Here is a 114,964-nt window from a genome sequence, read left to right on the forward strand (position 1 = left end):
GCACATATCTCGGTTAAAGCTTCCACAGTTGCTGCACGTTTGCCGTTCGTGTGGCGCTCGTTGCTTTATTGTACCAGCCTAATCGTTCTTCTTGTCTTTAAGTAAACTTTGGCAAACCGCTTGGTTTGTATTTGAAAGGAGGAACGTGAACAATCGGAACAACAAAACAAGAAGCTTCACAGTTCCCCAATAAAACTGGTCGGTCGGGCGGGAGGCAGCCTAAAAACTTTTATTATATGATGTCTGTTTAATTTGAAAAATAATCTCCTAACAGACTATGTAGGTGATAGGTCTTCAACAGGGGGGGCGTGGAGGCACTGCAGGGGGGTCGTAAAATCTTTGGTTGATTAGAGATTTTTCATATTTTCTTTCCCCCACAAATTTAAATTTCTTTCAATACACATTTACATGATTTAACATATTTTAGTAAAGGGATATCTTAATATTAAATGCAAAATGCTAATAATAATAATGTATATTTATAAATGGAACTAGGCCAAGTTTAATATAAAACACATATAATAGGTTTATGATATAATCTACAATCTCTTCATCAGTTTGGGGGTCTCTGACCTGAACATCGTTGAGGACCCCTGACGTGGGTTAAATGTTAGACCTTTAGCTTTTAAAGGAATTAAATATATTTATGTTTTTTATTTGGATGCAACTTTCTAAAATCTATATATAAAAAAAAAAACTATAGCCCACGTAAAACATAACTGAAGTTTCAAAATTATTTTGCAAGTGTCTGCCCATAATTACATATTCAGTTTTGCTAAGGCTGACTTCCTGATTCAATTCGATTCATTATAATATCAATTTATCTATAGCTGTTTTAGTTTTGAAACTAAACCTAACAATGTCATTGGTTCCCAGAGATTTGAAGTATTTCCACCTATGGTTTATTTCTAGTTTCACATCTTGCACATGGATTTGCTTTGGCCGTAACGCTTTTTTTTTTTTTTTTTTTTTAAACCTAATCGTCTTTCAAGCCAAACGGTGCTCTCAGAGTGGTAGCTCCTGTCATATTTCGAATCTCCATCGCACAATGTTGATGCTGTCAGCATTAGGGGCCGTACAAGCCGTAATTGATTCTGTCCCTCTCACACACGCACATATTATCTCCTCTCACATACGTGCACATTTCCTTTTCACATATATTTTTCACTCACACGTTCAGTTTTTTTCCCCCCACTTTCACGTACTTTCACTCCGTTCTCCAGGTCGCCGTGTGTCCACAACCCAAAAGTGGACTTTAATTCCTTGCAGGCAGTTTGTCTTCATCGGGTTCTGATTAACTGATTATTATGAACCAAAAACATCTGCAAGACACTCAAATAAGTTCAGCTGTCTTTTGTTTTTAGCTTTTGGATAGCCACACTGAGTTAAAAAAAAAAAATAAACAAAATCCTTCTCAACAGATAGTTATGATTTGGCAAGTAGACCCAGAGCATGTTCGCATTAATAGAAAATGTCGGCACAGGATGTTTACTTAGCGTAGCTGTGTAATGCAAAGCAAAATGAAGAACAGGTTTCCTGCTAGTACAGTATTACACTTGACTTAGTATCATAGATTGATACTGTATTGCATTTCCTAGGTCATTATTGTGCATGAAATCTTAGGAGCTTTACCAATGTCATTCTCAGGTTTAAATTACTCAGAAGTAATTTGTAATAATAGTGAAACACGTGTGAAACTACATTTTACTGAAGCATTGAACATTTGATGTCCTTTGAATTAAACTGAACAGCCACATTAACACAGCAGCAACGGATTCAGTGAGACACGAAGAAGGGACATGACAATGAAAACAAAAGGAGCAACAACACCAAAATAATTAGTAACAAGTAACACAAGTTTATTGAAGACAGATAGAAATTGTATTACAAAGGTGAGCTGACATTTAATCTTCATGCACGCACGGCGCATAATCAAAAGTTTGTCAAAAAGCTTGTTCTGCTGTATATATACAGTAATGTAAGATCATTTTATGCAACTTTCTCCACTGAAATGACGAGACATATCCCTTAAATGTTTGAACTTGACATAAAAAAGGCGTTTATCTTATATCAGCACAAAGTTTTTTAAGGTGATTGACGCCTTTTGGGGAAAAGAATCAAAATCTACTGACTATGTCCCTGTTCAGGTAACCATTGCTTTGTGCGATGCTTGATGACAGTATCGTGACAATGTCTTTTGGCCAAACAAAACAAAGCAGAAATTGAACAAATATTCATCCTTAATTTCATTCTGTGCTCAGTAACCCGTTAAACCCGACCATTAAGGAACCAGTACTTTGGCATGCATCTCATCATGCATGCACTAAATAAACAGGATCAGAAAACAGCTGAGTCATGCAAAATAAAATAAAGGCTAAGGGAAACATGGTAAGACAGAATAAGTGCCAGACACATAGATAGATAGATAGATATAGAGATAGACGTGTTGCTTACGTGTTCTTTGCCACGCAGCCAACTCAAACACTTATATGACTCAGTCATACGCTACGAAAAAAGCACTGTGATAACATCAGCCTTAAAGATGTAGGTCGGCCAGTGACTGGACTGGACACAAATTGGCAAATTAGCAACAGCACATTTACCATTTGGACTGTCACCTTTTCCTTTAGCGGGAGCTCCATTTTGCCAAAATGTTTCTCTGATATCACAAAGACTTTCGCGATCTGTCAGTTGTGTACGTGCTAAACCGACGCCGGGGCTGGAAGGCCTGCAAATATCTCACATCTTAATTTCCACCTAGCTCTGACTAAGTTTGGGTGCAGATGCTATCGGGCAGTGGTAGAATATTTCTCAATAGTCCACTGGGTACATGTCTCATCCCTACCTTCCATGCCTGAACACGACCCTGCTCGTGTTCCTCAGCCAATCAGAGTGCAACAAATGACCTGTCCTCAGTTTCCATGTTTTCACGTACACGTACATTCTCTTATTTACACATACTTCACCCATACAGGTATTATTCAACATATTCAATGAATGCCGACTTTAGCATCTCCTGGAATGGGATTCCATGTAGGTCTACTGTGCTGTTTGGACTCTACCATGAATTAACTTCCATCAGTTTTACTCATTTAGAAGTGGTTTCCTAGTCTTAGTCCTAGTTGTAGCTTGGGTGGCCGTACGTCCAGATTTAGGCCAGACAGTCTGGAATTTAAACGCCCTGTCCGGCATCCAGCGCAGCCTCAAGACGCTTATTTGTCCTCCTTTTTGTAGTTGCATGTAAACACAATGCAGCACATTGTCCTGGTCTTCGTCAGACTTCTGGTCTGACGAAAGTTTGGCAAAAGAAAATGATTAGTTAAAAGCGGTGTCACACGATTTTTCGATAGATCATTGGGTGAAAACGTGAACAACCTGCATGTGCCGGTTGCGTCTAGCATCACGTTATCAGAAGGTTATTAACATGCCGAAAAGATGGACCTCAAACATTTCTGAGTGGTCCAAAGAACACGCAAAAGAACATAGAAATGATTTCGCCTGATGGGTATTTGAGTTTCCATAGCGATCAACACCTGTCTGTCAGACCTCATATATAAGCCTAATCTCTAAACCTGTGCAGCTAGAAGATATCTATCTTGTGTCGGCAACCTTTCTCCCACTGACTGGGGTGACATAATGTATATGCACACTTCCACCACCTGTTTACACTCTCTGGACACTGTATATCACTGTGCATTGGTTTGTCACTGGTTTGACAAATCTGACCCATCATTGCACTTTGCATCAACGAGCAGGATGGTCATCATTGCCCAACAGGAGACACACACATTGGATGACTTTTATTTATAAAGCTCTCCTTGGTGTGGTCCCGTCCTGACTAGGAAATGACTTGATAAGGAACCAAGGAGACTATACCCTACGATAATCTGACTTCCTCACATGGACTGTTTCTTTGAGGGTTCACAGAAATGGGAAAAAGGTCATTTCGCTACGCTGCTCCCTATGCATAGAAGTCCTTCCAGACTGCCTTAAAATTGATCCCATTTGACAGCTTTGTTGCAATTCTCAAAGAGAAACAACTTGATGACTGCGGTTTGTCACTACTTTCAACCCATTCCGAGCCTAACAAACCTGCTGATTTTTACTTGTACGACGTACGATGATGTATGAATGATTCTAATTGTATTGTAATTGGTTGCCTCATGGCCAGGTCGCTTTTGCAAAAGAGATTCACTATCTCAGTGAGCTCACCTAGCTAAATAAAGGTCTAATAATAAAATAAAAATTATTAGCAACAGCAGTACGGCACTGCACTTTTTTGAATAAATACAAATGCTGTAACCAAATACCTTTTTTCATTCTCAGGAATGATTTTTCCTCTTCTATTACATATAAATCATGATAAATCATGGATCAGATTATCTTGTAATGCATAGCGTTTCTCAGAATCACTGCATCATGATGCTGTTGTTATCATGGAATGTGGTGGGGAGTACACTACCTAGATTCCTGCAGGCCTGTGCTGCCATTTTTCTTGCTTCACTAAAAGTGTCCTCCTTTTTGGTGTTGTGGAGATGGCCACCCTAGTCGTAGCTGCATTTCCATTATATTCTGAATAAATTAGCATAGCTTATGAGGTTACGGTCGCGTGCAGATCTCCCCGATGGAGAAGGGTTAAGAAGGTGACAGGTTAACACGCGCCTGACCCATGTGTGTGCAGACGACAGCTCGCCGTAATATCTGCTCTGGGATAAAAGACTGATTTTAGAAAAGCATCTTTCCTGCAGTGTTGACCCTCAACAACGCGTGGGACTAAAAGTGCTGCGCGTTCCAGCATAAAGAAGGACACCTGGTCAACATGGAACGTGAACCACTAAAAGAACTCAAAACTTCTGCAAAGTGCTCAAAATATGTGACGGGCTTTTCTCTTTCACTTTTAGAGTATGCACGCATGTGTCGCGCGCGCCTCAAAGATCTACCTTAAAAAACGCAAACTCCGTTTCCTTTCATAGCTTTTCGGCGTCAGCAGTACAGAGAGGAAATAAGCTAGCAGACTGATAGACAGTCACGCAGAAAAGATACAGGAAGAGGCAGAAAGAGCAAGAGAAAGTAAGAGGAGAAGAGGGGAAGGGGAGGGCGCTTTGCACAAAGGAGAAGCCTGGATTAAGTCATGAGTGGCAAGCGACATAGGTTGGATTTTTAAAGAGTGAGATCACATCCTTTTCCCTAAACAGAGGAGGAACTCATCCTCTGGTGGACAGGACAGCCAAGCTGAACCCCGCCACTGTCTGTCTGTCTGTCTGTCCGTCCATCCGTCTTTCTGTCCGTGTGTGTGTGTGTGTGCGCGCGTGTGTGTGTGTGTGTGTGCGCAACAAATGGGACATCCATTACTGAGCTGAGACAGTGGCATGCAGCCCTGGCCCTGCACACAGGAGGCTCCACACATGTCAGCAAACTGCACACTGAGGCACACAACCAGGGAGCGTGCGTGTTTGGGTGATCCTGTGTGGGAAGTACTGTGTACTGTGTGGGGGTTTATGTGGATGTGCTTTATACGTATGACACCACAAGACTTTGGCAGCGGCCACATGGATGTGTGCCTACACACTGACTGGTTGAAGGCTTGTTTAACTCCATGGGTCGCCTTATTCTTTCACTGAGAGGGCTAAAAAATCCTCTAATCTATTTCTTGATTTTTTCGCTTTTTATAATTTGACATATATTTTTAAAAAAAAATGCAGGTTCAAATGTCAAAACTGGGTGATTCTGCAAAAGATTAGGATAATTTATGCACGAACATTACGGTTAAAGTTAGAAAGCAACTTGTTGCCTTATAATAGGATGAACGCGCGTCAATAAAACCACGATAAAGGCCCATGATACAATTTATAGAACATATCATGTGCGCCAGTCTTTTTCTGGTGCTTCTGCTTTGCTTCTTAGGTTAAATTAAAGAGCCACAACAGATGCACATGAAAAATATACCTTGTTAGCTCTTCAGATCTCAGGCCGTGACGAGGCATGGTCTGATTTAAGCACCCTCCTCTAGGTTGTCGCTACAGTTTTGTCAACATCTTCTCATGTTGGATACGCAGTAATTCCTTTATCGTAGCTTGGCAGTATTTGCAAAGTGCTCTGACAGGTCCTCGTCATCTCTTAGTCACGTCTTGAAACAGGAAAACCAGAATGCTGTTTCACATTAGCTCTAAAACTCAAAGATGGAGCGTTTGTCAAAACGATCAACTTCATTTGCCATTCTCCCACTGAGCCTGTCTCTGTAGGCAAAAGAGGACGGGGGTTTGTCTCTTTGAGTAATATCTGTTGAAAAATCACCCCATAAAGAAACCTAAAGGCCGTGGTCGGACTTGATAAGAATGGAGTTAGCCTGCATCAGAGCAGAATGGAGCTGTAGTAGTGAAATAACCACATGATGTTGTAGCTTTCCTCACGGTCCTACAATTAAACTGAGATTAAATTGTAACATTATGACCGCCTTCCTAATATTGTGTTGTTCCTCCAAAACAGTTGTGACTCATCAGAGAACATGGACCCTCAGAGGGTGTCCAGAATTTTAGCAGAGGGGCGTCTTTGGGTCCTGTAGGTTGAGGGGAGGGTCCCCTGTGGTTCATCCCACAGATACTTTGGGATCTAGTGAATATGGAGGCCAGGTCACAAAACTTTGTGCTGTTCTTCGTGTTTTTTGAGTAATCCCTAAACCATTTTTGTGTGTGTGCCCGTGTTTCCCAGCGGAACATTGAGCTGTCGCGAGATGGTCCATGTTATTTACTTCTCCTGTCAGTGGCCAAAGACATTGTCGCTGATCAGTGTTTTTTTAATTGTAATATTGTATTGTTGGATATATTGTTACACCCCTAATAAAACTCATACTAAAATGCTTTAGCACGCACGTCAACAGGGGAGATTCTGCAGAGCAGTCCAAAAATCTTCGGTTGATTAGACGTTTTTTATATATTTTTTCAGTTTTCCCCCCACAAATTTCTTGTAAATACACATATTTTAGTAAAGAGATAAATGGAGGCAGTTATCTTTGAGTGAACCTGTGTATTATTTGAATAGTTTAATATTGAATGCAAAATGATAATGTATATTTATAAACAGCACTAAGCCAAGTTTAATGTGGAACATAAGGGGGTCCCTGACCTCCATCAGACCCCTGCTTTAACACTCACAAAGCGGTCCATTATGGCAACAAGCGGACGACCTGTTCTTCGTGAAATGAAGAGAAGCAAACTCCTTTCTCCACATCCACCAGGAAACCTGTTCCAACCATAACTCAAACCGGACCAGGACCAGTGAATGTTTGGGCCGGTCCACTGTGGGAAACGCAGGCAGAACTACCGGCCTCCCTAAAATTCGGACTCATTCATGGATCAATCATTCATGGAACCTTTTACAACCAGACTTTGTGCTACAGTAAAGCCGCTGAGAGGAAGTCAGCAGTGAAATGTTAATCATTCTATTATACATCATGTCAAATAAGACGGACCGACAATGAGTCACACTGTATGTTCACACCCTCATAAACTCTGTGACTTTGACGCTCTGACTTTGTACATTTGCCAAAAGTGAAACTGATGGAAGCTCGTGTGCAACGTGCTGTGGCTGAAAAGAGAGGTGACAAGTCTCAGTATTAATAAATCAGATTTCGGGAGGAAACTCTAGCACATGAAATCAACCTGAAAGATGCAGATTTCTTTCTTTTTTTTTTTAAGATTCATGCAATGAGAAGAGCACACCAGGAATGCAGGTCACACGTTGATGCCTAGCGCACATGTTAGGGACCTATCAAGGCCTCCACACTGATGCCATTTCTCATTCTCCCATTTTTATTTATTTATTTTTCCGAAAGAAAAGAGTCACCGTACATGAAGTCGAGACAGGTTTCTCTTTCTCCTCCCCCCTCCTCCTCCCCTCTCCATCTTTCGCTCCGCTTCCCATACCAGACCAGACCAGACATGACCCTGTGTGTAGACACCAGGGTGGAGTAGTAAAACGCTGGGCTTGGTGAGCTGCGTGGAGATGGTGCACAGATGGGGGGGGGGGTGTTCTAAACCTCAGCGCTATAAATAAGAAGTTAGAAAAATAGAGGAAGAACGACAGAGGGAGAAGACAAATCCAATAGAGAAATCATAACATCTGAAGCTTGCTATGGGAATTTTCCTCCCTTCCTCCTCCTCCTTCTCCTCCTCCTCTCCCTCTTTCTCCCTCTCCCCCCCGCCCCTCCATCACCCCTCTCCAGACTGGGCTTTCACTTTGGGGGGCCCTCAGCTTCCCTCTCGGCTGATCAGGGAGCTTTCAAGGTACCCTGATGGATGCTAATGCCGGACTCTTTCAGATCGTTTTACAGCCGGGGCCTTTGATCTGCCAGCAGGCCTCTCTCCACGGGCTGCCTGTCCTGAGAAAATGTAAATCCCCGCCTTACAGACACCTGTGAAAAAAATACAGCAGAAAAGGGGACAGAAAAAGAAGTTACTCTAAAGAAAAGGGGAAAGAAAAGATACAGTATTGTGACATTTGGAAAAAAAAAAAGGAGGGGGGGGGGGGGGGCATAGTTTAGATTGCAGCAGAGCGACAAAGAATGAGATGGAAATTGTGCGGAAATAAGAGCGAGTGGCGAAAAGGGGACAGGGCTGCAGAGAAAGGAGCGGAGAAACTGAGACATGGCAACCAACAAAGACGGAAAAGAGGAATGGGTACCACAAAACGGGGAGACAGAAGGGACATGGATGGAGGTAATAGAAAGGCTGCAACGGCAAAAAAAAAAAAAAAAAAAGAAGAGGGAAAGTTAATCTACGTACCCAGCATGGAAGACAGGAGAATGGCTGGGAGGGAGAAAGCGAGATGAAAATAGCGGACTGAGAGTCCGTAAATGCGGAGACAGATGGACTATTTGACTTGGGACGGAAGAATAAGAGAAGACAGAAAGCGGGGGCCCAGACGGACGCGTGAGGCCTGCTGCGCCGCTCGAAGGGGCGGATGTGTCTGTACAGTTGAAAATTTAGGAAGGAAGAAGTGAAAAAGAAAGTATGGCGAAGGGGACTCCAGTCAGCAGAGGCCGGTGACAGCAGTGAAAGAGGCCTCCCTCATAGCAGCGGCGGCAGCAGCAGCGGCGGCAGCAGCAGAAGCAGAAGCAGAAGCAGAAGCAGAAGCAGCAGCGCTCTGAATAGTGGGGCTGCTGCTAGACAGCTGGGTGCAGCTGATCTTTGGGCAGACTGTGGAAGAGCGCTTGTCTTCCTGCAGCCAGCTGCTGTGTGCAGAGGCCCGCAGTGACAGCACAAGGCCCAGAATTGATTACCAGAGCTGGCAGTTCAATGGGGTGGATGGATGGAGAGCAGTGAGGTTGACTCCTCCGAAGAACCGCGCACTGTACAGCGGCGGCCGAGCACAGCTGCCACTCAGTGTAACATCTTCTAGGGAACAAACAAACAAAATAAAAAAAATAAAAAATAGAGGAGAGGAATAAAAGACATGGCTTTTATTGTGATCCTCCCTCCCCATCCTTCCTCTCTCCCGTTCTGTCCCTCTCTCCTCCTCCGGCCACTTGCAATTATTTCTTTTCTTTTCTTCCCCTGGAGAATGGCAGAGGAAATGGCTGTCTTGCGGAGGAGATAAACTGCGTCGAGAAGTGTTGTGAAACCAAAGCGATCCTGTGAGTCTCGCTGTACGAGTAGGTACAGGGCTGCTGTGCACCAAGACATGAGGCTGCTTTGTATAGCTGGGCCTCTTCCTGTGTGAGACGCGGGGCCGTGCACCTGCTAACCCTGCACTTGCTAACCCTTACACTCCGTATCTGAGGGCTGATGTAAGACCTCTCGGGAAGGAAATCAAGCTCTCGTCTGCATTCGCCATTTAACTTTTAGTTTCTTTTTTTTTGAAAGGTTCATGCAGAGGAAGAAGGGGCATGTGCCTGACAATAATAAGACAAAAAAAAAAAAATGCATATTGGGGGCAAATCAAAGCTGGCTCCAGGGGGGGGGGGGGCAGATACAGCAACGCTGGCGAGACAACAACTTTCTCCAATCAGCACTTGTGTTTCCATTTGTATCCCTCCACGCTGTCCGGCCACACATCCCACTGCCCTCCGACTCCCTCTACCTTCCTGCTGTCCTATCAAAACAGGAATGATGTCATTCTCCTTGCAGCTCCGGATGGAAAGAAAACCAAGCCCAAGGTCCACAGTAGCAGCAGCATCCTCCTGTCTGCCTGTCTGTTCCTTGTCAGTCAGTCTCTCCGTCCGCCTGTCTCTCTGTCTGTCTGTCTGTCTGTCTGTCTGTCTGCGTGTCGGATCAGGGCACATCCGGCCATCCTGACTCCCCTGCGACTCCCCCAGGCCTCTGTGTCAGGAGGAAGGAAGGAAGGCCCTGCGGTCACACAGGAGGGAGGGTTTTGGAGAAAGAAGAGGGAGGAAGTGTGAAAGGGTGTCTTAGCTGGAGCTGATCCACTCCATTGGAGCCTCTCACTATAGAAGGGCTGTTTGGACAAGGACAAGGCCGAGCGCAAGTGTGTGTGTGTGTGTGTGTGTGTGTGTGTGTGTGTGTGTGTGTGTGTGTGTGTGTGTGTGTGTGTGTGTGCGTGTATCTATGGCGACGCACCACGATCGCCGCGAAGAGGGAAATAGAGCCGTGTTCTGCTGTATTTATTGACGGCTCAATTCAAAACGCTCGGCGGATAACTCAGGCCGGCCCGCGCGCCTCTTAGGGGGGACACTAGACGTTTCGCCGCGTGCTGTGCGTGACTCAACTGAGCTCCCTGTTCATCAAAGAGTGACAGCTTACCTCAGTGGAAATTTAACTGAGTCATCATGTTCAGCGACTGAACCGAACATGGAGGCTTTAGCACCTCCGCAGACACATATGAGCGCACGCACACAGAAACACGACCGCTTCAACCATAGGCGGTTTTCCTCCATTTCTGCGTCCTATTTTTTCGCTGATGTCGCCCTTTTCAGCACGAGGCCATTTCTGCCAAAGTGCCATTTAAGGGTAAAAAGACAGCGAAATGCTAGAATGGAGCCGCCGGTCTCCTTCTGACGCCGGAGAGCATTGCGCCTCTGCAGGTGCTGTGCCTGTGTTCCTGGTTTGAACCCAGGAAGCGAGCCGAGGCCAAGACCTGGATGTGGACAAGCAATCAAGGAATGTCTGGCACCGGCGCTTAAAGAATGCTGCAGCGGAGCCTTTGGGCAAACTGAATAATTCACGGCTCATTTTAGGCTGCGACCTCCCCGGAGAGGCGTGTTTGCTGGCGGCAGAAGTCGAAATAAAGTCTGCGGCATTTAAAAATGTCGCCGGGTGAGAAAAATCTGAGCGAACACATGAAAAACGGCGTAATCTAATAAGTGATTTCGCTGTAAAACGCAAAACGCGCTACATCTCGAGTTAGAGCGCAGGGCTTCGGAGAGAAGGAGAAAAACAGAGACAGCGAGACAGCATTCTTTCCCTATGTTTAAAAAAAGCTGCTCCAGTATTGTCTGCCAGTTACAGTTAAAACTTAAGCCATAAATCAACACATCACTTCCTGTATTGGGTCATTATTGTTTTGTTTGATTTACAATTTCTCTCTTCTTTTTTTTTTCTGTGTATTCAGCTGATAAGGCGTACAGTCGGGGCTTGAAAAGGCACACCCTTTGCCTGCTCTTGTTCAGCTACTAAAAATAAGTGGTGAAGTAATGTGAAAAACACTGCTCTATTTACATTCTGGTAAGTTACAGTCGCTACACTGCCTGCCTGCCTGCCTGCCTGCCTGCTTCCCTGCCTGCTTCCAGTGTGGAATCTAGGCTGAATGACTGAGGGGGAAATTTCATTGCCTTTTTTTTTTTCTCACCAGCCAAGGGACGGGGAAAATGGTGAGAAAATGGAGATACTGTATAAATAAAGAGGACAAAGTGACCTAAGACGGTAAGAAACTGAAGCTGGAGAGTTGGAGAGAATCTGCATCGCGAAAGATTACATTAGTGAAGTTAAAACTAAATGGACGACGGAAATAAAATGGTAAAAAAAAAAGGGGGAAAAAAGGAGGAATATGATGTGATACAGTCGAGCAGAGGAGGCGAACAGCTGTCATCAATATTGAACATGTGAGGTTCTGTTTGCATGTCCTGTGACATATCATTCCTTCCTAATAGCCAATGGGAGTTGGGGCCGCAGAGATAAGAAGACACTGCAGGGCGGATGGCGGATACAAATCTCCCTGGCTGAATTTATGAATGATTGGGATCAGGCGGGCACGTGGACAGATGTGCGCGCTCCGCTCAGAGCCTGCCAGCCGTCACGCGTTTCCTCTGACGACACCGCTGTCCACGGTGGACGGAGGGAGAGGGGAGAGGGGAGAGGGGAGAGGAGAGAGGAGAGAGGAGAGAGGAGAGAGGAGAGGCGGGCGGGGAGATAATGCCAAATGCCAAGATGAGCCACCATCGCAGCACGCAGCTGGCATTTTCTGTGACGCGCATTCTTGAAAGAGGAAGCGCATTCGTTGCATTTTTTTATTCGGGCTGATTTGTTGATTTCACTTACATACGTGTCTGATCGTACTGTTGTCATTTGTTAATAATGTTAACACTTAGAGATGAGTGGAGAGACTAAGTCCTGCCCTTAATGTTGGATTATTTTGGAAAAAATAACATGCAATCAGCAATATGATGTTTTTCAAATTAAAATCGTCGTGTGCAACAATATGGCCGTCTATTTATCTACCTGCCTATATTACTGGAGACCTGTGTTGGGAGTAATGTGTTATAAAAGTAATGCAGTTACTGTAATGCATCACTTTTTGCTGTTAGGCTCCACAATGAACTCTCGTAATATGTGCAGTATTATTACACTCTCACCGTTCACTACTTACACTGTACTGTGTACAACCCTGTGCAATGTCTGACAATCAGCATCTGTTACAATTCAATTACTTTTTGTTGCAATTCAATATTTTTTGAATATATGCCAATGCTTGTATATTGTTTAGTCTGTTCCATTTTTTATCTTTTACATAGTCCACCCTTTATTCTTGTTATTTTTCTCCCCCTATGTATGCTGTGCAATTTTCTCACTGTGGGACAAATAAAGGTTTTCTAATTCTAATATATGGCATTACGAAAAAATAATTGCAATATTTTATTTGGTACAAATGTGAGTAACGTGCGTTACAATGGATTTTAAACCCGAAATTAATTAAATCAATTAAGTTGTGTTTTTATACATATTCGAGATTAGCAGAGGGGTGAAAACATCCGAGCAAAGTTAACTTCCTGCCAGTGCTAGAGAAGCTGACCGGGGAGAAGATGACTGCAGCAGCAGAGTCGGACTCTACATTCACCTGATGGACACCTGCTCGTTATATTCAGTTCGTCAGAGACGAAGAAAGTTACAGTTAAATTCACTTTGTGTGCGAAACCAAAAGATCTCTGTACCTCGTGAAATAGCACAAGTAATTTAATGAAACATCTAGCGTGGTGCTATGAGTCATAACTGTGGCCATTTTATTGTACTGTTGTTAGCGTTAAGCCTAGCTTAGTCATTACGCCGTTCCATATCACTTTCTACTGTATGTGAAAATGAGCTACGCTGAATGCAATAAGATCTAATGAGAACGCACAATCAATATTTCCAGTTACTTTTGGTGAAAGTAACTTAAAAGCAACGCAAACGCAATGTAATACCTTACAATTCAAAGACAGTAATATTATAATGCAACTAATTACTTTGACAGTACAGTAAGAAGCAATGCTGAAGTTAAAACAAATTACAAAACCTCTGGGTTTGTCTTCCTGCCTATTCATAGGGTCATACTTTAACAGTTTTGTGACACTTTATTGACTCGAACGTGTAATTTGTGGAACAATTCAAACATGAACAATGTTTTTTTTCCCTGATATGTGGTCCCATTGTGGTCCACCAGCGGTGGGGACTTTCACTCTCCGATGTGGTGCCAAGATTTATTTTAGCGTGGCAAGTGTGGCCATCAATCTACGTCGTTTTCATTTGAATCCACAATGGTTCTCCTGTCGACAACGCATCAGGAGTCACACGGTCCGAGTCCCACAGTTCACAGCAACTAACTCATCGTCGAGATGAAAACGGCAACCCAAAGGTGCACATTCGTCAGTCGAGTCGAGTCGTGGAAAAAGTGAACATTTTCTCAAGTGTTAGATGACAGAAAAAGGCTTTTACTGTAAGGAGATCTGAAATCACTAGTCTCCATCTTAAATTACATCATCTGATTTAGTCATAATGCTAAAATACGGGAACAAAATTAGATAGAAAACGCTTTTATTTTCACAGCAGGAAATCAATAAAGCTTGAATAGGTTTAAATCAGACATCTACCGAGATAAAAATACGCCAAAAAAAGAGACTTTGTTTTTGTTTTTTTTTTGGGGGGGGGGGGGCTGCAAAAGTTAGAAACTGGTGTTTTGAAGAAAAACAATGTACACACAGAGAACCGAAAAACAGCTCCTTGCAGCACAAATATCTCCAACAATCTAGTTTTAAGCTGGAAACAATTTAGAAGGTCTTGGGTGAGTAAAATAATCACGTTACATAGCCTTGATTAAGCCACTTAAGGACTGATGGAGAGCGAAATGGTTTGATACGGATAACAGAACAGTGGCCAATCTTTATTTCTTTCCACTGACTCCACTTCATATATAATTTCTTTCGGTATTATCTGATGACAGCGGCTGTGGAAGCTCCACCGGAGGCTGGTGAGACCCGAATCAGCTGATGATGAAACAGAGCAAGGACTCGATCACGTATTTTGCCACCGCTCACCCTCCCCTCACCTCCCAAATCTCTGATGAGGAAAAAGAAGTTTGCATCTTATCTGCAGGAAATAGCATTAGCCAAAATTGTACTCTTGGGTTGGGTGCTTGAAAGGGATGGCATGGCCGCGGCCATCATTAGCCCTGTCCCCCGACGTGCGGCCTGCCTCTGATCCAGAGCCAGGGCTGGGCAGGAAAGGCAGAAGGTGGCCGGGAGAGGGTAGCCAGTCCTGGGTGGGCTCCACCACTTGGGCCCCGCTAATGGGCTGCCCACCATCAACCTGGTATGTCGGTATGCAGGCCACCACCGCTCGTTCTGACGTCAGGGGATTTTAAATCTGCTGGAGGAGACGACCGAGAAACGGGAGCAGCCACCCGGTCCACCTAGTCCCACGCGCCGCCCCTGCGCCTTTTAACATCCATTTCCCATCTTCCCATCTCGGAGCGATGAGAAGCCAAACAGAGCATAAGCTTTTAGTTCTGCTCAGTTTCTTATCTTCTGAGTGTGTTGTGCCCATGTTTCCATGTTTTCTCCTTTTCACAGGGAGCAAAACAGTCGTTCACATCCCACAATGCCCTGCACCGGCACCAATGAGAACTTTCCCAGCAGTTTCCAGAATGACAGCTATTTTTCCCATGCTCTCCTTTCAGGGAACCTATTTGGGGCATTAGGCTATCAAACCAGCTGAGAATGAAAAATAACTCATGGAGAATTAAAGAAACAATTCAACCGGGGAAAAAAAAAAAAAATCACTTTAAGGGCACTATATCAGCTTTTTATAAAAAAGAAACCCTTTTTAAAAACCTTTGACTATACACTGAAGTGTTGCGCGATGTTCCGTGTTCTTTAAGGAACAATGAGATAACCGAAAAGCAGAATTTACAACCACTTTTGTGGCCGAATGTGTCGGGGGTGAATGGTTCGTCCAGCCCCGAGGCGAACCTACAACCTCCCATTCAGATTAACAGCCCCGTCAACGAGCGAGGCACATCACCTTTGCTCTCTGCATTTTTACGACACAAGCCTCCAATCGCGACGCGGCTCTGGGGGCGGCGGGCAGCATCGCAGCCCAAACACAGAGGAAGAGGAGCACACTGTCAGGCGCAGTGTCAAGTGTCTCCTGACGGGGAACTCAAGTGTCCTCCATTGTGCCGTGAAAAGGTCGCGATGTACAGGAAAGCGCGGGGGAGCCGAGCGAAAACAGGAAGGCAAGGAAATGTATATTCTGTAAGTATAGTCTTTGACACCATTATAAGAGCTTCTCGCAACAATGAGACAAAAAGCTGTGACACCGCAACGCAGAGCACTGGGCCAGCTTATCAGACGAATACTATTAATACCAGGGAGACTTTGTCCCCATGCCCCCTGGGGGAGAAATACGAAGGAAGTCATCGATTCTTCCCACCATAATCTCTGGGAATGACAGACCTTGCTTTTTCCCTTTTGGTCGATGAGGGTTATTATTCTAAACATTTGAAAAGGTCCACACAAGAGCTATTTCTGTGGCATTAGAGAGTCGGATCCACTGTAGCACCAATAAACCATCGCTCCGAGAGCCTCTGCTTCCCAAGACATGGGCCTGATCTCTGGGGATCACGTGTCCATCGTGAACTCTGTCAATCTGTCAAAACTCAATTAATTGACACCGTGCTCGCAGAAAATCGTATGCGTTTGCTTATGTTTGCAGGAAAAAGACCTCTAGTGGCAGCATCAAGTATTGCCGAAGTAGCAAAACTCAAAACCTCGAGAGAGGACAAACACAGTCAACACTGGTTTCTTTTAATCGTGACTAGAAATTTGCCCTGAAATTAACAAAACTTTTTTTTTTTTTTTGTTTTTGACTATTCACCAAAACCAAATCAGGATATGCTTAAGAGTAACTTGTTCGTAAAATGTCCAAACGACTAAAAATACTTCAAGGTGCTTCGAATATTAAGTTGTGTCAATATGATTGAAAACTGGTCATATTTTTTGTGCAAACATCAAATTAAATCATAAAGTTTGATTTAGAAACATCTCAGAAAGCACAAGAGTTTATAACACGTAAAACGAAGGAGAACTATTTGAGATTATGCCCAGTTTCTTCAAAGGAGTTGTGTCCCTTCCATTAAAGCAGCATTCTGATTAAATTATCGTGTTGCGACTGCGGTCGTGTTTCGTGCAACCCACCTTAGCTTTCCAGGAACCGTCCAAACGAGGAGCAGCAGGTGTGTGTGTTTGTGTTAATGTAAATGGATGGTGGAAGCGCAAGATCGCGATTGGTGGAGTGAGTCTGTCTGTGGTTGAAATGTGCGGTAGCAGGAAGGAGATTGGCGAAGCACCTGGCTCCTCGCAGCTGAATGGCTGCAGGACAACCATCCTCCCTTCAGGTTTTCTCCTCTTTTCGTTAGTAAGGAAGGTGTTTTCTGACTTGTCATGTTCATTTAGTTAGTTTAGCACTTTCTACACAGATTTGTTTGTTCTTTGTTGTTTTGACCTTTGCTGATCTTCTGTCTTCTTCCGAAGACAGGGCGTAACAATACACTTGTTCAAGTCAATTAACCTGCAGACGTTGTTCAAATGACTGCGTGTCGGGTTTCCAGCAGGGCAATGCCTAATTGGTAGCGTTGTTTTATATACCGATCAGCCATAATAATAAAACCACTGGCAGGAGAAGTAACTAACACTGACCATCTTGTGACAATTCAACGTTCTATGTTCTTCTAGGAAACTTTTGGTGCTGGCGTTTGTGTGGCATGTACCACCCACCTAGACCCCACAGCAAAGACACAGACAATAAAATGGTTTAGGTACAACTTAAAAACATGAAGAACAGCACAAGGTGTTGACCTGGCCTCCAAGTTCACTAGATCCCAAACCGATCAAGTGTCTGTGGGACGAACTGGAACAAGTCTGATCCACAGAGGCCCCTCCCCTAAATGTGTAAAGGCCCATGTTCATTTCCATTGAAATCAGTATAAGATTTTTCATGTAAGGCTTGTTTCCCATTAATTGCCTCGAGCATGGTCTAACGTGCCGCTACAATCTGCTAATGAATCGAAAATAGTAGTACAATAAGTGTATCTCAGTTCGTCAATGTTGTGGTGAAAGTGAAACTCATCAAGGACACACTAAATGTTTAAGTGAAACTTATCGTTAGGCGATGCATGTGTTTTAGTTGAATCTAAGTTTGACGCGTTTGCATCTGGTAAGGAATATCTTCATACACTGATCATATGCATCCACGACCCACCACTGTCATGTAGATGTGCAAAAAGCGTCAACATAATATTATGTTCCAACTGCCACTGTCCAAGGAAGCAAAACGGCAACCTCTGTTGTCAAGATTAGTGCTAAATAGTGTTAAGACGATGTTCTGACTGGTAAACCTGTGTTTGTACTTAACAAATGCTTTACTTAGTCGTCCACGGTATTGGAGTAATTCATTGTCCCGGACATTGTTCAGTGTACAGCCTGTTCAAGTCGGGTGTCAGGAGGATATATTATGTTCCTTAACTGCCGTAATTAAGTTTCAAATCTGCCTCGCAATTCAATTTTACTACACTCTGTAAATATATACCACATGAAAACTATTGACAGCGCAATCCATGCTGTGAAATGCTTGCAGATGGATAAGGATGCCAGAGCAGCTGTCGGGACCGTTCTTGATAGCAAACACGGTGGGCTGGATAATAAACTGCACAGTCGTTGTGACAGGATGAGGATGAGAGGAAGTCAGGCAGCGTCGGTGTATGCACTGGTCTTGGCGTGTGTGTTTAACATTCTTCCTCTGGCTTACTCGACCACAAAGGCTGCCTGTGTGTGTGTGTGTGGATGTGTGTGTGGCAGGTAAAAAAAAAAAAGAAAGAAAGAAAAACAAACACTTAATACATATCTATGTCTATATCCAAACTGATGAGTTACATGGAAATGAACTCCCTCACAAACATGATTGTTTGTTGGGCAATTTAACATTGAGGTTTATGGGGATGGATTGTTCCTGCCAGCCTCAAGTGGCCGTTCAGGGAATGGCAGTTTATGATATAATTTTTTACAGCCCCGGAGATTATCTTGCAATAGTGGTGAATCATGACACTTTAGGAGCACGTCAGGTTAAAGTTGTGATGACATGCATTTAAAGGAATAACACGTGGACTAACCTAAAGTAACCTTATAACACTTTTTTTTTTTTTTACACTTATTTTGCACAAATAAACCCTGCATTAGAAGTCTGCTGCAACCCTGTGATAACAGGGCAACACAATCTTTGTCAAATGTCTCTGTGTGTTTGTAAATGATCAAATAAATGGACATTTCTGCAAAGAGGCTCACTGAGCTCCACCTCTGGCCCAGGTTTGCTCAGCTGCGAGGAGCAGGGCAGCTGCACAGTGCTACTCCTAACGGGCAAAGTTTGTGAACACAAGTGTTCTGCTGCTGCTGCTTGTGACATACAAAGCACATAAAAAGTGTAAAGTTCAATCACACTTGAATGCCCTGTATCCTGAAGTGCATGCAAAAGTACGTCAAGGATTAATGTTTTTTTTAAGTGTAAGTTCATGAAAGATGAGTTGGCTTTCATTCATCAGCAACTTTGGGGTTTCCTAAAGCCCTTTGTATCGGAGGACACACAACAATAATGACCTGGTGACATGCTGAAATCAGTTATTAAAGTATTATTTGCACTGGTCTTCATTTAATATGAGCATAATTATACTAATAAATAAGATAGCATGTGGAAACCAGTCCATGTTATCATTGAGGAACAGACATAAACATCACCTTGTGATTATTATGCTTTCTCTTCCTCTGTGATCTACATCCTCTGTGAATTTTTTTGTATCGCGGACAACGGCGCCACTTCCATCTCGAGAAGGCATCCAGCCACTGCTTTCCAGAGAGATGATATCGGCCGTTTGATATACTGACTGGAACTGATTTAAAATACTGAAACATTACAGTGTTTGTGTGTTAGAGTGAATACACAAATTAGCTTGAGTTATCATCGCATGTGCACAAATATGCAGTTAATGACAGGCAGCAGAACAAACCGATGAGGATGGAAGACGCTGAACAGCACGTTCGTCCTCTCAATGGAAAATCTGAGTACAAAAAAAAAAAAACAAGACCGAACAGACTGCCGTAAAGTATTATGCAGACTATGGAGGAAGGAGTTTTTTTTTTACCAAAACACTTCCAGGTTAAAATGCCACATTAATGAAGCATACGTCAGACTGAGATTCCGCTAGCACTTTGGCTAACGCATCACCCAGATTGAGACAAACCAAGACAAAGGCAAGCCGACAATGCAGGCTTGGAAATATCTCACCACTCCTCCAACTGTTGTTCCATGTGAGAGACTGTTCTCAGTTTCAGGCAACATTTTAAGTAAGAAGTGGTCAGCTCTGTATGGTAGTTTGTCTTAGTAGCTGTTAAGATTTTTCATGTTTTTTTGTGGAAACTGTCGAAGGTGTTTAATAAACACGTTAAGTGCACATATATGTGTATGCCTGTATATATATTCCCTTCTTTTTTGAGTTGAAAAATTAGAGATTATAGATTAAAAATTAATGATATTTAATCGTGATTAATCAAAGTTAATCTGACTGATCTGATTAATCGATCTGATTAAAAATCTTATTTGTTTGACAGCACTATGCTTTTATTTTTTATTCACTACTATGCATTTTATTTATACATTTTTGTGTATTTATTTTAACTTGTATCAACTTGTATCTCCAGAAAGTTCAAAACACAACTTATTAAATCACATTGTGCTTATACAACACGTGTGATTTGTGGGGCAAAGAAATTTTAATCAGCAGTTTAAAAAGCAAATCAGTCATTGTGTGCCAGAAGCGACAGAAGCAGAGAAAGCACCTAAGGCTCACATTTACAGGAATCCATGCTTGTGGTGGAGAAAGAGAGACACAGTAGTGGTATCATATCACTGTGATACTGAAAATGACAGCAGTGAGGTCAATAATAGAACCTATGCTGACCTTTACCTCGCTGAAAGCTCTGTCGGGGCGCACGTTGGCGAACAACGGCATCCTCTTGAGCAACCCCGACCTGACGACACTAATCAATTAACCCTCTCAAACGTGCTATGAAACTGTAGGCGGACCAATCCCCACAACAAGTATTAGTTTCATTTCTAAAATAAGATCACAAATAGCGTAATGAGCAAAGATTTCCACGACTCCCTCAGACGTCTTTTTTTTTTTTTTTTTGATCAGAAACAACCACGATTGAAGAAAGCTACAAGCAAGCAGAAGAAAGCCTTTCAGGCTCCTGTGGGGGGACAGACAAGCCAGCGAGACTGGTTTCAATCAAAACAAAACTGCAAGCCAAGCAGTGCTATGATCTATTGTTAACAGAGATGGTGGCATCCGGGGATAGCAGGGGTCCACTAAGACAAGCGCCACTGAGAGAAAAAGAGCGCTCCCCTTCTTCTTCTTCTTCTGACACATTACATCGATCCTTTCCTCTCTAACCCATCATCTACATCAGCTACAGAACCGTGCGATGTTTTCGGAAAACACACACACCCCAGTCAAGCGCCATTTGACATATCTTGTCTGTTCATAGAAAACCCATGAGTCATTCAATATATGATGACTCAGCATGGTTTGAATGGCTGCTTTGGCCTGACATTTAGCAAGTTGAAACATAAACAGAGTTGATCCAGTGAATGAGCAGCCCATGTAAACAAAGTTAAAAAACAAAAACAGAAACCAAAAAAAAACAATTAAAAAAAACAAGCTAATTCATTTTTACCTGTGTTCAGCTCCTGATCGTACAACGCCGGCTGGATTCCATCCCTAGAAGCCATGAGAAAGAAGAAAAGCGTGAGGACATTCAATGACATTTAAGAGATGACACTCAACTATTGCTAAAGACACTTTGAACAGTGATATTTGGATTTTTTTTTCTTGACAAAATGATCTATTCAGAACTTCCTATCACCGAATGTCAGATAAAGTAAGACCTGACACATACTTTCTGTATGTTTAACTGACTGTGGCATTTCCAGCATTAACTTTCCTCATCAAAATCACAGCAGCACAATTGCTCCTTGAAACTAAATATTGGTCTCGTGCAAACTGAAGCCGGTTTAATATGTTTCTCAGCTCCATTTTTTTTTTCTTTCTCCGCCACTCGCTCGAGTCCATGTCACTCATCACGATGACTGGGATGAGAAGAGCGGATTATTCCACAAAGGAGCCAATTGACTTTATGCTAAGTCTCCTTCCTATCAGGTGTAATCTTTTGGTTTCCTCCTGGAGATCATCTTATGCGAGCAACGCAGCGAAGCCCGAGGGGCCTTTCACCACGGCGGGTCAGGGAGCTGGCTTCACTTCCGAAAGCTAGTGTTCCAGCAGTGCTTCGTTTACCAGTGAGACAAGGTTGAATTCACCTAGAGGGAAAACGCAAGGAGTGGGAGAGGAGCGAAGGAGCGACGGAGCAAACAGGGCGGGTGAGCCGCTCCGTGGAGGCCAGTGAAATGTGAAGTTGTCAAAACACATATTTCCGTTTTGTTTTTTTTTCTCGAGGTGAACGCGCCAGGAACACAAAGCAGGTGAAAAGGTTTGAATTAGATCCCTCGAATCTTCAGAAGTCAGGAAACGGGATCAGATGAATGACGAGCAGGACAGCCAGGACTTAAGATCTTGCATTGTCTGCAGCGGCTTTTTAAACATCTTCCATTATCCAGGCCTGTCTTTGAAACCTGAGCTGCAGGCTGAGCACCTCAGTTACCCACTTCCTGATAAACAAATGCAAGACACCAGGAAATTTAATTCAGAAAAACCTGGCTTGAATATAGGCTTTGTGGTGTAACTCTATCCAAAACCAGTCCGATGGCATCTGATAATATTTATTACAGTTGATGAGTGACAAATCATGCAGCTCTCGCACAGAAGTTACACTTCCCCTTTCCTTTTGAACTCTGTCATCATGTTTGTGTACTTTCTTTTGTCTCCCTTTCCCTGAAAGTCCATGCCTGACTGTGCTGACAATGTGCTACCAGCTTAAAAAGTCTGCATCATGTCCCGAAATGACAGCAGCTGCTGGGACAGGCCGAGCTGACTGCATTGGTAGAAAGGGGAATCTCCCATTCTGAAACAATGCTACACTCATTTGTTCTTCAAACAGCCTCCGCGGGGCCTCTCCTCTGAAGCAGGAGATAAAAACAGCTGCATTTTATCAGGGTATTATAGTGTTGCTGTGTTGTCGGCGTGTCAGTTTGTGTGCTGTGTGCGTGTCTTACACAATGTTAACAGTTCATCCAGGTGGGTGACAACAAAGAGATAAGAGTGCAGGTAGAATCCCATACCTATTCTCGTTCCTTAATCTCCCCATTCTGACAAACACTTTGATTTGTGAGTCAGTCCAAAGCCTGAATAAACAGCCAATCCCATCGCCACCCAAGTAAAGACTGAGAGTAACTTTCAGTCAACTCTTTGGTCTCCTCGACGTTTGTTCAAGGAGGTCCACCTATCTTTTTAACCTCAGGTTAATTGGAAACAAATCAGTTGAGAGGCAGCCTCCACCCCCACCCCCCCTTCCTCTTTGTGTGTTTGGGACTTGTTTAGAATTGGCCTTCTCTATTTGTCCCTTTCTAACATGAGCAGCCAGATGTTCCTCGGGACACGGACTGCCGTATAAATGCATGAAAACAAACATTTCCGCGGTGCTGATTGAGGTATCACCGATCATCAAAGATAGAGGCCGGATTAAGAGAGATCACAGAGGCAGAACAAGAAGAACGAGAGAAAGGAGGGAGAAGGTAAAAGCTGCAATCGCTTAACAGAGCAAAGGCGTGGAGTCCTGTCCAGTTTTTCAAGTTAGTCTCATTTGCTGCAGAAAAAACTTTTTTTTTTTTGGCGTCGTTTTAACTCTGATAAAGCACGACATTATGTTTGGGGGGAGCTGATAAAAGCATTGCCCCCCTCTCCGCTTCAAAAAAAAACAAAACCTTGCAGTAATGGACGCACAGATGAATGGTGTGCGTGGTGATACATACGTAGTGGCTTCTAAAAGTTGCTCAGTTCTTAATATAACAGATGAAAGTAACCTTGGCAATAGCACTTCTGAAATAAATAAAAAAGAAAGACTTAATTCTGTTCATCGTCTCAGTCGGTAAACCCATTATGAAGAAAGCTGCTCAGAATAACGTGGCAGAGAATGCCTTTATAGATTTTCCGAGGGACTATTTTCAGCTGCAGATTAATATGTGTGATTTCCTCGACTTACACCGAAGCACTACCAGTAACTAAGGTCACCTCACGTGGCACGAAGTTCCTAGCCAGCGGCCAGCTAACACGTGGCCATGCCTGAAAGTAAATTACTCTGCCTACCAGAAGGTGGCGGTAGTCTGTATTAACCGTGCAAATGGGGAGGCGCTACGATTAGCATGGTGGCTAGAAAGTCGCTATAAAAAGAAAGCTGCCAGAAAAAGGTTTGACCTTAACTGATCTTTCTTCTGCACCGTTTCACTGAACTGATCAGCCTCTATGACTTTCTCAATCCATCACAGAGTCAATACGTTAAATCACTTCACAAGGTGGAGTCAGATTAGCGCCAAAATTAGAGCAACAGACGCTCACTGGTGGCAAAAGTACGGGGGCCGGGAGGTGCAAACCAACATTACAAAACGTGACACACTTTTATAAAGCTTGAGATAAATTTACATTTTAGAAAACACTTTAACATATCATAAAACAAAATTACATCACACATTTTTAAATGGCATGGACCAGACCAACGGATCAAACGCACAGCCGGATAATCTGCTATCTGAACTATGTCAATGAACCTGAATAGCGCTATTGGTTAGCGACTGCTAACAAAGCTCCGTTTCAAAATAAAAAGTTAGCAGCCGCTAACCAATAGCGCTATTCACGTTTAAGACCGCGTCAAACGGCTCATAAGTTGCCCACAAAACAGGAAAAATCTCACTTGATCGCTGTCCATCTTTGAGGGCCATGGTCACCATCAACGACAACAACAGCTTGTATTGGCTGCTCCCGTTACGACTTCCGCTTCCGCCCCGGAGTTGGTACATTCCATTTCCGGTTGATGGTGACGTTTGTCACCTTTTTTCACGTTTTATCAATTTGTTTTCTGAAATGTAAATTTTGTTTCGGGACTTGTAAATGTGTTATGTTAATGTAATTTTTTTTATGATATGTAAAAATGTTTTCTAAAATGTTTATTTGTCTCAAGGTGTAATGTTGGTTTCACCTTCCGTACAAAACACCTGCAAATGGGCGACTGTCTTGCTGTTGCGTCACGACACTAAAGCCAAGATAGACGCGTTCACACGGTGTGGCTCCTGTAGAGCGCAGGGGAAAGGGCAGGTGAGTTGCATATAGCAGCGTGATGACAGGCTAAATGAATGCTGTCGTACAAAGACAAAGGAACAGAAAGGCAGGCGAGACAGAGGGTGGTAAAAAAAAATAAAAGACAGTGGCAAAGTACATTTTGTTCAAAGGGAGGGTAGCAATAAATCAGACAGCGTCTCGCAGCCTTTCAGTATCCCACCTCGGCCCCTCACACATGCAGACGCGCAGCCAACAGCTCAACCTGCTAACCTCTGTGACCTCACTGCCCCACCACCCCGAGTGGGACACCACCGAAGAGCGGAAGTGACATGGCCATGGAGGTGAAAGGTCGACTCAGACAATGCATTTCCAATGAGAGCGCTGAACAAGATGGATGGTGACGGCCGCCGTGGAAGCGGCATGTTTCAACAAGTCAAAGAATTTCAAACGAGCAAAGTTTTTACCGAAGCTGAGACATAATGACGACAACATGGACTGGATGTCCAAAAACCGACGTGAAGATAGTATATGTGCTCGATATGAAACTTGATATGAGAACGCGTGCGGCGTAGGCCGATACGTCACACAGACAGACTCGGCCCCGCGGCCAAAGGGCTGTGCTATGGCTCCGTCTCTCTCTGAGGCTGAGGCAGAAACTATAAGAAGCAGAAAGGGCTCAACGAGGAAAAGGAGGAGAGATAACCCTTCACACTACAGCTGCAGCTAAGCCCTTGGTTTTTTTTATTTCTTTTGGCTGGCACTGCCAAAATCATGACCTCCCAGATAAGATTCTACAGTAGATACACAACCAGGATATTTCTTCCTGTTTGATTTGAAAAAGGTTTCCAATGTGCCCCCTTGACGCAGGGCTTCTTACGTTAAGATCCGATCCAAGCAACCTGATTGCGAGTGTCCAGCTTTAGGTACCTGTTGTCAGACCTGGTATTACCATAAGTCTCTAAATGCGTCTTCAGATCTGATCTCAGTTTCACGCTCTGTATGCATGTCTTTAATGGGTCTCTAACTTTATGTGTGCGTCACGACTTGGGCTTCACACGTCAACTTGTTATTTATTGATCTCCGCCCTTAGACCTGCACACAACTCAGATTTTAACTCCAACCGTGGAAATTTCCACACGTCCCGGAATCTCCGGTTATAAAGGGTAAATATAGAGATCGATGAATGAAAAAATACTTAACTGGGTCTGAATAGGCTCATAGATAATGAATGGCAAAGAACTATCAATCTGTAATCATATTTCTAACGGCTCTAAAGCCAAGTTGGGGCTTAATTTAATAACCACTGACGGCCAGTGAAGTCTGATATTTTGAAGTCACTGTTTTGCGATGACTAAATTGTCAACAAGTAAGAAAAGATACAGGATGCTGACACAGTTGCGCTGTGAGATCAGGTGGAATGAGCCTGAAAATGAAGGAAAGCCGATCATGTCTGAAACTACCGTGGAGCCACATCTACATGAGCTGTAAACTCACAAGCCTCCAAACACCACGTCGAAGCCACCAGGCCACACCGAGGAGGTCTTCATTTTCCTTATCTGCATATGATGGAGTTCATCAGTTGCTGACCCTTTTATCTTAATTTCGATTCCTGTGTTGTGCAAAAACGTATATGACGGATGCATTAGTGATGCAAGTTGTCAAGTTCGCTGATTGTTTCCCATTTAAAATGCAGACTGCTGAGTTGCCTTAAATTCTGTTTGTCTGCAAGTTCTATTTTTACATTTTTATTTAAAAAAAAAAAGAGGTAATCCAAGAACTCCTATCACTCATCCCTCCGCTGTTCATAAAATAAATTGTTGTAATAAACGTTTTCTTGGAGCCCGTGTTTGAACGGATGCATCACCTTTGGTGTCCTACAGTAACCCAGCTCCGACAAAGTAGTTTGTTCAGTACATCCCATCCCATATCTTAAAGAAATTTAAGATAGGTATTAGTAACAACAGGGATGCCAGCAACCTCTAATCTGACCACTTTTTCCCAGTAACGAGTAATCTAACGCGTTACTATTTCCGAACCAGTAATCAGCTTAAAGTTACTGTGCGTTACTATTTTTCCCATTTTATATTTTTGCTTTCTTCATGCATGTGCAGCGGCTTAATGTAATTAATAAAGTAACTTATAATCTAACTTAAAATCCAGTTGATCTGATGTTTACACGTACCACCACTTTTAATCGGAACGGCCATTTTACAGACGTGTGAAGCCGTGATGAAAACATCACATGACTGATCAAAGATGGAGGTCTCTCGTCTAATCTGCATATTAGTCGCTGTGGTTTTCACAGTTTTACTATTAAAGCCACGGCTTGATTTGGAAAGTTTGTGGGCTCATATCCACTTTTGTTGTTGTGTTAGCCTTACAGTGGCCGGCCTTCACGGTTTTCCAGTCGGTTCTGAATTTGTTACATTTTTGACGGACCTTTTTAAACAGTTCAATATTTCTATTTTTTCTGCCATCTAAGCGTGCGATAATGTCCAGTTCTTTCAGAGCTGACATTAAAATATATAACGTTGCTGCGTGTTTACATCATCACACACTGAGCATGCTCAGACAGAACGGAGCCCGATTCCCCGTTTACATGACTTTCTATTGGTTTGGGAAAAGGAATATTCTACTCCTGTGAAACCGCTTGGGCCTGTTTATTCCGATTGAGGCGTTTATATGGAGCATTTTCATTCAGTTTTGGCTTCTAAAACTGATTGTAATCAGAATATTTGGCTCCATGTAAACCCAGCTACTGATTCTTTACGATTCCTCACGAGTAATTACAAAGTGTTGCTTGCAAGAGGGACGTCTTATGCGACGCTTAGCCTGTTGCCACTGCAACCCGACCTCGGACAAACCGATGGAGTGCATGGATGTTATAAAAAAAAAAAAAAAAAAAAAAAAACTCGACAAAAAACCTCTGTTAAAATCGAGTGAAATGAAAGTAGATTCGGAGCTAACTGAATGTGAGGAATGTTAACAGTCTACATACGCGGACCAGAGGTGATTGGAGAATATCATTAATGCCCAAAAGCATGCATGTTATTCCTCTCCCTTTGTCCCCCTCTCACTCGCTAACACAGAGTCTGGACTCAGCCTCTGGCCACATTCTTGCCCTCTACACACTCAACTGCCAACACAGCACGTGGCTTTGTGCTGGCTTCACCGATGGCTCCTTTTAGGAGTTCTTAATGTGTCACACGCACATTGAACTCTGTGTTATAAAGTAGGGAACCTCCGCTGTGGAGACTGGTGGTGTCACCAGAATTCAGGCGAAGGACAAGGACACAGAGAGGGTCTTCACCAAAAAAAAAAAAAAAAAGAGCCATATGTTGAGAACATATTGGGTACATTTAGTCCCACAGAACAATCAGCCTTTCCTACGGTTTCGGTTAGGAGATGTCACTGACAGGTAAAATATACCAACACGAATAAAGAGCCACTATAGATTATGGCAAACACGTGCAGACAGATATAGAGCCGGGACATACAGAAATACATTCAAACATTCATACAGGCACACGCATACACATGTATCCCTACACACAGGCATGCACACACATGGATATGACCAACAGTGGTGAACAGCTGCATGGGTCGGTCTGGAGTGAGACCAGCCACCTCTTGGCCACAAAGGGCTGCTTGTGCCCTCAGCTTGCTAGAAACATAAAACACAAGAGATAAGACCAGACACTGTTTGCCAGGGCCTCCCTAAACAGGAACTGCAAGTGCAAGTGTTTGACACACACCTTCTAATGCACACACACACCCACACACACACACACACACTGGGATGCAGCGCGCACATGCGAGTGAGTTACATGCTCATTCAGAATATAAAGAGGAGAGACTCGTTTGTTTGTTAAAGCCCACATCTGCTGACCTGTTGGCCCGCGTCAGCGAGCTCGTATAGCCGCTAAACGGTTTAAGTCGAGCCGTCGTAACAGCACAAAGAGATACAATTCCCCGATGCGGCAGGAGAATCGAAGCTCTGTTTGCGGATAGCACTCAGCTGCCGTCCACTTTCAGAAATATTAGAATATTTGTAGATGTTGAAGTCGACCACGACGGAGAAGTGTCATGTCTGAAGAGGTAACTATCACGGCCCCACTTGTCTATCGTTTTATATCATTTTGTTACCTAATATATTTTGCGATTACACATTAGATTAAAAGAACTTCAATGCGAGACAGTTATTTTCGATAGAAGATATGAATACGCTGCCCCCGAAGGGAAATTTATATAAAAAAAACAACTCATCATACGCGGATTGTTGTTGTGTAACTGAACATTTCTGGGAACTGAAACTGTAACACACTGTAAACACAGTAAATGATTCTGCCTCATCTATACATGTCTATTAGCATGTAGCTATTAGCATTATGTGTAGCCACAGGAAGAGATGTTTTAATGGCAGCAAAGTTAAACCTAAGAAGTTTTGCAAATAATAAAGGAAAGGGTTCTGGCTGAGAAGCCAAAAGAAAAGCTAGATTTAAAATGAAGATGCCCGCATATATGTCGTGCGGCGCTTCATTTCTGCTGAGTCACGGTTTGTTCAGTCACCACTTGTAGGTCCACACGGACACAGGGCCACACACACCATGACACAGTAGAGTCTGTGTGACTTGGATCAAGGTCCACTCGGGGAAGGGGAGGAGGGAAACCCCTCTAATCGTGACTGATGTCTTTGTCCTTATCACAGCCCTTCTTCTTCTTCTCTCTCCCTCTGTCTGTCTATCCATCACTAGCCCTGTCTCCCTCTCTCTGTCACCTCCCTATCTCTGTCCATCTGTCGCCACCACCACTACCCTTTACTGCACACATGTCAGTCTGAGGTCTGCGTCTCTTTCCTCTTTGTTTTATGCAAAGCGTGGTTGCGGAAAAAGAAAAAAAAAAAAAGAAAATAAAATTAGCATCAATTCATAATCTCATGGGAGTTCCAGCGAAGTTCACGAGAGAACCTGATGACCTTTTGGTGTTTTAAATATTTGTGTCCGTTGCATCAACATGGTGTGAGTGTCTGTAAAGCCAGATGTGTGAGGAAGATATGGACGTAGAGATGTGGACGCTCTGCAGTTTATTTTAATAATTTCCACTTCATTCATCAACTGTATATACTGACCAGTGGGCCAAGCAGCTGTAGCTCATTCATAACCTCTATCAGCTGCCGCACCAACATTTGCACACATGCTCATGCAGATATGCTTCCTCGGCAAAATAATTTAAATGTGCACCATGCAAACGCAGTGTGCGCTCAAAACGGTCTTGGATGTCAGGCTGCGTGAGGCTTTAGGGGATTTTACCGAACTGCAGCGCATATACAGAAGGTGGAAGCGTAACATCTGTGTACGCAAATAAGACTGAGACGGCAACATGGTGTCTGAAACACCTGGGACTTGGTCCCTTTTGGGAACACGCTCAGTGTTTAATCCACAGAATCGGCCTATCGTAGGGGCACAGTCTGATGTAAAAGGCAGGGAGATCTGGACGGTCACACATGTATGCACACACACTCATGCATACACATACAAATATGACTGTTTTGTTCTCAAAATATACAATCCAGTGCCAATGTTTTCTTATGTAACACCTGACTTGATCACTGGTTCATTTAAGGATTAAGATGTTGTGCTTTGTGAGAAAAGTTTATTTTATAGCCTGGCCTGGATTCAGAATGATTCAGCCACAGGACATGCAGGACATTCGTCCATATAGGGTTAGTTCTGCAACCTTTACTATCAAAAGGAGCATCGTTGCTGCCTCTGCCGCAAGATAAAACATGTCTGGAGGCACAAAACATATTTAAACCTCAAAAAGAAGTTCCTAGAAGAAGAACAGTTCCTAGTTTTATATAGAAATCAATCAGACATAACATTATGACCACTGACATGACAAGTAAATAACATTGATTGTGTGACAATTCAATGTTTCACTGGGAAACTTTCAGACCTGGCATTCACGTAGCACCCGCCTAGACCGGACCAGGCACCCCCACCCCTAGAAATGACACTCCTTGATAGCAGCAGGATGCAGCCTGACACAGACGCACACAAACAATTTAAGAACAACTAAAAAAAAGGCCTCCAAATTCACTAGATCCCAAGCTCATCAAGTATCTGTGGGCTGATTCACAGAGGCCCCTCCCCTCAACCCACAGGACCCAAAGGCCCCCACTAACAACATCCAGACACCACAGGGCACCCTCAGAAGGTCCTTATCCATTCTCTGATGAGTCACAACTGTACACATCACTAGGAAGGTGGTCGTAACGTTATGCCTGATCAGTACTGGAGACACTAACTTTAAGATGTGATGTTTATACTAGTCGATGAAATATTAAAACTTAATTTCATTGCCACAGAATTAAGTTTAACTCCAAGAGAGTAGATTTTCCCTCTGAGTCCACTGACAAATAACAGAGTAGAAGACTAAATAAATAAACAAAAATAAAACAATTTATTTCAATGCTATTTTTTCTGTCAAAGCCACAGGAATTCCGTAGTCATGGGTTGCACATCCCTCAGCTCGTCCCACATCTCCTGAGTCAGCCTGAGAGGGACGATGCACTGACTGGACTCCAGTCACTAGAGGTTAGTTCATAGTGTAACTCTCCTTTCAGGAAGTGAAGGAAGGTTTGAACGGCTCATGTGGAAAAGTCAGGGAGTCTAACCAAAACCAAGCTGATGCTATCAGAATTTAAAAAAGCTCTAAATGACTCATCTCAACAACGAATGTTCTGACACATATAAAAACACAGAAATAAAAATAAATTGTGCATTGAAGTGGGCATGTACTAAATCATGTATAGCACAAACCGAATGAATGTCATATAGTACTTTTTCTCTCTCTCAAAAAAAAAAATGTTCTATGAAGCTAAACGCATTCATTCCACTTTGCAAATACACGTCTATAATTTTAAGGGTGCTTTCACATTTAATCTGGCTTCACTCAAAGTGGTTTTGACTGGTCTGTTTGTGCCGAAACTACGCCGTCATCCGTCAAGCCTGAAAAGCAGATTAACCTCAGTAGTTTCTAGACTGTAAAGACAAACGCAGATCAAGATCATTGAACATAAAATACTTCTTGTATCCTTAACCACTCTGGTATCATTTTTATGTTTTATATTATTATTATTCATACTAAATAATATAATAATATAAAATAATAAATCATGGACCACCTACCTACTATGTGTTCTATAGCCCAGTTCTAATATACATTATTATTTCAAATAATCAATAATACACAGGTTCAAATACTAATTGTTTTATTTCAAACATGTACAACAGTAGGGTGCCAGTAATGTCTTCTGCCTCCATTTATTCCTTTACTGAAATATGTCGCATTCATGTTAACATGTATTTAAAGGAATTTAAACTTTAAACTTTCAAAAATATATAAAAAATGTCTAATCAACCAAACATTTTGCGTCACCTGCAGTACCTCCCCAGACGTACTTGGATGTACTTAGAAATCATATGAAGCCACTTAAACATAACCCTTTCCAATCTAAGGTCAATCAGTGAGATTTTATGTTGATCTGCATATTTCTCCATAGTTGTGTAACAGGTATTCTGGATGGATGTGTGGGGTGGGGTGGGGGGTTTGTTTTAATCAAAAAGTTATTTAGGTAGTCAACAAATAAGCATAAAGTTCCCGAAAAAAATAATTAATAAAATAAACTTTTTAAAAAAAAATATAATCGTTTTCAGTTGTGGCACCCCTCAGGGCTGCGTGCTGAGCCCCCTTCTCTATCCTACCCTCCATACGTATGACTGCACCCCCACCCACTCAAACAACGTCATCGTAAAGTTTGCGGAGAACACCACTGTGGTAGGACTTATCACAGGAGGTGATAACACTGTGTACAGGGAGGAGGTGAATAGGAGGTAAATCTCATCCTCAACATCACCAAGACAAAGGAGCTGATAGTTGATTTCAGGATGAGGAAATCGAACATTCAGCCCGTCGCCATCAGTGGGATCAGACTGGAGACGGGTCTCAGATTTCAGGGCGCTCATACTGAGGAGGACATGCCCTGGGCAACTAACACCACAGCAGTGGTGAAGAAGACACAGCAGAGACTGTACTTCCTGATAACACTTCAGAAGAACAACCTTTCTGAGAAACTGTGTCTTTTTACCGCTGCACTGTGGAGACAGTGCTGATGTTAAGCATCTCGCTGTGGTTAGCCAGCAAAGGAAGACGTTGCAAAGGGTCATCAACACTGCCCAGAAAGTCATCGGTTGTCCATCTCTAGAGGATATCTACAGCACGTGGTGGCCTTGAGAGAGCCCACAGTGCACTCAGAGACCCGTCCCAACCTGGTCACCACCTGTTTGGACTGCGGTCCTCAGGTAGGTGCTTTAGGATAATCAAAGTCAAAACGAACAGATTGGAAAAACAGCTTCGACCCCAGAGCTGTCAAGCATTAAACTCTAAACAAACTGTAATCACTGGAAAAACTTAGAACACTCAAAAACACCACCCTCTGTAATATTCTGCTGTCTATTATCATCTATTATCATGTTTTGTGTATATATATAAAAACAACAGTTACACAGTCCCATTGGTCTTGGAATATCAGAAAAAAAATGTATATGATAAATATATTTTAAAAAAACAACATACATATTTTTATTTGTTTATTAATTTCTATTTTTTTTATATTTATAACACTTTTAAAAATATGAAGAACTGCCACCTCAATTTCATTGTAAAATGACAATAAACTGATTCTGATTCTGCTAAACTTGTGAAGGCTATGGGAGGGTTAAATTGTCCAAAACTACAGATATAAGACTCATACAAAAACGAAAACAATTCATAAAAGTTAAACTCTATTTCTGTGTATTCAGATGTTTGCAGATGTTTCTGACTCTGGCTTCTAGTCCGACCTATTAGAAAACTTATTGAGAAACACTGTACTGATGCTTCATTCGTGTTGGATTTGACTTTCACTGTTGTTGACCACCATTGCTTCCATGACGTCTGCTCTGCTAAAGGCCACTCCCTCAGCAGTGATATATGGTCTGAAAAAGCACTTGTTGAGCAAAGGGGTAACAGAACACGCCAACTCGCGAACAAAGACCGGTGAGGTACGATACAATTATCATCATTTTAAGCCATCGAAAAGTTGCAGCGTTAATTATCGATGTGCCCTCACACTTTTTTTTTTTTTTTTTTGTGTGTGTTCTTCCAACAGCGATCATCATCTCTCTGGCACAAAGCAGCGGCATTCTGCAAGGGTTTCACTCATTAGAGCTAATTCCTTCATCACCTCCTGTGCCTGAAAAACATTCCTCTGCCGCCTATTTCTATTTTGGACTGAGGTATTTGTCTGTTTTTCTCTTCGTTTAGCCACTTGAAAAAGATCCTGTGATTGAGCTCCCTGTGAGAAAAAAACTCTCTTTCTCTTGCCAGACTTTGACTAAACTTTAACTGTTGTAGGGCAAAAAATAAATCCACATGACAAGAGGGGGACTGATTCCCATGTGATTGGTTGATAATTGCCTTGTTTGGAATGATGGAAAGATTCTTTGAAATGTGTGTGTCGCGCCGCTGTTCACGGGCAATTCACTGTACCTGAAAGGGGGAAAGGCGGCATCACTGATTAACAGACGCCAATTTGTTAAAAGACAAACTCTACCTTTGGTGAACCCTGAAACAATACATTAACTGCCAATCTCGGGGAAGGTTACTCACGCCTTTCAAACACACACACCTTGGTGGTTTCCTGAGGAAAGATAGGAACTGTGCGAGTAAAGTCAAAAATATGCATAAGTTAACACCCTTAGCGTTGATAAGATTCTAACTGTTTTCATTTCTTTCAGTTCAGTCACATTCTGACTCCAGTTAACTGCCATTTCTCTGAGTCATAATCAAAAGGGTGGGTCAGTTGAGATAACTGCCTGTTAAAAATGCAGCGTGCCATTTAACACCGATCCAGAGGCAGTGATCTGCCGCAAACAGGATGTTTCTTTGGGTTTGCCAGAATAGGATGTGAAACAAAAGGTGATGTGCGAGGTGGGGCGAACGGCGGGCCACGGGTTTGGAACAGCTGAGAGGTCTCGCTTTGACTCAGCATGTTTGTACGCTGCATTTTTGCTGCATCATGAGCTGCGCTGTCACACATTCTCGGTCAGAAACAATAGGGATATGTTATAACAGCCGACGCTAACATCTTAATAAGTCATAAGGTTTGCCTCAATAATTATTATCCCTTCGGGTGGGGAAAAAAAAAAAAAAAAAATCAAAAGAGTTGGCAAATTTTATTGGCTCGCATTCTTGACTCTAACAAAATCATGTGCCTCTTCCTGCACATCTAGATTTTAGAAAATATGTGAAACAGAAAAACAGGAAATAAAAAGGAAGAGGAAATAAACCATAAATAACGGAATAGAATAATATATCCAAGTTGCATATGTCAGTAATAATAATAAAAAAAATGTTGTAATCTGATTACATGATGTGCTCTCGTATGAATGTATGTGAATTCTCTTTCTGTATACGCTCTGGCTTCGTCTCAGAAGCAGAAGCAGAAGCAGCAGCAGCAGCAGCAGCATCGGGCTCTGACTTAGGTTCTTTCCACAGTGCCTTCCAGCAGCTGCTCCAGACAGTTTTACTAGCGCCCTCTATGAATAGGTGGGTTTCTGCAGAAACTAGCAGAGCAGGGAGGGCAGCAGCTGGACAGGGACAAGTGCAGCATGGCCACCGGCAGCACTCATGGCAGAGACAGCGGTGCAGCCCCCCGGAAACAGCTGTTCCGCTATCAGTCACCCTCCGTACGCTGACACAGAGAGGAACTCAGGTTTCTCTCAGGAGTCACACTTTATACGCCCTTTGAGAATGCAATCAATGTATATAAAACAAAAAACTTTACGTCCGAATTAAAACTTACGTAACACAGACCGCACTTGATTTTTTTTTTTTTTTTTTTGAGCTGCTGGTGTTTGTGTGTGCGCATTCTCTGCACAAGTTAACCACAGATGAATCAGCCAGCAGCAAAACAACAGCGCAAAGCAGCGTCCAGGATGTGCTCAGACCAGTGGTAGGTGAGGTTTAGACCAAGGCAAGGCGTTAAAGTGTGAAAATTACCAAATTCAAAACAGAAAGCAAAAAAAAAAGGGACTTTTAAGGTCCTCTCTGTGTAGCGCTGACGCGAGTTAAAATAGAAAGCTTACACGTAGAATCTACATTAAGGGTAAATAGTTGCGTCTTCCCCATACGAAGCTTTCCCACGCTTACTTTTAAACAGCCCGTCATTTGAATTGCAGCTTTGGTTTCTTCACCTGTTCTTTGACTTAAAATGTGTACACTTTCATATCCTTGTTACTGTCAGGTCACACCTAGTGTTTTCACTTTCTGGGCATTTAAGAGCTCATCCAACTTTAAAGCTTTAAAAGGACATTAAAAAAGATAAATAAAAGGACTTCACGCTCTGTTTACATACCGTGAATATCTTCGATTCTTGCAAGCTGGAAAAGTTCGAGAAAAAAACAAAAAAGAACCTAAGGAGTTAAAATTTTGGGGCCTAAAGCATAACAAAGTAGGTGGGGAAATTTACTGCATGATTTATTCTGTATAAAATTACTCAAAATGAAACCCAATGTTCATTCACTCATATTTGTTTATGCATGATGAACACGTATCGCGTACAAAGGGAATTTGGTTATTGATAGAAATTATTAGATTAAAAAAAAAAAAAAAAAACATTCAAACCTGTTAAAGTCAACATGCAAAAGGCCTAAAAGAGGAGCACGTTTAAAAAAACAAAGGTCACCCGTCATCTCGAACGCTGCACATTCATGTCTTGAAAATGAGTCATCCTTTAAAGAAAAAAAAAAAAAAAAAACCCACACACACTTAGTTCTGTGGCGTTAAACTGTTGGACCGGAGCTGATACTGACCACGGCCCTAATCTAATCAGGAGAAGGGAGCAGGGGACGGCTGGTGTTATTTCCGTTGGCACCCTTTCACATCAGTGTTTGCAGTGGTATGACCATTCAGTATCGGCCGTGGCATGCAAAGGTGGACGCTTATCAGTGTGAATGAAGTGCTTTAAACCGGGAACGTGTGCGCTTCCATTCGGAAAGTAGCAGGAAAATCCACCTGCATACATCTGCCAGCATACACAAGGATTTCTGTGATTCAGAACGCGCAACTAAGTAAGATATAAGTCATCAATAGATCTTTCATTGGAAGTGACATTGCTTGTGAGTAACGCATGTCTACGCGAAGAATCACCGGAGGCTCCCGGTGTCAGAGCGAGCCTATAAAAGAATGGCCTGAAATTCTTTGAAAGCAGGAGCAGTTACTCATCTATCATGCATTTTATGGACAACGCGCCTGTTCCTGGTGTTTCTGGACCCCCAGAGCTCTTGGGAATGTGCAGGGCACCGGCAGGACCCTAGGTAATTTCACGAGGGCAGGTAGGGAGGAGAGGGGGTGGGGAGGGGGGAGCTGGTGGGTGGCGGGTGGGGTTTCATATCGTATGTCTTTAATGTCTGTGATGCCTGACATTCCTGCTTCCCGGGCCCCAGCGTTCCCATCCATCTTCATTCACAACTGTCTGCCACCTACCCACAACAAGCACAATGCCACATTTCTTTCTGTTCCTTTTTTTTTTTTTTTTTTAATCCAAATATACACATAAAAACTTGTGCACGCGCACAATACAACACACACATATGGATAGCATGGAGCTCAGATAAACCGCGTAAAATAATACTAACGACTACTCAACAGTATCACTGGCCAGCCTGGATATTAATTTAATACACACACACCGACACACACACGGATTGTTGTCACAGTTTATGGGTCTAACAATCTTCCAAAAATAAAAGCTATAATACATATATCTTGTCTTGCCTTTCCTAAGCCCCAGTATGGCCTCACGAAGGCCCACACCTCATTTGTGCTTCCCGTCTACTGTCTGCAGGATCAGGAATAAAATCTTTAAAGCAATATGTGGCTTTCACACGCATTATTTAGCGTTTAAACCCTTAGATAAACAACGCAATAGTGGAGTAAACTGATGAACCGTATCATATTGTATTCTACTTTTAAATATTCACAATTGCACGTGTCACACGCAACGCACTCATACATAAACGTCACGTGTGACAGAAAACTCTCTGAAACTAGTGCATGCATGCTGTACTTACACCGATCAGCCACAACATTAAAACCACTGAAAGGAGAAGTGAATAACACTAACCATCTTGAGACAAATTAATGTTCTGCTGGGAAACTTTTCGACGTTTGGGAAAGGCCCCCACTAGCAGCAGAAGGCCCGTGTCCATTCTCTGATGAGTCACAGCTGGTTTTTTTTGGAGGCACAAGGAAGACCTGCATAATATTATAATGTTCCATCTCGCATATCTGCATCGCCCTTCCTCAAAATGCACACACGCATTCTTGCATCTTCAGTCAGACATGTCTAAAGATGGATCCAAGCACATGCAACAGTATTCTCACAGCATCAAGAGAATCACACGGAGAATAGAATTTAAGAAATGAAATCCCATGCAATCAGCTGATTTAGGAAGATCACATCATAATAAGTGCTATTGAGCAGGAGAGTCCCATGCCTTGAGCAAAAAATACCAAGCATCAACAAACAATGTGAGCTTATCTTAATATAACACCAAGTCCAGGCATCTAGACTTCTTAAATTCCATCACACACCTTTCATTTAGCTTACATATTACCACCATCTCTCATTTAACAACTCCTGTTTTTGCCGTTGTTAACAAATTGGTTTATTCGGGACGTGATGTTTGACACAATTTGCTGCAAACCGGCTGTGATAAAGACAGCTGGTCCTAGTTGGGCCCAGTTCTGACACTGCAAACTACATAATAGAGCATTCCATTCCTGCACTGTTAAAAATGCCAACGTGCTCGTGTGCGCATGCAGAGGAAAACAGTCAAACTGCGTGTGATCGAGATTCCCTGGCATCTGGCCGTTTTGTGACTGCTTCTCAGCTCTGCTGATGCGCAGCACTTGCCCTGTCGAGGTACAGCTTATAATGCGCAGACAGTATGACGACGCACAGCAGGGTGGTGGTTTCTGTCATTTTTAGGTAGTTAATATAATGTTGATGCATGTTCAAGTGTCACGTTTTTGGATGAGTTTCGGTTTAGTTAGTTATGTGAAGCTATAGAAACAGGATGTGACCTAATGGCGACTACCCATAAAGTGGCCCCGTGGGACAGTGAGAGTTGTAAAAAAACAAAACCGTATAATGACAGTGTATAATCCAACATTTATTTGTATACGGTGGCGGTAGAGCAGAGCGCAGTATTAATTAAATGAAAACTGGAGTGAGTCTGGAGGAAGTGTAGGTGGGTCACGAGACAGTGGTTCCACTCTTGGACTGAACGGCACAAACTGTGGCTCCAAAGTTGCTTGATGGCGCATTTGACCAATGCAACATAGAGGGGACATGCTGCCCACATTTAAATACAGTCTATAACAGGGGTCTTCAATATTTTTCAGGCCAAGGACCACCAAACTGATGGAGAGATTAAGTCTGCATCCCCTACCTACTATATGTTCTTTATTAAACTCCTAGTTCTACCTATACATAATTATTACCATTTTCCATTCAACATTAAACTATTCAAATAATACAGGTTCAAATTTCAAACATGCACAACAGTAGGGTGGCCGTGCAACTGCCATAAACATACATACCAGTACCTTTAAACACAGCTAAATGTAGTAGGGACAGTGAATCACCAAAACATTTTGGCCAATTATGGGGAACCTGACAGAGTCAACGTGTAATATGCGGCCTCATGATTGGATGAGCAGCAATAGGGGCGGGGCCTACTGTGTACAGGAGGTTTAGATTGACAGACTTGTGTAGGTAGTGTGGCACTTCTGTGTGTAACAGTGGGCTGTTGAGACAGCTTCTGTATTGCATGGGAACGAGTGAAGCGCTGACTGAAAGAGAACCTTGATTTATCCCTTCACTAAAGTATGTTGGATTCATGTTCATGTGGATTAAAACAAATTATAATTTTTGGGGGAAAATTAAAAACAAAACAAAAAAAATACATAAAAAATGTCTAATCACACAAAGATTTTACAACCCCCCACTCTGCAGTACCCTCACGGACCCCATGGTGAAGACTTATGGTCTATGATATAGTATTGCATTGTCATAGTAGCTTGGGTGTGAGCTAATGCTAGCTGTAATGAATCGGCAGCACGTGCAACTTTGTTTTTAATGTCTTTAATTAGAAAATGGCTGCATTGGCACGGTGTCAGTGAGTGAATCAGACTGACAGACAGAGGAACAGAAAATAGACAGACAGACAGCGTGCCGTCGCCGTCTTTTCCTACATCCTGCACACTGTCCACCGTCCTGAGTGCGTGTCAACCTGCACCACCTTTATCTCCCAGTCTTGCTGCTGGGGTGACATTACTGTATGAAGGATGTCCTGGACAGAACCGATAACACGTTCCTCTTCGCTGAGGTCATTTCCTCTACCTACAATGAGTTCGGACCAGCTGCTGAACTAGTTTGCGGGGTTTGCCGCAGGGTCAGCGCGCCACTGTATAGCCACGCGTCATGTTAGAACGTCATATCGATGGATTAGATAGCAAGCCCCTCCCCCCTCCCAATGACAAGTTCTGCAATCTACACAAACAGTCATGTCACGCAACAAGACCTGATCATAAAGGGGTGGACATGGTCAAAGATTAAAAAAAAAAGTAGAATAGTATAAGTGTTTCGGATTAAAAAACGTGTGAACTGTCAACATTTAGTTTAATTACTACCTTGGAAAACTGAACTAATCAGTAACACCTTTTTAACCACTTCATGTTGCTGAAAAACTGCACCGGTTACTAGAGTAGTTTGAAGAGCAGATAAAGTGCTTTATTTTAATATTTACTTCATTTCGAACTGCACTTCAACAACACAATCCAAAGTGTTAGACACTGCAAACCAGCTGCAGCGTTCACATCAGCCCCGAGCCGCGATGGTTCTGTATAAAATAATACCTGATCTACAGGACGGATTGACTTGTCCAGCTGCTGGAAACAGCTGCGCAGCTGCAACACATGTCCACGAATACTGTCACATCAGCTTTATCAGTGCAGGAAATCTGCCAGTGTTGCTGCCACCGCTAAGTCTTATGTATATACAGAGCAGCGGCACATCACTGATACACTTCATTTATGTTGTAATTTAGTTGGAGGTGTGTTCAGAGTACTGCTGCACCCGATGATTAGCACAGTTAGCGACTACATGTTGCCCGCTGTCTGAAATTTCCGACCTGTGTGTAGAAATCCTAGTTTAGCGTTTTGCAATCTAAAGGATCTTTCAGGAGGTCAGCAAACAAGCCTCTAAGTCCATCCCATTAGAAAGTCTTCCCCTAGTGGCACAACCTGGAATTACAGCACATCTATAATTACTGATCACACTTACACTGAATTCAAATTTCTTGGTCTTTTTACACATTTATTAAATATTATTCAATTAAATCATTCAATGCAATTAAATGGAATTAAAAACGAATTAAAAACAGAAGAGCAGATTTCTGTATTTCTGTATTTCTGATTGTGTAATTACACATTCAAATGAACTTAAATACTTATTTTTATAGTGAAAGACAGGATTCCTGCAGTGACCCGCGTTGCATGCAGTACTCTGTGTTTTATTGAACGCGATGGGAGTGTGCTCGGTTTTGGAAAACTGACTTTGAGAATTCGAAAAAAACAGGAAATTATTTTAACAGGCAAGAGAATTAAGGCCAACTCAGGTTTCCTGGCCACGTCTAGAGCTACTTACTCAATTAAGTTGTGTATAAATTTATGACGCTTCAAAAGGCTGTTTTTTTTTTTGTTTTTTTTTAAAAAAAGAAAGAAAGAAAGAAAGAAAGTGTTGAAAAATGCTTTAGTCATATTTAGTAATATTTTGTTAATTGTTCCTTCCTTCTTTCTAAAATATCAGATTTGGAAGTGGTTCAATGCGTAATTCGCACGATTGTGATGTGGAAACTGAAAGAGATATTGAACAAGGGGACCAGAGACTTTTTTTTCACAAAACTTTGTGTAAGAACAGATGTCAGGCACAAGGCTTTTCTTTTTTTTTTTGCACTTTTTTTTTCTCCGTGTCTGTATTAGAAAATGTTTGCAGGAGATTTATACATTCACACTGCTACATCTTCACAAGTGTTTCATTGTTGTGAAGCAGCGTAGATCCCGTACCCTTTGGCCAGCTGCTGACTTGCAGTTTGCCTCTGGCAGGGAGAACAAATACACAACTGGCACCGCGATTCTGCAACAACATCTATTGAAAATCGAGGCCCGCGCTGCGACTTACAGTACGGCTGAGCTCGGGAGGGAGAGGAGGGGGGGGGGTGGGGGGTGGGGGGGGGGGGTGGGGGGGGGGGGGGGGGGCTGGAGAGGGGTCTAACGTTTGCGGAGATTCGGCTTCAGCCAGTTAAATGATTGTCTACATAGTTACCGGTCTTATACACATTTAAAGGCTAACAAATAAATGAATGTCTGCGGTATGCGGTGCACGAATCATGTAGTGCTAATTGGACTGACAGTACAGGCACAAAAGGGGAGGGGGAGGGTGTATCTTTGAGCAAGAGGCCAGATCGCTGCTCAGCTAAAGTTTGGATAGGACCTGCTGCTGTTGGCGCTGAAGGAGCAGAAGCCCAGTCAGGGTGGCTGAGGATGATTCCTCTTTTGTTCATCTCTGTCACCTAATCAATTTTCCTTGGCAAGTCCTAAATAAAGTCATATAGTGGTACTAATGTTTTAATATAACGCCATGTGTCTGGGGCACAGTTATAACCCAGAGACCCCCACCCCCCCAACCCTTCAACCCTCCCTCTGTATCTCGATTCATTAGCGGGCTGAAGGGACGGCATTTGTTCCGCGGCCGGACACGAAAGGAGGGAATAAAGATGAGCAAAGGGACAACGTGCAACAAGGGAGGAGGGGATGGGGGGGTGGGGGGGGGCTGAGAGGGAGAGGGAGGGAAAAAGTGGCATAAAGGAGTGACAAAGGGAAGAAAGAAACAAAGAAACACAAACACGGCGCAGAAGAAAAGCGTCGTCATCAAAAAGTCCTGAGATGATGTAAAAGAAGAAAAAATAACAGGGAAAAAAAGGGAAGGAGGAGGAGGAGAAGAAGAAGAAGATGACGAAGAAGAAGAGGTGAAAAGCAGCTGATCTGAAGGGGACTGCTGGGCTCAGCAAGTTAGTGATTACTGATTAGCCAGCTCGGTGCTGCAGGGAGGCCTGTCTGTCCTTGGCTTGGGAAAACAACATAAAAGGGAGCCGGCTGTTTTGTGCCGCGACTTGAAAGCTTGGTAGCTATCGGGAGACATTAGCCTTATCAATAGCCGGTCACTAGAGCCGGGCTATATGAAGCAACAAGGGCACTGCTTTTCCAGAAGGAGATAACCAACGCATACCTTGGCCCACGTTCGCACGCGCTGGGGCAACGGGCAGGCGGAGGCGATACAATATGACAGAAAGGCAGAGATGGACATAAAAAAAAAAAAAAAAAAAAAAAATGGAACCAACCAAGAGAGAGCAGCTCTGCCAACCGAGGTAGTAATGCCAGCCGGCCAGACAGCCAGTGTGTCCTGCCCAGCGCCCACATGGGTGGCACAGCCCGACAGACAAGGGCTGTGCTGTGCCGTGCTATACGCGCCTGATGCGTCTTAAAAACCACATCACTCCATCTTCTGAGGTCTGGATGTGAGAGGGAGGTTAACAAGTGCACTGGCACCTTTCAATCATTGAAAAGAACACCTTGACACTTTGCGTTTGTGTGTGTTTAGCTGGTTTGTGGGAGAATTTTTCCATTGGGTCGAGTCCACTAGTCCAATCTGTTGAACTTGAGTCAGTGGAAAAAGTGGCCGTGGAAGGGATGTGAGGGCCACGGCGACAACACGTCAAAAACATCAAGGGGGCCTCCGGAGAGATCCCCGTCTCCTTCCGCCGCCACCGCGCCCGATGCACGCGGAGCCTTACAGCGCTCCGCTGCCCCATCCTTCCCAGCGTGTTTGCGCTGATTGATTTTTGCGGGGTAAGGTCATTCTGAACAGCTGCCGGCAGACTCGCAATTCATTTCGGAGTTCAAAGAGTGCTGAGGTCGGTCAGTGCCGTTACTGTTTGTCCCTTACCTAATGGCAACGTCATCAAGAGCCCTGCCTTGTCAACAGCGTGGGTGGCAGGGCAGCGAGTCGGCCTGTCAGTCACATCTCTATCTGCTATCAGGTAATCAATGCTGTAAAGCCATAGAATATCCCTTTAATCTTTACATGTGGGGCATTTAGGCCGATCTGTGGTAAATAAATGATGCAAAATCTCATCCCCAAGGTCTCCAAGTGTGGGAGTGTCTTCGGATTATGAATCAGATGCTGCAGTTTTTCTTCCTGTGACTTTCGTTCTGCGCTTTGCTGGCAAGCGAGAAGATGAATAACTGTGGCGGTGGCCGAGATCAAAGACACGGTGAATGAAGGTTACACACCTGTCATTAACTATACCCTAGCCTTATCCTGCTTGCGTTCGCCGTGTTATGTTTGCGATATTTGCAATGCACAAACATCTGGAACGGAGTTCAAAGAAACATGCTCCGCACTCCGGCGCCACCACCCCTGCATGTGTAGCCTATCTGCCCCATTCACCAGGGCCCTCGCTTGTTTTCTCTCCTGCCTTTGTCCCCAGTTCTAACACCACCGGCCTGCTTCAGATCTCTCCCTCTTTCATTCTCTCTCTCCCCCCCCCTCTCAGCTGACCGGCTGGCACACCTATCACAGGACAAAGTCCCCGAGTGAGAAAACAGAAGAAAACACATGCACGCATGCACATCAGGGGCGCAAGCGCACGCATGTAATCGTACGCAAACACGCGCATGCGCGCCCGGATGCAGAACCGCACAACCTGCACACACGCCGGCGAGCTAGTAAACACACACACACACACAGAGAGAAAGAGAGAGAGAGAGGGGTAAACCTGCCGCACACACACATCAGGACTCGCTTCCAAAGTCCTCCGGCGTCATGCCTTCCCACCCTACACTTGATAAACCCTTGTGTGAGCCTGACAAAGCAGGAGAGGGCACTCAGCAGCCTTTGAACACTGGAGCAGGTTGCATAAGACAGCTCAGTGTACCAGTGGACTGTATTCACACACACACAGTGAAGAGCACAGAGGGTACTGTACCATACTATGACGCCAGCAAAACTTTCCAAGAAGTAGATCTAAACGGGTTTGAAATTTCATTTTTCATACATTGTTTTGGATTCGTTTTTTTCATTCAGAAAAAAAACAACTTTTTATTCCCTTCACTTCGCAGCTGGAGGTCGATGAAGGGAGTAAACGTGCTACCAACACATGCTTATTGGTGTAATTTCATTATTTCACTTCCTGGAGTGCTGTTCATTTTGTCATACAGGAAGTCCCAGAGCGAAACCAGGTCATCAAGAAATCGTTTAACTCAGCCTCAGTACAGATTAAATAATAAATTAATAAATGTTAATTAATGGTTTTATGGTAAGAAAGTTGGCTTTATAGTGTTTCACGCTGGGATGTAAGATTGATATTATTTTTCTTATTATAATTATTATTATAAGTCGCAGCATTTCTGCAGCACTGAACACACATTAAGTTGAATGTAAGGTTTCTCAGAAGGTTTACGCACAATAAATGGATGACATGTGATAAACCCAGCGCAAATGAGAACATATCCTTTCTTCTGAACAATTACAAGTGATTGTAGCACAAGTAAATGCTAGAACCGAGGAAACGTCATCGATGTAAATGGCGTGATTTACAGCGTGTGGTTAGGTCCACTTAACAAGGTGAAGTAAACACTTAGAGTGAAGCACAGACTCATCTCGCCAGCTAACCATTGTGTGTTCTCTCCCGAAAATGAAAAGTTGCCGACCTGTCACAGATGTCACAGGAGGCTGGGAAAAAAACTGCATGAATGAACAGCTTTGCCTTTGAGGCTAAAAATGCTGTAATTTTAGGGTATTATCGGCCGTATCAGGTTAACAGTCAGAGATCTGTGACGCCGGTGTGAAAAGCACGTGGACACGTTCAGCATTCAGCACTGTACGTGTGATGCACCGCATATATATATATAGGAGGCGTTCTCAACCTGGTACCGAACGAGCTTCTCTCCCTGATTGTGGTGTCATGTAGAGGGTGGTGGACATTGTTCATGATCGACGTTTCTTTAAGGTCCTTGCTTCCTAGTAGTTAGTAGTTCCTGACATGGAGTCTCTCGCAACAGGAGCTGGTGATGGTGTTGAATATGATGGAAGAGTAACAAAACAAATCAAAACAGACAAAAAAAACATGATTCTCACAGCCCCTTGTCCAAGTGTGACTGCGCACGATGGAGCAGGTAGAGGCCAGCGTCCCCCACCCCCGCCCCCGCCCCATTTATTCACTTCTAATCAGAATCAGAATCTCTTTATTGGCCAAATGCACAATGTGCACAGGAATTTTACCACCAAGAAAGAAGAAAAGTAATGTATACAATTTAGAAAGAATGATTTAGAGTAATTGCAGGCAAGAAATAGCTGTTGCCGTGGATGGTGCATGCAGAAATGGTTTTGTGTCTTAGGGAATGATGGGGCAGTAGGTCTGTAGAGGTCTGACTGAGATCGCATTTTCAAACAGCCAAGACGAAAAAAAAAAAAAAAAAGCACAGTCGCTATTCCAGTTTAGTCAGTTTTATGACTTTTACTTTAATGAGGCACGGTCAAGTTGAAAATAGCTGCTCATCAGTCTGTTCTGACTGAGATAGCGATAGGACGTGAGGAATTTTTATTTTTATTGGGCTATTATAATAATATGACTATTATTATTAGACTTAGATTTTGATAGACTTTATTGATCCGGAATAGGTGTGGGAGGGTTAATATTAATCCAAACGCAAAGGTTTCATAGGAAAAGAATTGTGTTTCTCCACTTATGTTTGTGAATGACTTAATGATAGGGAGCTAGGTGTGAGCGGACTCACCTGATTTTTTATTATTTACTAGGACTGTTGGCTTGAACCAACCAGATACAGTTAATACAAGATAAAACCACAAACACTTTTGAGAGAATGTTTGAGAGAACAGACTAGCTGAAATGAACCTTAAGCATTAACCTTAAGCATTTACAACCCAACCTGTAAAACACTTTTTTTAGTATTATTATTATTATTGTGAAGCATTTTAAGATTTTTTTTTTTCATCCTGGCCTTTATGCTGATCCTACATGACTAACCTGTAAAACACTTTTTTTTATTATTATTATTATTGTGAAGCATTTAAGATTTTTTTTTTTCATCCTGGCCTTTATGCTGATCCTACATGACTAACTTCCCGGTGTCTACATCCCATAAGGAATGAATGGAGAAGTTGTTTAAGTTCAAAGAAGCAGTTTCCATCCCTGAAGAGGAAACCAGAGCGCTCTGTTTGTCGCCAGCAAACCACACTTCAAACTGGTAATAAGGCAGCAGGGGTATTCACTCCAAAACACAGAAGGCCTTATTTGTTCAAGCTGCACACCCCGCGTGTGCCTCCATGCCTCTACCGACGCTGCGCGCTAATTGTTGCCACATCAGACTCTCAGTGGCCATAATCACATATGACCGCCATGCGCCGCCATCTCCATCCACCCTGACTCACCTTGAACAGGCCCGGTCAATTAGTGAGTGGCATGAAGAGCGCGAGGCAGGCTTCTGAAGGAGCCTCCCAGCGGGGGGGATGTGAACAAACCCCGGCCGAGGAAGCTGGGCCGTATTTACTGGAGAGCGCATTTGGGATGCACTGATAGAAATCTGATTTTAATTTAGCTGGTGAAGCGGGGATGTGAGTTTCTGCATGCGAGTGTGCTCGTATGTGTGTTTGTGTGTGTGTATAAAGCTAGGGGGTTTGCGGGAGCCCTGCACGAAGTAATTGAGACCGCATTTTCAAACAGCCAAGACGAGATCTTGAGTCAATCATGTCTGGCCCCATGTGAGGGGTAGGCCGGGGTCTACATCATTGTTTGACAACGTGTACGCTGCAGACTGATTTTCTGGTTCCAGTGGAAGGGGGCAAACGGATGTTAAAGGGAGGCACAAGATTATGCTTCGGGAGGAAGGAAGTACAGAAAAGCGTAGCATTCGGACCATGTGCTGCAGTCTGCGCTTGAGATATTCCCTCCGCTTTTTAGGATGGCATAAAAACACAGTCTGGGTTTGAGTCGCTCTGTTTGTCAAACTTCACCTTCTCCGCTCATGAAATCATAATGACCGGTATAAACATGAGAGCGTGTAAATGTGTCATCTGAAAGAAAAGTGATGTGTGAAACAAATTAAGATGTTGACTTAAAAATCAGTAATTTGGCTTGTAAGGGAAATTCTACTAATATGTGATAAATGGCTGTCACCAGTAAACGTAATGTGAAAAATGTGTGAGTGACGCAGAAAGAGAAAATCGGTTAATAGAGTGGGTAATCATGGAATGCTGGATGCCTTTATTTTCTATAAAAAAACAAAACAAAAAAAAGATGGACTAATCATACTTGGCATAGTGAAACTGTTAACGTCTTATAACTTTTTTATGATTATTTAGTGTTAATCTGAAACAGCTGCTCGTGTCATTTGTCTTCCTCTGGCTTCACATGCATTTCGTCTCCTATGAAACTCTTGTGAAATGACACAAGTACCTTCTTTGTCTCTTTTTGACTCTATTTGAAAAAATAAATAAATAAATAAATAAAATAAAATACACCCGCTATTCCAGTTTAGTCAGTGTGACTTTAACGAGGCAGGGTCTTAACCGCCATGAGGGTCACAAACAGCTACGATCGACACTAAAGGCTAAGAAATACCACGTTTTAACATGGTCAAGTTGAAAATACCTGCTCATCAGGCCAGTCTGTTCTGACTGAGATAGCAAAAGGACGTGAGGAATTTTTATTTCAATTGGGCTATTATGATAATATGACTATTATGATTAGACTTAGACTTTGATCCGGAAGGGGAATTGCTTAGTCACAGTAGCTCAGTACCACATAAAAAACAAACACACAAAAAAAGCCTCTAGAAAATCAAGTAAAACATAGGTGTAAGATAATTCAAAAATAAATAAAATAAAAAAGAGCTAATATGTTTAAAGGTTTACATGTGTACACATCTACAAGAAACAGAAAAGAGAGGTAAACAATTATTAGTGGAATTCAGGTCATGTAAATGCAGCAGCCAAACTAACTGAGGAATCATTGGCTTATGAGTATGAACTGAGCTATTATACATTACACGTTTCATTCTTTTCTCCTTATATTGTTTTGTGTTATGTTGGAAATGATTTCACATCAAGTTACGATGAACATATACGATTCTTGACTGATGACGCCCTTCTTTTTGTGTTAGAAAACGTTCCTGTCCCTATCGCAAACAAACACGGATCAAATACGTTTTAATTCAAGTCACTTCGGTTAAACTGCACGAAATGACTGCGACATCAAGGCTCTTCTGTTTGGATTCTAAGCCTAAAGTGGAAATGAGCAAACGAAGCCTACGAGCTTTCACTTTCCAGATGGAAGCGAACATTAGCGCCGATTCCCACCAGTTGTTGATGCAGTTTAAACTCAGCTCCTCAACACGCAGTGATAAATAAGAAGGGTACTAGCTGGTAGAAAATTATAGATGTTTTGCTAAACAGCCACACAGAGACTATATCATCTGCTTTGGGGATAATGTTTTTTGGCCAGTTTCTCTGTTATTTAGCAAATCTATTTGAATGAAACAAATAATATCAACACTTGTCTGCTTGTATTCCTCAATAGCTCTGGATGCAAATACAATGAAATGATCTGTTATGGTCATAAATTTAAGATATTGTGCATTCGCTGCAGTTACAGTGTGCGTGCGGCCTCTCAGTATTTTCTCTTTGCATCTGTTTTTGCTTTATAGTGTTTTGATGCCACTGCCACAAAAGAGCAACGCTGGGGTTTTGAAGGAAGTGACGTGCGTTATCGGCTCACACTTTCTCGTGTGAGTTTTCTGGAATGTCTGAAGCCAGCACAAAATGAACTGAAGGTCTTAAAACATGAATCAACCTCCAAGCTGCTGAAAACTCTGAGCTGTGCTTTTTCTTTACGAGACGTATTTTCTAACAATTAGTTGCGCTGACAGCAATATTAGCATGTTCTGTTTTAATGTTACCAGATTTTTAGACGCAGGATTATAATAGTGCAATCACAATGACAGAGTGAAATAACTGCCCCTCCGTGCTCTGAGCACTCACCACCTATCCACCATCTGATGTCAAACCCATGATCAAAACCAAACACACAACATGGTTTGAGTTTCACATCTTTAGGGATCATCCCACACTCGCTGGGAAACCGAATGTGCGTGGGTGGGTGTTCATACTTCCAGTTTAACTGCTATACTACCTGTAGGCCTAGGAGTTTTTGTTCCCTCCAGCCTTTGATCTCTGCTCCATTGTAAGAGAATGATTGACCTCGGTAAAACCTGATAAAACATTCCCCACCTACAATTATTCTTGCAATATACAACATGTTATTTGAATCAGGGCGATCTCAAGTCTTATAAAGGCACCGTTAAATCCAGGGCTTGTATCAGATTTCAGTTAGAAATCGCAATTCTCTTTGCGCTGCAGGAATGCACCACAGATGCAAGTACTCAACGGGATAATGTATACAATATGAAACCAGAAGAAACAAACTTATTATACGAACCTGGTTACCGGTTTTACAGGAAGTTCGTTTAAAAAAAAAAAAAAAAAACAACAAAAAAAAACAACAAAAAGCCACAAACAGTAACCAAGACAAGATGAGAACGAATGCATGAATGCTTGAATGCATGAACTAAAGTTTTCATAATGCCACGGAACATGTGAAAACCGTTTTCCTCCAGCGTGACGTCAGATCGTCATACGACAAAATGCCATAACATCCCGAATGTGCTGTGCACTCGAAATGTGGGTAGCAGTACCGCAGGGGGTGCAGATCAAACGTGACGGCCTGGGGCAGATTAGACTCAATTCCACTGTATTACCGAGGCTTGCATTTATTTATTTATTTTGACATTTACCATATAGTGAAAGCAGACGTCGCCCTATCGGAGGAGGGTCCCTTAACCAAAAGTCTCCCGAACCTATCAGCAGATGAAGAAAGGAAAGGAGTGATTTTAGATGGCAAGGGAGAACACAAGAGCATCTGCCTTCCATTGTCGAGCGCAGCTTGTGTGTTCCGCTTAGCCACTGGTATTTTGAGGGGTTGCACAGTACTGTTAACAGAGCCCCGCACTCATGATGTCATTGAGGTTATATCATTACAGGCTGCAGACAATGTTGTGTTGGGCTGAGCGAGTTCCCACGCTTGTTTTTGTAAACTTTACTTTAGAAGCAATAACCAAATAAAGATTGTGGCTGTCACTCGACTTGTGTGAAGAAGCCCAGTGGGCGAGATACAGACAGAGAATCTCAAGAAAATACCTTTTTTTTTTTTTTTTTTAAATTGTTGCAATTATATTTACAATCCATTCAGCAGCTTCTGTCTCAGAGTCTCTTTGGAGGTCCTCTAAGATAAACAGAAAGCATTAAATTGTGACTTCCTAGCGGTTGTACTATACTGCTGTGCCATGACACTTTAAGCAGGAAGTCCACTAATCGCTGATCACGTGACACAAACAGCACAGTCGCCTGCGAGAAGACAGGTGAGGAGCCCAGTGGGTCGTTGCAGCAAACTAGCAAACGTGTAGAAATACTGCACGTAAAGGGGAAATGTAACGTACGTGTAATGGTCCTTGAACTGCAAACTACATCCAAAATAACACCTTTGCTACAGTCAAATATTAAAAAGAACACATCGTGGGGTACCGTTATGGCGAGGGAACCGAGCAGTGGTACCGCTATGAAAGGAAGAAGCGGTGGAGCCACTGGTTTGGAGAAAAGAAACTGAACTGACTGAAAGAGTCGCCTGTGGGGATTTCCTGGATGGACAGACAATAGTAAAATATTCTTCTCAAACAGAAAAGACAAGATGTCTTGGGCACAATAACGGTATTGGGGATGATATCTGAGATTCGGTGCTGCTTTGGAAAACGTGGAGTCATGGTAAGAAAGTCACGTCTCCTCTGGCTCAGTAATGGCCTGATGTGAGTTTTATGTGAATACTTTCAGGCCCAAGTGTTTCAGATGGTTGTGCTTGCGTTCTAATTTATGTCTGTCATTTGGCTGCTGCATCTTCCAGCCAAGCTATGATTATATTGCAACGGTGATATTAAGGCTACGTGTGGTCGTCTGCTGGGCTGAGAATTAAGCAACAGGCGTTTATGTCGATGACATTACTACCAAGCAGTTGTGTCTCTATGGCAGGTTTAGTGGAAAACAGACTTTTTAAATTTGTGTTTGTTGGCTAATGCTACCTATTCATTCTCTGCCTGGCTGCTAGCATGTTAGCATTCTGTCCCTGAGGTGGACTGATGCCTCTGAGCCGGTCAGTAGACGGACAGGTTATAGGCAATAATGAGCGCCCTTTGTCTCCTGAAGTCTGGTTGCTCATCTGTGTCCATCTTTCACGGTCTTTTGCTATATCCGTGTTTCACTATATTTAACATTTATATTTCACCTTGTGTTTTTCACTAAACGTATCTTTCACTATCTGAATAAAACCACCTTTCATCCACTATCAATTTTTCACTATCCGTCTTTCTCTAGCTCTTCCTCTTCTCCCTTTCACCGTCCACAGCTATAGGAATCACCAAGCTAATCAACCAATGACATCACGGGTGTAGTACGGCAAGATGGCGTCGCCCATGCTAAAAAAAAACATAACGCCTGCAGTATTTCCTCCTAATATGCTAACATTTGTCAAGAGCAGAACACAATCACGGTGGTCACAGTGTTCCGAAGTTGTTCAAACTCTACTACTTCCTATAGCAACTGCAGAACAAGGAAATCTTCGGTGATAGCGCAAATGTCCTTTCACAAAAGTTGCTGCTGTATTTTGTAGTGACGCTTCTGCGTATTTTCTGCTGCTACGGCCGTTCCTAAACAGCTACCGCCATCTGTTAGGAACACATCACTGAACGTAAAATGTGTATCGTGGATGCAGCCGTGTTTTTTTTGGCAGATGGCTGTTACATGTTTACAGCGTAAGTGGGTGTTAACTTCCAGATAAGCTCAACTGTACTGCGCCCCATTCACAATGTGGACAGGCAGCTTTCTTGAAACATCTGAGCACTTGGAATGAATTCTACACTCAAGATAAGGCGCACAGGTAATCTGGTCCAAATAGGCCATCTGCTGTTCCTACGGCAAACAACGGAGTCTAATAACATGCTGCATCCAATCAGATTGTAGCAGAGTCAGTCGAGATAAAGGCAAAGCAATAAAATGAAACAATCTGGTGCTTTGACACTACAAGCAAGAAAGCTCGCTATTTCGCTGCTGGGCTGGGGGCAGGAATGTGCTCTTTGAACCAGCTTTATTTAACAGTGGAGCAGCATGCGCACAGCACGCCCCGAGTCTCTGAGCTGGCCCAGGGACTGTTTGCTCCTGGCGTGGGCACGTCAGACGCAGGGCCACTGGGTCAGGGAGCTGGCATCCTCACCCCTGGCACAAGTTGCTCCCCTCAGGGGCGTAGGGGCTGACACCGGGCCCATGGTGAGCACCAGACAGACAGGGGCCTACCAAACAGCTTGTGACCATAACCAACAGTGGCAGAGAACAATGGATGCAATTATTTACAAGAACACAGTCCAAGTCTCCTTTAGTCTCCCCTATTACGCCTGTTTACTCTCGGTCTCTTTCGCGGGGCGGCATAGAGGGGGTGTGACCCCGCCGGTACAGTCGTCAGCAGGACCTTTTCATAGTGCCCAGGGCTACCCTGCTATTCATGCTCCATCGCCATCAGGCCCGATAAGTGTCCAGCTGCAGCCTCTTTCCTATCAACACTCAAATTTTGATGAAAGGTCAAGGGAAACTCATCAAACCGAGTCAGGCCAGAGAGGAAAGAGGAAAGAGGAAAGAAAACCACGTAAAAATGAATATGGTTTTCTTTACGTAAAAAGTTGAGGTAATGCGGGAAGCATCTGCCAAGGATTCAGAAATAATGCAGTGGTGAATCACTGCTTTCATGCACCATTAGGAAGGAATTTCTCTTACTTTTAACTACTGAGAACCTGGTGCAGACCAACAAGTTTCTGTCAGCACATGGCTAGTGTGAGTGGTAGGAAGGAGCTGACATCTGCGTGGGCACAAAAGCCCGCTTAAGTACAAATATTATATATTTAGCTTCGTAAAACTTAACCATAAAACAAAACTTCCTGTAATACTTTTATCACGTTATATTTCAACACAGTGCAACGTGCACGCAGTGTAAGCGACAGAAAGGACAGAATTAACAGGTTAAACCCAGCAATACATTTTCCACAGTCTAAAAGGTGGTGCCGCCACATCACTGAACTCCCACTACTTTGGAAAATTTGATCGGTAAAAATCAGTGCACTAATACCACTGCTGTAATGACTTTATTATGAGCGAGACCACAGTGGAACAAGATGGCACCCCGGACACCTCCTCACTGGAACATCTCCAACCTCAGCAAACGACAAACACCGAACACCATGGAAGATCTAGATGAATTATAACGCCCAACATTAAAAGTGTACATGCGCTCTTTTCTTTTTTCACAGAGGCACAGCCTCGCTCGCATACAGTAGACACAGAGAGTTCCATTTTTCTTTTCCCCTGTGGCTCTTGGCTGTAGCCCTTTAGGAGTCTCCAGATGAAGAGAGCATGGAGTGTGGCAGAGGGTCCTTCCATAAACAATAAACAACAGTTATCTTGTGTGCAGCCGTCTGTGTCAAGTGGCACATGAAGCCAAGCCCAGCATCTGAGAGGCGTCTGCTCCTCTTTCCGCCTTTGGTCTTGTCTCTTTCAATGGCTTATAAAAGTGTGGATGTGTGTGTACACCCAAGGGTGTGTGTCTGTATTCACAGCACAGGGCTCCTCTGTATTGTATTCTGAGGCTGGCTGGGAGTAAAAAGGCAGAATTAAGAGTGGCGGGGGCAAGAGAAAAAAGGGGGCTGCCAGCACACTGCAGAACTGCAGGGAGCTCCCCCAGATCCCAGCTGCCCAGGACTGGCTGAGACCTTCAGGCGAGTGCCAGGCTTTCTTGGCCCTCGTGGAGGAGGGCCAGGGAGAGTGGGAGGAGTGGGAGGTATACGTCAGGAAAGAAATGCCAAAATGAATGTCTGGGTCTATATAAAGAAGGCCTTCTGAGTAACACGGTGCTGACATACACAAGAAAATCCCAATTTGGATGGCAGGTAGAGAACATGCTATTTTTAGTTATTTGCAGTAAGAACAAAACACTGCTTTTTCTAATACTAATTGTTTATATAAGGTGTTGAAGGACTGGAACACAGGAGCAAAGAATTTCCTGAATAACCCAATGAACTGGTCTTTCAGTACTGGTGGCTTGAAAGCCTCTCCCTCCCTACAGCGGTTGGCAACACAGTGGTTTATCTGGAACTGTTTAATGCATTATTTGTTTAACAATCAAGGAAGTGAGTTTATTTTGCAGATAATTATAGCTTTTGTTGCATCGATGGCCAAGATAAGCCAGAGTTCCGAACCATTAACTGGTTGTGCTTTTTCTGGCAAATGCTGTGTTGAAAATGCAGAATGCTTTGTAGGAGCACTGGAAACAAGAACCTGACATCGGGGAGAGGGCACCTCACAAATCAGTCAATCAATAAAGTCTTTCAATAAACCTGTTGGGGCCTTCAGCGCTGCACTCACTACGTCCTGGATTCAACATTTGATACTTATCGGAAGAACAGTTCCCACCTTCCTATCTCTTGATCCGCTCACATCAAATAACATAACTCAGTGACAAATTGAGGCCCTTAACAATGCAATATTCAAACCATATGTATAGCCAATGGATGGAGTAATGTCTCACAACCGTTCGGAGTGGAATGCGGGTACTGAGATTTGGGGCTCCACTGTAAGCAGTAGTAATTGCAGTCCAGGCTATAGCCGGTGGAAATCCCCCGGCTGGTCTAGATGCTTTTTGCCCTCTGAGCTGACCCAGGAACCGGCTGGGGTGCTAATCATGGCACTTGGCAGACGGCAGCATTTTTCCATAGGTCCTCAGAGAAAGCCCTTCCTCTGCAGAGGCAGGTAATCACAACAAGAGCACATCCCGCCCAGGCGGCAGGCCAATGAATGCTTGCCTGCTTTGTCCACCCCAGGAGTAGTTGGGAGACTATTTCTGTGCTTGTGACTGAAACAAATGACCTCCGTGTCACCCTGTCTGTTGGTTTGACTGCCTGCTAGGGAGCTAATGTGGGTGGTGTTCGTCATTGTGTGTTCTCACCCCGGGGCTAGTTACAGGAAGTGAGCTCCACTATGACAAGGGAGAAACCTATTTACGTCTTTGGGCTGTTTACTCATGAACTGTATATGAGGGTGGTGGGAAACTCAATATTGAAGAAATGGGAAGAGGCAGGAGCAATTTCAGTGTACGTTCAAGCTACTAAATCAAAGGTCCTCTGATGGTTGCCGAGGCCTTTGAAAGTCAAAATGCCTTCCCTGCACATTTACAGCACTACATCCAACTACCAGGGTCCCAGGTCTGCTTCCCGTGTCAATGTTCTGACGTGCAATGTCGTGTTTTCCATAGCCAGACCTTTTCCTTTGGACACCTGGACTTTATTTGTCATGTCCAGAGGGGGCCATTTGGATGCATTTCATTACTCTGCTGACATGCTGTTCTCTCTAACACCTTATCACTCTTACAGTAGCTACATTGGGAGCCGAGTTATGAGGACGTCAGGAATACTATTATTGGACACACTGTTCTGTGACTGCAAGAAGATGGAGAGTGAAATTTTGGTGTAGATGGATGGATTAGAATTAAATATAACCCACTTTTATTGAAATGGATTCATCTGCACTCGGCCAATTGACTGTCATTAGTTTTAAAATACATAATTTCAGTTGGGTTTTACAAGCAAAGATATTTGTTTCACAATGAGGAGTTGAAACACTGGATAATTTGGTGAACTGTCAACAGTTCCCACAGTCTAAACAGGAGGTCCCAATTTCAGTGGCCACCAAACAGTTTGGCGACATAAATGTGGAGGACTTAGCAACAGATCTCATGCCAGACCGCTTTTCCTCCTCACCACAGCTCTGAGTGATCTCAGAGATAAATGTACTTAAGCACACACACTGTTGGAAAATCTCATTTCCTCCCAAGCTGAACCCCAGAGACAGCCGCAAAGCAGGTATGGAGCCCAGGTGGGGTCTACTTGAGTTAAAGACATTTACTTGACATCCATGGCTAAAAAAAATAGTTACTTACATTTCAAACTTGGACTGGTTTCAGATCCCCACTGGTCCCTGAGCCTATTACGTCACTCAGGGGTACCTGGACTGAGCCTGAATGAAGGTCCTACCCAGGGCCAAAACAGGCTTCCTGGTGCTGCTTCTTTTTGCTTTGCAATGCATTATTTTTCTTGTCTTCATAAATACTGTTTGAGTGGTGTTTGATTTCAACATCTGGATGGCCGTCTGCGAGAAGAAAGAAAGAAGAAAACATGGAGATCGCATTTAGAAAAAAAACACAGAGTGGGAAAACGAAGAAACAGTTGGATTTTTCTTTTTACGTGTGTGTGTGTGTGTGTGTGTGTGTGTGTGATTCTTAGTCTCTGTGTATAAACTCTTCTCCCCATCTGCCCCGATGCCCACAGTGATCGAGTTCTTCTTAGCCAGACCCCACAGGTCTAGCCCACCCTGGCACTGGCAATGGCAACGCCAAGCTGACAATTATTATCTACCTCAGTGCCCTTGCTAGCAAGCTGACGGGATGGGCAGCATTTGTCTGGCTGGAGTATACAATGTTGGTCTGCCCGTGTAGGGTCAATGAGTGCATCCTAATCTCAAACCCCCTCCTAAATATTAGGCTCAATTAGACTTCTCTCTAGAAAGACAAGTCTCATATTGTAAACTATAGTGACACAAGAATAGCTTTTCTCTTTAAATATAAGTTTCAATAACTAGAAATCAGAAATGCAAAAGTGACAGCCTTCTCATCATTGGCTCAGACTGAGAACTACACAATGTGCAGATGTGTGGCAGGAAACCCCAATCTAACTGACAAGGTCTGTGGTGTGACTCATCCTGGGATCTTCTGATTATGTGGTTGCCTCCAAATCCTCCTCCACCTCCTCTCTCATTACTGACTGGTGCTCACCCACCAGAATCCCTCTCAGTCAACGCCAACTTTTTTTTTTTCACCATCCTTGACAGTAAGCAGAGTCTTTGCGACTCACCGGTTTGTGTTGACGAGCCCGCAGGAAATAACATGCAACTTCCTGAACTTAATTCCTGTTTACACGTGTACCTTCGTGACTCGTCTTCATGTGGCAAATCAAGCCGTGTACGTTAGGGCCAAAAGCTCTTTCTTTAAAATGATGAGCCAATGGCGGCGGTTTATCTGATGCTGAGGATTGGGCAGGAGTTGACGGTATGAGCAATATTATAGAGAGAACAATAAAAAGCAGAATAATGACAGATAAGGCCTGTGATGCAGATGGGCCAAGACTGTTTTAGATAGACACTCTACTCGTCAGTCTGAAATTGTAGAGTAGAGGAGCGTTCTCTTAATGGAAACATGACTTGAATTGGAGGATCAAAGAGAGAAGACTTATGGACTTACATTATAGCCTGCAGATGGTGCAAACTGATGTTTTGGTGCGGTCATGACTGTATACAATAATTCATACTCAGTCATATAAGGAAATGTGTTTCTAAGATCTATTTATGCAAGCTCTTTTCTGTTGTTTGCCACGTAACCTCATGTGGCCTGTCGCTAGTCCCATGCACTGGTACTTGACAGTTTGGGCCGAACTATTAATAACTTAAGCACGGACTAACACTTGACTCCTGAACTGGGAATGATCAAACATTTTTAAGTTAAAAATAAATCCAATGGCCGCACATAAACATCCAAACGAACCCAACTGTTCTTCGAAACATTTTAGAAGCAGTGTTTGGTGGCCCAGCCCTGACCCCGATCCATCTCAGTTGGGATACAGTGGGCTAAGCTGTGGAGAGACAATCAAAGGCACTGTATGCCAAAAAAACATAAAACCCACAGCGCGTCCATACACACAAATGCGACGGTCAGGAAACAGGCTAACCACTGTAGCAAGACTGGTTTGATGACCACTTATTTGTTCACTCATCCATCTGTGCATGCAACCAATTTGAAAGTGTATAGCGGGGTAATGAGGGAGATGTAGAACAAGGACAGTAAAGGAGGATCAATTTGTGACAACAATTTCTTTCATACTAAAACCAACTGATCAGAAAATGCCATTTTGAAGCTTTGAAGGAATATGTGCTCCCTATCCACACCTGTCCGCCTTCCCTGCTCTTCACATGGCTATTTGCCCACCAGACCTGTCCCTGTCTTGTACCCACATATTTGCACTACTGTACTCCAGCCTTCTTTCAAAGGACACATGGAGTATGCCATATGACTCTGCTTTTGATCAAATCTCCTCTACTAATACCAAAATGATGATTTAGCAGAGAAAAGAAGATAACGAGAAGATTAATTCGTATCATATCATCAGCTGATCAGCACAACTTCCAGTTGTGACTCATCAGAGAATAGACATGGGCCCATTGAGAGTGTCCTGTGGTGTCTGGCAACAGAATGTTGTTGGGGGGGGGGGATCATGTGGATGTTACTTAAACATGAATGCTAGGTCCAAAAACGTCCTAGCAGAACATTGGATTGTCATAAGGTGATCAATAGTCAGTGCATATCGGACATTCTAACAAACACTCCCTACGAAGTTGAACTAACGTCAGCTTTGTGGTGATGTAATTGAGACGTCGAGAAATGTGATAATAAACTGATATATAAATGACTTATGATGCAAAGACAGACTTCCTCAAATGTTTACCAAGAGGAAACACAGTTCACGACTGATAGCCGGGTTGGAGAGTTGAATGACCACAGACGAAGCAGCTACGTACGTAAGAGCTGGCTCGGTCCGTATACTCACAAAATTTTTTATGTTCCGCTTGTTTCAGGTGGGATACAAGAAGGTTTCCAGGGCAACCAGAGCCTGGAATGACCACTAGCTGATAACAGTCATCTACAAAGCATCGGGGGACGCTTTGTAGATATAGCTTTACTATCTCTTACAGTTATTAAAATGGTGCTTTACACGGTTTAATAGCTCAGCCTTGCCTTTGTACAAACTATAAGATGTTTATTAAGAATATAAACACTCAACACAGTCAATGCAAGTAAGCCAGAAAGGAAGTGAGGGAGAAAATGCCACAATATTGACTGTAACTACGGACTCAAATTCAGAAAATCAGAATAAGCAATTTAATTTACTCTAATTTGTACAGTAAACCCCACAATATGGTGAAAAAATCTTCTACGCAAACACCATCAGGGTCCACAAATACCCACAACTCACGAAGACACCCTTGATAACCCTTTCCGTCTCCATCTACAATCTTAAAGGACTGAAACATCAAAGCCTGGAACAGTGCCGCATTCTCAAAGTCCAAGTGACCACTTGTCGTTTGGACGTGATCCTAGAACTTTTTGACATTGATGTCAACGGGACAGGCAGGCTCATTCAGACAAACTCGTTCCTTCCTGGCTCAGCTCTCTTTTTCTCACAAGATCCAATACATTCATAACCAAACAGTGGTCAACAACACAAGGGGATCAAGGACATAGAAAGCATGTGATTCATGAGCAGTGCCAAAGGGTTTTCCATAATACTCAACTCTAAATAACAAGAAATCAGTACTGTGCAGCTGGGAAACATAATTCACAACTTTAGGCAATCGTTGTCCCTGACATGCATACCCTTGTGAACTCAATCTTGTAAACATATGAATACTACTCTGTTCTATTCAGTTTAGTTTTATTCTATTCTGGTGGATCGATAGACAATCAAAACATCAGTGTCCCCACAGCTGTTAATTATTTTCAACAATTCAAAAAATTATATTTTTTGTGAATGAATGAATGGTTTGGTTCAAGAAATGTCAATATGCTGAATATCTAACAGAGTCGCTCACTACTCGGCTCACAGCAGGACTTGACCATTGCCTATGGCCATTGTGGACGCCAACAGACTTCCATCTGGTCAGTATTTTAATGCTGCACATTATTTTACAATTGATCTCAAGAGCTCTACTGTATCCAGATAAATCTGTCCAGCCACATTCACTGCAACCTTAAGCTATTTTAACCTGTATTTATTGTAAACCCAAAGGTCAACACGGTCCAAACCTTTACAAATGGGTCACACATATCCTTAGTTTCAGACATCGGTTGTCTTTGAGCATCTCTCAGTTCCTCATTGTCTCATCTTATCACTATGCATACATAGCGTGTGTGTGTTTAGTTTTCTCTTGTCGCCAATGCTATTCTTGCAAATAACTTGGTTAGTATGTTGTATTGTTTTTTACTTCCTCACTGACTCATATATACACATTTAATGTCCCTCTCTGATTTTCTTTGTCCTACTTTCTTCCTTTTCCTGGACACACACCCTCCATTATCTGTCACACTCATCTCTTCCTTTCTGCGTCTCCCTGGCCCCTGGCAACATCTTGAATATTCATAATTGTCCTCTGATGAGCATGCTAAATGGGTGTCAAGATGATTTGGCCACATGACAGAACTGGATTGTCTTTGATAAGCCCCGACTTGAGCCAGAACAACGCGGCAAGGAGGAAAAGAGCGACAAAGAGAAAAGAGACGTTGACCCCAAGGGTTTTTTTTGAGCACTTTGTGGAACCAATCAGAACTTGGGAGCAGGACCGTTGAAGCTAGGACTGGGCAGCAAAGGAGAGGTCAGTAGGGGGGCGGACCCCTGTGGTGGCCCTGGGGGTGAAAGTCATTGTCACCAGGCTTTAATGGGTCCCAAAATTCCTCAACTGACCAAAACCTGTGAACGATTGAGAAACGAAAGACATTTGTGATTCAAATAAGACCTCTGTGGGCTTCACTGTGAGGTCTGCAGTTGGGAAAGCTTCTCAGAGGAAACAAACACTCCTCCATTCCTGCAAGGATAAGCCAACCTGGTTTCTTTCTTTGCTACAATTTCACATTTTAATATTTTTACATCACAAAACTGTGGGATTTGGCTTGCTTCACTTTGACTTGGGCACAAAAGCAGCTGCTACAACGGAAATAAATTATTTAATTCGTTTGGCCATGTGGTTAAGTGAATAGTTCGAGATTCAAAGGACGGTGGGAAAGAAAGCACCGTGAGCAAGTGGTTTCCTGCGAAGGACAACAATATGTTAAAGAAAAAAAAAAGAATATTTGTTTGGAATCATTAGTGGAAAAATTAGTTTGCTTCTTTTATTCAGCTCATGTCATACACAGGCCACCTCTTCTCTTCTTTATTTGACTGCACCCTTGGATGAGTCCAACATCCTTATAGAGACTTCAGACAAAGGCCGAAGAATTGAGCTTAATGTTTCCTGGTATATTGTTGGATTGCGCAATATATGAAGCATTTATATCCCTTGATAATATGTTTATGATTGGATAGGTAGCACACCCACGCGATTAACTGCTTTTTACCCCTGGTATGTACATTTTTTTTCAAAGTTTATTAGGTCAATTCAGGTGTTTATAGTTTTAAAGTACAGTAATAACCACTTAACTGCTGGCAATGTCTTAGTTCAAGTTCCTGACTTAAAAGGTAATAGATATATGCGAGATTTGATACTGACAATCCCAGCATTAATGTCAAACACAACGCAACATTTTTTAATGAAACCAGATATAACTATAAATATATATGATTTTATCCATCACACTGTGAAACACATAGAGGAACTCTAGCTCATGGATAGTCTAATCTGTTTGTCTGTTTATGAGCTAAATAGCTATAGGCTACAACGAGTTGCTTTAGAAAGCTCATTGTCCAGTAGGATCATTGAGGGCTGTGACTACAGGGATTGCTTCCACTGTCAGCCTTGCAATATCATCTGGTCTCACTGTCATGTCAGACAGTAAAACCCTGGTCAGCCTGGATGGCGGACAAAGACCACCAACCATTCTCAGGCCATCTATTACCGGCACCCACACTGGCTAAGGCTCATATACAACATGTACGTGCACACTCACACATGACAAGAAACCTCAGCCAACATCACAAACCTGCTTGCTAATCTTCACTAAATCTGCCCCCTATTTGGCTTTATCTGTCTTTTGTTATCAGCGCTGGGACTGGAGAATGGCATGGGGTCACAAGGGTAAGACTTCTTTTTCAGCATCTGCTTAAAGAGCAGGGGGGCGACGGGGGGGTGCAGGCGTGGGGGAGCAATGCAAGACTAGGGGCCTCTCCTTACTCAGCTCCTCAAGCCTACACACCCCAGCCCCCAACTCTGATATTTTTGGAAGTCTTTTTCCCTTTATTTTGCTTTTTTCCCCCTTTTCCTTTCCTCTAAAACCCAAATAAAGTGTGTGATGGATGAGTGAGCAGAAGAAACACCTCCCCCATCAATCCAGGGGAGGAGGGGGAGGCGGTCCCTTCACAGGCCTCCAGAGCACCCAGCGGCATGCCCCCCATTGTTACACACACACACACCCACTGGACACACACATGCACGTTCAGCTATAGTACATATAGCTGCTGCACAAAGCATCCTGAGATATCAACAGCTGCAAATGCCATGTTTGAAGCGTGAGCAAGCTAGATGTAGAGAGTATAGAAACATGGCAGATAAGAAACATTTTAAAACTTCAGCACAAATATCCACTCCAACTGTACTACAGCGATATTTATTGGTCCCTTTACAGCCGTAATTTCAATAAAGCAAATAATGCAAAGTCATCAAAAAAGGGGACAAAAATGAGAATAAATCCCAAAAAAGTGAACAGGAGGGGTAAAGCAAATAGTGTGGAAAAAGGAGACACCAAATGGTCCTGGTTAGTGGCTGCAGAGCACAGAGAGATCTGAACAACAAAGTCAGTCTCTCTCTCTCTCTCTCTCTCTCTCTCTCTCTCTTTCTCTCTCTCTCTCTTTCTCTCTCTCTCTCTCTCTCCGAGAGCACCACCAGCACAAGGAGTGAATTCCAAGAGAGTGTCGTCACCAGGAGCAGGGGAAAGGCAGGGAAGTGGTTTAGGAAGGAAAAAAGAAAACCTTAGTTTAAGCCTCTGAGTATGTTGGTGGGTGGCGTTGTAAATGTACGTGTGTACATACAGTACACATGGTGGGTGGGTAGTTAAGCTTTAGGGTGCACGGGGCTCTGTCTTTTAAATAATGGAAATGTGCAGCGAATAAAACACAATCAGCTTTCCGTTGCAAAAATAATCAGCTGTTGACATTCGGATTATAAAAAATAATATACATATATTAATAATTTGGAGTAACATGTTGCAAAAGTAATGCAATTACTGTAATGGATTACTTTTTGCTGTAACGCGGTAAGACATTACAAAAATAATTGTAATGTTTTCCAAATGTCAGTAACGCACGTTACAACGGATTTTAATCCCAAAATTAATTAAATTATTTAAATTGTGTGTTTTTATACAAATTCGAGATTTTCTGAGAAAAAATAGAGCAAATGTTAACTTCCTGTTAGCAGCAGAGTCGGACTCTACATTCGGGAGATGGACATAACCTCATTATTTTCTCTGTACCTCGCAAAGTAGCACAGGAAATTTAAGGAAACATCTAGCGTGGTGCCAGCTTTCTTTAAGTGTTCGGTCAAATATACAATAGTAGCCTCTAGCAATATCACAATATCAGTAATTCTATCACAATATGTACTGTGCCATGAGCCACAGCTGCTCCAATATATTGTACTGTTTTTAGCGTTTAGCCTAGCTTAGCTTCGTTATGCCATTTTACATCACCTTCTACTGGATGTGTGAATGAACTACAATGAATAAAATCCATATTTCCAGTTATTCTTGGTGAAAGTAATTTAAAAGGAATGCAAAGGTAATGTAATAATGTAACTACTTACTATGAGATTACAGTAACAACTAATAAGTAACGTATTACGTATTTAATAATCTGCCCAACACTGTAGATAGATAGGAAATCTTTCTTGTATCCTATTAGATGGTTCGGGTGTAGCCTGTAAACTGTGTCTCTGTTATCTGTGAGTTCTGTTCACGAATCAATGCAGGATCCACAGCTGCGAGATGCGAATAGAGATGAAGTTTCGCTCCTTCCTGTTTCTCTGTCTGCGTAATAAATATAGAAAAGCCTTCTTTATTAATTGACTGAAACTGACACACGTTTTAGAGGAGGTGGAACCGGCAATTTGAGAAGAAGACGTGCTTGTACAGGCTAAAATTACTTCAACTTAAGCGAGATTTGTGCACTAACTGCACGCTTCCAGTTGAACAAACAGTGGAAACATGAGTCAAGAAACAATGGGAGTTACAAGAAGTCTTTGAGTCAGAGTTCTAGCACCACTCCAAAGGCGTACTCCTCCAAAACACACAGTAGCATCTATGTTGTTGGTGGTCCAGCGGCTGATTGTAATGTCCAATTATTGCAAAAAAAAACACTTGTTAAAAATTGATCTCATATGGAGTCGGAATTGGGTGCACTTTGCAGTGTGCGAGTGCGTGAGAGAACATGCAACCAGAAGAATGATTGAGACTGGGTTAATTTGCAGCCTCTACAGCCCCAAAAAACAGCGGAGCTCCAACTCATCAGCCGCCAAACCAAATCCATCCGACTCCAGACAGCTTAATGCAGGGATGGAAACCCCGTGTTGTTGTTGTTGTTATTGTTGTCATTTTTGTTTGTGGCTCACGCGAACGCTTCCGGTATTTTCATGCCACACATCGCGTCAAGTGTGCGGTTTCCCCAAACTACGTGTTTGGATGCAAATTGGATTGTAGGTCTAGTGCATGCTGGGCACCCACATGACAAGAGGACCGATACGTTTTAAGAATTGCTGTGGACTCACATGTTGTATAACTTGCAGAACTAAAAAAAGGCCACAGTAGAACTAAAAATACTGGTTATCACAAACACACAATGAGCTGAGATAAGCAGATCAGAAAACTTCTGACACAGTGAGAGAGAAAGATTGATAGATAGACGCAGCGAAACAGAGTGAGAGAGATAGCTTAACTAACAGCTGTGAACATTTTCCATTTGAAGTGAAACATTCCTGTGTGCTCGTGGCCCTGCACACTCCAGCGGGCTTCCTCTCAGCTCCATGTGGTATTTGTCCCCAGCTAAGATCCAGAGAGTGGGAGAGTGAGCTGCAAACTTTCCCAAGGATACCATCCAGCCACATGCCACTTTTGCCCTATCCTCTCAGCAGAGCAGCCCAGCTTTGCTTCTCTTCCCACTCTCCTCCTACACTACCCTACCTCCCTCTACTACCCCCTCGACCATCTCTGGCTTCCCACAGCGCAATTCGTATTTATATTTACATTTTGCGATATCATAATTTCTCCCTGACTTCAGAAAATTTCGATTCTAATAACGACCACCCATGGTCATGTTTAAATGAGCACTTTTACGGTCTGAGCAGAGCTAAAACTATTTAGCCACGATAGCAGTGTGACTCAGCGGATGGCAATGTTCGTCTTTCAATTTGTCCACCACCGCTGCGGCCACATGAAACCTTCTTGACAACCATCAGATTGGTGGAATCTGTGAGACAGAGATTAAACTGCTGTCACTTTGCTAATCCACTTTTCATCCGGTCAAAAAAATACTTCCTGTCCAGTAGAGCTCCGGGCGTCACGTGACTTTTTTGTTGACACCGCCATATTGGCAGGAAAACTATGAAGAAAATTATTTCACTGCACTTTAAACAGATACAAAATGACCGGTACAAGGCAAAACTCGAGAGATCACACATCACAGACTCATATCATGCCCCACGTGTGTTTTATTTGAGCATTAAAACAGCCAGTGTTCCTGACGTGGAGTATCTGTATATATAGAGGGTATGCACTAACATCACTGCTGCTTGGGGCCACGTCCCCTGAGTGGCAAAACATGGTGAAATGTAGCAGTAAATACAGCGAGACCGGGGAAAATGTGGATTATCAGATCAAATTAAGGACAACTGGACTCAAAATGATCCACATAAACTAGTGGATCTGTCGGCCGCAACTACGCTGAAACAACAATACCACAAACTTATCTGAAAGTCCCCCAGAATGTAACTTAAGAAGTTACTTGAGGTATGACTTCATCAAAAAATACAGCATAAATTAATATTACCTGACACTAAATGTGAACCACAACACCAGGTTTCTGTGCTTAGATTCCAGTTGTTTCTTCGTTTTGCAGCGATCCATTTGCTTCTCCTTTACTTCTTACTACTTTGTCAGTAGGAGTTATCTGTAGAAGTATATTTCTGACTGCTTTCCAAATCTATTGGTACAGTCAATTGCACAACAGCTCTTCCCCATTTTTTAAAATAATTTTACAATTTAGACGCTATTAAAGCCTATGATTCAAACTAATGCTGCTAATCTCCATGATCAACTGTCACTTTTTGCACGTGCATACCCTCTACAGAACTACCTCATTAACTTTTCTTTGTTCTACTTCGGAATCACTGAAAACGCAGCACAACATACACGAAATTATTCTTTTATTTTTATTTATAATACAAGTTCATTGTACTGTGCACAGTAACGTAATCACAACAACAAGTAACGGTTTAATCCCGAATTTCCTTCTCATTGTGAGGAGTTTTAGTGCTGAATGAACAACATTCCTTTGTAATCCATGTTATAAACATTAGCCTAACTTGCCTTTTTGAAAAGAAATCTGTTGGACATCGTGTTAAAACATGCTAAATAAACAAGATATTACGCTTGAGAAACTCTGGATTCAGTCCCTGATTGAAAGTGATCGCTAGGCAAGAGAAATCTGTTTCTTGAGGGATCTCACCGCTCTGTTTTCTGCTTCTTGTGCGTTTTATTGCAGTAATCGGCCGTTTTCCTATAAAACGATTTCTACTTTGCCAGGTTAATGAGTTAGTTGCTCACAGTTGTCAACCGACAATTAGAAATGTTTGCTTTTCTCTGATCCTACTGGGGAAATTTTTAAAAAAAAAAATTGCAGTTCCCATACCGGGAGTCGAACCCGGGCCGCCTGGGTGAAAACCAGGAATCCTAACCGCTAGACCATATGGGATACCAACACAATAATAATGGTGCTAATAAAGAGATGCTAGTGTACCAACCAACAAGATATGTAGCTAACTTGGTAAACAGTGTCCCCTCTTGAACATTAGCTTGTTAGCACTGTCACTATAATCATGTCAGTATGCTGAGTTCGGTATTTAAGCTTTACTCAGCATGACTGTAGTCTTCGCACTCCACAACATCAGACTTAATCTGCAGCTTCTAGGTCAGTGACTGGTGGAAATGAGTTGTCACGAATGCTGTCAAAAAGTTCTGAGGTGGAACAAGAAGTTTAGCAATGCAGTGGCTACTTGGTGGTTGGGCAGTGGTTGTAAACGGTTATGACTTCGGTTTGTAGAGATCAAAATGGATCCGGCTTAGTAAGGCAAGCTAAGTAATTTGTTAGCGATTTAACCATCGAATGCAGTTTCAATTTATACAAAAACAACAACAAGTTCTTTCTTTGAAGTTAGGACACATTCTCCTAGCTTCATATATTTACTCTCCATCTTTCTGACAATAGTGACTTTGATAAAAAAAAAAAAAAAAAAAAACTCCGACTCAGATGATGACTCAACAAAAACTCAAAAATTCTATGTTACAACTTGGAAATTTCAGACTTCTGATACCATAGCGTTCACATTACAGGTTAACTTGAGGAGAAAAAAAAGTTTGGTACACTTAACATGCAGCTATTTTTTCATTATGGAAGCAGTAATTTCTGAGTTTGACAACTCAGAGCTCCTGAAGTTGTCTTGAATGCAGCATCAGCTGCAGCTGTTTTCCTGACAGACCTACCCGAACCTACCTAAAGGTTGGGAACCGCTGGCCTAGAGAACGTCAAGTAAACCTTTACAATCACCTTTCATACAGCAACTGAAATACATCTTAGATCCCAGATTCGAAGGTAAAACTTGGCGCTTCCTTTCGTCTAAAGCTGGGGGACACAATTTTCACAATCTTTACAGATTTCTGTAGACTAGACGTAGATGTCTTCTCACTCCGTTTCATTTCTTTTTCATTGGCTACTGGCAACATGTGGTTGCAGTTGGCTCGGTAATCAGTTCACACTACCTGGTTACATCCAGATTTGGCTCAAAAAATTGCTTGATTGACTGTGACTGAGGTCGGGTCTGTTCCCCACACACACTAACACACTTTTGTGCCAACTACCCATGCTGACTGTCCCTATAGTGCAGACTTTGCCCAACTGGGAATTGTGGGTTAAATCTGGCAAAAAAAAAAAAATATCTTGTAGCGTGTCCTGAGCTTTAGTGTGAAGATTCCACTTAATATTAACATTAATTTGGTACTTTCTGTATTTAATTTCTGTATGTCTGTACCACTGTTTAATTGCGACATTATTTGGTTGCATCATTAATAGCAAAAGCGCATTTTTTTTAGTGTTAAAAAATCTGCATGAACCTTATCCAGAAACATGTGTTCCAGTGGACCTAATGTCACGTGTTGTTGATTTAAGACGAACGTTTTTGAGGTTGATGGAAAAGACAGCAAGAAAGTAAACGCTACATTTCCAGCTTCATTACATCCATGTGTTTTCACTGTGAGGCGAGATGCATGATGATGCTTCAGAATAAAGGTGCACATATCCTGTCGTCTCACAGCCAAACATTATCGTTGGCTCGCAAGAGGTTAAATGCAGATGTTTGAGGGTTAAGCTCCGAAGTCCCGGAGCCCGGAGCTCTATTGGACGGGATTTTCAGCATCCACAGTCTTTTACCTGGATACTGATATAAAAACAAGCTGTTTGATTTCTACACCTTGTTGAAACCTGGAGCACAGCGATACATGGCCCTCCTGTTGACAACAAATTGAGCATGGCTGCTGTTTGAATACGCTCTGTTGGCGTTTCTTCAATTAAAAATGGAGGTTGTGTCTTCCTCTAACATCCTACATGTTGGATTTTCCAGGTAGCTGTGCAACGTGTCAGGGAAGTTTACTTGCATTTAACTTGAATTCCACAAAAATGAACTAATTGCATGATTTGTACATTAAGAGTGTATAAACTAGACTTGAAAAGTATTGCTGTCCTTATTTCCCCTCTCTCAGGATCCTCTCCCCGCCTAAACGTCTCTCTGCTGATACTCGCTGCACTTGTTTCTAAACGTTAAATGTCTCCCTTTGTATTTCCAGCAGCATTCTGCCGCACAATAAATAGCCTGGACCTCTTTTTTATTCCCCTTTCACACCTCGTGGCCACATCACAACTGTAATTGCCGTGTGTGTGTGTGTGTGTGTGTGTGTGTGTGTGTGTGTGTGTGTGTGTGTGTGTGTGTCCAGAATTATGGCTGGTCATGTGTGTCCTCAGGATTTCGGGTCTCCAGTTGTGTGGGTAACATGATGCTTCGGGCCCCGGCCAGTTGCTGCAGATGGTAAGAGCACAACAGCCAAGCACAAGAGGGGCGCGAGGAGGAAGTGTTGTTATCACCAGCTGGCTCAGTGGCTCAGCCAGAGCAGTCGGTAAGACGAGTGCAGCAACAGGAACGCGTGGGCGTACACGTAGGGTATACAGAGGCCCAGGCAGTCTGAGAGGGCAAATGTTAGAGTGTGCATGTGTGTGCATGCATGCTGCCTCTAGGTACAGTACGTGCGTCCACAGCTGCATGTGTGTGCACGTGAGCGAGCGAGCGAGCGTGTGTGTGGCCTTTAATGCTCCTCTGCGCGGTGGCCCGCACATGACGTACTCGTAGCCCGGAGCATTTACTACGACCTTCATCTTGTTTGTTTGTGCCGCCCTCAGAGCCGCCGAGGAGCTCGTGTTTGATGCCGTGTTGTTTTAGTCCTGATTACCCACTATTTAACGTCTAAATGTTACAGCAATTTGTAAACATCTGAGAAAAGGCAACTGGCAGGAAATGTCATATATATATATATATATATATAAAAGTATAAAATCGTGAGTATATGAAAGGATTTCAGGAGCTGGGATTCAAACCCCTGTAGTTTGGGTTTTTGGACACTTTGCATTCACGCCGGTTTGAGCCAAAGCCTGTCGCGGTCTCTGAGGGATTCAGACCTGAAGGAGAAAGAACCTCTGACAGTTGGGAGGATGCAGCCATGAGACCTTGCGTACCAGTAAAACTAAAACAAGAACACGTTTCCCGTAACATACATTGATTCCCCCTCCCATTTTTACAGCCTGTGTGTGTGTGTGTGTGTGTGTGTGTGTGTGGTGAACGTCTTTGTGTGGCCTTGTGGTGTTACTGAGTTCATACACTCTCTAGTCTGCCTGGGAAATTTCTGTAGCATACAGTGCAACATTTGAAAGGTACTTTGAAACTTATCATTGCATGTATTTAAAAGTCTGTTTACAGTTTAGGGGGTAGACGGGACTCCTACGAGCCTGTTAAGATATGACAACGCTTCGTTTCCTTTGCACTCTTTTTCCAAGCAGGCTCTTCTCTTTCCACATAAATCTTTCCATATTTACATCTCCATTTATAAAAAGTCCAAGGCCAACATTCCCTTTCTCTCATCGTGTCATCCCACCCTTTCCTAAAAGCAGTTATTGTTAGCACGTGGCATCGTCACAGCCAAACAATAAAAGGGATTGTCCGCTACAACAAAAGAGGGCGCAAAAACCTGACATCATCTCTTCCTTGTCTCTTTTAATAGCATTTTGATGTCCAAACTGAGCTTCACCTCCGTCACACTACATCTTTAAGAGGCTAGAGCTCCTGTTAGGGAAGGCGCTGTTACATAACAGAGCCCCCACCACCACCACGATCACCACGCACCCCCTGCCCCTTCCTTTGCACATGTTTCAGAGTGTGACTGCCATGAGTTCACCGCTGAAAAGGGGGGACAGAGGACCCTCTGAATGATCAGAGTTGGAGCGTGCGTAGTCGGGAGATGCCCTCGCAGTACATCATTCCTCCTCTTTCTCTGCCCCCCCTCCAACCCCTCCACCAAGGCAGTCAGCCATCCCTAGACCGTGGACAATGGGACTGTTCAACCAAAATAGCACCTTGCTTTAAGGCCGCCTTCCTGCCCCGTGTCCCGGCCTTGCAATATTTCTTGCCCCTTATCAAAAGGGGATTCCAGTGGATTTGTAACCAGAAATAGTTACAAGGTGTGACCAGTCGACCAGACGAGCTAAGTACAGCTGTGAAGAAGGGGCGACTCAGACTATAACAGAAATATCACACATTGCAGCTAAGCAAGAGTGCGAGCACGGAGACGAACCCTAGCTTCCTGTGCAGCGCGAGGTCGGTTAAGATGCACATGCCACACAGACTGACGGACTCCTGCTCAGTCTCGCAGCTGGCATGCAACCCTTCTGAGACTAGAGCCGACTCCGACCAAATTAGACAACAGTGCTTCGTGCTGCCGCAAAAACAATGGACAAACACGCTGTCAAAAACAGGTCATGTGTGCAGAAGGAAAACACAAATGGCAGCTTTGAATGGGCTCAGAGACGGAAAATTCCCCTTGAAAAGTGTTGCTCGGGGAGGTCAAACATAGTAAGACCTCCAGAAGACGTCGGCCTGTTTGGAACTGAGTTATTACTCAAAGTAAAACAGCTGATGTGCAATATTGAGAAATCTAAAAATAATCTTATCAACACAATCAACTGTTGATTCATTTATGCTGTTGCCACAACACAAAAGAGAGCAGCAGGACTACGGCTGTTACTAATTCTGGTTATGTTACCATCTGAAGGAACAGTCTTGTTCATCGTTCACATGACAGCTTCTCAGCATTCTGCCATTGACTTTATTAAAGTTGCACAAATGGGGCACATTCAGCTGCTGTATTTTGTTTAGGCTGTGCAATAGGTGTTTGCAAATCGATGCCCTACTTGGCCAGTTCCAGTTAAGAACGGCCAGATGAACCAATTGACTGATCCCGTTACTGTCAGGCCCGTAGAAGATTTTGAACGTAAAATCCGACAGCCAGAAAAGCAAAAGTAAAAGTAGTTTTGCAGTAGACAATTTTGCAAACACGGTTTAAAAAAGAGCTCACGACCACATGAATGACTGAGGGAGATATGACATTGCTCTACAGTTTTCGGAGAAAAGCAGCCCATCTCTGTTTCTCCGTCAAGCACTCTCTCACTATGAAGCGCTCTCGTCTGCCTCTGAAGGCAGACCCTCTCCTCCCCAAGGGTTCTGTTCGGGGGCAAACCCAAGAAAGAGTTTTTCCCGCATTGTGCAGAAGATATGTTGTGAAAGCTTTTGGCTCTGACTGTCTGACAGCAGTGGGGGACGTCTGTGTGAGGGCCTCATTCATGGCTGTGGAAATATGATGTGGTGAGTAGATGCATATGGGGCTGTGCATCTCTCTCCGTCTGTCTGAAGTGCATTCAAACCACGTCATCCTACTGAGAGCTTCATTATACTGCCCAGGGGAACACATCGCCTCTGTGGCTGCATCACGGCTCTCTCTGTGGACTCGGCCTTGTCTGTCCCTACAGGACCACCGGGACTGAACAACGCAAGTCCTCTCATCAGCAAATATGCCCAACTCATCCTGCTGACAATCCTACAGTGTAGTGTGGGAACACATTTCGCCCTATTCTACAGTTACTTCGAACAGTTGTGACGTCGGCGGATGAACCGAGTCTGCTGACCGGCTCTTTAGAAATGATCGATCTGAGCCGAGTCGCAGTTGCAAGCTGCTCTTTTACTTCTTTGCTGCGTTTCACAGAAGCTCCTGCTTTGCTACTCTGCTGACGGTGAGATGGTGTTGGTGATGGAGGTGGTGTAGCGGTGAGCATAGCGGTGGACCCAGGTCACACAATAAATAAAGCATCTGCCTACTTAGAATACAAAGATAGCCTCAGATATCCCAGCGAGAGAATATATATCAGTGGGAGGACAAAGTTTGAATGACTCTGATCCAAAGTTTATTGTGCTCCAAGTGCTTATTTCAAAGATAAAACAAGTTACCCCAAGGTTGGTATCCTAAAAATAAATAAATATCAGAAAGTCTTTTGAACGGCTCTTTGAAAGGAACCGATCCACAACATCCGGCTCCCTCCAACGAGCCACAGATCCCATCCCTAGAAATAATCTCCTTCTCCCGTCTAAAAATGTAGTTTTTGACGTAGGCAGCGCATCTATTCCAACTGCACGGCCGACAGCTGTTGCGTGGCGCAATGCCAAGGGGAACTTTCTGAGTGAGCAGTCAACGGTGTCAATATATTTTTTCACAGATGAACGTAGGCCAGTGCGCACACGCCTGCAGCCAAACACGATCAGGAACTGTGCGTGAATGTACACAATAATAACAGAGCAGCACGGACGTGCGATGTCGTTCCATGGGAGCTTCTGAAGAAGACAGATACAACCCCAGCCGGAAAAAAAAGCATTCCACAAATGGAACCAAATGACTCACAAGAACAAAACACAAGCGCTGATCATCAGTAAGTATACTTGTCTCTCCCATTCAAAACAAGTAATACATACCAGCAGCACTTGGGATAGAATGCGGTCTCATACAATTAACAACAATTGGTTGCATTCCCTTAAGGATTTTCCCAGACAAAAGTACTTGCCGTATCAATACTGTCCCTTGCTCCCTCCCTCGCCTGCAGTGCTGTGGTATCATATCGGGCCTCTTTGTGCACAGGGGGATTTCCAGCCGCTGAAACGGTGAGCCGGTTGGGAATGGGCAACCGACCTCTGGGCAGCGTTTCTTTAACCGTGTGGGAACGGAGCACTCCGTGTAGGACTAAATGACACGGTGACAAATGCAACACTCAAACCTTCTTCTTTTGGCCGCAGACACACACGGGGACATGGAGACACGACAGGTGTGACCGCGTGAAAGCGACGGGGACGATCTGAAAGGCCAAACTGTGCCATCCTTTCTGGACAGATTTCCCCTCACCTACGCAGCGAAGCAGCCATTTTTGTGGAAGCGACTACACTGGGCTTGACAATGTGTGGGTTTGATTGTCAAAAAGGATACCAGCTGGGTGACAAGGACTCGAGCCCTGAAACGGTACATGACCCTGTCAAAGGCAATTAATAAAGACATAATGCAGCTGTCCTTCATCTATCTAGAAGACAGGGCAGTTACTTTGATGAACAGTATAAAAGCATTCCATCTATAACAATAAAACAGAACAATAAGCGTTCTACTAGGCCTGCTTTGTGTCTCTTTGCATCTTCTGCCAGTTTGTCACTCCAAACAGCAAGCATCTTTCATGCATTAATGTCACAGTGTCGGCTGAACTAAATCTGAGTTTTGCTCATGTCAAGACACATAAACAGCTCATTACAGGATCACTCGGAAAACACGACAGCCACAGGGAGCTTTCACTGGGTTTGCATGAGTATGAAAAAGTACGATGAAATTAATTATTCAATCAGTCCACCACCTATTACCTCTTCCGCCCAAAACGAGTCCCCCGACCACACACACATACACACAAACTCCTTAATACAGCAGGAACAAACACACGAAGCTAACGCATTTATTTCAGCATCAAGTTCAAGTGGTTCCAACGGATTTCTGTTTCCGTCAGTAGATGGGATGCATTGACATCACTGCCACCTGGACATCATGGAGAAATGTATCAGTAATTACAACGAGACCGGGAAAAATGTGGATTAACTGCTTTACTGAGAAGTAACGTCGAAACAACAACATCCACAAACTTATCTGACAGCCCTCCAGAGCGTAAAGTTAGATATATGACTTCATCAAAAACTACAACATAAATGAATATTACCCGACACTACAGCACCAGGTTCCTGTGCCTGGATTCCAGTTGTTTCTTCGTAATGAAGCGATACGTAAACTTCTCTTTTATTTGACACTCGGAGATATCTGTACAAATATATCACCCTGCTTTTCAAATCTGTTGCTGCAGCCAATCACACACCAGCTCTTCACCTTTTTTTAAATGAATTTTACAATTTGGATGTGATGATTCGAACTAATGCGGCTCATCTTCATACACTCTATAGCCACAGAGACTACAGTGTGTATATTACTACAGTGCGCATATTTTCATCTCTTTTATTAGTTCTTGGCAAGTTTCAAAACATTGTTTGGAACTGAGGTTGAAGCATCAACGAATCACACCAGATACGTGCAGATGCACAAGGGGCATTTAAAAAAATATCTCTGTATTTGCTTCGCAGACAGATGCATGTTTTAAAGGCGTGAAAGCCACATGTGACAGGTCTGTAGTGTTATGAACTGGATATCTTCCTTCTGATCAAAGAATCACAAAAGTCTTATTTAAATTATTAAAAAAATATATTTCCTGTAATCGCAACCTCATGGCATATAATCACACATTTACACATTACAACCGTGTGATAAAGCATTCAGTGAGAGAATCGTTGGAATAATTGATAAGCCGGATACTTGAAATTACAATTAAGGGTGCCCTGACAAAGAACCTGTATGTGACCTTACACAGTGCAGCTCTTGTACAAGCAAAAGCGTAATCTTGTGCCTCAGTGACCGAACCACTAAAAAAACACGTCTGGGCAGTGGTCAGTAATGAGCAGACAGAAGGTTAATCAGATCTCCCCCGGCAAACGCAGAAAACCCCAGCTGCACAGAAACCATTCTTCTCCTAACAGACTTGTAATTGCAGAGACAGACAGACAGATGCGGCTTACAAAACAACTCGTGAAGAGGAATGCCAGCCATTTGGCATGTACAGTACAAGAGATGAATGGCTTTTGTTGAGGGGTTTCACCGGGCCCAGTTGACAGAGGGCTAAAGTCAGTGCTCCCCGGCCCAGCAGACAGACGGGACAAAGACAGTCCAATGTATTTCACCCACAGTTTTTCTCTAGGGGCCTTTTCACAGCTAATCCACTGGGCCTGAGAGGAGCAGCAGGACAGGTCAGTAATGCTGCTCCACCTCTGTGGAGGCCTTAGTCTTTGGCAGCATTATGGAGACAGATAAAGGAGCTAGACGCTGCCTTCTGTGTCTCTGAAGTCACTCTTGTCGGGGCTGATCCTGTTCCCTGACAGCAGACTATTGGAAGGCAGCCTGGCAGGTCACTGGCTCAGCCTGATAGCCAGGTAAGCTGCTGTATAGCCTGCTGCTACTATAGTCTGCCCAGGCTGGACGCTCACACTATGGCCCGGCCGTCATTAAATCAGGAACACACATCCCTACCTTTCATAACCTCCTTCAAACATTAGTTTTTTTGTCTTTGTCTGCGTCTCTTCCCCAGCTCTCCTTGCTACTTCTGGATGCCCTAAATCACCCAGCCAGCTTTTTTAAATAGCGGCCAGCGCTTCTGAATCAAAAGCATTCTAAATATGTCACATTCCTTGCGGTACCTATCTCTGTGGTGGCAGCACTTTCTCACAGAACTTAAACCCTATTTTTCTTTGAATGAGAGTACTCTATTGTTGTTCGAATTGACCATCCAAACCCTAGCAACTTCCCCAAATCGGTATGCTGCAGGAATTTCTGGCTCCACTGCCAACTCTAGCTACCTGGTAAAGGGGATTAGGGCTGCTTTATCCTTTAGTCAAGAATGCGGAATGGCTGAACTTCTGACCAAGTCAGACAGACTTGACATTCAAAGCCTGTGTTCCACGGTGATGCCTCCAACCTCTGTTGTCGTTCTATCAACTTTTGAATTCCATTACAACAATTTCATGTCGATGCCACTCAATAAACTATTAAAAACAGAACCTGCTGTGTCTAATGAATGGCGCATGATGTACGCCATAAATGAGGTTGCGATGTTGACACTGTAAATTGTCAAGCTACTCGAAGATCAAACGGTTAAGACGCAGCCTAACACCCTCACAAATGCTTGGCTGACAGCCATATCCTCAATATAATTAGAATCTTTTGCGTTCGTGTTTGAACACCACCCATCCCCATCAAATATGTTGAGTTAGAACAGGTAAAACCGTGTGCCCAACCATTCGTCCCACTCCTTCTCGTCTGCCTCGAAGCTATCATGCAAAAATTGCTATCATTGATAGCATTCCTAAGCCATGACACTGTGTGTTCTCAAGGTGACTACCACTCCCAGTAACCAGGCAGCGTCTTTTAGGCTCTTGAATACCAACAGAAAACAGCTGCAAAGTTGCACATGACCCCATTAAAACACAAAGAATGTGTGAAGGTGCATCACAGAGAATTATCCTTAAAGCTCCCTGTGGTCCTAAAAAACAGTCCTAACCTCTAACCTAACCTCTTACTATAAAATAATCCTGCCAGCACCATATAAAAGTGATTTTGGACAGATAGTTGATGTACCACTGTATTTTCTGTATGTACATATGCAGACCCCCCCATGAATTTATTCTAACTATTGAGGTGCCAACAAACATCTGCCATTGTTACGTGTAAAAATGCCACCACTCTTTAGTCTTTAATTAAAAAAAAATGCCATTTCAATTAAGAACTCAAATGTATGAAAAGACGAGTCGTCTGAGGTAACAGGGGTTTGGTGTGTGTTTTAGAGTGTAAACTTGAGAAATTCTAAGAAACTGTCGCTATGCCACAGCCCAAACTGTGATCAAACACAAAAACCAAATCTCAAATCAAAACTCAGCGGGGCTTTTCCATTTATAGTCGCTGCCTGTTCAAGTGATACCACATAAGACACGCGAATGATATAGAAAGGAGAAACGAATCATACAAAACAAGGTGTGTCTTGGTTTTGGCAAAGGTAAATGTGCCTTCCTCTAGAGAAGAAAAATAATAAACAGGAACTTCTCCGGTAAATATGTTTCTTTTAAAGAAGTCTCTCTGCTTGAGCTTGTTACACATGGTGTGAGGCATCGTTCTGTCTGTTGCTTCTTCTGTTCAGTTGGCCCTACTGCCTATCACCATTGTCACCTTCAGCGGCCCGTCCTTCATGGACAACTGGATGCACCTGTAAGGAGTGACGTTACAGTCAACCTTGCCCTTGGTCTCACTTCTGCAATCAAGCTGCATTCTATCAGGTTAAATATATTAAGGACAGAACAGACGTATGCACACCACGGGGAGGAACTAAGCGCCTTCACCAATGAGCATCTGACCGAGTTTGTCAGAAAAACGGAGACACGTGCATTTTGCCTTCGCTTCACATCGCGCCCGTATCAGCTTAGACTCTTTCCTTTATTCTCCTTAATTAGCGACGCCTAGCTCGGGACTCGCGTTTTCATTCCTCGAAAACCCCGGGGCAGCCAGAGAAGGGAGGACCGAGGCTCTGGCCTGACACCTGATGCCCTCCTCCTGGCACCAAGGGCCACTGAAAGATTCCTCAGGCCTGTGAAACCAGCCGGCTGTGCACAGGGTTCAAAGATTCAACAAATTCCAGGGCAGCTCTCAGGGGAGAGTTACTTTGTGAGCGACCACACAGAATCAAAAACCCCTTCAAATATTTGAGAATGGTAATTATAGACTCACTAAATTTAACATGGACAATACATGTTCTTTTGATGAATGCTGTATGAGTTATTTTTAGCTATATAGCATCTTTTAGTTTATTTTTTCAATGGGAAATGATCTAAAGTGATTACTAATGGCCGTACAGTGAATAAGATGATGAGTTAAAAAAAAAAAAAAAAAAAAAAAAAAAAATCTGGGAAACGTTCTATTGGGGTGGGAAGCTGGGTGCTAATAAAGGATGGTGTGTGTTTATGTGTCCGTGTGTTTATGTGTGTGTGCGTGTGTGTGTGTGTGTACGCGGGGCCTGTCCAGATGGACCGATGGCCAATATGGACGGAGTGGGGTCATAACAGAAACCAGAGTATCAAAGCTAAGAGGGCGGATTCCAGAAACTTGGCACTTTCAAGTAGCACTTATCTGGGGGTATCATATAAACTTAACCCTGCTGTCAGAATGGGTGCCTGGAAGGAAATGAGTTGAGGGTCGTGACCTTGAAAGCACAAGTCAAACGTCGCCGGCCACGGCGCACACAGAGTCACAAGGTAAGCGGCACAGCCCCAGCCCCTGCATGCCAGATGGCAAGAAAATCTGAGTCGACAGTTGACGGAAATCTCTGAAGACCCTTCCTCTGTCTGAGCCCCCTCCGCGGAGGCAGCAGACTGATACATAAGTAACATGGCAACTGTCGCAGGGTGACCACACACCACTTTGCACCAATTTTCTTCCATTTGTCTTCTCGCTAAGTCCGAAAAACTCCAAAGTGTCAGCATGTGAGAAAGTGAAAAAAAAAAAAGAGGAAGAGGGAGACAAATTAGTTAATGAACATGTGAAGCCATATGTTTACCTTACACTGAGCTAAATTTGGTCAGTGGCATCTCACCATTGTTTCTAAAAAAACTGTGAGCAGTTGCAATATTTGCTTGACGGTGACAAATCTTTTTTCGGGTTACCTCGCTTCCAGTCGGCTAACTACAACCTAGTGCGAACACTGTTATGCCATTAACCGCACTGCCAACAACACAAGTAGGTCATAATGATGCATCGCTCCTTCGCTCCAATATCACCATGGTAACAAAAGTAACAAATAATTGATGCAGCTCATCTCAGTCTCTCACGTTCTCTCTCAGCTCATACATCAGATATTCGCTTCGGATTAAGCAACACTTCTTACAAAAATCTTTTGCATAAAGTTCCGTCTGGACTCTGTAACGGTCCGCGGCTACTTAAGGTCTCATGGGTGAGCTGCCGACAACATAGGTCGGCTGTTGAGTGCGCGGCGGGATCGTTTCTTGAGTTTCTGAGGCAGCCGACGCAGCGCACATGTCTTTTCAACTTCGCCCCTGAGCCTGTTTGCAGTGGAGAGTGAAATACTGCTAATAACTGCTTTTTTGGCCGGGCCCCTTGACTGACAAGGTGGGATTAAGGAGTCTCACAGTGTCTGCTCCTATTCCAAAAACCCACTGAAGGTCCAACTAGTTAAAGGTTCAGTCGGCAATACTTGACGGTCTTTGCACAAAAGTCTCGGTGACAACATAGATTCCCGGTGTAGCTGTATTACATGTTGGGAGTATTCTCTAAACTCCTACTGCAATCTGGACATCTGTTGTATTATTTGGTAATAATTAAAGATGCCTTTAGATACACAGCAATAATCCTGTCAAAAAAGAAAGGGGAAAAAAAAAACTGAATCCCCCTCCCTTCCCCCCCTCTCTAATCCCTGGCTTGTCCCACCAGGTTTCCTGTCTACACACTTCAAACCTTCAGTCACCGGCTCAATCCGAGGCCTCCTGCTCACTGCCATTACGCCACGCACAATAGCTCGTCAAGGTGTCTTATTTCGGAGTCGCATTCTTGAATGAATGCTGCCCTGAAATCAAATCATGTGGAAATGAACGGAGAATAGGTGGTCTCTGTCGAGGTTTATTGGTGGACTTCCTGAATTTTAAACTGTGCACGCACATGCGCACGCATGCGCACACGCACATACACAGAGATTAAATATATCAATCATATACAGGAATATCAGAAACAAAACTGTCTCCCTCTAAGCACCATGGGTTTTGGACAAGTTTCTTGTTCAGTCAGCAACAATTGGTGCTCTGAAGATTTTCCCACCACCAGTGGAATGACCACAAGGTTGGCCTGGGGACGAAGACATCCTACAGTGTGTGTCCAACAGGAAACTTGAACGCACTATTTCCAAATCATTTCCTCTGTTCAGCTTGTTTTCTGTGTTTTCGATATGTAGCAACATGTCTAATGAAACAGTCTCTTATGAAACAATCTCTTCACTGATAGTCTTCCCGGCACTGACGCTTAACTGCCAAGAAGTAGCGCATTCGAGTTTTATCGCCGTTGCATGTTTTATTTGCAGTCTGACTTTATTTGCAGAACCTCTTGACTGCCCTCCCTGTAGTCTTGCAGTATTGAATTGTTGGTGAGCGACTGGGTTCAGTGAAAGCAGCCTGAGATTAGACTCCCGAAATCCACCATTAGACTCCCGAAAATACCATGCAGGGGCGGATTGTGATCTTCAGTGGTGATTCATGTTTGGTTTATTCCACGCCTGTTTAGTCACTAAAAAGAGAATGATTTTGAGGCATTTTAGTGCGCGTTACATAATTTTAAAGGAGCCCAGACGCATACACCGATCAGGCTGAGATTACGACCACTGACAGGAGAAGTGAACAGCACTGACTATTTTGTGACAGTTCAATGTTCTGCAGGGAAACTTTTGGACCTGACATTGGTGTGGATGTTACTTAGATATGTAACGCCCACCTAGACCAGGTGAGCATGTGTTCGGAGGGTGTGGGGAAACCCACACAGGCAGAGAGTCTCACTCGAACTCGGACTTTCTCGCGGAAGGTGCGTATGAATAGACATGTGCGTGCCAGATTTAGCAGAAAGCTTATTTCTCATACAAAGATACATACAACACCATGCTACAAGCATTGCATAAAACACAAACAAAAAAAACTATACACAAAACGCAGCCTATAATTTGCTTGTAATGTAAAGCGCGATGTGAAAAAGCCTAGTGTAAAGAGCTGGTTAGCCTACTAGAATGACGTAAGGACGTAACATCACTCATTACCTCTATAAATGCCTATAAAATAATTAAAACTGCAACTTAAAGTGCTAATAAAATTATTAAAAGTCACAATGTGAGGGTAATGACAATGTAAAGTGTAAATAAAAAATGTATACAGCAGGATCTGTGGGATGATCCACAGAAGCCCTTCTCCTCAACCCCAAAGGTGCCCACGATCAACCTTCATCAGCCAGGCGCCACAGGACACCCTCAGGACACCCTCAGGACACCCTCAGGACACGCTCAGGACGCCCTCAGGACGCCCATGTCCATTCTCTGGTTAGCCAGCTTAGGAGGCACAAGGGATGTCTACACAATGTTAGCCAGGTGGTCATAATGTTATGCATGACTGGTGTATACTGCAGCCATGTCTGGTATACATGTCCAGAATTAGACAACAAAGATGTATGTTTTGCATATTGCAGAGAATATGAGGAAAGAGAACACGCTTCAGTACCTGTGACTGAATCCTTCTGCACAGCAGCAAAGTGTTAAAGTATTTACTTCAGGTGCTGTATCTTTAATTTGTGTCCATTGTAAAAAGCCACTGATGAATGCAAAACGCAGAGTCAGTATGTTGTGGCTGCATAAACTGACAATTCAAGAGAAAGGCCCTTTAGTCACAATTTACTTATTATTATTATTATTATTATTGTTTTTTCAGTTTTGGTGGACTTAGTTGTCGGTGGAATCATGCCTGTGGTGAAGCAGTCAGGTCATTTCAATGTGGTTTAAGGTGTCTGATCAAGTTTTGTAGCGTATTTTCTAAACTGGTCATCCGTGCCTTTCAGGTTACAGCAAAGCAATGAGTCAGTCTTTAATTCCCTGACACATGAAACCCAGGCAGTTTTCAGTGCCTGAGAAAAGCTTCTCATACACTCAGAGCAAAAGCGACGTCGGGGCCACGGGATTTAAACCCGCAACTCTCCATGTCCCTAAACCCTGGCAACCGTTACGAGGGGAGTGTCAACAACAGTTGTATACGAAAAAGAAAAAGAAAAAAAAAAGAAAAAGAAACCTAAACAGGAAATATATAAAAACCACTCTAAAACACCAATTGCCTTGCATTCCTAGAAATCCTCTAAAAAATGAATACCAAGAACAGGACGTTCACGCAGTCTCGTCTGCGTCACCGTGTTTCCATCCTGCTGTTTGGTGGCTTGACAACAGCTGCTTTGTTGCCACTTACACACGGCATGCTCCAAGTTTTACATGTTATATGGACTGTGACGACAATGGGGTTGAGAATTACTGGCAATAGATGACATTTTGCTGAGCTGCTGCAAGGTGCGGGACACTTGTAGGCAGGTGAACTACAAGACGTTTTTGATCTGCACACAAAACATGATGTGCAGTATCAGGACGTACGTCTAAACAGCGCTATAACCTAAAAAAGCCATTTGATACACAAAGTGAGGTTTAGCGATTGACCCTGTCATGTTCTAGTGAAATGTGTGGTTTAAGTCAGGGAAACTACCCACACATTTCTCTACATCTGCCTATCAACGGCTGTATAAACAAGCGTGTAAACACAGACTTCGAGTTTTACATAAACCACACATAAACAGGTCTGCCATTACATGTAAATACAAAAAAAAAAAAGAGAGAGCTCATCTTCACTTCTCCTTGTTAATTAATGGCAGAATTGGCGCGCGCACTGCAACACGTGCGGCCCAACGACGTCGAGGGAAAAGCTGGGATAATCTCGAAGCTGAGGCGGCAAGGTGCGGCTTGGATCAAAGCGGGTGGCTGGTTTGGCTGGCGGAGAGGAGACACAGTCTTTAAAGGGACACTGCTTCAACGGTTACGCCCCAGATGGTTGCACACCTGTGGGCCTCAAAGAACAACCAGCGCCCCCCAAAAAAAACCTCCAGAGCTCCGGGATGTATAAAGTTTCTGAGCGCAGGAATCTGATCCATCCATTACCACGTTTATTATCACGTTACACGGTAACCAAGAAAGATGTGGGACCTGCGCGGTGTCATACATTAAACCATCTGAAGAGAAGATCTCCATATTCATCGGTTTTTACAAATAATTTTTCAGTTATTCATTTTTTTTTCTTTATTGTGCATTTCATGTGAATCAAGCTTGTTGAAAAAAAAAACACAAAATGCAGGATGATTTTAACTTAATTTAAGCCCGATTTCATGTTTTGCTTTTAAATAAAGTTACATAATAAGTTTAATATTAGAGGAAGCGCTGAAAACAGAAACAGAGCGTTCAGAAATTTGAAATATTTACAAGATTCGAAAATTTATGCTGGACTACAAAACCCCTGTGTGACCAGACGATGTCATTGCAGAACTGACTCACTGAATCTAAAGTCTGACACAGTTTTTGTTTACAAAAGAAAACAGTCATGAAAGTAATATTTTTACGGTGTTCCATTTGTCAAATATTCCCGTGTTAGGTCATCTCCCTCATTGTTTCTCAGTAGTCATTTTAGCTCGGTGCTTTATGCTCCTCCTAACTCAAATCAGTATTCAGTGTGACTCAGTATTTCAGCTTTTAGTTTCTCTAGACTTCAGTGCACAGTTTAGTATTTAACTGGTCCAGCTTCTTCATTGCTGCTTCTCTCTAAGTCCTGTCTGCAGAGACCGTCGCCACTTCTTTTAGTTTTTATGCCCGGAGAGACATAACGGATCACAGACTCGAAGGTCCATTTTAAAGATGGCTGCGAGGCTTCGTTGAGACAAAGTTCCCTTTCAGCGAGGAGGACTCATCCTCAAGACTCCACACTGATCTGCCCAGTTCGAAGCTTTGTGCAGCGCACGGAGATCGACAGCGATGCCTTTTGTCACGGACGCATTTAAGGTTCATTTAGCATCCAGTGTGTGGGATTTAGTTACTAGCAACTAAATATCCCTTGCTCCGCCCCTCCCACCTGCCTAAAACACATCGGTTTGTCCGTTCTGGGCTACTGTAGAAACATGGCGGCGCAATATACATGACGGACTGTTATCGAGAAAAGGCTCTTTATTCTCATGATAAGAACACAGCTTTTATATATTTCTGTTATTATACACTAATAAACACATAATTATGAATATAATTACTTATTTCTACCAGTATGTTCCCAAATGGCATTTTTTTCAAACTTGAATCTGAATTAAGCGTCCCCCTCATTCAAAACACCCAACTGCTCCACCCCAGCTTTTGTTGTAAAATTCTATACGTACATATGTCAAATGTATACACTCTATTCTGTATATTGTTTTCAGTGCAGAGTTTGACGCCATGCTCTTCCTTTGTGTCCCTACGGTCACAATCGGCGACAGTTTTAATCCAAAAGTGACCCACGAGTGGTCGAGTCTACGTGCCATATGGCGGAATTCAAGATGCATCCTTTGCGTTTGGCCACGGCAAGCCTCAGCCAACGACGTTAAATGGAAATCAATTGTGTTTGGACAGTTAAACAGCCCCAGTGTTTATGAGCCCTTTGTGTTTTTACCTCTGACACAACGAGACGCAGAGATAATTGGTCGCGATGGGACGTTTCTACTACGTATCCAGCATTTTTTACTTCACTCGGTGACACGTGAAAGAGCAAAAAGCTTCACGGAAATTTGTTCTGATGACATGATGTGATGAATCACATTTCATGTAGCAACATACAGAAAGTCAGAGATCACTTTTGATTGGCTAAAATTATCCTTACAGCAAAGAGCTTATTTGAAATGAAACACTCCATTAATCACACGACTTAATACAACACAAACATATATGTTCTAACTTATTTTAAGAAATACTACAGATATTTAATTTGAAACGAAAAAAATCTTTAAGGGCAAGAAAAGACGTGAGGGACAATTTATAGGGAAGTAGGAAAAGAGAAACACGGTGCTAATGAATCTAACTAAAAAAAATATGCATAAAAAATACACAAAATAAATTATATGCTTCCAGAAAATAATCTTAATAAAAGTTAATAAAACTTAATCAGCAGCTACAGAAAATGTGAAAGTCTTTCTTTTTTCCCCACCCTCATAGTATTCAAATATGAATTAGATTTAGACAAACAAAAAAATACTAAGGCCTGGAAAGGACTCAAATTCTTTTACTCTACGTATAAAACTCACGAACCATTAAATATATAATTTTATCGTGTATCTCCAAGGTTTATTGTTACGTTGTGTATTTAAGAATCTTTCGATACCTGTTATAGAATGACTGCTCTTGTTATAAATAAACTTCCACATGTATACATGAGAGGAAGTGAAGACGTACGCCCACTTGCCAGTTCATTAGGTACACTGGTGAAAATAATCTCATTCAAATACAACAGGCCTGCACCGAATCTCCCTTCACAACTGTTAATCTGTTAAATTCAGATCGAAAGAATTCAACTGGACGATCGGTTTAGAGGACGAAAAAATTGCAGCTCTCTCAGTTATTTTAACAAAAACTGAACACCATAACTGTCACAAACCAAAGACCTGTTATATTAGAATGGATTTGCTTGCACTAGTGTACCTAATGAACCGGCAAGTGAGTGTAAATGCTTAACCACTTCTGGCTAGGTATTAAAAAAGGACTATTTCAAAACATTTGTAATTTGAAACGATTCTTTTACATCAGTAAACTATGAAATGAATAAAAAATGAATAATTGTTTGAAACTCGGAATCAAAAAGAGTTTGTAAAGAATTTAAATGTGATTCCAACACAAATAAAATATAAAAGATAATTTCTTAGGGTGAGGTTCGTTCATAAAGTGTATATCCTAAAAAAAAATGGCTATACCACACGGCTGAATGGTGCCTCACATTCTCCTGCCTCAAAGTGGCTGCATGACTTCTGTTAAAAAATATAATAAATTAATGAATGAAATCCTTAGAGTAATTATAATCTGATACAGTTGAAATTGAGTTTGTGAGAATTGTTCTAGTAAGATCTCTGCAGTAGAATCAAAGTAAGCATCCTAAGGGGGTTCCTCTACAGTGTCACTATAAGCCTATTGTGCACATGTGATTCCCTGCAAGCTCCTAAGCATGGCATGATGGTCCGATGGAATGATATTATCACGACACATTTTAGTTTTCATGCATATTCTTCAAGTCCCGCGTCTTCTTTGGACGATTGATCGATTCATTCAGTCCATATAAAGTCATGTAAGGTGCTGTATGGATGTAAAATGTGATGTGCTGTGAGCGCCACATCAAGATGAAAGCATTAAAATGAATGCAGCAGTTCCATCTTAAGGTTACCAGTAGGTACTGCACCAAGAACCAAAAAACCTCTTTCACTCTTGTGTTTCTTTTTTTTTTTTTTTCTGTTTGTAACTCACATACAGACACTCTTTTTCTGATGCCTACGAAATTCAAACAAGAGGATATTCATCGCACGTATGCAACGCGACGGCGTCACAGCGGAATGGGAGAGAAAATGATGCACTATCTGCGTAAAACCTCCGTCCGTGAGACAATTGAAGGACTTGTACTTGGAGGAATTTAAAAGGTCTGCATGTCATTGACCAGAGGGTTCACTCGAGCTATGCGCCCAGTTTGTTTGTTGCAAATGGAGATTCAAAAAAAAAAAAAAAAAAAAAAAAATCGTGACCAACCCCATTATTTTCAGGCACACGTCTTTCCCACATGAAAGGCAGGAAAGCACGTGTACACATGCATAGATGCGCAACTACAGGCAGGCGTGCACGCGCGTACGCGTGAGGCTTTTTTTCGGGGGTGGGATGTGTAAACCTCTCTTGGCATCTAGTCAGACCGAGTTTCCCATGAAGTTTTCTGCGGAGCAAAAGTGACCTGAACTGATTGCGGCGGATAAGTGGCCTGAGCAAACAGCACTTCCACTGTGACAAGGGAGTGGAGAGAGCAATTAGTCCGGCCTTGAGATCTACAATTCCATAACTTTAGATAAACCTTCTTGATTACACCATAAAAAACTGGCCTTTCCTGAAAGGCATGTCATTGAGGAGAAATGGGGCCATGTAAAGTGCAAGGCTGGCAAAAGTCCTGGAGTTCAGCAAGTCAAAACATAGCACCATGGGAACTATGCCCATCAGCCATATTATAAGTTACGACAGAGATAGCTCGGGGAATGAAGGCATAGCAAATGAACACACAGAAAGCATTTAAGGGCAAATAACAGCGGCACGCTGTTGGCAGGTAAAAGCTGTTCTCTGCCAAAACAAAGTTGACCACATGCTTTTCTTAACTGCTTTTAAGCATTGGCACCCATTGATGCTAGCGACCTTATGCCAATATTAAGGCTTCGGGCTGCTGTTAAGGGTGACTGAACTTCATAACATAACACCCTCTTCAATAAGGCTACATTAGATTAACACATCACAGCTGCATGAAACAAACTGCAGGGAAAACATATTTCTTCCCTTTCCTTCCAAACTACATTTAACTGATTTCTAAGAACTTGCTTTTGATTTATGATCCGCAGGCTTCTCCCCCTGTTGAAATTGGCAGCTGGAGTGCAGTGAAGAAGGCAGAGGGGAGCCACGGTTACAGTAGAGCACAGTACATCCCAACAGCTGATAGCTCCACAGTTCACAAAAGACAGCTCCTGCACATGGCCAGGATGCCATCACTGGCTGAGCAGCCAGCTCCACAGCAAAGTACAGTGTGGCTCAGTGCAGTGAGGTATGATCTAACCAGGAGTCTAGCAGACTCCCACAAACACACTAGGTGCCTGGTACAAACACAGTACACCACAGTGAGGCTCAGACAGTCTGGAATAGGAACAGAGCGCAGCCAACAGATACAACGCTGTATGGAATATTAGATGGAAAATGAAAGATTATTACATTGCACTGTCGCAGAACGCGGCATGATTCTGCGAACCGAGCGAAGCTCAACACGACGCAGACGCGAGACTGCATGGTGAGACCCGCCGAAGTGGAATCTAAATGGGATGAAACCAAAACACCCAAGCGTGGGCCCTGGTAAAGTACAGTAAAGGGATTCAAGATGAGGGGGCTGAAGGGATAGAGGGGAGGGAGGAGTGGAGAGATTGAGCGTAACAAGCGAGCACACATAAAGCCTGTCTCATTCTTTTTTTTTTTCTTTTTTTTTTTCCTCCCCTCCCTCTTTCTGTCTCTCCCTCTCTCACCATTACAGCAGCATTAGAAGCTGAGCTGCTCAACTGTTCCAAGATGTCAGAACTACAAAGCTCCCTTGAATTAGGGAATGTGGGGCCCAGGGCAGCGAGGGAGTCTGGAACAGCTGGCTCAGTCGTGGGGCCTCCTGTTCCCTCGCTCTGCAGCCGCTAGCTGGGACAAGACAGGGATGTCTGGCTGGGGAGCGCTGTGTGTGTGTGTGTGTGTGTGTGTCTGTGTGTGTGTGTGTGTGCAGGGAGGTTGGACAGAAGAGGGTCAGAGAATGTTTCTGTCTTCTCAGAGTAGGAGGGATGACACTGGGATCACCAGCCAGGTCCCCCTGACCAAAGCCAGGACAGAATAGATGGGGACAGAGGAGGAAGTGCGTGGCGGGGAGAAGTTGAAGAAATTTGTCGTCGGTGATGTTGGAGTTCATTTCAGGCTCCGAGATTTCAACATTGCCCAAGGACGTGCAAGGGTACATAATCAAAAAGGAACTAGGCGAGGGCCTAGGAAACGGAGAGAACAAAGTGAAGATTGAGAACATGATTGTTTTGTATATTTAAACAACGCACATGCACATGTAGACATATGGACAGAGACCGACCGGCATCTCCATCTGCTCATACTCTGCGCTTAGGGAGACGTGGAAAATTACAGGGAGAGAACACTTGTGGCTTCCATCTCGTCTTTGGTGTCAGAGAAGTGTGACTTAAAAGGAAGGAGGATAAAAGGAGACAAACTATTTTTGACAGTTGTAAACAAGAGAAAGCTCAGAGCTGTTGAAGGTTAACACAGAGGAAAGAGGATATCGTGTATTGTTCCGGGGGTCCTTCGAGGAAGGTGTCCAAGTTCAGATGAATTCTAAGCCGCGATTTTCCCAGAACATGCTTGCAGATTACAGTCTTCACGTTCTGGATGATGCTGGAAGGGACGGCACAATGCAGGCAACGGAAAGGGACTTAAGCAGCTCCATGTGCACTCATGGATGGAGAAGACCCACAATTACTGGCTGCAATGGAAATACGACTTTCACAGAACAAAGTTTTAATGTAAACCACCATACAGTAAATGTAACCAAATGACGCTGGCTCCCACAAAAGGCCTCTGTTGTTCATTTAAGACATGGCACCATTCTGGAATCTCGCTGTAATTGTATTGTTGCTCTTTTTTTTTTTATTGCTGTTTATTTTTTCCCCCACCGTTTAGGGGCTGTTGTCATCTGCATTAATGAGATACACATGAATTAGTTGGCACTTTTTCTGACACGTTTTGTATACACACACACGGATGCACCCGGCCAGCCGCACACAAACACACACGAGCGTTCGCGCGCAAAAAAAATGCAAGATTATACGTACGCTGCACACGTACACACAGCATTCCTGACGGGGGCGTGAGCTAATACAATGTGAAGTGCACAAACAGCAAAGTAAAACAACCCCTTTTAAAGAGAAGACTGGATTATTTTATAGGAGTTTCCATTTGAGGATGGACCGTGCACTCGCTCCACACAAAATCGTAAAACGCAGTCTTTGGGCAGCCCAGCGAGGCATGCAGCTATAAGAGCAACTCTTAAAACTGGATCTTAATTGTGTACGTTTGTAATTATACAATGGTTTGACCCTTCCTTTTAGTGTTGCCTGAAACATCTGGGACTTGGAACGACTTGAGCTTTTATTTCCTGCTGAAAGACACAAACAAGTGTGAGAAAAACGTGACGAATTCAAAAGCAGAAACAAAGCGGTGACGATTTAGGTCAGCTGGTAAAATGTGGGGTTTCCTTTCTGTCGGGAAAGTATGTTGGATATGTGCTTGAGGAACACAGGAAAAGACGGTTCACGGAGTTCCTATTTTTGGGTCCAGAGCACAGCAGTGAATCAGCCAGTCATCCTAATAGTTCAAGCCACAGAAACTACTGCTCCTGAGGTCTCCCAGAAGATTCTTGGATGATGTGCGGCGTGTGTGCAGCATCCAAGAATAAAACAGTTGCATGCAAACTTCAGGCTTGTTAGGCGGAAGATATTTACATCTAAGGCCCGCACGATCAATTGCGAGTGACCATATGTCATGATTTTACGCATGAGTGATTAGGAATGACCCAGTTGTGTACTTATCAAGACCTCATGTTTGCATCTGAAGGATGCTAAGAAAATAGTATCGCTTTAGAAAGTCAATGCACGGGTGGAAAACTCCTCTTAAGGAGATTCGGCCCAACACAGACACTTTATCACACCGATGTGAATAAACCTCATATTCTCACCGCACCGTGCATGCGCAGTTCTTCTTTGGAAGGAATCGTGTAAGGGGGTATATTGTAGTGTCTGGTCATCGTGCTAAACATGCAACAGTGTTCTTGGAATTTGCAGAACAGGAGACCTGTTAAAAAGAGAAGGAGCTGTGGCTGTTTGTGTTGTAGAGGAACACGTCAAACGTGCAGACTGACTTATGGTATACTCCAGGTAACCCCTTTCACAGACGGTTTCTGTACGTATTCAGTCAAGGAAATCACTGAAACAATTTCCGCCCCAGTGAATGAAAAACTGTATTTATTTAGTCAGGGGTCAAACTCTGCTTTGATTGACATAATGGCATGGAAACAGCTCATTCGTCTCTCCCATAAACTACTACTTGTGACGGGCGCCCTTTGAAACCTGATCCGGGAGCAATCTACCTCCTGATATGTATAATGTTAACATTAAGTGAGGCAACAGCACTCATTTCCTTAGTTTATTATTGCACACGCTAGTTACACAAAGAGAACAACCTTACACAATTCACTTCTGCAGGCAGATTGAAAGAGGAAGCTTCCTTCTGTGGGAATGGAAAAGTCAAACACCGAAAGTGACAGAAGCACCCCGTGGGTCATTTGGAAATCGAAGACGAGGCTGGAATAGTAGTTTCTACTGCTGTGTTCTACAGATCTTGATTCAGAAATCAGGTTGGACAAAGCGCTCTTCAAAGCGGACCGCAGGATGATAGGAGAAGGTAGAGTAACGGGAAAAGAATCTAAGAAAGTGTCAAGAACAAAAGAAATTGCAATCGCTTATGAATGCTTTGCACCAGTCCGACCTAGCGTTAGCCTTACAGTTCGTTCTCCTGTAAAAGTGATGCGTTCATGGGCCAAAATGGATGCTATGAAAAGATTTTTTATGTATTTTTTGGTTCAAGCATTTAAATGACACAATACTAGCGCAACAACAAAGAGCAGAGGACATTAATATTGTGTATATGCTCAAAATTAAGTACATGACGGACACACGTAGTGGACTTAAAGGGATATGCTACCCCTATGTGAAATTTACTCAGCGTATTCCCCAGAGTTGGATAAGTGAGAAAAAGCATTTTTAAACTGGTCCAGGCATTTTCCTAATCTGGTTAGCTTTAGCTTAGCATAATAGCCGTAATATAGTGTTATCAATTAGCTAGTCATTCGCACAAGTTCCCAATTACTTTCTGTGAGCTGTGCATTCACATTGAGTATAAATGTCAATGCAATTAACATGAAGGGATTGTCTAGGGCAGAAATAGATTTGGGACCATATTCTGGCAAAACACCTCTTTCAGGTGCAAAGACACCACACAGCACCTGAAGACAGTGGTGTCTTTGCTTCTGGCAGCTAAAGCTAACAGCTACACTGCCAGATTAGGACAATGTCTCCAAGTGGCCTTACATCAACAACTAACCAGGTTGCGGACCTAAAAATTCTTGCCACCTTTCTGTTGTTGGGGTGCATACATGAGACTTTTTCTAAGTTGGAGCAAATTTTTTTGACATCACCCAAACACACAAATATTACACCTCAATAGAGTGGGGTTTAAAGCTAGACACAAGATGGAAAAAAAGGGTTTAAAAAAACTAGTTCTATTTTTATGTATTCACTTTTCCCGCCTGTCCACACGTCAAATGACAGAGCAAACGAAATCAAAGTTGCTCACAAATGCAGACATCTGTTATGACTCTCTCTCAAAACCTCAGATGAAAGGACACTGCACAGTAGGCGGATGGACCGACAAAGACAAGGGGCACCAAAAAACCACATTTAAGGATTTCTTCCCATTTTCCAGGCAGGGTTGACACAGAAAGACAACCTATCTTACGTCAGATGAAACGCTACCAAATGTCACTCGAGGATCCTGAATCCCTACAGTGACTCAGGTCTTGTCTTGGCTTCATGTGGCAGGCTACATAAAGCCAAGACATTTGGAAACTTCAAACTGACTCTGGAAAGAGAAGACACAAAATGACAGTCCAGCTCCGACTACAATGCCTGCGACACATGAAACCGTCTTTGTGGTATTTTTCTTCTAATGCTCCCAGAAGACACTGCCCGCCACACTGTGACCTAACTTTAAAGGGATGGCCTGAAAAATTGCAAACGATGTGTCACTCTTCTATTATTGTGGGAGAATGTTACAAAAATATCAGGTGTGTGTGTGTGCATCTGCGCCCTTTTCCTTGGCAGGTGGCATTCCCTGAAGGACACACATACAAACACACGTACAGTACATGCACACACTGTGTCCTCTGCATGAGATGACTCACATGCCGTGACATCTGGTTAGTGAACAATACATTGTTCGGGGCAGCGCGGTGACTTAAAGCATAATGGAAGGAAAAGGGAAAAAGAGAAAGCCATGGCATAACATACAATATTAGAATATTAGGCCTCGGTTCTCCAATAATGTTTTTTCCTCTATTAACAATGGGACTCCACACTGCCAGCACTGGGGACAACTGTGAATTGACTAGCAACCTTGCCCTGTGGTAAAGAGACGTGAGGTTGAGAAGTTGTGGGGGTGGTGTGGTGGAGGTGAAAGGATGGAAAAACTTTAGAATCTGGGCAAAGAGTGAATAAATACTTTGTTTCGTCGAAAATTTAAACCCGGTTTTCTCTTGTCCGCTCACGGGCGTAACAGCTCGTTCTTGCACTTAACCGAATGAGACCAGAGCTCTTATTTGGTGTGCATTTTTTATTTCTCCATGGTATTTGGGATTAGTAGGAACTAAGATGGATAAAAACGAAGCATCATCTTTGAACATGAAGTAGTAGTTTTTGAAAAAAAATTTAAAAAACAATGTCCTCACATGTGGACACTGGTATTATTTCATTATGTATATTATAAAGAAGTCACCAATGTGTGACAGGATACAAAACTGTTTATTTTGATACCTGAACGCGACTGAGCAATGACAGAACAATGAAGTCCCAACGTCCTCAAACGAGTGCTTGCTAATAAGCGAAGTTGCAGCTCGTTGCTATTGATAACATTTGATAAATTTGAGTCATATCAAACTAGAAATACTTGTGTATGCTTTAATAAGCATAAATAAATAAGTTTTAATCTTTGCTACCACTAGATGGCAGAATAAATCGTGAGGATGCAGGGTCTCAGGAGGTTAACAGAAAAACGGACATCGGCGAAAACTTGCTTGATAGTCGGGTCTAGTGCAAATAAAACCGAGATCTTGTCAGGCAAAAAAAAAAAAAAAAACAAAAACAAAAAAAAAACAATAGAACTGGCTGTGTATGGAAATGAGCTCAAGCCAGATTCAAAGCAAAATAATCTGCAGTGAATTTAGCCTCTCATCCCTAATTACTGCATCCCCCCACGGCTTCATCTGGGAGAGACACTGGTAGAGTGAGGCTGTTGAAGATACCCACCTCCCTCTTCTCCCAGCGCTGCCTCAGGAATGCTTTTCTTCTTCTCCCCTTAGCCCCATGTGTAGACGCCCTCTCCGCAGGGTGTGTTTTGCATGTAAAGCAGGCTGCAGATGCTGTCCGCAAAAAAGGGACCAGGAGGGACAAGGGGGACCAGAACACAAGGAGGCCCCACTGCCATGCCACCCGCCTGGCCTCGCCTCGCTTTGCTTCCACCCCCCCCCTCCTCCGCCGACCCCACCAACCCTCCAACCGCAGCTCGCCTCCCACAACACCTCTCATTACTTCACCCCCACCACCGCCTCCCCCCCCCCTCCGCTCCCTTCCCTTCGCTTCCATCCACGGTTCGACATGCCACCCCTCCATCACCCCCTCTGTCACCCCATCCCCTCTGGCCCCTTCGACCATCCCTCTGCCACCCTCCTAGCACACGCAGTTGTGTGTCTCCTGGGAAACAAGCTCTAGTTGGTGTATGGAGGCACGCTGGGTTCACACACACATGCACCCACACACACACACACACACACACACCGCCACTTTAGAGGACAGAAAGACCTGAGAAACGGCATTTGGACAAGGACAGAGAAAGAAAGAAAAAGAAAGAAAGAAAGAAAGAAAGAAAGAGAGAAAGAGGAGGGAGAAAGAGAGTGATCACCTCTAATAAAACGGTTCTTTACAATCCTGTTATGCATATTCGGCTTGACATGACTACATTCAGGGGAAATAATTAACAAGTGTATGGCGTACATTAATATTACATTTGACAGGAGGCAGGTGGCTGGCTGGGAGCAGATGTTAGGGAGGGAGAGCAGAGAAAGAGTGGAGAGAGGGAAACAGAGTGAGGGGAAGATAGAAAAGTTAAAAAAAAAAAGTTTAGGACACTTCAGTTGCTCAGTTAATTGTTTGCCTGTTGGACACTACTGCTAATGGTTTTCAGGATCAGATACAGTGTTGAAACGTTTTGAGAAATAGACAACACACGTTTTTTTTTTTCCTTTTCTATTTTTATTTGTGACAATTAAATTAAACCGATTAGTCAATTAATACGATCGAACCCCCTAAAAGATTCACCAATCGTGAAAATATGTGAATTTCTACATTTTTTAAATCTCTGTATACACTATACTACAGGCCAGAGATCTGGAAGCTTGAGCAAAGTTGTACATAAACAATCATAGTTATATAAAGAGTAAATTATCAGAAGATATTTTTACTATAATTATCAGGTATTTGAGTTTTTATTTCACCAAAGTAACCTCCTCTTGCGTCAACAACAGCATGGCATATACGAGGGGACGTTTGTGTGCCGACTCTCGAAAGCCAAAGAGTTAAAGTGAATAATGCAAACTGTGATTTTCCTTCTTTTCTTTTGCTGACATTTATTCAGCAATGTCCCGGTAACATTAATGAACACCTAAAGGTAAATTGATGAAAATGTTTCATATCAATAAAAGCAAAGTCTTATCATTCAGTAAATACATCCCAAAACACATAGAACTCATGCTGTTTTTTAAGAAAGGCATCATGAACACAACCTTGAAGTTGCTTCCAGACTTTTGCCCTGCAGTGTGTATCAGATACAGTAAAAAGGATCCACCGGTTCATGTTCACATCCCCGCGCCTCCTCAGTCTGCTGCTCACAAAGCACCACAGTGTGGCCAGTTAGGGAGGGTGCAACTGGGATGACATAATGGTGTTTTCCATCCAGCCTCCCCACTCTCGGGATCTGTACCGTGCTGAACATGGTGTGGTGGTGGTGGGCATAATTGTAGCGACACATGAGGTACAAGTTTCTCTCGTTTTTACACTACACACACCTCAGACGGCCCTCACGTGTGTCCCTTGATCCCGAAGGAGCACCGCTGTGGTGTTGTTGAAATGCTTATGTAATAGCAAAAGCATAAAACAAGACAGATTGGTCTAGACTGTTCTGACTGGGAGTTTGATTAGTCTCTTGTACAGCTGTGTGCGGATATTTGAGGAATTGCAGTGCAGCAATTTTTTTGGCAAGGGCCGGGGCTTTAAGAGTTCTTGAATACCTCGAATGAAGCCGCATTGATCGGGCACCTGAATTAACCTCGAAGCCATTCACGGAGCATATGGCATACGCGCAAAGCAACACCTGACGGTCTATTGAGCGACATCTTTAGAGGGATTTGAGGCCCCGTGAATGTCCTCCTGCACGTCTTTATGCTACAAAAACATAAAAAGGAACCATCAAATAACAAGAGTAAACATTAATTTCCTTGGGCAAAGCCTGGCAGCGAGGAAGGGTTGATGCCTCCTTTGTGTGTGACTCGGACGAATGTGTGGCCAGAACACGGGTTTATGCGGGCTTTTAAGTTTCCTTAAGCAGTGTGATCTAACATCGCAAACGTGTCCCGTTGTATTTTCAGGTCTGCATTGTACCCTATAATGCACACTGCAGTCAGTTACTTCAAAAACGTAATGCATTATTTATTACTTGTCACTGTAATTTCAAAGTAATTAGTTAAATTATAATATAACTGTTTTTGAACTGTAAGGCATTATATTACTTTTGCATTATGTTTAAGTTACCTTCACCAACCTAACTGGAAATATAGATTGTGCGTTCTCAGTAGATCTTATTGCATTCAGTGTAGCTCATTTCCACATCCAGTAGAAGGTGATGTGGAGTGGAATAATGACTAGACTTCATATAACGGCCGCAGTTATGGCTCATAGCGCAATACATATTGCGACAGAGATAGTTTAAATACAGGAGTATTCGTATTGAAATCAACATTGCTAGAAGCTAATACTGTAACCGAACAGGTAAAGAAAGCTGGCGCTCCACGCTAGATGTTTCCTCAAATTACTTGTGCTATCGCGAGGTGCAGAGATCTTTTGGTTTCTGCCACAGAGTGAACTTAACCATAACGTTCTTCCGATCCTTTTCTCTGATGAACTGAAAATAATGAGCACATGTTAACCTCGTGGATGTTGAGTCCGACTCTGCCGCTGCAGTCATCTTCTCCGCACTCAGCTGTTCTCTAGCATTAACAGGAAGATAACGTTTGCTCAGATTTTTCTTCTCCTCTGCTAATCTTGAATTTGTATGAAAACACACAATTTAATTCATTTTTGGTTTTAAATCCATTGTAACGCACGTTGCTGACATTTGTACTGCGTAAAATATTACACTTTTTGCAATGAGGCAACGCCTTACATTACCACATTACAGCAAAAAGTAATACATTACAGTAATTGCATTACTTTTGTAAAGCATAACTCCCAATATTGACTGCCGTCGATAGAGATGTAAATCGATGTACATACTGTATCTTCAGAATGGGACAGACGTCACCTTTGTCTGCGTATACACAAACCATCTCTGGTGGCATAAATGAAAGTTTTATATCACATCACTCACTTTATTTCTCACTGTTCTTGTCGGCAGCCGATCGCGTTACTAGAGCGTCTGACTCTGGGGGTCAAGGATCCTGCAGCAAACACGTGGGTCAGGAGGCAGGAACTCTGGGAGTCTTCATGTTTTTGCTCCACCATTTGGAACCACTCTCAACCTATCACAAATTCCTCCTTCTTGGCAGCCATACAGTTTACCCTCTCTCCTCTTTTCATCAGTGCTGGCAGTAGAACTGTAGTCTACATTCTGCACTAATTAACAACCTTCAGAGGAGGACCACCAAACTGGTGAACTGGCACACTCAAAGCACGCTTACAGTTAGGCTCTCTTTCATTCGGTTCTAATCTTTCTTAGTTCTCTGCCCGTCCCTGTAAAGGTTGTGTTGTGCAGCATTAGCCAACACGACGTTCGAGCTAAGCGGGAGTTTCGTTTAAACCTGAGTTTCCACATTCGCGCGTGCACACCCTCACACATTCAAGAGAGAAAAGGCTCCCTCATTTTTCCTATTATTCACGTTACATGGCATAAAAAGCCGCTGCGTTTTAGCCTGCTTTATGCTATCAGAATAATAGAATAAACAACTGCAATATTCACATGCGGCATGCTGGCAACTCTCCATATGTGATATATGAGAAAAAAAAAGAGACAAAGAACAATGCTTGTTCTCGTGTTTTAATAAACATGCTCATATGGGTGGTGCTGTCACTTACGACTATAAGAATGCCTTGACAATGTCCATGAAATCCAACTTTAAATATAATAATATAATTTAGTTCAAACTATTTAATCTTAACCATTATCTCAAACATCTTGTAATATTTACATTCCAACTGTGTTCCAACTGTCAAAAGAAAACTTAAAAAGAAAACACACATGCAAATTGATCTTTAGAAGATTTTCAAAATAACTTTCAAGTTAAACTGAGGACACACTACTAAGATTTTTTTTTTTTGCCAGACTTTACCCATGATTCCCAGTTTGGCAACAGTCGGCATTGGTTGTTGGCACAAAATATCAGTGTGCAATTGCGTTGCGTGAACTGACTCAACCGCAAATGCATGCTGCCCACAGCCTATGAGAAAAAGAGAGGATGGGATGCTGGAAACAGCGTCAAAAGATGGCAGGAAGTCACGACAATAATGCACAGACCACAGAAATGGAGGAGAGATTAATCGAATTGTGGTTGGAGTGTCCATATAATGTTAGTTGCAGTGCATCCCACAATTGTTGCCCTCACCTTGACTTTAGCTGCTTTGACAAATCACTGGATCCACTAGTCTGGATCGGTCACCAGGTGCAGTGTTATCCTCAAACATCTACTCAAGCCGGTCTGTTGGTGTGGTGGTGGTTGTGAAAGCAGCTTATATACACACTGTTAACCTGGCTTTAGCTTTCTGCATAGAATCAGCCCACCAGTTCAAATTACTCATTCATTGTTGGTTTTAACGTTGTGTAATGTGAGGATTCATCTCTTTTTATGGGTTTTCTGAAGACATATATACTGTTGTCTGTGCTCCTTGCAGCAAGTTTCTGTATTTGATTGTATTGTACGGTTGGTTTGGTCTGTTTCCAAGTCTTTTTCAAGTGGTAGTGCAGTGGTGTTCTATCAAACCACCACAGAACATGGTTTCAAATCAATAAGACACAGTGAACTTTTCCATTAACTGTACTTTCTGATACCATCAATTACAGGGATAAGAGGCAATCTCATTTAATGCATACTTAGTGGAGCGAGTCCTTAAACTACAGAATCCTAATGAACTATGGGGATAGGTGACATCTGTTGTGTTTACATAATGAGGATTGTATTACATGTGTAGGTCTTGGTTTTTAATTCAGCTTCAGACGTCAACTGCTGATGGTTCCTTTACAACCTGCACATTGTCCTGCTTTAACTACAGTCCACATTCAGTTCTGTCAAGCTAACTTAGCTTACATACACCATGAACTTTGCGGGTCTGCTGAAAGAGAAGTTTCTTTCCAATCAATCTATTGTCTATTTCTTAGTCTTCCCTTGGGAAAGTTACTGAATGAGGAGGCAGAGCGGGAAGGTCGCGGGCTGTCTCAAATTCTTGTCATGGAGTAAATTCTTAGCATATCTCATGAGTTTAAATTCCTTGATTGCCAGTGTAGCAAGAAAACAGTAGCCTGCAAGTGCATTAAACCATTAACAAGGGCCACTGTGCCACAAAACTGGGACAGAAGTTAAAGAAGACGTCTTGTGACCAAAGAGGCAGTGCTAGTTCAAATCCCTGGAGGAGGTGGTTGGGAAAGGGAACAGTAAAAGCTCTGGACAACTTTGGTTAATGTACCCTTAAGCAAATATGTAGCTTTAATCCCTGATTATTCTAATTAAAATGCTCAGTTCCTGGTAGCATTTTAAGGCTGCCAAGCTCCAAGGTGTGTGGTGTTTTTATTTTTTTATTTATTTTTATTTCACCTTTATTTAACCAGATAAAAAAAAAAAAAGACCCACTGAGATCAAGACCTCTTTCACAAGGCCAGTTCACGGCCAAGAAAGGCAACAGCACACGTAAACCGATAACACACGAATAACAAAACATAAACATTAAAGTAGCAATGCAAACTGTTTAGCAGTCAAAAAAAACTAAAACTCTTTTTACCCCAATTCAGTCCAAACACGAGGAACAGCTAGGTGCAAACTGTCATTAGATCTTAAAGCGTAATGACTTTTAATTCTCTGAAGAAAAGAACATAAATATCGAGGAACCAAACCAAGAAGAGCCTTGTAGATCAGAGTGATCCAGTGTGTGAATTGTCTTAATCCCCTTTCACATCGAACAAAAAACCCGGGTCGACCCAGGAGCTCAGCTTCGATGTGAACAGGAATGCTGTGTCAACCATCTAATTTACATGATGATGCTGATGTACCTGCCTGTCACAGGCTCAAATCAGAGCAAAGTTTTGGTCTACTTCCATAAAAGACCATTTTTTTTTCTTCAAAGTCCATTTTTTTTGATCAAACAAACCAAATGTGTTGTTACAGGACCGTTAATGGATGTGTGCAGGTGAATTAGTATGATGTCAAGTTTGGGAAATCCCACCGGGGAATCTTGATGTGAACTGCGTATGTGTGGCTGTGTTTATATACAGCTTGTATAGCGATATGGCACACTTTTTTTATTGATCACAGCCGTGAGATCCGCTGCTCTGCATCCGTGGAGAAGAGGAGATTCACGTGATTATGTACAAGAGACGTATGAGAAAAATAGGGTCTGACCCGGGTCTGGACATCCCTTATCAACCCGGTATTTTCAATGTGAAAGGAGTATTACATTCAAAGAAGGAAAGTCAGCATTAGCATACAGTTCAGAGTGGTGAGTGAGGTTATGAACCTTAAAGCAGCGGTATACGACATCGCCATGATCAAGAATGGGCAGAAAAGTAGCTGATATCAAAAACCTACACACTCTGAGGGAGAAACATGCCTTGTTTCTGTAATAGAAGCCGAAATTTGGAGATCTATTTCGTGTGAAGCAGGGCACTGCCGGTAACAAGTTTTCAGCTTTCCCTGGACAAATAAAAGCCGTAAAACGTCCGAGCATTCCCGGAACCTTCATCAGAACCATACAAAAAGACACAATCGGAACAACCAACAACAGTGGGGGGGACTTAAAGCAGCGTCGAAGTTGTTGACATTGTCAGGCTTCATCTGACAAACTCAAACAGGGGTCAAAAGCCCGACAAGATGGCACAAGCATATAAAGCAAGAGGCGAGGGGTGAAGAATGAAGGAATTCCAGGAAGACAGTGGGTCCAAGGAGACGGTTTGCCTTGTTTCCCAAAGAGATGTGCTGGCATGCCAGTGATCACAGACAGCCTTCCAACGTTAAGTGACTCTGAATAGAAGTGAAAGAACAGTGAGAGGACAGCACAACAAGATCGCTGGACCAGAGCAAGGCGAGCGGTGCTGGCAGGGACGGAGCATTGTTCTGGGAGCCGAGCAGGAGGCTATCACGGCCCGGGCCAACCGCTAGCCACGTGCTCCTCACCGCGGCCTGCATGAATTATTACATTTCATTCTGTTATCTTTCATCATGGTTCATTACAGACAGACAATTGAGCTTCAAGAGAAGCACCACGCTCAGGGGTCCCCCCAGATGCCCTCAGAAGGAGAGAGAGAGTGGGTGAGAGACAGAGAGAGAGTGAGAGGGAGAGAGAGAATCCCTGCACTCTCCGCTGAAAAGGATGGACAAAAACACATTGTCTGTGGATTTAAAAAGGAGGCTTATGGCTGCTATGAAAAAAAAAAAAAAAGCAATGTGCTTTTAGAAGAAGAGAAGAATGAATCTGCCTGCTGATGCACACTCAATGAGATGTACGCTAGAGGAGCCATAGAAAAGAGGCGAGAATTGAAAGGGATGGAATCTGAGGCAAATGACACTCGAGTGTTTTGAAAATAACTGACAGCTGCACAATAGGACACCAAAACAGACTGCAATCTGCCCACGGATAGATGAAAAGACAGGGCCTTGAAAAGAAGTGTGACCAAATACATACAGAGATACTGTCCATTCATGGCGGGAGTGGATAAACAGACAGCCGTGAAAATGGACATGAAAGGTGAAGTTTGGACATAATGACGGAACGAGACAAAGAGATCACTACAAAGAATTTGTGAAACAATTAGGCATACTCAGTCCGAGTACATGAGTGACACAAATATGCTCAGTTTAGGCCTTGAGAAATGCTATGAGCCGGGGAGTTACTCTTAGCGTATACAATAATATTCAGATAGGAACAAGGGCGACGCGGCGACCTAATTCAAATGTAACATTTAAGTTGAGGAGGGAACTTTATATATTGTTAGAGCATATGACCTGTCAGGATCAATGATGTATCCCTGAGAATAAAAAATGAGTCGCAAACATGCAGGAGAAATTAATATGTGAATGTGTATGATCGCTGAAGCTTTGTTACACGCAGCTGTATATGTGTGTGTGTGTGTGCGCGCACAGAGAGGTGAGTATCAGAACACACTCCTCTTGTCACTTGCTGTTCGCTGCATAACACAGACATTTTCCATTCTGTCAGCGCAAGGAGCGAGCACACTGGCTCCTTCTAAACTCAGCCGCCACTTCATTAAATGACTTCAGACTCTTGGCAGAGTCAGTGGGAAAAGTCTATATTAACTGTGTGTGAGATCCACGGGGTGACCAACAAAGGCCATAGTTGTTCCTCCATGTTGGGTGCTGCTCGGGGAAATTCTGGGGCCTATCAGGGTACCCCTCCGCTGGGCCCTCTGCCCCACATATGCTCCTGCTTCTTCTTATCCGCTCAGCCGGACCTCACACACGTACAGCACAGACAGACACAAATAAACACACGAGGATGCACGCAAGACTCGCATAAAGTTCTACTGACCTTTGCCCTACTTTCCAGTAAGTGCTCCTGGAATTGTGCGACGCTAAATAAATAAGTACAAGGGAATAAAGTGTGCTTTTGCATTGGTAGAGGACAGTTCTGACATCATTATGCACCGCGCAGTATTGAGCCAAGTTATTGGCTGCAACAGGGAGTGCGTTGGGGGATGTGATGTGGGCAACTGTGTGTTTAGAGTGGAGAATGGAGCGAAGGGGAAGGGTTTGATGTCTCCCCTCGCAGCCCAAAGTGACGGCTGGCTCATTTGTTTACAGGAGCTTCAGAGGGAGAGAGGCAGCCTGATGGTACCTAATGGCCAGGAGGAGGTGGCGGATGAATCCGACCGTTTACTGTTGCGCAGCCGGGCTGAAGTGCCGGGGTCATTTGGGAGCAGATGGGCCGGGCGGCCGGTGGATCGGCCGCCATATCGCCGAGGACTTGTGTGTTTTGTAATCGACTCGAGCCGCCGGCGTCTGGGGTTGAAAAAAAAAATGAAGCCGACGCGGAAGGGCCAAAAAGTGCAGTTCTTTGAATGACCACTTCAGGCTGGATCCAAAAGACAAAAGTCAGCCCTCATAAACCCGGGTTTTACAATTCACAACTTTACAGCAGAAATACACATGGTTATGTGTACAGCCTGGAAAAACAAATGGCTTTGGTCTCTTTAGCGAATTACACTGCCCCTGAGAAATGAATGGGGGTGGATTGTTACATAACTTTCGGAAACGATAAATAATGCATAAATTAGGGCACGGGCGACAGTTGGGTGTTTCTAGGGGTGTTAATATTTGCTCTTCTGTTCAGCAGATGCTAACCCAGTAGTGCTCCAGTTCAACGTACACCTGACCAAGTACATACAAAGTACAAATACCTGGATGTGGCAAGTTTATTAATCATGCATCAGGAGGTAACTTGTTTGCGTACCAGGATGCATTTTGTGGGTATCATCAAGTATCCTGCTTCTGACCACCCTTCGCCTTCCCTTCATCCAGAGTCTGCACCTCGGAATCAAACTCGCAAGGGCTGAACTACAAAGTACGCAAGATCACATACTTAGAACGTTAAATTTCGTAGCCATCTGCATTAGCATCACCCTCCTACACCAGCTCCATTCACGCTCCAACAACACTGAACAGCCACAATATTAAAACCACAAATAACATTAATAATCTTGTGACAATTCAGTGTTTCACTGCTGGGAAACTTTAGCATTCATGTGGATGTTACTTAGACATGTACCACCTACCTAGACCAGACCAGGCACCCTCACCCCATAGCAATGACACTCCTCGATGGCAGCGGGAACAACTCAAAAAAACATGAAGAACAGCATCCGCTGTTGACCTGGCCTCCAAATTCACTAAATCCCAAACTGATCAAGTATCTGTGGGATGATTAACAGATACCCCTCAAGAGCCATGTCCATTCTCTGCTGAACCACAATTGTTTTGGAAGCAAAACGGAGACGTACACAATATTAGGAAGGTGGTCATAATGTTATGCCTGATATGTATATTTGATCATTTTTGAATTAGCCAGGGCTACAGTTAGGCCAAGATTACCCAAGTACTCAAAGTATGCATCTGACAAAATCCATGCTGTAATAAACCGTTTAGTTTTTCTTTTATGTTATAATCAATAATATTTTCATCACGTCATGCATTTCCTTGGCTATTACTTAGAGTAATATATGAGTTGGCCCTTGCAGCGCAGCAGGAGCACAACTTAAATTGCACACTGCAGTTCTGCATAAAACTACTCACCTTTCAATGCGCACACTACATCAAAGTCCGTTTATATACCAGTAGAGGAAAAGAAAGATAAAAATTACAGCTGTTCTGGACGGGCTTGGGTCTTCTTAGGTGAAGAATTATCATTTAACCAAAAATATTATTAGTGCCTCACCAGTGGCTGCAGAATAACACACATACACTAACAGAGTAGTTAAAGCCTCAGGAAATCCACCTCATGCACTGAACTGAAACTGAAAGAGTTGCAAGACACATTAAGGAAAAAATAAATAAACAAATAAATAAACTGTTAAAGACAGTTAATCAGTCGGATTGACTTGATGTGCCAGTTTGTGTAACTGCGGCGACCTTTACACAATCAGGTGGATTTATTTGTACTATTATGTGGAGCAGATTAGGGCCACATGCCTTCGCAAATTAAGCCATTTGTCTTGATGTGACAGGTCAGAGAAAAGAAGGCCGGCCAATTACCCTCAGGAAAAAAAAGGCAATTCCATCAATACCGGAAAGTGAAGAGTGCGTCGACGAAGTTCAATATGGCCACGCAAGACAAAATATTCAGATAGATTTGCAGGCACCACACGTCATGAATCTATATTCACGCTCTTAACATCAATTCTGATTATCTACATTTCTTCAGACAAAGACGTATTAATACTTCAAGTGCATGTAGTCCAGTCTACAAGCGACTCAGGTAAAACTTCTTTTGTACCATAAAAAAAAGACAGTTTGAATTTGGCTTTTGACAATGATGGACACAAAACACACAAAACGCAAAGTTTGAAGGAATAAACAAATGGCCGGCCAAGCGAACGCGGCCTAAAGGGAGCGGCCCGGGGGTTGGAAATAGCCCACGACGTCTAGATCAACAGAGGCTGGAGTCAGTGGGGGCTCGGAGGCAGAGCCCAGAGAGAGGCCTCCTCCGCCAGCCTGGATAAACACAGTTAGCCGGGGAACTCCGATTGTTTCTCGTCCTGTAATCGCACCGACTGGAGCGTCCGTGCGTGTGCGCCGCAGTGACGACTGTTTATGCGCGAGCGCTGTACGTGGACGGTGTGGGTGTGCGCCGGTTACGCCGGCGTGTTTGCGGACGCGCCGCCCAGCGACGGAGCCGAGGCCGAAACATAATGGAGGACACAAGGGATACGTGCGAGCACAAGTCCGAGCAATCCCACCTTCAGAACCCTTCATCCGCCTCTGACTCAGGCTGTTCATTATCTGCCGCGCACCAGCATTCATGTGATAATACAATTCGGGCTGGAGTTCATCCTCCATGTTGACAAGACCACACAAAGCACACCTTTCACTGGAGACTCTTCGTCAAGGGAAGTTTACTTTCAATTAAAATACGCCACAAAAATGTTCACACACAGCCGCCTAACCTTTATGTGACTCCCGAGCATCCTGAGCCATCCACCGCATAATACAAGGAGATTCAGAGCACAAAATGAAGGAATAACACTGCTACAATATGGGGCTCAGTTCTTTTCACCGTAGGGTTTCATTCTGTTTGGCGATTCAAAACACTACATCCTTCCTACACAATATGAAACATCTGAATGAGCTCTCTGTCTCTAATTGGCCCTTTTTACCTTTCTTTTTTTTTTTTATCAATGTTCGTTTCTTTCTCTGTGCCGTGCTTTCCATCTCACATACAAGCGTACGTACCCACACACACCCGCACACACACAACATTCCCCTCTAATCCACATCCATCCTCTCTGTGGAACATGGTCTAGATTGGTTTTGCTTCTAGTATAAACTTCCAACTTGGGGTCAGACTTTGGGGTCACGGGGCCTACAGAGGGTCATTTAGCTTGACTTCAAAGACAAACAGGCCACGTTAGGGGAGCTAGCTGTTCACTTCTTTCTCTGGATTTGGTTGCAGCTCTCACATCCCAGGCATGTCTGTTTCCTGTTGTTAACACTAAACAGTCAAGGCTATGTGAGCTGGATTCTTTTTTTTTTTTTTTTTTGCACAAGCTAGCGTTGTAAAGACGTGCAATAAGATAAAGTAAAAATCTCAAATGTCATCACTGATTGGTTGTTAGTACTATTAGACAAATATCGTTCCACATACATGGATCAAGCAAAACATTATGACTCATCAGAGAATGGACACGAGTCTTCTGAGGGTGTCCTGTGGTGTCTAGCCACTAGTCGGGGAGGGAGGGAGGAGCCTCTGTGGATCATCCCTCAGATACTTGATCAGTCTGGGATTTAGTGAATTTGGAGGCCAGGCCAACACCTTGTGCTGTTCTTCATGTTTTTTTGTTTGTTTGTTTTTAGTTGTTAGGAAAGCATTTGTGTGTGTGTGTGTGTCTGCTGCCATCAAGGAGTGGGGGGGAGGGGGTGGGTGCCTGGTCTGGTCTAGGTGGGTGGTAAATGTCTATGTAACAGCCACATGAATGAACGCCACGTCTTAAAGTTTCTCAGCAGAACATTGCATTGTCATTAGATGGTTAATGTTATTTACTTCTCCCGTCAGTAGTCATAATGTTCTGCCTGATTGATGTATATATATAAAACTGTTATCTTCTAGTTTATTAGGATTAAATGGTTTGAAGCTCGAGACTTTATTTGGCACATGTCTGTATATATGCTGGCCGAACGGAATCCATATCAACACTAGATAGTCGAAGGGTTAACAGCCTGATTGTTTGATGGCTGATTTAAAGATATTAAACCTATTGAACTGATTATATACTTAAAGATGCTACCACCCCACAGTCATACTGAGGAACAGGTCTAGCTGGTCTGTAGATCAGGGTTAGTATGATCCTTAACTAGATGCAGTGAATAACACAATACAGTTCATGAATCAATTAAGTTTTACCGAGGAATAGTTCTTCAACAGTTACTTAGAGACAGAACACTTTAGTTTTTCAATGTCATTGTCATTCAAACCAGAGTAAAAAAAAACAAAACTTTCAGTGTCACCTTAAGAAACCCCTATTTGTTTCAGTCCAGATGCTCTCTGCACATTTAAACATGTCACAATGAAATCAGAATTATAGGTCTCCTATTAGAATGACTTCTCTGCCCTCTAGTGGTGATATATGAGAACAGCACCCAATGGAGTACCATTGACCAATTCCTCCAATTACAGGCGACTACCCGGTTATTAACAGGCCCTAGGCATCTTAAGTTACAGGTGGGCAACATCCACAGATGCTCTAAAGAAAAATATAACCTCCCTAACTGTCTTTTAGAACTAAAGAAGCCACCTGGAAGAGTGGCAAAACATACTAAAAAAAAAAGTCCCGTTTTTTGATATCTAAATTGCACAAAATAAAACAAACAAGCAAAAACAACAGATAAAGCAAAACTATCAAAGTATAACAGAAATGAGTTCCACACAGACAAATAGATAATATATTATAGAAAACATTCATATCATGCAAATCATCTATTTGTAGTTCAAAAAACACACAAAAATATTACATACATTACGCTGAAGTAAAAGCAGATAGAAAAAATATATCATTACAAAACAAAATTATTATTAAATAAACTAACTGACGAAAATTCAGTAAAACTTTTCACATTGAGTACTGCTAACAGGAAATCAGAGAAAGCTTTTCATGAATGAGTTAAAAAATAAATTCTCTTTGGAACTGAATAACTGGAATTCAGTTTAAGTCCTTAAAATTCAAACTGCATGTCTCCGAATAATTAATCGACAAACATTCCCCCAAAACATATTACAGGCAAATACTGCCTGCTGCGTCACATGTGGCTCATCACGTTGCGTAAATGTCTTCTAACCACTAGAGGTCAGAGTTTCACCATCTATGGACTAAACGAGATTGAAAAAAAATTGTTGCCACTTTAATGATGCGCTTTCCAACACAGTCAACAAGCAACTGCAAACAGCAGGGTCAGAATATGAAAAGGTCAATGCGACACAGCTGCTTCTGCAACGAGATTCAACATTGTTCCAGCACGTGATCATCGCGTGAGCGTGAAATACTGTATCAGGACCTCAAATCTGATGCATCTGAATGCATTGCCCAGAACAACAACAACAAAAAAAAGATAAGTTTTATCTAGTCTTAATAAATCTATATTTTTAAATTACAAATAAAAGAAACTATTATTATTCTGCCCTTCTAGATAACTTAGAAATGACAAGAAAAAAAAGAAAAAAAGAGATAAGATTGGGCTTTATGACAAAGTCGCATTATCAAAGCATACTGTGTATGTGCGTTAAATGTGCAGGATGTAGAGAAAATCTGCAGGAAAGAAGAAGAAACGAAGAAAACAAAACAAAACTGAAGAACTCGTGACATATGAATGTACTGTACTGAATGTGCCTTGGCAATATACTGGCACTGACGTAGGTGTTCACGGGGACATGTCAACATGCCATGTCCTTGTATCGTCGGCAGCCGATACACCCACATTAGAGAAAGAGACATGGCCCAAACAGCTGTAAGTTTGTCACTTACTGCGCTAGCAAACAGCTGTACCTTCCACAAACAGCTTTTTTTTTTTTTTTTCTCTTTTTACTTCACTGATCACATCAAAAAACATCCCGGCATGCCCCGGAGAGCAGGCAAACACACACACACTGTGCTTCTTGTAATAATGCACAGCTGTGAATTAGTGTAAACAAACACAGTATGTAAATGTATGCAGCAAAGCGTTGTGCTGCAGCCAGTGCACCACACGCAAAACCAAGAGTGTCCTTGCAACAACTGACATAACCCTAAATTTAAAAAAAATGGTTCAAAATGCTTAAAATTAGTGCTTTCATGCACAGAACATTAAAAAAAAGACACACACAGAACAGCCAGATGTAAGGTAATGTCGTAATATAAGCTATTCTGACATGGATGTTCTCATGTGTCGACCCATGTAGCTGCATTCCTTCAGCACGGTACGTAAGCCAGCATAATCATCAACACCAAGATGTTCTTCCTGCGCAGCAGCTGCAAAATCTCACAGCTGATCGCGGTCCAACTGCACAGTAGACACGTCTATACACACAATCCGACAGCGCTCTCTGCCTTGTGCTCCTCCTACAGCTGCACCGAAAAAACCCACTTAAAGAAACATAGACTGACGCGTTTATACACAATTTTTGGACATCTTCGCACGACGCGCGTACAATTAGAGAGGCTGAGCAGAGGGAGCAAGTTCTCTCTCGGCTCGAAGGGGGGGATTAGGGGACTGAAAAAATATTCCCTCTCGTTCTCGCATCATTTCTCTTACACAGTTTGGGAAATTAACAGTTTCCCGGCAAGACAGCTCAAACGCTTCATTCACGTAAGAAAAGCCGCGCGTGACACCACAAGAGCCGTTGCCGCGTCTGACAATCGCGTTGATGCACAAGCCACTTGGCGCTAAATGCAGAACCATGAAACCCCACATCACCTAAATGTCACAAGAGCTGATGCTTATCAACCTTAATTGCACAAGTTTCAGTTGATACAGTTTCATTGTCTTTTGTACTTCGGATGTAGCTCCTGAGACATTTACACCCACACAGCTCTGCTGATACTAGGTGCAGAATGTTGTGGTCTGAGGGAATAAATACACATCGCCTTTTCGTGTAGCGTGTGGCGTCGTATTGACTTTAGGTATTTGTTCCTGCGACTGCATCCAGTCCCATCGTTCTGGATTGATGTTAAAAGCAAAGGACTGGCATCAGCTGCTAAGGCGTTTTAAAGCAACCAAAACACTGCGGTCTGTTGTCACTGCACCTTGTTTGTGTGTGTTTAGGTAGTGTGACGGGAAGTGATGACGACAGTCAGTTTCATGTACCTGTGGTTATCTGGGTGAGCAGCAACTCAACATGAAAACAAACAACTCTCATCATGCAAGGCGCCCGTTCCCCCCACTTGGGATTAGCGTTCTTTAGATTTTCGGGGGCCGAATTCACACGGCGACAGAGGCGCGCGGCAAATATTTGGTTGCGTAAATTTCCCTTAAAAATGTTTAAAATTTGAATGGAACAAAACATCTGTGGTTCCAAATGCCATGCAAAACAGGCGAAAACCGCACCGCGTCCTGTGCGCTCAGCTGTTGCTGCGAGACTAAACAGCCGCTGACGTGCGATGACGTATGGTGAGTTTCCCAAAACTGGCGAAGCTCCGTGTTATCATTACGAAACTGATTTTGTCGGAATAGCACAATGAGAGTGATTTCCAGAGAAGCCGGGAGGTTTCAGGTTGATAACTAGTAAGCAGTGACAGTCCTGTCAGAGGGGACGATTTATCCTGTTGCGCGTAATTTTACAGCATTCTCATTACAGCCACTGTTAGGGATAAGGACAAAATGTGTAACTGTGTAACACGGGCTGGTACTCATAAAGCTGCTTAATAATATCTGGGCTACTAATTGAAGTTTTATTTATTTATTTATAAGGATCCCCATCAGTTGTGCCATAGAGCATCTTCCTGTCTTCCTGGGGTCCATATTAAGACAATACAGTTAAAAAATACACTAAAAGGACACATAAAGAACAAAAGATTTACAATAAACTTTAGGGCAAAAAGGAGGAGGTTATGCCAAACCACAATGATCAACTTCAGATATGTAGGCTTGGATCTCTAAGACTACAAACTCACAACAAGGGTTGTTTTTTTGATATCACTGTCAATCAGTATTGTCTTTCGCATAAGGAAATGACAGCACTTGCAGTAACTGGTCACTTGGAAACTACCGTTTTGCCACATGAGTATGCAATATTTATTTTAGAGAAATGAAACAAAATATTTTCCCCATCGTTTCTTCTTCTTCTTCTTCTTCTTCTTTGCTTTCTGTTGTATCTGTTGCTAAGCATGCCACGTCATAACTTTAGAATAACCAGTTGATTGACTTTGGTGTGATTTAAATGTCACTGCAGTTATGTATCAAAATTTACATTTCTGTTATGTATCTATATATCCAAATATCTACTAGAAACTGGGCCAACATCTGGCAGCAACACAGCCAAGAACAGCACTGAGGGTTTTATGATGCAAGGACTTTTGGAGACGAGAACGTAAACCACCTGTTAAGCATTTACTGAAAGCTCGCGTGACGGCCGTGGTGACGGAGATGAGGCTGCAGTGATATAGTTCCTCAAAACGGAACAAGAAGCACACTGCGATCAAGATGAAATAAACTCAGCAAGAAATGCCGGCAAAAGAAATGTGTCACGTTCCCAGAGAAGTTCAACTGGAGATAGGCATGACTGCAAACACAATTTAAAAAAAATTAAATAAATAAAGATGAAGAAGAGGAGGGGGAAGAAAAGCACACAATCAGGCCTGAATCTCTGCCAAAAAAAAAAAAAACTTCAGCCTATTCAGTCTCTCAACCATTCTGGCAGGAAGTTTGTACCTCCCCCTTCTTCCTCAGCCCCTCGCTCAGCTGAGGTGGGCGTGCTGTGGGAGGACAGAACGTACAGATGTTGACGCTCCAAAACGAGAGCCGCGGCCACATCCGTTCAGAATGAAGACTTCTGTAGCCTATGAGCAGGCTGACAGTAAAGCAGCAGGCAGCAGAGAAGGGCTCCGGTGTACGGTGCAGTGCCCTTTCAGCACCACTGGAGCTCAGGGAAGAGCAGCTTAACGTCTGCGCGAGGGTTCGGGAGGGAACAGATGCAGAAACTGCAGGGAAATTAACTTAACAGTCCAAAATTAAAGAAATAGCTGCCATTTACACGCTATAAGAAGCTTTTAAAACGAGCTTGAGCACTTTTCCCCGTCGGCGTCTACCGGCCAAACGCTGAGTGGTTTCCAGTGAAATTAACTCTACTCCATCATTAGTCTCCTTCATTGAAATTACTCGGGGAGTAAAAAGAAAAAAAAAAGTTTTCTCTGTACACTACACTCAAGCTCACACATGTATGAAAAATTAGTACACCAAAATGAGACACATAATTATCATTATTATTATTATAGGACGAGATTTTTTTTATATATTTTTTTTTTTTTAGGTGGGAACATAACCACGCCCATTAAAGTCTCGCGAATTTAGTCAAAATCTCATCCACTAATTAAGTGATTAGTTAACACCACCAACAACAACATCAATCATCATCATCATCATCATCATAATATTAATAATGATAATTCGTCGAGGCCCAACCTGTGAGCAAACCAAGCAGCAACAAACCAATAGAGACCTTCATGCGTGTTTCGATACTCCAGACAGGAATTGAACGTTTAACCGTGCATTCACGACGTCCTCCGGCACATTAAGGACTTTCCACGGCGCTGAAACACCACACGATGCACCGTTAGCAATTGTTTTATGATAACAAAAAAGGTGACCGCCACACCTTCCATCTCCGCTCGTTACATTACATGACAGCTGTTTTGAACCAACGCCGCTACTACTACTATGAGTCACGAGAACACGCATTACAAACGCTCGTGCGCACGCGGCGCACACAAACACACGACACGGATTTAAAAGAAGCAAAAACAAACGTCGAGCAAACACAAGTTTCGCCTTACCTGCTTTTTGGGATGTTTGGCTCCTCCGGGTGCAGCACCGTCGCACATTTTTTCGTAGTAAACACGGCAGAGGAGCTTTAACTCAGCGTGTAAGAGTTGTTTACAAAGTTTCACCGTGAACTCCCATTGGTCTGGGCGAAGTTTAGTCGACGCCCCAGACCTCGGTCACAGGGCCGAGTGTCAGGCGTTGCTTCCTGGACTCGCTTCCTTCGCGTAGAGGGCAAACACGGGGAAGGAGGCGAGGCTGTTACACTTTGATGGTGTTTTTTTTCTTTCCTTTTTACTTTATAAGAATAACTTGAGGAAACATTGGCTCATTTCTGTGGTTAAGGTGAGTTAGGCAGCAACATACGCAAGAAAAAAAGAAAAAGAACAGGAAGATACATAAGCCTTCAATAGATAAATTCTCAGCACACAGGGGTATCAAACACACTTTAGTCTGGAGGTCCCATTCAGCCCAAATTCATCTCAATTAGGCTGGACAAGTAACATAACAGCACAATAACCTATAAATAAGGACAGATTTTTTCCATATATTTTATTGAAAAGAAGAAGAAGTAAAGTAGGATAATGTTTAAAT

General features: G+C 43.0%; 2 long non-coding RNA genes and 1 other non-coding gene across 4 annotated transcripts; 1 reads left to right on the forward strand and 2 right to left on the reverse strand.

The window, feature by feature from the left end:
- Positions 1-1,835: 1,835 nt before the first annotated feature.
- On the reverse strand, positions 1,836-114,578 carry LOC125014374. 2 transcript variants are annotated; one of them, XR_007113502.1, is made up of 5 exons: positions 114,385-114,578; positions 57,423-57,631; positions 21,488-21,531; positions 9,278-9,389; positions 1,836-8,410 (listed from the first exon to the last, which is right to left on the reverse strand). It is a non-coding gene; the product is annotated as an uncharacterized LOC125014374 (long non-coding RNA). The 2 variants fall into 2 exon arrangements; XR_007113501.1 differs by having other exon boundaries at positions 9,278-9,392.
- Positions 10,351-21,036, forward strand: LOC125014375. The gene is made up of 2 exons (XR_007113503.1): positions 10,351-11,876; positions 12,104-21,036. It is a non-coding gene; the product is annotated as an uncharacterized LOC125014375 (long non-coding RNA).
- trnae-uuc lies at positions 68,188-68,259 on the reverse strand. The gene has a single exon. It is a non-coding gene; the product is annotated as a tRNA-Glu (tRNA).
- Positions 114,579-114,964: the final 386 nt, after the last annotated feature.

Source organism: Mugil cephalus, chromosome 10, assembly GCF_022458985.1.
Source record: "Mugil cephalus isolate CIBA_MC_2020 chromosome 10, CIBA_Mcephalus_1.1, whole genome shotgun sequence".
NCBI classification, from domain to species: Eukaryota; Metazoa; Chordata; class Actinopteri; order Mugiliformes; family Mugilidae; genus Mugil; species Mugil cephalus.